This window comes from Loxodonta africana, unplaced genomic scaffold (assembly GCF_030014295.1).
Source record: "Loxodonta africana isolate mLoxAfr1 unplaced genomic scaffold, mLoxAfr1.hap2 scaffold_166, whole genome shotgun sequence".
NCBI classification, from domain to species: domain Eukaryota; kingdom Metazoa; phylum Chordata; class Mammalia; order Proboscidea; family Elephantidae; genus Loxodonta; species Loxodonta africana.
This window is the reverse complement of record NW_026974914.1, coordinates 321307-465485: the sequence shown is the minus strand read 5'-3', so window position 1 is coordinate 465485 and position 144179 is coordinate 321307. Positions and strand designations below refer to the sequence as shown.

Genomic DNA, 144179 nt, shown 5'->3' with positions numbered 1-144179 from the left:
GGTGCCTCTGGCGAAGGGCCAGCTCCCCTCATACCTGCCTGCCAGCCAGGCTTCAGCCCCTGCCCTCATCCCTCTGGGTCTCCCCCACCAGTCTCCTCATTGCTACCACTAAAATTTAGGGGGAGGCCAATGCCACGGAGGGGGTGGCCCAGAACCTGGACTTCAGGAGCTCCGCGTGCACCGCCGGGCCCGCAGCACTTCCGCTGCGAATCAGTCAGCTGTCGGGTATCCCTAGGACGCTAGGCACGGGTGAGTGAGTTGCGATCACACATGGGTTTCTAAATCCATCCATAGGAAACCCCGGGGGGGTGCACTTCCAGGAGGAAAAGGCCAGGCCAAAGAGGCCACACTGTCAGGTGGACCCTCTCTCCAGTCAGGACTCACCACCTGCACCGCACTGGGAAGAGTCCTCCCAAGGGCTCACCCCTAGATTGAAGGCCACGATCAGACTGTGGGGATCCCCAGGCTCCCAGAGCTGCAGCACCGCACGGGGAGGGTGAAGTGGTGCTTACAGGCCAAGCCCTGGCAGCAGTTCCTCTTGCATGTGACCCCTTTGTCAGCCTGAATTTCTTGCACTGTTTTTCCACCAGCCTGGCATTCCGCAACAGAAGCTGCAGGGAGAGTTGCCTCATGAAGCTGCTTTGCACTGAGGTCCTGAGCCTGTGCACTCCCAGGACGAGGTCCCATGATTTTAGTTGGGTGGTTTCTTTCCAATGACATGTTTTCCTAGATTTTCTTCTCAGCCCTATCTAGTTCTTTCTTCTTTTCCTCCCACCTCCATTTTGTTGGCTCCTGTGACATCTATCAGTTCTTTTGCCCCCACCCTCCCATGACTCTGCCACTGTAGACCCCACCCTGGAAGACCCCCATGGAAGGTGCTAGAGAGTGGTTCATGGGCCCCTAGCTGCTCAGCAATTTGGGGAGGGGGTATCTAGGGATCTACACTTCTAAGAAGCTCTTCAGGCAATTCTGGTCCTGATACAATGGAAGGCTTTATTTTAGAGGTCAGCTGTGAGCAGGCCCCTACTGAGAATGGCTGTGGCAGGTTTTCCACACACCCCTCTGCTTTGCTCAGTCTAGGGGAGACAGAAGAAGATAGCAGAGCTAAGCTGCAAGGATTTCCTGCAGCAAAGCCTGCCCTGGTGTGGGCTAGGGAATTTGTTTCCCCCATTCTCATCACTAGCTGTGAGCAGACTGTTCTCTGCTCAGACAGAGTTAACAAAATGAGCTCGAAACAATAAATGCCTGTTTGGAGCCCTAGTTGCTAAAAAAAAGGCGGGAGGGGGGGAATGAAACAAGAATCCAAAGGACGTGAAATGAGCCTCCTCTTTTGACACTCTGCCTGGTCCCTAACTTTCTCATCTTCCACCTCCCAAGACTGTACAAACTGAGTTCAGATCCTGGAATAAAGATCCCCAGGAATATTGCTGCTTTCGTCGCCCCGTGAGGGTTTCCCCAGTGCTGGCCAGAATAAGGTCTGAGAATCCTCCAGGGACTGCCCAGGCCTGTGTACTAGACATTCAACACACTGAGGTTCAGAACCACTTCAGTTTTCCAACACTCGGGCTTGACCCCAGGGACCTGACCCTGAGGAAGCTGAGATTTTCTGAAGTCAATACTCCCACCCACTCCTCGGGTTCTCCCCATCTGAGCCTCAGGATCAGTCAGGCCTCATGTCCTCTCAGCAGTGTTTCTGCTAAAGGATAACAAAGGGTACTGTAAGGAGCCCTGGTGGCACAGTGGTTAAAGTGCTCAGCGGCTAGCCAAAAGTTTGGTGGTTCAAACCTGCCAGCCACTCCACAGGAGAAGAGGTGGCAGTCTGCTTCTGTGAAGATTTACAGCCTTGGAAACCCTGTGGGGCAGTTCTACTGTGTTGTACAGGGTCTCTATGAGTTGGAATCGACTTGATGGCAGTAGGTTTGGGTTTTGAAGGACACTGTGGGTTTGTGCTCTATACCCTGAGCACCTGCCCACTCTGAAAGGTGCAAGGAGCTACTGAAAGGACACCATCATAACTGGCAGAAGCCACAGCCCATGGTGCTGAGGGAAAGCTGGGAGGGAGAGAGAGGTGGATGAGTTAGAAAGGCCCGGTTCTGCAGGCAGCCAGGGGCCAGGGTGACCTGAAGCCAGAAAGCTGACTGAAGACGAAAAGCTTCAAACCTGCCCCTCCTGAGTCCGTTTCTTCTTTCAAAGTCTTTCGCTGCTCTTATTGGCTAGGCCTGAAAGGCCTTTGCTTTAACACGAAGGAGCCTCCAAAGCCTCTTGGGGCAAAGAATAGCCCAGGAGGCCCTGTCAACCACACTCCGTCCTTCCCGCAAGTCCGAGGGCCAGTAGTTTCAGCCTTCCAGCTCCTCCACCGATCTAATGACTTGAAACAGGGTTTCACTGAAGCTCAAACATGACATAGACTGGAAATACTCCTGGGTTCTCTTCTCACAGCAGCTGATCGCTTGGTTCCTAGTTTTATTAGAAAACTTAGATACGGGACGAGAAGAGGAGATTGTGGAATGCCTGACATCTTAGCGCCAGTTTTTTTTTTTTTTTCTTGAGGAGAAAAGAAGGCGGCATTTACTGTGTCCTTTTCCGTGAGTCTCACGAAATTCTCACGAAGACCCTCTCAGTTAAGGACTGGTGGGAAGTGCCTTGCTTTTCTTTTAAACTTTGTCCTGAGGTGCTTTGATTATGGAGCACATATGAAGAATTTTCCCCTCAGGGAAGCATTCTAATTCTTACCTAGACTGTAAGCAGAATGACGACATTTTAAGCACTAAGCTTGGTACATAAGTGAGTGGGCACCCCTCAAAGCAGGCCTGTGGAGAGGTTCATTCACGATTCCCTGGGAGGCACACCCGTTGCTCCAGACAACTTTGAAATGCCTCCCTGGGGAAGGCCTTCAGGCCTGGTTCCTGGCCACATGGGAATTCAGTCCCGTTTTTCTGTTAACACTGCTCATTTGGGGTCCAGAATGATATTGCCCAATGTCTCATTTCCAAGGCCTCTGCTGTGAGTGTGACTAAGAGACAATATGGGAATTCTTAGAAAATCCTGCAAGAAAGGCACTTTTTAAATTCAGTATTTTTCAAACCAATGAAGTTTTCATTCTTACTGAAAAAGGGGAAAAAATGCCACAAACTCGGGGGGGGGTGGGTGGGGATATTTGCAATGAACATAACTACCTAAGGATAGGCATTCAGAATATGTTAAGATCTCTCTCAGTGAATAGAGAAAAAGCAAAAACCCAATGGAGAAGAGTCACTAGAAGGCAGATTATAGCAGAGGCACCTAAAATGGCCTATAAACCCGAGCTCCTCAGAAGTAATCAGGGATCATCACAGAGACCACACAGAATAGTCCTTCCCACACAGGGAGCAGTCCAGGGCCAGGCCCCTGAATGAACGTGTTATGAAGCTATCACTGAGAAAAGAGGATCAGTCCGTCTATACCACCACTGGGGCCCACTCGGCATCCTGCATGCCTTTGACCAGAATACCTAGGTTCTGCTTCTGGTTAAGTAAAAAAACCAGGTGACCTTATAGAGGGGTTTGGAGAGCATTTCCCTTAGCCCAGCTTCTCAAAACGGGTGTCTGCTGCCCAAGAGGAGAAAATCAGAGGGAAAACCCATGCAGTGCGCAGATGGGGAGATGACCTATTTCCCTGGGGCCAGCCCTGAAATCCTATAGCCTATTTCAAGGTGGCACAGCATAGCCATATTGAGAGGGAAATCTCCATGGTTCCCTGAGATGAGCTCACAGCTCTGCCCATGTCCTGGCCCATTCCAGCACCACCTCTGGCCCCCAGAATCTAGGATTTAGATGTGACTAATTAGCTCACCATTTAAAATTCATTGCTCAAAATCCATTTCCTCATTAAGGGTTACCCTGACCACCCATTTAAAATTGCAACCAGGGAAACTCTTCCCTCCCATTCACACTCACATGCTCCCTAGCCCTGCCCTATTTTATTACTAGCACTTATCACCTTTAACTGTCTTAGTCATCTAGTGCTGCTGTAACAGGAATACCACAAGCTGATGGCTTTAACAAAGAGAAATTTATTTTCTCATACCCTAGTAGGCTAAAAGTCCAAAATCAGAGCACCAGCTCCAGTGGAAGTCTTTCTCTCTCTGTCATCTCTGGAGGAAGGTCCTTGTTACCAATCTACCCCTGGACTAGGATCTTCTCTGTGCAGGAACCCCAGCACTGCTTTCTTGGTGTTATGAGATCTCCAACTCTCTGCTTACTTCTCTTTCATTTTATCTCTTGAAAAGAAAAGGTGGTGTAGGCCATACCCTGGAGAAACTCCCTTTACATTGGATCAGGGATGTGACCTTAGTAAGGGGGTTACAATCCCACCCTAATCCTCTTTAACATAAAATTACAATCACAAAATGAAGGGCAAGCACACAATACTAGGAATTATGGCCTAACCAAGTTGACTCATATTTTGGGAAGACACAGTTTGATCCATGACATTCCACCCTTTGCCCCCCAACCAAATTCATGTCCTTGCTACATGTAAGATGTATTTACCCCATCATATGACAGCAAAAGTCTTAAATCAACTCCTAGTCTAAAATCCAAACATTCCTCTTCATCTGTGAAATCTAGAATATAAGTTTTCTGTTTTCAAATGCAGTGGCAGGACAAGTGCAAGCTGTACGTTTCCATTACAAATGGAGAAACTAGAAGAATAGAAGGGATAACAAGCACCAAGCAAGTTAACAGAACACATTACATTATCCCTAAAGGCTTTGCAAATAATCCTCTGTTCTCTGAGACCATTTACACAATGGCCCAGCCCTCTAGACTCTAGGTATTGGCCACACTCTCCAGATTCTGAGCGGAGGCCCCAGAGCCCTGGGGTTCAGCTCTGCCTTCCTGACCCACTTTGATGGCAACTCTGCTCCCTCGACTTTAGTCATACCATTCTCCTGGTCCATCTGAGTGGCGACTCCACCCTTAGAAACACCAGAAGTCATGGCTCCACTTTGAAATCCCAGAGGTCAAGGCTATACCTTTTGAGACTAAGGCAGCTCAGCTTACAGTGTTCCTTGTCTCTTTTAACCTCTGCTTTTTGGCTTCTTGGCCCTCTGGCCTTATGCCCACATCTGTCCTATTGGGGCAAGTGTTCCAAAGCTCAGTAGCTCCCCCGATAAGTGCCTGGAGGCACCCCACTCTGCCAGGAATCCTCCAGCACACAGGCACTCAGCTCTCTCGCTCCTTGGGTTGACTTCAGCACTGCCTGGCCCTGGTTTCCTGGGTGTGCTGCTCCTGGCTCCCTGCTGCTGCTGGTCCTCTGCTGCTGTTTCTCACCATCGGTACCTTCTCCGGTGTTACCAGTTCTCCTCACTTCCTTCTGAGTCTGTCCATTTACAGTTTCAAAACCACTTCCACATTTTAAGTATCTGTTAGAGCAGCACCCCATTCTCTCAGTACCAAATTCTGTCTTAGTCATCTAGTGCTGCTACAACAGAAATACCACAAGAGGATGGCTTTAACAAAGACAAATTTATTTTCTCACAGTCTAATAGGCTGGTGATCCAAATTCACGGTGTCAGCTCCAGGGGAAGGCTTTCTCTATCAGTTTTGGAGGAAGTCTTTGTCACCTTCACTAATTGTGCCCTATTTTATTACTAGCACTTATCACCTTTAACATAATAAATATTTCCTACTTTATTACATTTATTATCTATTGTCTCTCCACTGGACTATAAGCTTAGTGAGGACAGGAATTTTTGTGTGCTTTATGCATTGATATATATCCCCCGATCATAGATAGAACACTTCCTAGTGTAGTATGTTTTAGGTAGTTCAATATTTGTGGAATGGATGCATGAATCCAAAGAAAGACAGCTCGAATAGGGAAATTCTCTGCTATCTCTTCTCCCAATGATGGAGGCACAACTGTCATATCTCTGGTGATTCCAGGGCTTTCCATGCCTCTCATTTGCAGCCAAAGCTGTAGACTGGGATTTCCTAACTACTCTTTATGCTGGAGACATGCACGTGAAATGCTCCATGTCCCCCTCCCACCACTGAGATTCAAGTTGACACCCCTCACCCAGGCCCAACCAACATCCCCTCTTTTTTGCTCTTTTGGGCACTCGCTGCATCTGATCTTGCGATGTCAGCAAGGGTCAGAGAGCCCCATGGAAAGAAAGAAAGGCCCCCCCGTGTCAAATCTGCGCCCCAAAACAGACACCAAGCCCATCAGAAAATCCCAAGGCCACAGATCTTCTCATCAAATTTGTCTCAGAGGTGTCTCTTATGGAAGAATTCTGAGCTGACCACAGGTCATGGAGCCTCACCAGGTCTAGAAGGAGGGAGTCACAAGTTGGGCCTGCATGTATTGAGGTCAACACTCACACCCGTGCTTATGATAGAAGTAGACTCGGCCACTTCTGACTTCACCAATCCGTATTACTCTTCTTTGTACCTTGGTGGGCTGAGCACAGGAACCCAGCCATGGCTCTGGCTACTGCTCTGATATCCCGGTTGGGTTTGGGAATGAAGGATGGTTGCTCTAGGCACTTTTGACCCCCACCCTTCTCAGAGGTATGGCCAGTTGAATTGATGTAGATGTTTCTTCTTTATTCCCTGAATCTTCTTGAATCTGAATTCTTCATTTGGATATTCTAGGACCTCTCTCCTCAGGCTGGGATCCAGGGACCAGCAGCACTGGTAGCACCTGGAACCTTGATGGAAATGTAGACTCTTGGGCCTCAACCCAGACCTCCTGACTCAGACTCATCATTTTAACACGATCCTTAGGTGATCTGGGTGCACAGTGAAGTTTGGGAAGCACCATGACTGACCTGGATCTCAGAGAAATCAAATATAATGCATGTGAGTTCTTGGGCCCATTACAAAAGGGATTGTCATCCCTGAGATCTGGTTTGGCCCCATCTTTCTGTCAGTAAGTGAGATCTCTTTGGTTCCTTCTCAGGAGATAAGCCTTCCCAGCTTCTAGTTGAGGTCTTAAAGAGAAGTACTTAGTACCAAAGGACATGAAAAATAAACTTGAAAGAAAAATGTGTTCATTTCGAGGAGAAAACCCAGTGCAAAGTGTTGCATTTATACTTGGTATATTTTCAATCTCAGAGGAATTCACAGTTTAAATAATTCTGTTAAAACATTTTTTGTTAATTGACTGCTGAATTAATGTCTACCACTGGGACATGGAAACAACACGGATTTGCTCAACCTTGGTAATGTGAATTTATCATATTATTTCAGGAAGAAAATGCACGTTTCTTCATGAACGTGTAATTTAAATAGGGAATCTGCAGAGTTTTATAACTGTTTAACGGTTTAAGCAAGGATAATGAGATAAACTTAACAGATTCTTAGTGTGAATTCCCTTGGATTCACTTGTCGGAAAAGACAGGCAGAGGAGAGTTAAAACATATAGAAACAGTATGCTTCAAAAGCATTGATGATATGTCTTTTCATTTCTGTAGAGTTGTATGTGACTGTTGACAGTGTGTACTGCCCTGGTGGCACAGTGGCTAAAAGCTCGCTTGCTAACCAAAAGATTAGTGGTTCAAATCCACCAGCTGCTCCTTAGAAACCCAATGGGCAGCTCTACTCTGTTCTATAGGGTTGCTATGAGTCGGAATCAACTTGCTGGCAGTGAGTTCGGGTTTTTTGTTTTTTTGGTATGTTCCCGTTTATATATGAGTTAAAAATTAGAAGAACCAAAAAGATAGTGTTACTGCGATGTCTACTGACTTATGGGAAACAAGATAAATTGTCAAGTGAAGAATGGTGCAGAGAAACATGTGGGTAGAGTGTGACCTAATCTCCAGAAGAGCAAACAAACCATAAAGCTACGTGTGTACCTGTGACTATGCATATGTGTTCCAGCAAACAGGAATGTGTGAAGAGGTACACATGTGTCTTTGAACACGGACACCTTGGAGAAGCAGGTAAAATTTACACATGTGGGGATGGCTCTTATTATAATTCTTATAAAGATCTGTGTTGTTAAATGTGTTATAATAAGAATACAAAAGTTTTCAAAGTAAAAAAAAAATCATAGAAATATATATATGTATATATTTAAAACAGTTTTATTGGCTGTTATTTTATATAGGCAAAACACTGTCATCAATACTGGATTCAGAGACTTTCACCACTGGATGAAGAGCAAACTCAGAGATGGAACAAAAGTCTCAGCAAATTTCTTGCTTGTTCTTGGAGCTAATGACCTCTTCTGGTCTCTATACCTGGAAATGGCCAAAAAGAGTTCTGTCAGGATTAATGTAGTCATTGTTCAAACATCTACTGCGTGTACATGTCTTCGGGGTAAGGAAGAATGCTGGACACCATGTGCAATTCATTAAGTAACAAGTGGACCATTAGACAGTTTTTTCTCTGATGTCCCACTACCCCGTTCCTCCCCTTGTTGATCTACTGGAAAACCCATGGTATACATTGTAGGCCATTTTTCAGGACTCAACATAGAGGAAGTTAACTGGAAAGATACATCTTTTAAAGATAAAGAAGATTTTGTCCACAAGGTCTTTAGACAGGTGGACCTCCCAGGCAGCCTCTGCATAGGATGGGAATGCAAGACCCCTCTCACTCAGTATCTCTGAGCATTTCAGTCTTTCTGTTTCTTTATCAGGAGACTGCAGAATTTACCCACTTCAGAACGCTTGCTGCCATCAACCCCAACCAGTCCCATATAGGACCCCTCACTTCCACTCTGAGAAATAAAAGTAGGACAGCCTGCAGGTGGAGGTGCCTGACCTGGAGGCCCTGTCTATCCTTCCTTACCCCTGAGGGCTTCCCTGTGCCAACTGGGGTTTCATTTCCCAGGGTGGACATACTTCTGGCACTTCCAGGGCTTCCCAGGCCCTGGAGCTTGATATTAAGGATGGGACTTGGGCTTTTCTGGGCCTGCAGAGCCTGGGCCTCAAGCTGCCCCTTCCTACCCTCAACCTTTGGTTATCTGTACTCTGGCTGTCTTTACCAGGTTTAGGAGGCCTTGCCTTCTCTTTTGCTCCTTTCATCTCAGTCAGGCTTTTCTCTTCCAGTTCTCTGATCTCAGGGCAGTTCAGGCTAGACCACAGAAAAGAGAAAGATGAAACAAGTGTCATTGATTATGTGTGGAGGCTGCTGGGAAAGGAATTGACTGTCATTGGTTTAGGGCTTTATGCCCACTGCTCACCTGCAGGCAGGTTTCCCCACAGCCTACTGTCTCATTGGCTCCTTCTGTCACAAATAACGTGGTGATGCCCCCTTCACCGTCACACTTCCCTTAGAGCTGTCATTACAGAGGCTCCCTCTCAGTCTCCCAAGTCCCACTGAAATCCCATTTCACTTTCCCTACTAATGCTGTGCTCATCCTCAAGGCCTCAAGAGCTCACCATCCAGATGAGGCCTGTCGTTTCCTCTCCAAGAGAGCCTCTGAGCAGACCTGGTGTCTATGATCAGCTGTCCTGATGCTTCTTCCATCCAGTTCCCCCTCCGGCTGGAGCTCTCCATGCAGTTAAGGGGATGGAGTGGGGTGGGGAGGAAGGCACATGTGAGGATTTTACAGGTGTAGTGGGTGAAAGGAGCCTGAAAGGATGTCTTTCCAGAAGGGCCCACACTTTAAGGCCATGCCTGTACCCTCTGTAGCCAGGTCTCCCACATCTGCAGCAGCACCAGTAGGTGCTGTAGCCTCTCCAGCCCCTGTCTCTGCTCCTCTAGATGCTCCTGAAGGTGCCCGGCTCTTCTTGCCAGGACTCCAGGATGCTGACCGAGGCTTAGGTATTGTGTAGACTGGAAGCAGAGCCGATGGGGCTGTCTTTGAGAACTTGGCCTCAAGACTGGGGGCATCTTGCCCACGGAGGCATGGGATGTTTTGGTCTGCCGGACCACGGCTACCCCCTTAACTGTACACACTTGGGTGAAATACACATACTTGACTCATTGCTTCTCTGGAGTAGCTTGATGAGTGAGATATCTGTTCAGAGGAAGCTGAGGAAGACCTCTCTGATTCTTAAGGAGTCTTCCTGGACCTGAAGCTTACGTTTTTTGCTTCCGATATTCTGGCTTGAGTGGCACTTTCCTCTTGGGTTGAGACTTCTGATAATAAAGAGTTAACTTACATGAACCCTCTGGGCACTGAGTTCTCAACTGTGACCCAAGACCCTGGTTTCAGGTGTCCCTGGGAGCCTCTCCATCATCACTGTCCTCCACCTCTGCAGGACCTGTGGTTTCTTCCTTTTTCCCTGGGGACCTTCCATCTTTGGGGAACATCACTGTGGGAGACCAAGTCTCCTCTGGAAAATCTTTTGTGATATTAGCACTTCATAACAGAAGTCTATAGTCTTTCAAAGGACTATAATACACTGATAATTTCTATTGCAAAGAGAGGGTCTCCACATTAATTTTTTTGGCATTTGTTGCATGCCAAATGAAATTGTTCCTTTGGAACTTGAAAATGACCTCATTTGTCTGAACTTTCATAATCACACATGACTTCTCTGAGAGACATTTTCTATGAAAGTGATTTTCATAACAGATTTAGAGTGTAAACAGTGAAACAGGAGAAATTGTCATCACTTTTTAAACTCTTTTCAGCCTTCTTTTAAGGGAAGGGTATTTATAGGAGGAAGCATACTTAGAAAAATTTGTATTTTATATGCATATAAAGCTTCTCCTTGTATCCTTAACCAACCCAGGGTAGAAGGTTAAAATTGCCCTTTTCTGAACAGAAGGCCCTTACCATGTTGCTATGAGAAGCACTCCTTCAGGGTGAGGCAGAAACAGATGTCCATTTCTGAGAGTTTTGATGCCACAAACCTCAGGTGGGCAACATACAAGAACCTCACCTGAGTGTGGCTGGGTGTGCTGTAATGTCAGCCTAAGGGTCTGTGTACATTTCTGAATATGAAGGAAGGATTGGTGAGTTAACGAAGAAATGAATGGAAGCAGTTTGGGAGGGGAGTGAAAGCTCCAGGGACAGACAGAAGATGGGATGGGGGACTTGTCAAGAGGGTGTCAGAAAACCAGGAAGGAGCAGGAAGCACGGCCAGGGGAGGGCAGCATAGGCTAGGGGGCATCAGAGATAATGGTAGTGGGGAGAGCAACAAAACTGGCCTGTGATACAGTGGGAAATTAGTAATCCTAGATGAAGCTCAGGTTAAGTCAAGTAGGAATGTAAAAAATTCTATCCTGTAGCTATCTTTGCTGTGAGGGATTTAGGCCCTGGGGGAGAGGTAGGGAGGAGACATAGGAGGAGAAGATGAGTTCCTGGGTCTAGGGAAGGAGTCTGAAAGACCTTCTTCTGCCCTAACAGGCTGGGGCTGCATGGTTGACAATGATGTGGGCCCTGTACTTCTTCACACCACCCACTCCTAGAACCTCGTGAAAATTTTCTTAGTTCTTCACATAGTATGTTCATTCCATCTCATTAGAAAATATAATAATGCAGTACACTTTTCCCTAACCACCCTTTCCTCAGTCCTACATTCTCTGTCCCAGTTGTACACTGGCTTCCTTCCTTTCCATCAGGTTTAAAGGCCAGAACAATTGAGTATTATTTCTGCACTTATTCCAGAAATTTCTCAGAATCCTAAGTTTGATCATTGATTTATTCCTGCATTTCCCATTGACATTACAAACTTTGGTGAATTATCTACCAAATGACAGGAAATGCTTTCTTAGGTCAATCCTCCTTATGACCCTATCTGTTCACCTCAAATCCTTCATCTTCTCCTGTCATAGCCCTGATTTCTGTGGAAATCAGATCCCCTAGTTCCCTAGCTCTCACCCATCTGGGAGATTTTTCCTCCCACCCTTATTTAGAGTCTTAGAGAAAGGCCTCTTCTTCGTTTATCACTGATTCATCCTGTCTGGGTGAAGACATCCAAAAATAATGGTATTCTGAAGGATCTCTATTCCTCCTCCCAGTTACTGATGATATCTGAATCTTTCATGACTTGGAGACTCTGACGTAGTCCTGAATTTCCTGGATTTGCTATCTAAAGACACTCTCCTGCAGGAGACCTCAGATCGGCACCCTCTCCAAAGAGCAGTTGACATCTGAGCGAGCACCAAGACTTCCATAGCCCTTGTGTGACATCATTGTTGACACTGCTCGGTTCTATGGGCCCAGTTTGAAGCGAAGCTGGGCAGCAAGGAAAATATGGCAACTGTTGAAGTAGGGGCTTGGGGGCTGGGAGGAGGGAGATTATATATTAAAAATAAATTAAAACTTCTCTCTGCACTCAAAGAGGTTACCATCCCTTGGGAGGGAGAGAGAGCATACAGGGAATGAAAATAGTGTGATAGGCAGTTGCTTCCACCAAATCCTCTCATTTAACTCAATTTGAATCGTCTCTCCAGCCCTGGTCATACAACATCCACTCTGCACCCTTTTCAGGTCTCCTTAGCCTCTGAGGCTTCACACAGGCTCTTCACTCTGACTAGGAGATGTTGTCCCCCTTCCCATCTCCTGGCCTACTCTCCCTGGTGAAGTATGTGGTGAAGAGAACTGACCCTGTTGGAACAGGTTAGGCTTATGGCCTCACCAAAAAGCCCTAAGACTCAGGACTTTTATGCAGCCAGAATAGGAGGTTTAGGAGTTGACTTGGGAAAGCCCATGACCTCTGCTTCTTCCAGACTCTATTTTTGTTTTGGATGCCATTTAGAAAAAGATCCTGGAAATGGGGAGATCTATTATGGAAGAAATTAGGAAAGTTGGGGAGGTGATGAGAGAGGTGCTGACTTCTCGGTAGAAAATAGAAATTTTAACACGAAGATGCTAGGGGCTCGTTTTGTGTGACTCCCAACTGTATAGGAGGGAGGACTGGTTGGAAAACAGAACAAAAGACGATCTGTGCCTGTTGACAAATGCACCAGTGGCTTCACTCTGTCTCCTCAGAATGTTCTCATCAAGCCATCCCTCACCTTGTACTGAAGCCTCTAGAGAATTCTTGGGGTTTCCTGGATTCTGGGCCTTTGTCATCCCTTAACTATCCAACCATATTCCCAACTTGGTTCAGGCATCACTTCCTAGTTGAGATCTTCCCTGACCCTTTTCCTGGTAAATTTGTCCACTTCTTGCTCTGTACACCTTTGTATTCAAGATACCCTTTACCACCACATAAAACACAATTACATTTACTTGCCACAGATGATTTTAGGAAGGTCGACACATTCTCCCTCTCTCTGTGTCCATGCCTTCTGTGAGACTCTGGAGCGCCTTTCCTCAGCAGCAGGAGTCTTTCTGCACCCTCAGTTGAGGCTGACCTTACGGTTGCTTTGGCCATTAGGATAGTAGTGAACCGGATACAAGGTGAGAGTTGAAAGGACTTTGCATTCAGACTTGCCCTTTTGTTGCTCTTAAAGCCTGAGAACCCATGGGAACGGACCCAGACCAGCCTGCTGGATGATGGGAGACCATTGGAGAGAGGATCCAGCAGTTTCACTGAGTTGATTTTAGATGAAATGGCTCCTAGCTGACCTGGAAGCGAATTGTAGACACATGAGGAAGGCCTGCTGCGAGTCACTGTGCTTGGCCCAGATAGGAAGATCCCCAAATTGACAACCAGAATAACTCTGAGCTTAGTAAGTGGTTGTTCTTTTAAGTGCTACATTTTGGGGTCATTTGTTACACAGCAATACACAACTGATACAACGGTTAACTTGGCTCTTTCTCTGATCAGGCAATGAGGGACCTTCTCTGAGTTATCTTATCATCAAGAGTACATGGCATAGGGTCTGACATGTAGTCAGTATACAGTAGATCTTTGTTGACTTAATGGATAAATGAATAATATGAATCATAAGTGTGAATCTGCATAAAATCCTGTGTGAAAAAAAGCATGATATTTCTTTAAATAAACTGAATTCCAGCTCAGAGCAGCCTGCTTACAAAATTGGGGGGCGGGGGGGGGGGACGGGGTGGTGGATTTTCACCGTACTTATTTTTAGGTTTCCTCCTCATCCAGATATGCAATAATTCCTGGGGTCTAATGAAGGACCAAGGTTTGGAGACAGGCTTCAAAACACCCATTGCCCCAGCCTACGTGGGTGATTTCTCTAGAAGTATTGGCTCTGCTCCTTCCATTCCTAGCTGGAGCAGGAGAACCTTGGCAGGGCTGCGAACACCATGATGGGGTTTGTGTACCTATGTGCCTGCATTATCCTTTGAGGTGCTGCCGTCTACCCCAGGGCACTGTCAAGAAGCAGGGCCAACCCCTTTTCTATTTCTAGGACTCTGCTATCCGACTCTCACTCCTCCCCTGGGTTTCAGTTCACGCAGTGTGATTACTCCAGTGAGCTGAGACTTTTACAACAGGCTCTTCAGGGTCTCAAAGCTTCAGAGGTTCAACCCTGTGAGTCCAACTACCTCCTTGAAATAAGATAGAGAAGGAAGAAAAATATAGGAAAATTTTATTTTGAATTTAATGTTTCAATAAATTTTCTTGTCATGTGTTTTGAAAGCGTCCTGCCTAAAAATTCCCCCTGTTCTCTTACAATTTGCAAGACAGTGAAAAGGGAATGTTTGATTGTGTCATAATCTGCAGAGAATGTAAAGCACACATTAGGTCCATTCCTCCTGATGCTCACACTAGAGCACCCCACCCACTTGGAAATTTCTGCAAGTATTTCGGAGTCCCTCACACATCCACAATGAACAGCTTTCAAATTCTCCTAAGCAGGAATTATTACTGTCACAGCCTGTGACCCAATAAGCAAGGTTATGCATGGGTCCAGTTGTGCCTTCCCACTAATCTACAGTGCACCATTTCACCTGTCAACCACCACATCAAAGACGTGGTGAAACCCATGTGAAATTGCCGTACATTGTTGCTGTTGTGTTGTTCTTGTTAGGTGGATCTAATCAGTTCCAGCTCATACTGACCTTATGGACCACAGATGGAAACACTGCCCAGTCCTGCACCATCCTCACAGTTGTCACCATGTTGGAGACCACTGTTGCAGTCACTGTGTTAATCCATCTCATTGAGGAACTTCCTCTTTTTTGCTGAGCTTCTACTTTATCAAGCACGATGTCTTTGTCCAGGGACTGGTTCCTCCTGATAACATGTCCAAAGTACGTGAGACAGAGCCTCATCATCCTCGCTTCTAAGGAGCACTGTGGTCATACTTCTTCCAAAACAGATTTGTTTCTACTTCTGGTAGCCCATGGTATATTCAATATTTTTTTGCCAACACCATAATTCGAAGGTGTCAGTACTTCTTCAGCCTTCCTTATTTATTGTCCCAGCTTTTGCATGCATGTAAAAAAAAAAAATGCATATAAGGCGATGGAAAATACCATGGCTTGGGACAGGCCCACCTTAGACCTCAGAGTGTCATCTTTGCTTTTGAACACTTTAAAGAACTCTTTTGCAGCCAATCTGCCCAATACAATAAGACATTTGATTTTTTTGACAGCTGCTTTCCTGGATGTTGATTGTGGATCCAAGCAAAATGAAATCCTCTACAACTTCAGTCTTTTCTCTGTTTATCATGTTGCTGCTTATTGGTTCAGTTTTGATGATTTTTGTTTTCTTTATTTTCACCATACTTATTCAATCTGTACGTTGACCAAGTAACCTGAGAAGCCAGACTGTATAGAAGAATTTGGCATCAGGATTAGAGGAAGACTCATTAACAATCTGTGATATGCAGATGACAAGACCATGCTTACTGAAAGTGAAGAGGACTTGAAGCACTTAGTGATAAAGATCAAAAACCACAGCCTTCATTATAGACTACACCTCAACATAAAGAAAACAGAAATCCTCACAACCAGATCAGTAAGAAACGTCATGATAAAAGGAGAAAATATTGAACTTGTCAAGGATTTCATTTTACTTGGAGAGACAATCAAAGCAGCATTCAAGAAATCAAATGACGTGTTACTTTAGGCAAATCTGCTGCAAAAGACTTCCTTAAAGTGTTAAAAAGCAAAGATGTCACTTTAAGGACTACGGAGTGCCTGATCCAAGCCATGGTGTTTTCAACTGCCTTATACGTGTGTGAAAGCTAGACAAGGAGTAAGGAAGACCAGAGAAGAGTTGGTGCCTTTGAATAATGGTTTTAGTGAAGAATATTTAATGTACCGTTGACTGCCAAAAGGAGAAAAAAATCTGTCTTGGAAGAAGTAGAGCAAGAATGTCCTACTGAGCAGTTACATCTCTCTTAGAGGGTTGCTGTAAGTTGGAATCAACTCAATAACAATGGGTTTCATTTGGTTTAAGTGGCATTCAAGGCAAAAATGTTTTATATAAATATCACCAAATACATTTCCTAAATATAAATTGATAATTTAAATTTTGTTGCATTTTTTATTTTATAAGAAAATAAAATTTATAACTCTTCAGGGTTATACTTTATCTATATTAATGGGGTGCCAATTATACTTTCTGAGCATTCTTTTTAGTTTATATGATTTTTCAGTTGAATCTAATAGTGTTTCAGGATGATTATATCATACGTAAATACCATTCGTTTTTGCTAGCTTTTCAAAGGTAAGATTTTTTGGTTCCAGTGTTGATATCCAGATCTACGATTTCCAAGAAAAATGTTGAGTATTGGATCCTTAATGTTTGATTCTAACATTGATGGAAAACATTAACAGTGTTTTATTTTCCATTTAAAATATGTATGCATTTTATCATATTACAGATTTTTTTCTGCCTCTTCTAGACTATTAAAAAAAATTAGTATGTTTGTATTTAGTGTTCTATGGGAATTTGTATTATTTTTTACCAAAAATGTTTCTCCTCCACTGATGTGATGTCGGGGTTTTTCTCTAATTTGGAGTATTCATTGACTTCTCTCTTTCTCTAACATCTTATATACAACACTTTCTGTTGGTTGTATCTTCAGAATAGATTCCATATCTGCCCACTTCTAAATTACTCCCTTGCCAACACCCTGGGCCTGGCTGCCATTACAGCTTGCTCAGACACTGAAAGGGCCTCCTAACTGCTCTCCCAACTTTCAATTTTTCCCTCTAGAGTCTAATCAGACAACAACCAGGGAGAAGTTCTTAAAACATTACTCAGGTGACATGTCTCTCTGATCAAATCTTTTCAAAGATTTTAAATAAATCCAAGTCCTTTAGGCTGCCATGATAATCTTTTGGACATATCTCTCACCTCACTACAGAGCACCCCTCTCTCCCTTGATTTCTGCTGTGCATCCTCCTTATTTTGTTTCATTGCCTCCAGGCCTTTGGACTGGGGTTGGTTCTCTCTCCTAGTATTGTTTTTTTTTTTTTTGCATATTTTCCTGTTGGTTGTCTCTCCCCTTTCATTCAGATCTCTGCTCAGATATCACTCTTAAGAAAGGACTTTGCTGACCAACTAATTTAACCTATAAATTAACATTCTACTTCAATGCCTTGCTCATTTTGTAAGCATTAGCATTACTTTGAGTTTTACTGTATCTCTATTTGTATATGCATTTTTTGTGTATTTCTACATTGGAATGTAAGTTTCTGCTGGGCAGAGAATTTGTCTGATGGTTTACTTCCATTTCTATGGGACCTGAAACAGCAGTTGACAAACAATATGCACTTACTTAATATTTTTTAATGAATGGATGATTGTACTGGTCCTATTGTAGGACCATCTTAGGAATTTTGTAATTACAAATATATGTTTAAAATACAGTATCTTTTTATCTACTGATAGCACACATTTTCTGGGATTTTATTTATGGTATTAAATAATATGCATAAGTGAGACTTGTCCAACTTTATATTTTTGTTCTCTTTGTTATCAAATGTTTCAGTGATAATGCCATAAATATTCATGATATATTGATAACAATTAAGTAGCAACTACAATATACCAAGCAGTGTTCTACACATTTTGTTTATAATAAGTCACTTAACTTTCACAGGGAGTCCCTAGTTGCACGAATTATTAAGCTCTTTGCTGTTAACCAAAAATATTTGTGGTTTCAATCTGCCCAGAGGCACCTCAGAAGAAAGACCTAGTGATCTACCTCCAAAAGGTCACAGCAATTGAAAGCCCTACAGAGTACAGTTCTGCTCTGACACACATGGGCTTGCCATGAGATGAAATCAGTTGGATGGCAACTAGTTAATCCTCACAACGTCAAGACCTATTACTTCTATTGAATCTGTTACTGTTATTACTGCCATTGTACAGATGACAAAGTTGAGGCTCAGAGAGGTTAAGTAACTTGTCCTTGGTCATGCAACTAGAATTTGTATGATTATTATTAATCACATGGTTTTGTTCTATTTTATATTCTCCATTGTCTAAACAGAAGCATCGCAAAAGGGGGGCAGAGGAGGGCACGTGCGCCAGGGTCCAAGTCCAAGGGTGCAGCAGACAAGGTACAGAATGCTTTTAGGCGCCACAAATATGAAAGCCAGACAAGAGGGGGGACATTTCTGCTGACTCATCAACATCTATTCGTCTTGAAATTTGGGATAGGGAAAGGCTGAACTTAGAGATTGCCCCTGGAAATGCCTTACCCTCACTATGCCCTGTGTCTGAAATATATTACAAAGTATAAGAATTGCAAGTTTCTTGATATTTTGATAAAAGTAACATAAAAATTATACGACAGTGATTTGCTTTGGATTTTACTAGTTCAGTAGCTTTCTAGTTTAGGTATTTTCTATTCAGTATTTTTTTTGTATTTTATTGATTATATTTTGCTAATGTATATCTGTGAACAGACTTACACGCGTGTATATGAACGCACACATGCATGCACACACTCCTACACTCGTGAACACACATATCCACTCAAGGATTTCATGGATAAAATTAAAATATTGACATGAAGGTAGATCTCAATACTTCTCGAGATATAGAAAGTTAATGGTTAAGAAGACTAAATTCCACCAATACTGTTTATATATTCTATGCAAATCTAATAAAAATCACAACAAAATTTGTAAAGAAAATGACAAACTAATTCTAAAACTTATGTAGGTATGTAAAGGCCCAATAGTAGCTAGAGTAGTACTAAAAAATAAGTAACAGCCCCTACCAGATACCTGACATTTTGTAATAAATGAACAGTGCTGTGTCCTTACTTAAATAAACAGACTTCTCATTTGACTAAATCTAGTTTATGTCATTGTTTAATTTCTATCTCTATGCTTACAACTACCAAATTCATATCTCCAAATAGAATCTCTTCCCTGAAATCCATGGTTGAATATCAACTTCCAAGTTAATATCTCCATTAGGATATATATTAAGTATTCAAAATTGACTTATTTGAAGTTTAAAGGTTGATTAGGCTCTCCAAGATATTTTCCTGCTCAATCTTCATCCTATCAATAAATGATGCCTTTATTCAACCAAAGCTTTAGTAGCATCCCTGACTCCACTGTTCTCTCAAAGAATGCATTATTCAGCATTTCCTCATTGTCTTCAGGATTTTGCTACTTTTGCTATTTTCCATAGTTGATGGTTCAAGTCATCATACTTACTCACCTGTACTTTTGTAATATCTATCTAAATGGTCTTACTGTGCCCATCTTTGTACCATAAAGCACATGGAATAATCCATTTAAAGTATGTTAGATTTTATTAAGGTTCTATTCAATTTTACAAAAACCTGAGTTGAATGGAAAGCTTTTAAAATTAAACTCAAGGCCCAACTCCACCTGGCCTCCATTATTGTATGCTCCTCAATTCCTATTACATCACTGGGCTCTTTCATTGTATTACAGCTATATTTTGCTGAGGTTTCTTCTATTTTAGGGCTTTAGCCAGTTCATTTACTTTGAGCAGTCTGCTTCTAGAAATGATAGAGAGACTTCATCCCTGAACCAGTTACTATCTTGTCTTTTTACCCTACTTTTTAAATTTTTCTTCAGATAGCAAGGCACCATCTTACTATATATATGTAATTATGTGTATCTATTTCTGTCTATCTACTACTAGAAAAAGAATCGATGCATGCAAACTCCAGCATTGATGAAGAATGTTGAATATACCATAGACTCCCAATAGAATGAATGTTTACTCATTCAGTCTTAGAAGAAATACAACCAAAATGTACCTTAGAAATTAGGATGGTGTCTTAGTCATCTAATGCTGCTATATCAGAAATACCACAGGAGGATGGCTTTAACAAAGAAAAATTTATTCTCTCACTGTCTAGTAGGCTACAAGTCCAAATTCAGTCGTCAGCTCCAGGGGAAGGCTTTCTCTGTCTGCTCTGGAGGAATGCCCTTGTCATCAATCTTCCCTTGGTCTGGGAGCATCTCAGTGCAGGAATCTCAGACCCAAAGGACATGCTCTGCTTCAGCACTCCTTTCTCGGTGGTATGAGGCCCCCATGTCTCTCTTCTCACTTTGCTCTTTTGTATCTCAAAAGAGATTCACTTAAGACACTACCTGATCTTATACATTTCATCAACATAACTTCTGCTAATCCATCTTATTACATCATAGTGATAGGGTGTACAACACTTAGCGAAACCACATCAGATCGTAAAATGATAGGCAATCATAGAATCACACAAGGTAATCATGACCTAGGCAAGTTGACAGATATTTTGGGGGGGGGACACAATTCAATCCATGACAGATGGTGAGACTTCAAATTGCTTACTTTGAACATGTCATCAGGAAAAACCAATTGCTAGAAAAAGGTACCATGTTTGGTAAAGTAGAGAGCCAACCAAAATGGGGGAAACCCTCAGTGAGACGGATTAACCCAATAGCTGCAACAATGGACCCAAAATACCAAAGATCATGAAGATGTTACAGGACATGGCAATCTTTCATTTTATGATGCATAAAGTCACCATAACTCGGAACCAACTTGATGGCAGCTAACAACAACTAGAATGCATATACTTTGACATCCTGCTTTGGTATCTGAAAAAAATATTTGTGTCCAGAAAGTATTTCTTGGATGAGTGAATGCAACTTGTGTAGATTAGATTATTAAAAAAAAAATTATTATTATTAGTCACCAAATATTGACATTATTCCTGTGCTTGCCCCCACACACATAGACCTACACTGTCTCCATGGGAGGAGTATATTTCCTGACCCACTGACACTAGTCTTGGCCATGTTACTTGGTTAACGGAATGTGGATATGAGTGTGAGTGTGGTGTTTCCCAGCCTAGTCTGTAAGAGACTTCTCCTCTGAAAGCTTGAAGTTCTACCATGAGATGAACATGCCTCAAGTGTCTGCTGCCCCTTCAACTTGTCCAAGGAAATTAAGAGATGCATGGAAACAACCTGAACTCAAAACCTAGCTGATCTGTAGAGTTGCATGAAATACTTTTTATTATGTGTCACTAAGATTTTGTGGTTGTCTTTTATGCATCATTATTGTAGTAAAATTCTGACTAATATCCCAACCCAGTGCCTTCGAGTCGATTCCATGACTAATATAGGAACATGATATGGAAGCCAAATACAGACCTAATGGTATGTGAAATATATGATTAATTCACTATACCTAGAAACAAGGGAGAGGGTTATCCTTGGTGCATCCTGAGTAGCGGGGTATTTCTCATCTCTTTCACGTCAGGATTTGCCATATGACTTCCTGGGCAAATGGAATATGAGTGAAGTGAAAGATTCCACATTCAAACAGAAGAATTAAGTGCCATTTACCTGGTTCCAGGCATATTCCTATGCATTTGCCATGATAGTGGCTAACATAAGAGCTGCTAACCACAAATGAAATTAGAAAAGATGATAATACAGAGCAGATTTGCACTTGACTCACACCCAAGGGGTATTATAAATGAGAAATATCCCCACATTTTAAGTCAATGAAACTTGTGGATTGTCAATCAACTAGGATAGAGTTCAAGCCCAGTTCTAAGGATATAACCTAACCATTTCACCAATAACAGTAATCCCATTTGTCGTGATTATTTCTGGAGCATGAATTAAACCAGATGTTGTCTAATTAGGTCAATTGTTTATTTATTCTAGAAGGGGTTCATGCACCTGTAATTATTATACAAGTTTGAACTCAGGTTTTTTTTTTAACCCAGTTCACACAAATTTTAACTGATTTAGTGATAATGCAAAAAAAGTGCTTTTGCTGATGATAATGGTGATGATATACACCCGTCCCAATCCATATGTATTTTATATAATTAATACTGACAGAAGCTTGGGTGAAACTTTGACTTGCTCTACAAACATGACTAGAAACCAGTGAGATATCACAGGTGTCTCCTATGAACAATAGGCATATTGGTTTTTACAGACCCTAAACCAAAGATGTCTCTATAATAGCTGACTTGAATATCATATTTTTAATACCATTAGGTGACCATTAATATATATATATTTATTAACTTTCATTGAGCTTCAAGTGAACGTTTACAAATCAAGTCAGTCTGTCACATATAAGTTTACATACATCTTACTCCGTACTCCCACTTGCTCTCCCCCTAATGAGTCAGTCCTTCCAGTCTCTCCTTTCGTGACAATTTTGCCAGCTTCCCACTCTCTCTATCCTCCCATCTCCCCTCCAGACATGAGATGCCAACACAATCTCAAGTGTCCACCTGATATAATTAGCTCACTCTTCATCAGCATCTCTCTCCCCCCCACTGTCCAGTTCCTTTCATGTCTGATGAGTTGTCTTCAGGGATGGTTCCTGTCCTGTGCCAACAGAAGGTCTGGGGACCATGGCCGCCAGGATTCCTCTAGTCTCAGTCACACCATTAAGTATGGTCTTTTTATGCGAATTTGGGGTCTGCATCCCACTGATCTCCTGCTCCCTCAGGGGTTCTCTGTTGTGCTCCCTGTCAGGGCAGTCATCTATTGTGGCCGGGCACCAACTAATTCTTCTGGTCTCAGGATGATGTAGGTCTCTAGTTCATGTGGCCCTTTCTGTCTCTTGGGCTCTTAGTTGTCGTGTGACCTTGGTGTTCTTCATTCTCCTTTGCTCCAGGTGGGTTGAGAGCAATTGATGCACCTTAGATGGCCGCTTGTTAGCATTTAAGTCCCCAGACACCACATTTCAAAGTGGGATGCAGAATTTTTTCATAATAGAATTATTTTGCCTATTGACTTAGAAGTCCCCTTAAACCATGGTCCCCAAGCCCCCGCCCTTGCCCCGCTGACCTTTGAAGCAGTCATTTTATCCCAGAAACTTCTTTGCTTTTGGTCCAGTCCAATTGAGCTGACCTTGCATGTATTGAGTGTTGTCATTCCCTTCACCTAAAGCAGTTCTTACCTACTAATTAATCAGTAAAAAAAACCCTCTCCCTCCCTCCCTCCCCCCCTCCCCGTGAAATATTTCATAGTTTGGAGGAATCTGGAGGGCATTATGCTGAGTGAAATTAGTCAGTTGCAAAAGGACAAATATTGTATGAGACCACTATTATAAGAACTCAAGAAATAGTTTAAACAGAGAAGAAAATATTCTTTGATGGTTATGAGGTTGGGGAGAAAGGGAGGGAGAAGGATATTCGCAAATTAGATAGTAGACAAGAACTATTTTAGGTGAAGGGAAAGACAACATACAATAAAGGAGAGGTCAGCATAACTGGACTAAATCAAAAGCAGTTTCCTGAATAAACCAAATGCTCCAAAGGCCAGAGTAGCAGGGGCAGCAGTTGGGGGACCATGTTTTCAGAGGACATCTAGGTCAATTGACATAATAAAATCTATTAAGAAAACATTCTGCATCCCACTTTGGTGAGTGGCGTCTGCAGTCTTAAAAACACTATCAAGCGGCCATCTAAGATGCATCAATTGGTCTCAACCCACCTGGAGCAAAGGAGAATGAAGAACACCAAAGATACAAGGTAATTATGAGTCCAAAAGACAGAAATGGCCACGTAAATCCAAGACTACATCAGCCTGAGACTGGAAGAACTAGATGGTGCCCATCTACAACCGAAGACTGCCCCGACAGGGAACGAAACAGAGTATCCCTGACGGAGCACGAGAGCAGTGAGATGCAGACCTCAAAGTCCCGTAAAAAAATTAGACTTAATGATCTGACTGAGACTAGAGGAACCCTGGAGGTCATGGTCTCCAGACCTTCTGTTGGCCCAAGACTGGAACTATTCCCAAAGCCAACTCTTCAGACAGGGATTGGACTGGATTATAGGATAGAAAAAATAGTGGTGAGGAGTGACCTTCTTGTCTCCAGTGGACACATGAGACTATGTGGGCAGCTCCCGTTTGGAGGGGAGATGAGAAGGCAGAGGGGGACAGAAAGTGGCTGACTGGACACGGGGAATACAGGGTTGAGAGGAGTGTGCTTTCTCATTGGTGGGAGAGGAACTAGGAGTACATAGCAAGCTGTATACTAATTTTTGTATGAGAGACTGACTTGATTTGTAAAGTTTCACTTAAAGCACACACACAAAAGATGGAAAGAATACACAGAGTCACAGTACCAAAAGAAATGGTCAATTTTCAGTCGTTTCATGAGGTGGCATATGATCAAGAACTGGTAGTAGTGAAGCAAGAAGTCCAAGCTACACTGAAGGCACTGGCGAAAAACAAGGCTCCAGGAGCTGACAGAATACCCACTGAGTTGGTTCAACAAACAGATGCAGCACTGTAGATGCTCACTCCACTATGCAAAGAAATTTGGAAGCTAGCTACCTGGCCAACAGACTGCAGGAGACGCACGTTTGCGTCCATTCCATAGAAAAGCGATCCAACAGAATGTGGAAGTTATCAAATGTAAATCATAGTATTAGTAAATATGGTAAACAAACAAACAAAGAAACTCTATTTTTCTACAGTGAATATGACATTCTATCCCCAGGAGATCCAGTGAGTTTATGATGTTGTTGTTAGGTGCTGTTGGGTCAGTTCCAACTCATAGCGGCCCTGGGTACAACAGAACGAAACAGTGCCCAGCCCTCGGCCTTTCTCACTGCGATGTTTGAGCCCACTGTTGCAGCCACCGTCTCAATCTGTCTCATTGAGGATCTTTGTCTTTTTCACTGACCGTCTACTTTACCAAGCACGATGTCTTTTTCCAGGGACCGATTCCTCCTGATAATATGTCCAGAGGACGTGAGACCAAGTCTTGCCACCCACCTTTCTAAGGAGCATTCTGGCTGTACTTCTTCCAAGACAGGTGTGTTCATTCTTCTAGCAGTCCATGGTATATTCATTATTCTTCACCAACAACATAATTCAAGTTTCAATTCTTTTGTCTTCCTTATTCATTGTCCAGCTTTAGCTGCATATGAGGCGATTGAAAATATCATGGCTTGGTTCAGGCACACCTTAGTCCTCAAAGTGACATCTTTGATTTTTAACACTTTAAAGAGGTCTTTTGTAGCAGATTTGTCCAATAAAATATGTCGTTTGATTTCTTGACGGCTGCTTCCATGGGTGTTGATTGTGGATCCAAGTAAAATGAAATCCTTGACAACTTCAGTATTTTCTCTGTTTATTGTTCCAGTTGTGAGGATTTTTGTTTTCTTTATATTGAAGTGTAATCCATACTGAAGGCTGAAGTCTTTGATCCTCATCAGCAAGCGCTTCAAGTCTTCTTCATTTTCAGTAAGCAAGGTTGTGTCATCTGCATGTCTAGGCTGTTAATGAGTCTTCCTCTAATCCTGAGGCCCCTTCTTCTTCATATAATCCAGCTTCTTGGACTGTATGGATTATACGTTTTTTTAAAGACACTGAGTTTTTGGTAATTTACTATGGCAGCCCTAGAAAATGAATACAGAGCCCTTCACCAAGAACAAGTCAAGTTAGCACCAAAAATGCTCCTGTAAGGGTAGCCACGTAACATGAGACATGGCAGTTTTAAAAAGTATGAAGTAAAACTCTCAGCTTTGACAGACAAAGGGCTCCTCTAAGACTAAGTTCATTGCTGTTGAGTCGATTATATCTCATAGCGACCCTAAAGGACAGAGTAGAATTGACCCATAGGGCTTCCAAGGAGTGGCTGGTAGATTCGAACTGCTTGAATAAGTATTGTGAAAAAATACAACCCTGACACACAACTTTTCTGAGCTTAGTATTAAAACAAAACAAAACAAAACAAAGTCGCTATCGAGTGGATTCTCACTCATAGGGACCCTATAGGACAGAGTAGAGCTTCCCCACAGGGTTTCCAAGGAGCGACTGGTAGATTCAAACTGCAGACCTTTTGGTAGCACCCAAATGCATAATCATCGCACCACCAGTGGCTTTCAAATCAGCTATAGGCTGATGATCTCCAAATTCTTAGAACCCAGAAAACTACTCTACCTCAGAGTGGTATCCACAGCTGGGAACTGTTCTCCACACTTGGATGACCTCAGACATCCAAATCTAGCATGTCCAGAAAAAATCTTTTGGTCATTTTCTCAAGTTTGTTCCTCCATGGTTTTCCACATGGTAGAGAATAGCTCTGGTGACCATGCGCTCATGGTAGCCTGAATTCTAGAAGTCACCTTTGATTCTCCATTCCCCTCATCCCATACGTCTGATCCACCAGCAATTCTTGGCAGCTCAAGCTCCAAAGTACACCTCAAGCCTGCCCACTGTTCCCACCTGCACTACCACCATCACTCCTCACCCTGACCACTGCAGAAGCATCCTGACTGGTCCTCTGTATTTGCTGTCTTCAAGTTATCCTGGGCTACAGTTAATTCCTGGGACACATTTTTTCTCAAGACCATTGAACAATAGAAGGAGAAGGGCATTTAGTTGTATGCTACCTCCTCTGCTTGAGCTGCATGCCCCTCAGAAATCACTTTTCACTGTCCACTCTATAATGTCTCTTTTCCAATTTCCTGTCTTTGGCCGCACTGCTTTGATAGCGTGCATGCATGCGTGCTTCAGGGGTCATGTAGACAGCTGCTTGGAGGAATTTTTCTTAGTACAATCATGGTTGTGTGCCATCAAGAGATTCTGACTCATATCAACCCTGTACGACAGCTTAGAACTGCCTCACAAGGTTTCCTAGGTTGCAGTCTTTATGGCGCAGCCCTGGTGGCACCGTGGTTAAGAGCTCGGCTGCTAACCAAAGGGTGGACAGTTCGAATCCACCAGTTGGTTCTTTGCAGAAAGACATGGCAGTCTGCTTCTGTAAAGACTTACAGTCTTAGAAACCCTATGGGGCAGTTCTGCTCTGCCCTATAGGGTCACTATGAGTCGGAATTGATTCAACAGCAACTGGTTTGGATTTTGTTTGGTTAGAATCTTTATGGGAGCCCATCTCCAGATCTTTTCAACCCTTGAGCTGGTGGGTTCCAACGGCCCACCTTTCAGTTAGCCAAGCACTTAACCGTTGCACCTCCAATACTTAACTCTGCACGCGAGAGGGCCCTCTCCTGACGTCTCCCGTCTCCTCACCCCGCACACCTTGGCGTTGTCCTTGCTTCTAGACCCCACCCTCCCCTCTGGAGGCCCAACCCCCCCACGCCCGCCCCACACCCGGGCCGCTGGGCGGGGCCGGCAGCCATGTTCCTCGCCCTCCAGCCAGTTACTCCCGGAAGCCCTGGGACTGGTGGTGAGGGGCCCGGGCGGATGGCGCGCCTTAGAGAGGATGCTGTTCGTGCTGCTTTCCGTGCCGTGTTTTCTGAAAGGTATGAAACTCCGGCAGCTGGGTGGAGGGACCAGCTCCCAGACTGAACAAGCCTGGCCCCTCGAAGGTGTGGAGGGAAGGCGCCAGGAGGGCGGTTCCCAGTCCCAGCATCCCGTGGGCTCCAGAGGTTGGAGAGTCCGGACTTTGGGTTAGCAGCTGGCATCGACCCTTCCAGGGTACCCCGTCCCGAGTGATCCCCAGGGGCGGATGCGGCTCGGGGGCGGGCGGACGCAGCCACTCTAGGGGCTCCGAGAGGGAGCCTCTGGCCCGGGAGACTCAGCTGGTCTGCAAATTTGCATCCCCATGGATTTGCGGGGGGCGGGGGTGGGGGTCCAGCCGCGGGATCCAGCTGCGGAGTGCCCTCGGGCCTGGGGGCTTGAAGGGCTTGGGGAGAAAGGCTGTGTCCAGGGCTGCGCCCAGGTCCCTACTCTGCCCGGGGCGGGTTTGCGGGCCAAGCTGGGGGATGGGCGCCTGCCCCCCCGCCCCCCACCTGCTCCCTCTGCCAGAGGGGAAACCAAGGCCCAGAGTTCGCCCAGGGGTGGTGAGATTCCAGACTGAGGGCGGGGCACTCGCCCCCATTCGTCCTCCCACCCCCACCAGACTCCGTAGGGTGCCAGGGACAGGGGAGAGAGGGATCCCCCGCCCAAGGCCATGCTGCCCCTTATTGTTTTGGGCGCTGTGCCTGGGAGGCTGAGGCACCCCGCGCCCTCGCCCGCGCCCGGCTGGTCTACTCTCGGGGCTGGGGCGTCGGCGGGGCCCCGGCCCCACCGGGAAAGGAAGGGGTCCTGGGAATCTGTGGAGCAGCGTGGGGATCCTACTCCTTGTGGAAGCAGCAGCGATTCAGTGTCTGTTAACAGTGTGGATGCCGGGTCCCGCTCCCCCTCTGGGTGGCGGGGGTGGGGGTAGCAGGAAGGGGTCCTGAGCAACCAGGTCGTTTGTTAACTTAAACGTTTGTGCGGCGCTGTGTACCAGTCGCTGTGGATGCGGTCTCTGGTGCTGAGGGGATTTGAGGGTTCCTCACACTGGCGGGATTTGGAGCCTCTACCCTGGTGGCAGTGGGTTCAGTGGGTTACCCTGGTGGCGTAGTGGTTAAGTGCTAAGGCTGCTAGCCAAAAGATTGGCCATTTGAATCCACCAGGCACTCCTTGGAAACTCTGTGGGGCAGTTCTACTCTGTCCTATAGGGTCGCTATGAGTCAGAATTGACTCGAAGGCAACGTGTGTTTTTTTTTTTTTTTAGGTTGGAGGAGATTAGGTGTCTCTCGGGCTGACATTTGAAGGTCTGGAGCTGGCCGTTTATGAGGGTTTATAAGGGTTTTAAGCGCTCCGGCCATGGGCGCCAACCCGATCTTCCAGCCCCTGCGGACGGACTGCCCCCCCCCCGCCCTGGGGGGATTGGCTGCTCTGGGACCCCGAGCCCAGAGGACAGTGAGAAGCTGACAAACGTGAGTGATGCCCTGCAGGCTCCAGTAGGAGGGGCAGCCCTGCTCACATGGTCTCAATACGGGCAGTCGGCTTCGTGCTTGGGGGGTGGTTTCCGGATGTTCACTCGTGTCCCCCCACCCCGTGCAGGGCGACAACTCTCCTCTGGACGGGGACCTAGTAGAGGCCTGCAGGGCATCAGGGTGTGGAGGGGCAGAGCTTGGGCGGGGAGGGTGCGGCCCTGCAGGTTCCTGTACATGACCACGGCAGGGGGGTGCGGGTCGTGAAGGCTGGGCCTGGTCGAGGACCCACTAGGTCTCACAGAAGGAGTGGGTTAGGATAATAACAGCATTAATGGGAGTATTGAGAGAGCGCCCTGGGGCGTTGGGTCCCTCGGGAAGAAAAGCTTCTGCTATCGCCACTGGAGCGGTACCCAGGTTGGTGCCGGCTTAGGTCCAGGAGGTTCCCATGCACGGAGGGCCTGGTGGGCAGAACAGAACCGGCGGTGCGCGCGCCCTCTCGCGGCCTTGCGCCAAATCGCTGAAGTTCAGTGTCAGGTGATTCTAAGCCATGGTTTTGGAACTGAATAGTGAAGCAGAGCAAAGAAATGATGCAGTGCCTTGATGGGCCCGGTGGAGACAACAAGAAGCAAAGCACAGCTCAAACTTCAAAATTCCACTGAGTGTTAGTACGATTTGGAGGGAGAAAATAGACGGAGAGTCGAGAGGCCCATAGATGCAGAAGGGTTGGAGGATTAGGGTTAGGGGTTAGGGTTTGGTGTTAGGGGTCCAGGTTTGGGGGTTAGAGGTTTGGGAGTCAGGTTTAGGGGTATAGGTTTTAGGTGGTTGGGGGTTGGGGTTAGGGCTGGGGTTACTAGGCTCGGGCACAAGTGGTTTAGGGTTAGGGTTAGAGTGAGGCTGAGGTTGATTCCCAGTCTTGTGTACCGTCTCTTCCTTCACCAGAGTTACCACATATCTGTCGTTTGGTTGGAAACCCTGATGGCGTAGTGGTTAAGAGCCACCGGTGCTAACCAAAGGCCTGCAGTTCAAATCCACCAGGTGCTCCTTGGAAACTCTATGGGGCAGTTCTAATCTGTCCTATAGGGTCTCTATGAGCTGGAATCGACTCGACGGCAGTGGGTTTGGTTTTTTTGGTTATTGTTTAGTTGACTTTTCTCTACCCACTCTTCGTCTCCCTGGTGAACATCAAAGATTGTTTCTGTGCGTAAATGTTTTCATGATAGTGGTCACTTACTGTATATGTCGTTTTGTGATTGACTTAGTATGATGCGCTCCAGATTCATCCATGGTGTGAGATGTTTCGGAGATTCATCATTGGTCTTTATTGTCGTGTAGTGTTCCACTGTGTGTATGTACCGTAGTTTGTTTATCCGTTCCTCTGTGGATGAGCACTTAGGTTGTTTCCATCTTTTTGCTACTGTGAATAATGTTGCAGTGAACACGGGTGTGCATATGTCTATTCCTGTGACTGCTCATGGAAACCCTGGTGGCTAGTGGTTAAGTGCTATGGCTGCTAACAAAAAGGGTTAGGGTTTGGGCTTAGGGATGTTAGGGTTAGGGTTGTTAGAGTTAAAGTCCTTAGGGTTTGGGGTTAGGGGTTGGGGTTTGGGGGTTAGAGTTTAGGGTTGGGTTTTTTGGTTAGGGTTTTTGGGTTGGGGTTAGGTGTTAGGTTTAGGGTTTGAGGTTAGAGTTTGGAGTTACAGGTTAGGTGTTAGGGGTTGCAGTTTGGGGTTTAGGGTTTTGGGGGTTTAGGGTTTTGTGGTTTAGTCATTAGGGTTTCGGTTAGGTTTTAGGGATTTAGGTTTAGGCTTGGGGTTGGGTTTGTTTGGGATTTGTGGTTTGGGGTTAGAGGGTTGGGGTTAGAGGGTGGGTGTTAGAGGGTTGGGGTTTAGAGTTTGGGGGTTAGAGATTGAGGGAGTCAGGGTGAGGGGTTAGAGGGTGAGGGGGTTAGAGGTTGAGAAGATTATAGAGTGAGGGAGTGAGAAGGTGAGGGTGTGAGGGGGTGAAGGTTAGGGTTTAGGGTTAGAGGGTTTAGGCTTAGGGTTCAGAGGCTTAGGGTTGGGGGTTAGGGTTTTTGGGTTCAGAGGTTGGGGTTGGTGTTGTGGTTAGGGTTAGAGGGTTAGGGTTAGAGGGTTAGGGGTATAGTTTAGAGATTTAGGGTTATTGGTTAGGGCTAGGGTTTAGGGGTTCAGGTTTAGGGGTTTGGGATGGGTTTGGGGTAAGGTTTTAGAGTTTAGGGTTAGAGGGTTAGGTTTAGGGCTTAGGGCTTAGAGTTTAGGGTTTTAGGACTCAGGGTTTAGGGCTTAGAGCCTAGGGTTTAGGCCTTAGGGTTTAGGGTTTAAGGCTTAGAGTGAGGGTTAGGGCTGGGAGCTGGGGTTAGGGTGTAGGTTTTAGGGTTTAGAGTTAGGGTATTAGGGTTAGAGGGTTAGATGACTTAGGCTTTAAGTTAGGGTTTAGGGGTTAGTGGTTGGGGTTAAGGGTGTTAGTGTTTAGGGTTTTGGCATTTAGGATGTTAGGGTTAAATGTGTTAGGGCTAAGGGTGTTAGGGTTTCGCGTGTTAGGGTTTCGCGTGTTATGGTTTAGGGTTTAGGGTTGTGTTTTAGGGTTAGGCTTAGGCTCATTCTTAGGTTTAGGGCTAGGGATTTGAGGTTTAGTGTTTGGGGTTGGGTTTGGGGGTTGGGGTTAGAGGGTTAGAGTTAGAGGGTTAGGGTTTTGGGTTAGGGTTTCATGTTAGCGTTAGAGGGTTAGGGTTGGAGGGTTAGGGCTAGAGTAGTTAGGGTTAGGGTTGTTAGGGTTAGGGTCGTTAGGGTTAGGGTGATTAGGGTTTAGGGTTAGGTGTTAGGGTTTAGGGCTTACGGTTAGGTTTTGGGTTTGGGCTTTGGGGCTTGAGGTTTGGGTTTAGGGTTTTGGGCTTAGAGTATAGGGTTTAGTGTGTATGGTTTTTGTGTGTAGTGTTTTGGGGTGTAGGTGTTTAGACTGTAGGGTTTAGGGTATATGGTTACGGTTTGGGTTAGGGTTAGAGTTCAGGGCCTTGGTGGTTAGGACCTAAAGGCTTAGGGTCTTAGGGGCTTTGGGGCTCAGGGCTTAGGGGCTAGAGTTAGAGGGCTAAGGCCAGAGGGCCAGAGGGCCCGAGGGCCAGGGTTATGGTTTGATTCCTGGCTGACAGTTTTTTTCCTTCAATATTTTATATAAGTCATCCCATTGCCTTCTTGCCTCCATGATTTCTGCTGAGTAGTCCAAGTTTATTATTATTTACTTTCCTTTGTTGGTGACTTCTTTTATCCCTAGCCTCTCTTAAAATTCTCTTTATATTTGATTTTGGCAAGTTTGATTATTATATGTCTTGGTCACTTTCTTTTGAGATCTACCGTATGTGGAATTCGATGAGCATCTTTCATGATATCAGGGAAGTTTTCTGCCAACAAATCTTCAACAGTTCCCTCTGTATTTTCTGTTAGCCCTCCCTGTTCTGGTACTCCAATCACTCATAGTTATTTCTCTTGATAAAGTCCCACATGATTCTTCAGATTTCTTCATTTTTTAAATTCTTTTATCTGGTTTCTCTTCAAATATATTGGTCCCAAGTGTTTTATCTTCAATCTCAGTAATTCTGCCTTCCCGTTCTTCAATTGTGCTCTTCTTACTTTCTGTTGAGTTTTCTATCTCTGTAATTTTATTGTTTATCTTCTGAATTTCTGATTGCAGTCTCTCTATGGTTTCTTGCAGCCTATTAAATTTTTAATTATGTTCTTGAGTAACCTTTTTAATTTCTTCGGCTGCTTTATCTGTGCGTTTCATGGCTTGTTCTGCATTTTGCCTCATTTCCTTCCTGATGTCTTTAAGAGTTCTGTATATTAATCTTTTGTATTCTGCATCTGGTAATTCCAGGATTGCACCTTCATCCAGAAGATTCCTTGAGTCTTTGTTCTGAGAGCTTGTTGAAGCAATCATGGGTCAGCTTTTTTTTTATTTTAATAATTTTTGTTGTGTTTTACGTGAAAGTTTACAAATCAAGCCAGTCTCTCACATGAAAACTTATACACAACTACTTACATATTCCCAATTACTTTCCCCCCAATGGGAGAGCCCACTCCCTCCTTCCACTCTTTCTTTTCGTGACCGTTTTGCCAGTTTCTAAGGCCCTCTACCCACCCATCTCCCTTCCAGGCAGGAGATACCAACATTGTCTCAAGTGTCCACCCAAACCAAGTAGCTCACACCTCACCAGCATCCCTCTCCAACCCATTGTCTAGTCCAATCCATGTCTGATGAACTGGCTTTGGGGATGGTTCCCGTAGTGGATAAATGGAAGGTGTGGGGGCCATGATCACTAGAGTCCTTCCAGTCTCAGTCAGACCATTAAGTCTGGTCTTTTTATGAGAATTTGGGGTCTGCATCCCACTGTTCTCCTGCTCCCTCAAGGGATCTCTGTTATGTTCCCTGTCAGGGCAGTCATTGGTTGTGGCCCGGCACTATCTAGTTCTTCTGGTCTCAGGATGATGTAGTCTCTAGTTCATGTAGTCCTTTCTGTCTCTTGGGCTCGTTATTATCTTATGTTCTTGGTGTTCTGCATTCTCCCTTGATCCAGGTGGGTTGAGAATCATTGATGCATCTGAGATGGCCGCTTGTTAGCATTTAAGACCCGAGACGCCACATTTCAAAGTGGGATGCAGAATGTTTTCTTAATAGATTTTATTATGCCAGTTGACTTAGATGTCGCCTGAAAACATGGTTCCCAAACATCTGCCCCTGCTTTGCTGACCTTTGAAGCGTTAGGAAACTGCTTTGGTTTAGTCCAGTTGTGCTGACCTCCACTGTGTTGAGTGTTGTCCTTCCATTCACCCATAATAGTTCTTGTCTATCTCTTTAGTAAATACCCCTCTCCTACCCCCCTCCCTCCCCCTCTCATAACAACAAAGGAATATGTTCTTCTCAGTTTAAACTATTTCTCAAGATCTTATAATAGTGGTCTTATACACTATTTGACCTTTTGCAACTAATTTCACTCAGCATAATGCCTTCCAGGTTTCTCCATGTTATGAAGTATTTCACAGATTCATCACTGTTCTTTATCAATGTGTAGTATTCCATTGTGTGAATATACTATAATTTATCCATTCATCCATTGATGGGCACCTTGGTTGGTTCCATCTTTTTGCTATTGTAAACAGTGCTGCAATAAACATAGATGTGCATATATCTATTTGTGTAAAGGCTCTTATTTCTCTAGGATATATTCCGAGGAGCGGGATTGCTGGGTTGTATGGTAGTTCTATTTCTAGCTTTTTAAGGAAGCACCAAATTGATTTCCAAAGTGGTTGTATACCATTTTACATTCCCACCAGCAGTGTATAAGTGTTCCAGTCTCTCCACAGCCTCTCCAACATTTATTATTTTGTGTGTTTTGGATTAATGCCAGTCTTGTTGGAGTGAGATGGAATCTCATTGTAGTTTTGATTTGCGTTTCTCTAATGTCTAATGATCGAGAGCATTTCCTCATATATCTGTTAGCCGCCTGAATGACTTCTTTAGTGAAGTGCCTGTTCATATCCTTTGCCCATTTTTTAATTGGGTTGTTTGTCTTTTTGTGGTTGAGTTTTAGCAGAGTCATGTAGATTTTATAGATCAGGCGCCAGGCGGAGATGTCTTATCTGAAAACTTTTTCCCAGTCTGTAGGTGGTCTTTTTACTCTTTTGGTGAAGTCTTTAGATGAGCATAGGTGTTTGATTTTTAGGAGCTCCCAGTTATCTGGTTTCTCTTCGTCATTTTTAGTAATGTTTTGTATTCTGTTTATGCCATGTATTAGGTCTACTAATGTCCCTATTTTTTCTTCCATGATCTTTATTGTTTTAGATTTTATGTTTAGGTCTTTGATCCATCTGGAGTTAGTTTTTGTGCATGGTGTGTGGTATGGGTCCTGTTTCATTTTTTGCAGATGGATATACAGTTATGCCAGCACCTTTTGTTAAAAAGACTGTCTTCTCCCCAATTAACTGACACTGGGCCTTTGTCAAATATCAGCTGCTCATATGTGGATGGATTTATATCTGGATTCTCAATTCTGTTCCATTGGTCTATGTGTCTGTTGTTGTACCAGTATCAGGCTGTTTTGACTACTGTGGCAGTATAATTGGTTCTAATATCAGGCAGAGTGAGTCCTCTCACTTTGTTCTTTTTTAGTAATGCTTTACTTATCCACGACTTTTTTCCCTTCCATATGAAGTTGGTGATTTGTTTGTCCATCTTTTTAAAAAATGTCATTGGAATTTGGATCGGAAGTGCATTGTATCTATAGATGGCTTTTAGTAGAATGGACAATTTTACAATGTTGTCTTCCTATCCATGAGCAAGGTATGTTTTTCCAATTACGTAGGTTTCTTTTGTTTTTTTGCAGTAGTACCTTGTAGTTTTCTTGGTATAGCGGTTTTGGTTTTTGGTGAGGTTTATTCCTAAGTATTTTATCTTCTTGGGGGCTGCTCTGAATGGTATTCATTTGATGATTTCCTCTTCAATGTTCTTTTTGTTGATATAGAGGAATCAACTGATTTTGTACGTTTATACTGTAACCTGAAACTCTGCTGAACCCTTCTATTAGTTTTAATAATTTTCTTGAGGATTCCTTAGGGTTTTCTGTGTATAAGATAATGTCGTTGGAAAATAGAGATAATTTTACTTTTTTCCTTACCAATCTGGATGCCCTTTATTTCTTTGTCTAGCCCAGTTGCTCTGGCTAGGACCTCTAGCACAATGTTGAATAAGAGCGGTGATAAAGGGGATTCTGGTCTGTTTCCCCTTCTCAAGGGAAATGCTTTCAGGCTCTCCATTTAGGATGATGCTGGGTATTGGCTTTGTACTAATACCCTTTATTATGTTGAGGAATTTTCCTTCTATTCCTATTTTGCTGAGAGTTTTTATCATGAGTGGGTGTTGGACTTTGTCAAATGCCTTTTCTGTATCAATTGATAAAATTATTTGGTTCTTGTCTTTTTTTATGTGGTGGATTACATTAATTGTTTTTCTAATATTGAACCAACCTTGCATACCTGGTATAAATCCCACTTGGTGATGGTGGATTATTTTTTTGATACGTTGTTGAATTCTATTGGCTAGAATTTTGTTGAGGATTTTTGCATCTATGTTCATGAGGGATATAGGTCTGTAATTTTCTTTCTTTGTGTTGTCTTTAGCTGGTTTTGGTATCAGGGTTATGCTGGCTTCAGAGAAGGAGTTAGGTAGTATTCCGTCCTTTTCCATGCTTTGAAATACCTTCGGTAGTAGTAGTAAGTCTTCCCTGAAAGTTTGGTAGAACTTTGCAGTGAAGCCGTCAGGTCCAGAGCTTTTTTTGGTTGGGAGTGTTTTGATTACCTTTTCAATCTCTTTTTGTTATCGGTCTATTTAGTTGTTCTACTTCAGTGTGTGTTAGTTTAGGTAGGCAGTGTGTTTCTAGGAATTCATCCATTTTTTCTAGGTTTTCAAATTTGTTAGAGTACAATTTTTTGTAGTAATTTGATATGATTGTTTTAATTTCAGTTGCATGTGTTGTGATATGGCCCATCCCATTTCTTATTCGGGTTATTGGTTTCTTTTCCTGTATTTCTTTAGTCAGTCTGGCCAGTGTTTTATCAATTTTGTTAATTTTTTTCAAAGAAGCAGTTTTTGGCCTTGTTAACTCTTTCATTTGTTTTTCTGTTCTCTAATTCATTTAATTTTGCTGTAGTTTTTATTTTTTGCTTTCTTCTGGTGCCTGACAGTTTCTTTTGTTGCTCTCTTTCTGTTTGTTCAAGTTGTAGGAACGGTTCTTTCATTTTGGCTCTTCTTTAATATGTGTGCCTTTATTGATATAAATTCACCTCTGAGCACTGCTTTCACCATGTCCCAAAGGTTTTCATAGGAAGTGTTTTCAGTCTCGTTGAATTCTGTGAATTTCTTTATTCCCTCCTTAAGGTCTTCCATAACCCAGTCTTTTTTGAGCAGGGTATTGTGCAGTTTCCAAGCATTTGATTTCTTTTCCCTGGTTTTTCTGTTATTGATTTTTACTTTTACGGTCTTTTGTTCAGAGAAGATGTTTTGTAATATTTCAGTGTTTTGCATTCTGCAAAGGCTTGTTTTATGACCTAATATGTGATCTATTCTAGAGAATGTTTCATGTGCACTAAAAAAAAAATTATACTTTGCAGCTGTTGGGTGGAGTGTTCTGTATAAGTCTATGAAGTGAAGTTGTTTAATTGTAACAATTAGACCTTCTGTGTCTCTATTGAGCTTCTGACTGCATTTCCTACCCTTCACCGAGAGTGTTGTGTTGAAGTCTCCTACCATAATTGTGGAGGTGTCTATCTCACTTTTTAATTCTGTTAACGTTTGTTTTATGAATGTTGTGGCTCTATCATTGGGTGCATAAATATTTAATATAGTTGTATCTTCCTGGTAAATTGTCCCTTTAATCATTACGTAGTGTCCTTCTTTATCCTTTGTGGTGGATTTAACTTTAAAGTCTGTTTTGTTGGAAATAAATATTGCCTCTCCTGCTCTTTTTTGATTGTTGTTTGCTTGATATATTTTTATCCGTCCTTTCAGTTTTAGTTTATTTGTGTCTCCAAGTCTAAGGTGTGTCTCTTTTATGCAGCATACAGACTGATAGTGTTTTTTTATCCAGTCTGCAACTTTCTGTCTCTTTATTGGTGAATTTAGTCCGTTTACATAAGTGTAATTATAGATAAGTATGAGTTTAGCGCTGTCATTTTGATGCCTGTTTTTGACAATTTCATTTTTCCATTTACTTTTTTGTGTTGAGTTTTCTTTGTAGAATGTGTGTTCCTCCCTTTCATAGTAGTTGAATTTATTTTGCTGAGTCGTTATGTTTATCTTGGTTTTTATTTTGAAGTATGGAATTGTTAGACCTCATTGTGGTTACCTTAATATTTACCCCAGTTTGACTAAGTAAAAACCTAACTTGTTTCACCCTATATCACCTTGGTTTCCTCTGCATATGTAAGATCTATGCCTCCTGTATTTAGTCCCTCTTTTTTGACTGTTGTAATCTTTTACATAATGACATCAATGATTTCCTGTTTTGAGTAATTTTTTTTTAATTAATCTTATTTTGTTTTTGTGATTTCCCTATCTGAGTTGATATTAGGATGTTTTGTTCTGTGACCTTGTGTTGGTATCTGATATTATTGATTTTCTGACCAAAGAATTTCCTTTAGTAATTCTTGCAGTTTTGGTTCGTTTTTTGCAAATTCTCTAAGCTTGTGTTTATCTGTAAATATCTTAATTTCACCTTCATGTTTTAGAGTTTTGCTGGATGTATGATTGTTGGCTGACAGTTTTTCCTCTTTGAGTGCTCTATATATGTCATCCCATTGCCTTCTTGGCTGCATGGTTTCTGCCGAGTAGTGCAAACTTATTGATTCTCCTTTGTAGGTAACTTTTCGTTTATCCTTGGGTGCTTTTAAAATTTTCTCTTTATCTTTGGTTTTGGTATGTCTTGGTGATTTTCTTTTGGGATCTATCTTGTATGAGGTTCGATGAGCATCTTGGGTAGATACCTTTTCATCTTTCACGATGCCAGGGAATGTTTCTGCCATCAGATCTTCCACTATTCTCTCTGTATTTTCTGTTATCCCTCCCTCTTCCGGAACTCCAATCACACGCAAATTATTCTTGAGAGAGTCCCCCATGATTCTTAGGGTTTCTTCATAGTTTTAAATTCTATTTGATTTTTCTTCAACTATATTTGTGTCAGTTGCCTTATCCTCCAGCTCCCCCACTCTGCATTCCAGTTCCTCGAGTCTGCTCCTCTGACTTCCTATTGAGTTGTCTGATTCTGTGACTTTATTGTTAATCTTTTGGATTTCTGAATGCTATCTCTCTATGGATTCTTACAGCTTATTAATTTTTTTACTATGTTCTTGAATAATCTTTTGGATTTCTTCAACTGCTTTATCCGTGTATGCCTTGGTTTTTTTGTAGATTGCCTTATTTCATTTGTGAGGTCATTCCTGATGTCTTGAAGCATTCTGTATACAATTTTTTTATATTCTACATTTGGCAATTCTAGGAATGTATCTACATCCGGGAATGATTTTGATTCTTTGATTTGGGGGTTTGTAGAATCAATCATGGTCTGCTTCTTCATGTGATTTGATGTCGACTGCTGTCTCTGAGCCATCTATAAGATTTTGTAATATTTTCTTTTATATTTGCTCACTGAGTCTTATCTTGTTGTTTTGTTTTGTTACAATACACCCAGATGGGCTACTAGATTGTGGTATCGTGATTGCTGTAGCTTTTGAATCACTTACATCCTATTACCAGCTTGCCTGAGCTGTTACCAGGTATATAAGTGTATGAGCCCATTCACTATTCTTGAATAGAATCAGCTCAGGTGTCCTGATAGCTGGTCCCCTAGTGTGTGGTGTAGGCTCTCACCTATTATCTTAGAGGAGTAGTGGTGATGGTTGTATGTGCCAGTTTCTATTAGTGGTAGGGGGTCACATTTCGAGGAGGGCAGGATGCTGACAGCCTTCCTTCAAGTGTCAGTGAGGTAGGTGTGGCTCTATTCTCTAGAGTGCTCTGGTGGGTGAGCTCTGCAGCTGTATCTTAGGCACCCAATACTTGGGTAGACGTCACTATTCTCAGACTCCTCTAGCAGGTGGCTAGGTGGTGTGGGTGGAGTTTCAGCCCTCTTTTCGCTGGTGTGGACCAGTGAGGGCTCTGTTTAATAGGTACAGAGGTATCTGACCTCCAAAACTTGCCTTTCCACTGCTGAGCTAAAACAATTATGGTCAGATCTCTATCAGAATTACCTTTGCATTATAATAGCCACCTAGTTACCTGTAGGGTGAAAGCCAAAGACTATGGGTCTCTTAATGCCTGGATGGAGCTGATTCTGTATTGTTAATTGCAGTTTAGGGAAGTCAGGGAAGGATTTTTTCTTTGATTGTTAAATGGTACTTTTCTCAGGCCAGGAGAATGGGTTAGAAAAGAAAGAAGAAAAAAAAAATCGAGCAGTGCACTTCACTCTCTGGCACAGGGAACTCCAGTCTTAATGAAGCTGGCTGGGGCAATGAGGGGTGGAATCAGATATATAGAAGAGAGTAACCTGGCAAAATATACAAAGTTACTTATGTTGTTTGGTGAGGACTGTTTTTTCTGAGATTCCAGAGCGTTGTGTAGCTTGCGTGTGCTGGCTGTATCCCTGCTGAGACTGTCCCAGAGGGTTAGGGTTGCGTCCATGCTCACACCATCTCAGGAAGCCACAATCAGCTCCCCCACACTTTGTCCAACACCCAGCACCAAGGTTTCCTTTCTGGGGCGCTGCACTCCAGGCTCCAAAACCAGTTGCTGCTTCCCCGTGGTTTTTCATTTCCCTGCCAGCCGCGTCTGTGTGGAGCCTGCGTGTGCTGCCTGGGTCCCCTCTGAGGTTGGTCCTGAGGTTAGGCCTACATCCGTGCTTCCCTGTCTCAGTAAGCCACAATCAGCCCCACCACTCTGACACCAGGAAACCGTGAGGGCTCAAGGCTGTGGCGTGGGACACTGGCTCCGGAAGCGGTCGCTGCTGCAGTGTGGCTTTTCACTCCCCTGTCACTCAGGTCAACTCCTTAGTTCTGTGTTTGATGGTCAGGGTTTGTAGATTGTCCTTTATGTAATTGATTCACTTGTTTTTTCGAGTCTTTGTCTCAAGAGGGATAAGCGGAAGCTTCTACCTAGTCAGCCATCTTGGTCCTGCCCCCGTGTCTGCCTCTTTATGTGATTTGATATTGACTGTTGTCTCTGAGCCATCTATAAGTTATTGTATTAGTTTATTTTATGCTTGCTTTTTGTATCCTAGCTTCTTGCTTTGTTTAGTTTTGGTATACCCAAATAAGCTGCTTGAGTGCGTTAGGTTGATTATTTTCACTTTTGAAGCTCTAATGTACTATCACCAGATGGCTAGCACTGTTACCAGATATATGAGCCTAGGAGTTCATTTATTTTTCTTGTATGGATTCAACTCAGGTGCCCAGGTAGTTGGTCATAAAGTGTGTGGTACAGGCTCTGTCCTACAGTCTTAGAGGGGCAGGGGTTATTGGTGTAGGCAGAAGTATCTGGCTGCAGTAGGGGGTCAGGCTCTGATCAAGGCAGGGGTCTGACAGCTGTCCTCTGAGTGTCTGTGAGGAAAGTGCATCCCTGTTCTGTAGAGCACACGGGTGGGTTCTGCAGAAGGGCAGTGGGTACCCAATGCTTTTGGTTGTAAGTTCTGGGCGGTACTACTTATCCTTGGAACCCTATCACAGGTGGCTAGGTATTGTGGGTGGAGCCACCAGTCCTTAGGCCCCTGATGTGGGTAGGTGAAGACCCTGTTTAATAGGCAAAGCAGTGTCAAACATCAAACACCCATCTTTCCACCGTCCAGCTGAAACCATTGCAGTCTGGCAACAAGGGCCTATTCTCCTGAAATGGGCCCACACAGGTCCATGCTGGGGTGAAAGATATTCAAAGCCCATGGACCGTTTGTGCCTGAACAAGAGCTACTTCTGTCCTGAGCTCCCCAGCTTAATTGAGCTGGCAGATTATCTTTCCCCCAGTTGTGAACTTATATCTTCTTCAAGGACGGAAGAATGGCTCAGAGTGCTACCGGGGCCTATCTCAGGCCCAGGGAAGTTGACAGCCACTGAAGCCGGCTTGGGGGCTGGGGGCGTGGTAAAATAAACACAAGTAATTAGCTTTTGCCGAGAGTGCCGTTCTTCTCTTGTTCTGCAGGTGTGAGTAGTCTGTGCAACTTGCTGTCTTTCCCTGAGTGAAGCGCCTCTGGAACGCTACTGCCAGCCTCGCTGCAGTCGCTCCAGGGAATGGTGCCTGAGGGTTCCTGGCAATTCAGGTCCAGTAACTCCTCTCCACTTCTGAATAGTCTCTCCCTCCCTCTGCCGTTGAGTCCATTTTCTAACTTTGCCTTTGATGTTCAGGGTTCCTAGCTTGTCATAAATATAATCGCTTCACTTGTTTTTTCGGGTCTTTTTTGTAAGAGGGATCACTGGCAGCGTCTCACTAGTCTGCCATCTTGGCCTCGCCTCTCTAATATAATCAACAATTTTTTTAAAAAAGAAAGAAAAGAGTGAAACCTGTAGAAACAACAAATAACAGAATGAGATCCACAGAAAAACTAGATATTTGAACTATCAGACAAAAACAGTGAAATAACTCTATTATGTTCAAAGAAATAAAGGCAAGACTTAGAAATTTGGCAAAAAACTAGAAACTACGAAAAAGATAAACTTAGAAAGTCAACTGAAAACTACAGCTGAAGTTAAAATCTTAATGTATGTATATAACAGCAGATTACAAATGCTGAAGAGAGATTTAGTGAACTGGAAGACATGTTGGAAGAAAATAGAGGCATAGACAAAAGGAAAAATATATATAATATAAAAAGGAATAAGATACAGAGAATACAATGAGAATATCTAGCATAAAATACTTTAAGAAGGAAGAAAAAGAATGAGGCAGAAAAACTGAGATCATTGCTGAGAATTTTCCTCAAATGATTAAAGATATCAAGTCACGGATTCTAGAAGACTTACAAAACCCAAACCAAAAAAAAAAGAACAAAGCCACTGCTGTCAAGTCGATTCTGACTCAAAGCGACCCTATAGGACAGAGTAGAACTGCCCCGTAGAGTTTCCAAGGAGCGCCTGGTGGATTCGAACTGCTGACCTTTTGCTTAGCAGTCGTAACGCTTAACCACTACGCCACCAGGGTTTCCTTATAAGACCCATGTAGGGTAAATACAAAGAAATTCATAGTAGGACTGCTGAAGCTAAAGACAAAAAACCCCACAAAAAGCAAATAATTGAACACTACTAAAAGATTATCTTTAAAGGACAAAGAAACTGACCGATGACTTCTGTACAGAAATAGTGAAAACCGTAAGACAATAAGATGGTATATTTAAATTATAGAGAGAAAATCCATGGCAACCCAGAACTCTATGCTGAGGAAAAACATCCTTCATGAACGAGCAAAGACCTTTTGTTTTCAGACAAACAAAACCTAGATAAGTTAACATCAGCATGCCCACATTAAAGAAAATTCCAAAGGTATTCTTCAAGCAGAAAGAAAATAGGGTGAAAGGCTTAAGATGCAAGAAGGAATGAAAGTTAATGAAATGGGTAAAAATAGAGGATTACTGACTGCATAACATAATAAGAATAGACTTTATTGGGTTTAAAATATGTAAGAAATTAAAATGTGTGATAACGACAGCATTTTGACTTTTATGGCTTTATGGTCAGGAAACATGCTGTGTAATATTTTGATGTCTTGGATTCTGTTAATGCTTGCTTTGTGGCCTAATACGTGGTCTATTCTCAAGAATGCTCCATGAGCGTTAGAAAAGAAAGTTTACTTGACTACCGTTGGGTGAAGTGTTATGTTTAAGTCTATGAGATCAAGTTGGCTGATTGTGGTAGTTAGATCTTCCGTGTCTTTATTGAGCTTGTTTATGGATATCCTGTCTGTCATCAGAAGTGGTATGTTGAAGTCTTCGACTATTATTGTGGAGCTATTTCTCTTTTCAATGCTGTTTGAGTTTGTTTTATGTATTTTGGAGCCCTGTCATTGGGTATGTAAGTATTTATTATGATTTTGTCTTCCTGGTATATTGACCCTTTAATCATTATATAGTGTATTTCCTTTTCCTTTGTGGCGGATTTTACTTTAAAGCCTGTTTTATCAGAGATTAATATTGCCACTCTTATTTTTTATTGTTGTCTGCTTGATATATATATATATATTTCCATTCTTTGAGATTTAGTTTGTTTATGTCTTTGAGTCTATGGTGTGTCTCTTGCAGTCTGCATACAGAAGGATCATGTTTTTTAATCCATTCTGCTACTCTCTGTCTCCTTATTGGTGCAATTAAACCATTTACATTTATCGTAATTATTCATAGTTATGAGTTTAGTGCTGTCATTTTCGTCTTTTTTGTGAATGTCTTGTTGACATTTTCCTTATTTCACCTAATTTTCTCTGTTGAGTCGTTGTTCTTTGTGCATTTTCTTTCCATCCTCTTCATTTTTGTTGCCTTTGTATTTACTGCTAATTAATTTTTTCTGTGCTGAATCGTTTTTCTTTTTAGTCTTTCATCTTTTTCCTTGTTGTTGCTTTTGTATTTGCCGAAAATTTATGTTTTCCTTGTTTTTTTTATTTTAATGTGTAGGATTGCTAGTTTCCTTTGGGTTACCTTAACATTTACCTCTGTTTTTCTAAATTTAAACCAATCTTTTATTTCTTTATATCGTCTTGACTTCCTCTCCATATGAAAGATCTATGACTACATTATTTAGTCCCTCTTTTTTCTCTTAATGTTGTCATCTTTTACAGATCGATGTCTCTGTTTCTACATTTTCAGTGTTTTAGCTTTGATTTATTTGTGACATCCCTACGTGGGTTGATATCTGGTTGTTCTGTCCCGTGTTCTAGTGTTGGGTTGTTAGCTGATGTTATTGATTTTCTAACTGGAGAACTCCCTTTATTATTTCTTGTCATATTGGTTAGGTTTTTAAAAATTCCCTAAACTTCTGCTTATCTGGAAATGTCCTAATTTCACCGTCATATTTGAGACACAGTTTTGCTGGATATATAGTTCTTGGCAGGCAATTTTTTTTTTCCTTCAGGGCTTTGTATATGTCCTTCTTGCCTGCATGGTTTCTGCTGAGTAGTCCGAGCTTAGTCTTACTGACCCTTCTTTATAGGTGACTTTTTGTTTATCCCTAGCTACTCTTAAAATTCTCTCTTTATTTTTGGTTTTGGCAAGCAAGATTATTATATGTCCTGGTGACTTTATCTTGGCATCTACCTTGGGTGGGGTTCAGTAAGCATCTTGGATAGATATCTTCTTATTTTTCACAAGATCAGTGAAGTTTTTAGCCAAAAAGTCTTCAACAGTTCTCACTGTGTTTTCTGCTATCCCTCCACCCCCTGCCGCAATTCTGGTGTTCCAATCACTCTTGATAGAGTCCCGCATAATTCTTAGAGTTTCTTCAATTTAAAAAAATTACTTTATCTGATTTTTCCTCAAATAAGTTGGCGTCAAGAGCTTTATCTTCAGTCTCACTAATTCTGACTTCCAGTGCCTCAATTCTGCTCCTCTCATTTTCTATTGGGTTGTCTAATTCTGAAATTTTATTGTTACTCTTTTGGATTTGCTTGCTGTCTTTCTATGGATTCTTGCAGCCTGTTACATTTGTCATTATATTCTTGTGTAACTTTCTTAAGTTCCTCTATTGTTTTATCTGTGTGTTCCTTGGCTTGTTCTTCGTTTTGCCTGATCTCCTCCTGGATCTCTTGAAGGGCTCAGTCTATTAATCTTTTAAATTCTACCTCCAGTAATTCCTGGAATTTTTCTTCATTTGGAAGATTTCTTGATTTGTTGTTTTGGGAGCTTCCTGAATCCATCATGGTCTGCCTCTTTATGTTATTTGATATTTACACTTGTCTCTGAGCCATCAATAAGTTATTATATTCATTTATTTTATGTTTGCATACTGAGTCGGAACCTACTTGATGGCACTGGGTTTGGTTTTGTTGTTGTTGTTGTTGTATTGTGTCCTAGTTTCTTGTTTTATTTTAATATGCCCAAATAGGCTGCTTGGTTGAGCTAGTTTGATTATTGGCACCTTTGAAGCTCTTACATCCAGTCACCAGGTGATCAGAGCTGTTACTAGGTATGTGAGCCTAGGAGCCCTTTTACTTTTCTTGTATGGATTCAGCTCAGTTGTCCACGTAGTCGGTCACCAAGTGTGTGGTGTAGGCTCTCACCTACAGTCCTGCACAGACAGGGTTGATTGGTGTAGGTACAGGTGTCTGGCTACTGTGGGGGGAATGACTGCCCCTGAGTGTCTGGGAGGAAAGCATGTCCCTGTTCCCTAGAGCACATAGGTGTGTGGGTTTTACAGCCAGACCATGGGCACCCAATGCTGTTGGTTGTAAGGACTGGGATTCACCACTTATTCTTGGACTCCTGAATTGGGTGGCTAGGTGACGTGGGTGGAGCCACCAACCCTCAGGTCACTGATGTGGGTAGGTGAGGACCCTGTTTAATTGGCAGAACATTGTCAAATATCCCGAACCTGCCACTCCACTTTATAGCTGATAGAGTTGAAAATAGGCTTCAGGTATATACCCTGTTGTAGTGTGCTAATGAGGGCCTACGCTGTTGAAATGGGCCCACACAGGTCTATGCAAGGGTGAAAGTCTTTGGACCCCTTATGTCTGTGCCTTTCCTGAGTTCCTGGCTTAGGGAAGCTGGCAGATTATTTTTTGTTGTTTGTTCCTGCTCCAGGGCATGTGATAGTTCCTACTTCTGGCCCAGGGGACCCAGAAATAGCCGAAGCTGGTCTAAGACTAAAAACAGAGAGGGAGGAAGCAGGTAAATGGGAGAGATGTTCTTCCCAAAGGGGATGATTTTTGATTTGTGTGGCATTTTAAATGCATGTACTTATCTTTTGCCAACTTAGCACTGCTTTTCACTGGTTCTGGAGACTTGTGTAGACTTTCTACCACTCAGTCTCTTCTGATGTGAAAAACATGTCCCGAGCGTCACTGCTTGTGTCACCGCACATGCCATCCGATCCAGCCTGCAGGGTGCTGGTTTCTGCCGGGTCAGATCTGTCCACCTCTCACTGCTTCTGAACCATATCCCCCTCCCCCTGCCACTAAGTCCAATTCTGTAACTTCACCTTTGATGTTCAGGGCTCCTAGATTGTCATATATAATCGATTTACTTCTCTGGGTCTTTGTTATAAGAGGGGCTACACAAAGCATCTGACTATTCTGCCATCTTGGCCCCACCCCTACAAGAGACATTTTTCATCACATTCCTGAATCTGACACTATCACAGAAACTTATCTCTGAGAAAATGAAATAGGGATGAGGCAGTAGGCAGAACAAACCCGTTGGGTTGGAGTCGATTCTGATGCATAATGACCCTATAGGTCAGAGTAGAACTGCCTCATAGGGTTTTCAAGGAGCGGGTGTTGCATTTGAACTACTGGGCCAGAGTATATTTGGAGCACTGGTGGTGCAGTGGTTAAGAACTCAGCTGCTAACCAAAAGCTTGGCAGTTCGAATACATTAGCTGCTCCATGGAAACCCTATGGGGGCAATTCTATTCTGTCCTATAGCGTTGCTATGTGCTGAAATCAATTCACCAGCAATGGGTTTGGTTTTTTGGTTTACACGCCTACATGAGTAAAATTTGTCTTCAATCTCTAAACTTAATTCTAATGTAAGAATGAAATTGTAGCACTTCTCCATAAAGGTTTATCTTAAGTCATCAGGATAAAAACCAAACCCACTGCCGTCGCGTCGATTCTGACTCATCCCGCCCCTATAGGACAGAGTAGAACTGCCCGATAGAGTTTCCAAGGAGCGCCTGGTGGATTTGAACTGCTGTCCTCTGGGTTAGCATTCGTAGCACTTACCCACTGTGCCACCAGGGTTTTCTCGTCAGGATAAGCCTGTGCTGGTTTATTGGGTACCTTCAGGAATTCTTCATCAGTTATATTCACATTAAGAAGGAAAAAAATATCAGAAGGAACTTCATACATCTTCACCCTTCATTTCATGCAAGATTCAGGTGTGTCAGTGAGGATGGTTGTGTGAAATTGATCCCTGGCACTCAATACTTCTGGAGCATTTCTGTCATTTACTTGTTTCTTTTAATGCTTCTGCAACAATAAACTGCTTGATAATCAGTATTTGGCAGTATTTGTTTTATTGTGTTTTCAAAATATTCTCTTATGTAAATATCTTGTTAATAGCTGGTAGAGATCTATGCATGTCTATAAATTTACTTCTGAATCTTGGAGAATTGACTCGTCAAATGAAAATAATGCAATATATTATTATACATAACAAACATAAATATATGGGCTGTGTTTACATTTTGTTGGCGACGTTTTAAGCTTCTGTTCTGGTATCTCCTTTTTGTGACTGGTCTTCAGCAATATTCTCTATGGCACCTAGAATCTGAGTGTGTGATTCCAGGATTGCACTCGTTGCTATAGCATGTGCTTCCCAGTGGGTATTAGAAAGACATTTTAATGCTGATCATTTCCTATGAAGAGCTCATCGGTGAATAGAGATGGCAAAAAATTTGTAAAATATCTGAATAGAAGAAAAAATCATTTTTTTGACAAAAATCCATTGTGATACATCCTACAAAATTAAGTGAATATGCAGCACCTTGGTATGAAAATGGCATATTCATTACATTCCAGAATTTTCTGTTGCATGCCTTTATAATGCAGTGACATTTCACAGCATTGTCATAGGATTGGTCTCTGCACTTAGAAAAATCAATTTTGCAAGTTTCTCCTAATTAGTGAAACACTTGGTTTGCAATGTCTTTGAGGGCTAATGCGATGTGTTCTCCTGACTCGCTTGGTGCATGTTACGCCTTCTTTCCCTCAAGTTTCTTCAGTTTGTAATGCAAATGTCTAGCTTGTGCCTTTTATGCCATTGTACCTTTGGAAGCAGATAACTTGTGTCCTAGATTTCACAGATGAAGAGGGATTTTTGAAGTTTGGACTTGGACTTGATTTAAGACTTTTTCTATGCTATGATGGGATGAGGAAACCCTGGTGGCGTAGTGGTTAAGTGCTATGGCTGCTAACTGAAAGGTCGGCAGTTCGAATCTGCCAGGCGCTCCTTGGAAACTCTATGGGGAAGTTCTACTCTGTCCTATAGGGTCGCTATGAGTCAGAATCAACTGGACGGCAGTGGGTTTGGTTTTGGTTTGTGATGGGATGAATATGTTTTCCATTTGCAAGAATGTGATTTGGGGTGGGGGCCAAAGGGTATAATGTCATGGATTGAATTATGTCCCCCCAAAATGTGTGTATCAACTTGGATAGGCCATGTGAGGTTGTCCTCCATTTTGTGATGGTAATTCTATGTTGAGAGGATTAGGGTGGGATTTTAACACCTCCCTGATCCGAGATACAGGGAGTTTCCCTAGGGTGTGGCCTGTACCACCTTTTATCTCTCAGGAGATGAAAGGAAAGAGAGTTGGGGACCTCATACTACCAAGAGCAGAGCATGTCCTTTGGACCCGGGGTCCCTGCGCCTGAGAAGCTCCTTGACCATGGGAAGATGGAGGACAAGGACCTTCTTCCAGAATCAACAGAGAGAGAAAACCTTCCCCTGGAGCTGACGTCCTGAATTGTAACCTTTTTTTTTTTTTTTTAGACTGTGAGAAAATAAATTTCTCTTTGTTAAAGCCATCCGCTTATGGTATCTGTTATGGCAGCACTAGATGACTAAGGCAGCGATGATTTTAGCTTCTGTTTTGGTGTTTCCTTTTTGTATCTGGTCTTCAGCAATATTCTGTGTGGCACCTAGAATTGTACTTGTTGCTATAGCATGTGCTTCCCAATGTGTATTAGACATTTTAATGCTCAATCATTGCCTGAATGTGTTTTAAGAACAGCTCATCAGTGAATAGAGGTGGCAAAAAATTTGTAAAGTAACTGAATATTAGAAAAAATATCAATTGCTTTTGGACAAAAAAAATCTATTGTGATACATCCTACAAAATTAAGTGAATGTGCAGCACCTTGGTATGAAAAGGGCATATTAATTTCATTCCAGAATTTTCTGTCGCATGCCTTTATAATGCAGTGACGTAATGGCAGCATTGTCACAGGATTGGTCTCTGCACTTAGAAAAATCAATTTTGCAAACTTCACATAATTAGTGAAACACTTGCTTCACAATGTCTTTACTAGTATGATTTTTTAGATTTTTTAAGCTAGCAAATGTGATAAATCACCACACAGGTTTTCTGTCTGTTGGAGATATGGATCTTTAAACAATACTTAGCTGGCCTGTATGAGAAGGCTCAGAAGTGGAATCCACAGACAAAATAAAATATCGAGCTATACTTATTTCACTGACAGTGGTTGATTGAACTTCATCACTTATCAAGATTATAAATTTTTTACACATTATTTTAGAATTATAGGATGGATTGCCCTTTCCTGTGTTACCGTATTTTGAGATGTGACTCGTTAAAAATAGATCAAATGAGCAACAAGTTGAAGCCAACTTTAAAATTTTCCATTTCGTGGGGACCCAAAGACTTCATTTCTTTTTCACGAAGATAGTCCACATTCAGTGATTGTTAGGAAAACAAAGACACATTACAAAATGGCTTTTCAATACTGATGTTCATTAATTTGTGATTCCAGTTCATAAATTAAGCCAGAACAATGTGTTTGGTTTAAATATGATAACATAATCTCTGTGAATTGAACTATTTTCATGTTTACCGATCCTATTCAATTTGCACCAATTGCTAAATTCATCTGTAACAATTCGAGAATTAAATGAGGATGACGGGTTTGTTTGTTTGGTTAGTAGGTTTGCAAACAAAACAATACACAGAGCTGACTGATGGAGATTGCAGTAGCCACTCCCTCTTATAATTTTCATCATTAACATTGCACTCTAGAAAAAATTCTGGCTACAGAAGTTTGTTTACCGTCCAGAAATTTTCAACACAAATTTACAAGTGGACAAATGTGATGTTGACAATCACTTGGGCCTCTTTTGATCCAGTAATTTACTTCATTGGAAGAAAATTATTCCACAAGGCAGGATCTGCATTTCTGTTATTTATGGGGTCTGCAGATGTGACAATTTAATACTCTTAGTTTCACTTTCTAGATCATTACTAATTTCTTTTTTTTTTTTACTACAGCAAGAAATAGTTGCAGAATTTGGAACAAATTCTGTTATATTTGTATTGCCATCGTTAATTTCAGCACTAGTGGTACTAGTAAGATGATTTCCACCCATTAAGCACGTACCTTTAATGCAAGAAGTCTCTGCTGATTTATTACATTCTAAAAACGAATTTTGGAATAGTCTTTAGGGATTCACAGATCATTTTCTTTTTATCTTCTGCAGGCTTCCATTTTTGTACAGCACTTAGTTATTGCCGTTTCATTTTGCCTGGATTGAAAATTAATGTCACTTTTTAAATTTGATTCTACCATAACAATAAATTTGAATAATAGAAAATAAATTTATAAAACCGGAAGTTTATAAAATAAAATTTACTTTAGAATTTAGATATTAACACAAAAAAATTTATATTTGAAAATTAAATAACTCATTGCTGTGGATTAAATTTTAACTAACAGTGACCCTATTGGACAGAATAGAACTGCACAGTAGGGTTTCTAAGGAGAGGCTGGTTGAGACCTTTTAGTTTCAGCCAAGCTCTTAACCACTGTTCCACCAGGGCTACATTTGAAAATTAGTAAGTAAAAATGTTAATTTGGACCATGAGATTTTGTTCTTGAGGTCTTAGATAGTCCAAAGAAATAGTACATGATATCCTTCTCCATGGACTAATTCCTTCTGAAAACAGGTCCAAAGTATTGTAGGATGTAGTCTAGCCAGCCATCTTTGCTTCTAGGCTAGGGTACATTCTCGTTATACTTCTTTCAGGATAGATTTTTTCCTTCTTTTGGCAGTTCATGGTATATTCAGAATTCTTCACCAACACAATTAAAAGGCATCAATTCTTCTACGGTCTTCCTTATTCATCAGCCAGCTTTCCCACACATACGAGGCCACTGAAAACACCTTGGCTTGGATCGGTTGCATCTTAGTTTTCAAGGTGATGTCTTTGCTTTTCAACACTTTGGAGGTCTTTTGGGCCGATTTGCCTGATGTCAGTGCATCTTTTGATTTCTTAACTGCTGTTTCCATGGGTGTCGATTGTGGATCCAAATAAAATGAAATCCTTGACAACTTCAGTCTTTTCTCCGTTGATCATGATGTTGCTCATTGGTCCAGTTGTGAGGATTTTTGTTTTCTTTATGTTGAGGTGCAATCTCTACTGAAGGCCGCGGTCTTTGATCTTCATCATTAAGTGCTTCAAGTCCTCTTATCTTTTAGCAAGCAGGGTTGTGTCATCTGCAAAATGCAGGTTGTTAGTGAGTCTTCCTCCAATCCTGATGTCGTGTTCTTGGTAAAGTCCAGCTTCTCAGATTATTTGCAGATTAAATAAGTATTGTAAAAGAATACAACCCTGATACACACCTTTCCTGACTTTAAACCACGCAGTATCACCTTTTTCTGTTTGAACGTCTACCTCTTGATCAGGTTCCTCATCAGCACAATTAAGTGTTCTGGAATTCCCACTCTTTGCAATGTTATCCATAATTTGTTATTACCCAAGCAGTCAAATGCCTTTGCATAGTCAATAAAACACAGGTTTAAACATCTTTCTGGTATTCTCTGCTTTCGGCCAGAATCAATATGACATCAGCTGTGATATCCCTCCTTCCATGTCCTCTTCTGAATCCTGCTTAAATTTCTGGCAGTTCCCTGTCAATGTACTGCTGCAGCTGCTTTTGCATGATTTTTAGCAGAATATTACTTGCATGTGATATTAATGATATTGTTTGATAATTTCCACATTTGGTTGGATCACCTTTCTTAGGAATCGGCATAAATATGGATCCTTTCCAGTTCGTAGGCCAGGTAGCTGTATTCCAAATTTCTTGGGATTAGACAAGTGAGCGATTCCAGTGCTGCATCCATTTGGTGAAACATCTCAGTTGGTATTCCATCAGTTCTCGGAGGCTTTTTTTTCTCACCAATTCCTTCAGTGCAGCATGGACTTCTTCCTTCAGTATCATCGGTTTCTGATCATATGCTACTTCCTGAAATGGTGGAAGGTCGACCAATTCTTTTTGGCATAGTGACTGTGGGTATTACTTTCATCTTCTTTTGATGCTTCCTGCGTCATTTAATATTATACCCGTAGAATCCTTCAGTATTGCAACTCAAGGGTTGAATTTTTTCTTCAGTTCTTTCAGCTTGAGAAATGCTGAGTGTGTTCTTCCGTTTTGGTTATTCATCCCCAGATCTTTACACATGTCATTATAATACTTTTTCTTCTCAAGCCACCCTTTGAAATCTTCTGTTCAGCTCTATTACTTCGTCATTTCTTCCTTTCCCTTTAGCTACTCGACATTCAAGAGCAACGTTCAGAGTCTCTTCCGACATCCATTATGGTCTTTTCTTTCTTTCCTGTCTTTTAAAGGACCTCTTGCTTTCTTCATGTGTGATGTCCTTGATGTCATTCCACAACTCACCTGGTCTTCAGTCATTAGTGTTTAACACATAAAATCTATTCTTGAGGTGGTCTCTAAATACAGGTGAGATATACTCAAGGTCATACTTTGGCCCTTTTTGACTTATTCTACTTTTCTTCCGTTTCAACTTGAACTCCCATATGAGCAATTGATAGTCTGTTTCACAATCGATCCCTGGCCTTGTTCCGACTGATGATATGAGTTTTCCCATCTTCTCTTTCCACAGATGTAGTCAGTTTGATTCCTGTGTATTCCAACTGGTAAAGTCCACGTGTATAGCTGCCGTTTATGTTGGTGAAAAAAAATATTTGCAGTGGATGAGTCACTGGTCTTGCAAACTTTTTTCATGAGATTTCTGGCATCATTTCTATCAGCAATGCTGTATTTTTCAACTACTTTTCCTTCTTTGTTTCCAACTTTAACATTCTAATGACCAGTAATTATCAATGCATCTTGATTGCACGTTTGATCAATCTCAGACTGCAGAAGTTGTTTAAAATCTTCAATTTCTTTGTCTTTGGCATTGGTGGTTGGTGCATAAATTTGAATAGTCATATAAACTGGTCTTCCTTATAAGTGTATGGATATTAGCCTATCAGTGACAACATTGTACTTCAGGCTAGATCTTGAAATGTTCTCTTTGATGATTAATGTAACGTCATTCTTTTGACTCTGGTGGAATATCCGTGTTTGTAAAACTGCTCACAGACTGTTTCACCAGAGAGTTTTCTGGTACTGCAATATCTACCACTAATCTCTGTGATCCCTGTGAATTGGCAAAATAAGAATAGTGCTATAGATTTCTTCCAAATACAGAAAACATAATTATGAAAATGTTCTTGCTATTGATTATGTTCTTTACCAATCCGTTCTGATGGGATTTTTGATACTTCACTCGAAAAACGAGTCCAAGGTACTGTGATGTGATTGTTTACTTTGTGTGGCCTTTCTAGCCATGGTCTTATAACATCTACCCTGGTACTTGGGCAGGACTGTGTGATAGGGTAATTGTGGCTCACCAAGGGGATTGTTTAGTTTTCCCTTCAAAGAGAACCAGTTCCAGAGCAAAGAGGAGGATTCAACTCCCATCAAGGAAGAACAGCCAGGAGCTGAGCATATATTATGGACCTGAGATCCCTGCACTGAGAAGCTCCTAGAAGCAGGAGACTGAGATAGAGAGAGGAAGCTGTAACCCTGAAGACGGTAAGATGCCATGGCAGGAGAGACCAAGCAACAGGGACCCGGGTATAGGAGATGATGGCCCATGGAGAAGGAAAGCTGAGTGCCTTTGGAGAGAGTCCCAAGGCCAGGCAGAGGCACACCTATGAGCACAGGAGGGAAGAGGCTGTCCTAATAGAAGAACTGTATTCTGAGTATCTTTGAGCCTGAGTTATAACTGTTACTTCCCTAATAAACCCCATAATCATGAATATGGACTGTGAGCTCTGTGTGGCCGTTGCAATGAATTATTGAACCCAGCAGAGAAGTAGGGAGTGCTGTGTGAGGGACAGTTGGTGTCAGGGTTAGTGAAGATGGTGGAGAGAGGATAGTTTTTTCACCAATGCCTTCAATGCAGCTTCGATTTCTTCCTTTTATACCATCAGTTCTTGATCTTATGCTACCTCTTGAAATGGTTGAAAATTATCCAGTTCTACTGCAGTACTATATTAATATCAGACAAATTATACTTCAGAAAAAGGAGTATTATTGGGAATAGGTAGGGACATAACAAAATAAAGGTTCACTTCTCCAAAAAGATAAAACCATCCTAAATGTGTACATATTTAACAACAGGGCTCCAAAATACAAAAACTAATAAATCTGAAAGGGGAAATGGACAAATACGCATTTGTAATTGGTATCAGTACTTTTCTATCAATAATTAATAGAGCCCTGCTAGTCGAAGTCCAAAGCATCTGTATGAACCACTCATGGATGTCTATGTGTGTGTGTATGTATATAGTATAAAGACAAGTAATACAGAAATAAACATAGAGTCCTTGGGAGGTGCAAACGGTTAATGCATTCAGCTGCTAACCAAAATGTTGGAGGTTTGAGTCCACCCAGAGGCACTTCGGAAGAAAGGCTTGGCGATCTACTTTTGAAAAATTAGCCGTTGAACTGACACACTTGTGTGTCACTACTACTCTGACACACATGGGGCGAGGGGTCACCATGAGTCAGATCAGCTTGATAGCAATCAAATGATTTTTTTATTCATTCTGCCAGTGTTTGTCTTTTAATTGGTATCTTAGGCTGAGTTCTCTAGAGAAGCAAAACCAGTGAGATATATATATGTATGTATTTATATATAAATAGATTTATATCAAGGAAATGGTTCCCGAGGCTGTAGAGGCTGGTAAGTCTCAAGTCCATGGGTCAGGCTGGTGGCTTCTCCTGACTCACATAGATGCAGGGACTGCAGAACTCAAGATCTGCAGGTCATACAACAGGTCTGTGGCTCACAGGCTGCAAAGGCTGACAAATCTCAAGATCGGCAGGTAAGCTGGCAGGCCGCGGCTCACAGACTGCGGAGGCTGATGAATCCCAAAATTGGAAGGTAAGCTGAGAGTTCAAGTCCCAAAAACTTGAGATCAGATGAAGAGGAGACAGCTGCAGGATTCAGAGTGAGCAAAAGCTCAAGAGCCTTGCCAGAAAGTCCACCTATATTGGATGCAGTCCACACCCCTGAGGAAACTCCCTTACATCTGATTGGCTACTCACAGCAGATCCCATCATGGAGGTAATCACATTATATCACATCTCATCATGGAAGTGATTGCATCGTTTTACGACTGCTAAACTACATCATAACTGCCAAAGCACTGAGAATCATGGTCCAACAAAGTTGACACACAACTTTAATGATCCCAATTGTGAATTTAATCTATTTATATTTAAAGCGATTAATGATAAGGAAGGACTTATATCTTCTACTTTGTAATAGTAGGTGATATACGTATTTTGTTTCTCATTTTCTTCACTACTGTCCACTTTTGTGTTTGAATGATTTTTTTTCAAGTGTACAATTTTGATCCTCTCCTTGTTTCCTTTCCTTATATTTTTTAACTTCTTAGTGGTGAGCATGAGGATTACAATTAATATCTTATATTTATAACAATCTTCTTTTAATTAATACAAATTTAGCTTCAACAGTATAGAAAATTCTGCTTTTATTCAGCTCAATTACCTCCCCTACTTACGTTGCTGATACAAAAATTGCATCTTTATACATTGTGTGTCCATTAAGAGAGATGTGTAAGTATTTTTATGCATTCGTGCTTTAAATCATATATGAAAAAAAGAGAGGCGTGATATAAAAATATTACTGACTTTGTTTTATCTAAGTAGTTACCTTTACGGAGTCTTTGTTTCTTTTTATGGCTTCCAGTTACTGTCTAGTGTCCTTCCATGCCAGCCAGGATGATTCCCTGTAGCATTTCTCATAAGGCAGTTCTGCTGCTAACATACTCCCTCAGGTTTTGTGTATCTGGGCATGTCTTAATTTCGCCTTCATTTTTGAAAGATAATTTTGCTAGATATTGACATCTTGGTTCATAGTTTTGTTTCTGTATTTTTTTTCCAGTATCTTAAATACATCATCCCACTATTTTCTCATCTCAATGGTGTCTGATGAAAAATCAACAGTTAAACTTGTTGAGACTCTCTTCTTGTACATTAGGGGTCACTTATCTCTTGCTACTTTCAAGTTTCTGTCTTCGTCTTTTGACATTTTGATTATGTCTCTCTGTGGATATCTATGTATTTATTGTCATTTGAGTTTATTGAGCTTCTTGGATATCTAGATGACATTTGGGAAACTTCCAGTCATTACGTTTTCAAATATTCTTTCTGTCCTTTCATCTTTCTTTCCTTTCTGGGACTCCTTAATGAGTATATTGGTATGCTTGATGTTGTCCCGCAGGTCCCTTAGGCTCTGTTCATTCTCTTCATTCTTTTTCCTTTATGCTCCTCAGTTAGAACAATTTCAGTTGTGCTTTTTCAAGTTTACATTTTCCTGCTTTCTTGCTCAAATCTGCTGTTGAGCTCCTCTAATGAAAATTTTATTTCAGCTATTCTACTTTTCAGCTCTATAATTTCTATTTGGTTCTTTTGTATAATATTTCTTTATTAATATTTTCTACTGGTTCATACATTCTTCTTTTGGTTTCCTTTTTTTTTTTGTCTATGGTTTCTTGAGCTCTTTGAGGAAATTTAAGACAATTGGTTTAAAATCTTTGTCTAGTAATCCCAGTATCTGTGTTTCCTTAGGGATGCTTTCTGTTCATTCTCTTCTTTCTTTCTTCTTAACAAATGAACCATCCTTTTCTTTTTCCTTTTATGACTTAAAATAGTGTGTTGAAAACTGGATATCTTAAATATTATAATGTAACTCTGGAAATCAGATTCCCTCCAGTCATTAGGGTTTGCTTTTTTTTTTTTTAATTGTTGAGGGCCAGTCATCCATTTGCTTAGTGATGTTTCCAAACTATTTCTGCAAAGATTGTATGTCTTCTCATGTGTGGACACTGAAGTTCTGTTCTGTTATGACAGCAGTCAGTTCATGACCTGACAGTGATTTCTTTAAATACTTGTAGCCAAAAAGAAAAAGTAACATTATCCCAGTCTTTGCAGATTGGCTCTGAACTGGGGTGTTCTTTCAGTGCTAAGCAAGAGCCCCTAAAACTCTGCCTTAGCCTTCACTTCCTGCCCCCGTGGAGCCCAAAGATCAGCCAGAGGTGCAAGCCTAAAGCTTTGTCAGGATCTTTATGAGCATGTCTTCATCCTTAGGCAAGAATATTGCACTCCAGATTCCTCAGTATATGTGGTAGCCCTTCAAAGCCCTTAAACCACCAACCATTGTCCTCTCAGCCCCCTTTTTTCCAAGCTTTTGGATGTCTCTGCTGTTTTCTCTGTCCTTCATCCTTTGACCCTGGAGGTAGGACCAATTCTTATACCTTTGTACTGCTCAGTTTCCATCACATCATACCTTTTTTCTTATGTGCTGTTGAGTCAGTTCTGACTCATAGTGACTATAGGATGGAGTAGAACTTCTCCAAAGGGTTTCTAAGGCTGTAATCTTTATGGAAGGAAACTGTCATATCTTTCTCCTGTGGAATAGTTGGTGGATCAAATCAAAAGATTTAACAGCTGAGTGCTTAACCACTGCACTACTGGGGCTCCTTTTGACATCATGCATCATAATAGATTTTTAACACACCCCTCAGAAACATAGAAGTCCATAAATTGTCAAGGATACAGAAGATTTAACATGTATAAAAATACCAAATTGATATATGTGTATGTGTGTGCATTATCTAACCACTAAAGAATATACATTCATCTCATGCATATACATAGTGTTTATAAAAATTAACTGTATACTGTGTTATAAAGCAAGTCTCAACAAATTTCAAGAGTCTGCAATAATATAGAGGATACTGTGTAAGTACAGCATAATTAAAAAAAAAATCTTAGAAAAAGAAAATACAAAATCTCCATGTGCTTGGATATTTTAAAATACTAGGCGTTAGAAAAGACATCATAATGAAAATTAGAATATATTTTGAAGTGAACAATTATGAACATAGTGCATATAAAAATTGGTGCAGTACAGACAATATAAAATAGGAAACTTATAGCCTGAAAAATATAATTGGAAAGAACAAATTTTGAAAAATAAGTGAGTTAAACATCCATTCAAAATGTTGGGAAAAAAACAGAAACAAACATTCATAGGAATTTTTGTTTCTATTAATGATTGGATACATGCAAAAGACGATCAACGAAGACTAAAGTTGATTCTTAGAAAATGCTAGTAAAATTGAGAAACTTTAGGCAAGATTGATCAAGTGAAAAAGAATGAAGGTATAAATAACGAATATCAGGAATTAGAAAGAAAATGACTACAGATCTTGCAGAACTTAAAGATAATGTGAGAATGTTATGAACCATATTAGCTAATAAATTTGCAAATTTAGGTAAAGTAGGCAAACGTATCATACCATGTAAGTTAATAACAACGATTCAAGAAGAAACAGGAAGCAAAAGTAATTCCACAATTGTTAATAGAATTGAATTGGAGCTCAAACTATTCTCAAAAAGAAAACTTCATGTCAGATGGCTTTTCCTGCAAATTCTGCCAAATATTCAAGAAATACTTCACAAATTCTTCAATATAAAATGAAATATATACCCAAACTCATTTTATAAAGCTTGTAGAATGAATATTGATACCAAAACCTGACAAGAGCAGCACAAGATGGGAAAATTACAGGCCAATGTCACTGATGAACATAGATGCAAAATATAAAAAGAAATAGGCAAAACAAATCCAGCAATACTCTAAAGAAGAATATATTATGACCAAGTTCGGTCTATCCCAAGAATTCAAGGTTAGTTTAACATTCAAAAATGAATCAGTATAATTTGCCATATGTACAGGAAAAATAAATGTGATTATACTAATAGGTGTAATAAAATAAGTATTTGATAACCTCCAGCATCCACTCATGTTTTTTAAAAGAACATCTAGCATGCCATGAGACCAGAAGAACCAGAAGGTTCCCGGCTACTGTCGCTGAACATTTTGATCAAAGAGTCCATAGAAAAGCCCTGATCAAAAGGGGGAAAATGCAGAACAGAATTTCAAATTCTCATGAACCCTAGACTTTTTGGAGCCATTGAGGGTGAATGAACTCCTGAAACTATTGCCGTGAGATAATCTTTAAACATTACACCAAAAGCATTCCGTTGAATCATCTTAAAACTGAAGTATAAAAAAGGAAACACCATACTGTTGCTGTTGAGTTGATTCCGACTCAGAGACCCTGTAGGACAGAATAGCACTGCCCCATAGAGTTTCCAAGGTGTAGGTGGTGGATTCAAACTGCTCTTCTTTTGCTTGGCTACCGTATCACTTAACCACTGTGCCACGAGGGCTCCAGAACATTAGCTACTTAACTAATAAAAATGGTCTACCTTGAGCATATGCTCTTTTAAGAACTGTCTATATGGCATCAGATTGACAACAGCTACTGAAAAGATTAGATAGGAACCTTAAGGAGCAGTGGGTTTATGCTAATGACAGAGGAACTACTCAGAAAAGGAGGGTAAGAATGGTTGCACAACTTGAATGTAACCAGTGTCGTTAAATTGTACAGGTAGAAACTGTTGAGTTGGTGTATGTTTTGCTGCATATATTCTCAACCACAAAAAATACATTTACAGGTAATAATTAACAAAAAATGTCAAGGAGAGCTAAATATTTTGAAAATAAGACAGAGTTGCATGTGAGGGAATGAGTGGGGTGAGCTGTTTTAGATTAATAGTTAGTAAAGGCTTATGGGATCAGGATATTTGAGGAGATAACTGACCTATATCAAAGGAGAGAATAGCTGTATGAAGTTCTGGAGGGAGGATATTGCCAATAAAGGAAAGAGTTGTTTCTGAGGCCCTTAAATAACCAAGTGTTCTGGCATGTTTTGAGGAAGCTCAGGAAATAAGTCATGGCTAGTGTGGAGTGAACCGAGGGAAGACTGTTAGGAAATGAGGTTAGTATGGTGGGCAAGCCCCGCATCATGAAAGACCATGGGAAGGATTTGGGAATTTTTCCTAATTGCCATGAGAAGCCACTGAGGTGATGCTGTTATGTAGACTGTAAGAGGGAAGATCGGTGGCATGGAGTCCAGTTTTAACCAAGAGATGATGGTGGCTGTAAGGTGGAGGTAGTGAGAAGTGGATAGAGTCAGGATTTATTTTAAGGTAGCGCCAAGAGTCCAGAATATGTGTCAATGGATTGGATACAAGATTTGAATAAAGGAGAGAAATCAAGGATGATTTCTAGGTTTTTGTCCTGAACAACCCAGACGATAGTGAGAACATTTGCTGAGATAAGGAAGACTGGGAGGTAGATAAGACACTTGGACGAAGAATTTTATTTGAACCACATTAAGTTTGAGATGCCTAGTAGACATTCAAGGGGAGATGTGAGGTCAGCCATTTGTGAAGGAACAACAGGGCAGAGTATGTAAAATGAGGGTATCCTAGGGCTCAGGTGGAATTGACTGCCATGAATTGGCTCAGATAACCTAGATAGTGAGAAGTAATGAATGATGTTACTTAAACAGGGCATGGAAATCAATGAAAAAGGTGTGGGAGTGGCAGGGAGGCTAAGGTAGAGAAGTTTCTCTCTCCCTAAACCTGATTAGCTGGATTTGAAGACATCATAAGTTCCTGTACGAGAAATATCCAGCAAATTACCAGTTGATTTAATAAATTGATAACAAAGTCTACCTTTCAGCCAAAGATTGAAAAACAAACAAACCAATTGCCATCCAGTGAATTCTGACTCTTAGCAACCCTCTAGGACGGAGTAGAACTACCCCATACGGTTTCTAAGGAGCAGCTGTTGGATTCAAACAGCAGACCTTTTGGTTAGCAGCTGAGCTCTTAACCACTGCACCACCAGGCTCAAACCAAGAATAACACACATGAGGAACTTACTCCTTAGTTCAATCAAGTATGTAGAAATTCAAATTTGTGATTTTGGAGATTCCCCCTCTTTTTTTTCAAAGTGGGGGGCATTGAGATGGAGGATTTTCCTATGCCCACCATCCTAAGGGATTTAATTAACCCATAGTTGAGACATTGTACACATCTCAAGAAATTATTACCTTTGAGAAACTTGAGGGTGAGTAGGCATATCACCTGGCTCCTCTTAAACTCCTTTTAAAAACCTGACTTGAAGACTCACCTGCCTTTTTGAATAAGTGCCAGCTTGAATAGGCAGGGTTCAGGGAATTGCCAACCAAAGGTATGGTTTCTCCAGAGGCCTCCAAGGGGTGTAAAAGAAGAGTGGAGCCAGACCCCGTGCTTGGGACACACCCTTGGTAGGAAATATTTGAGTGTGTGTGTGGTGAGGGGAGCACTCGGTGTGGGAGAGTGGGGTGGGTGGGTAATAGGGAAATGCCTGTTTTTTTTGTTTTTTTTCTGGTTTTAAGAAACAGTTTTTTACTTTTTTTTTTTTTAATTACAACGAACAGTTCAGTGGAGACATGTTCCTTATCTGCACGGGCTAGTGGAATTGCTGATAGCTGAGAATGTAGCCTGCTCCCCAAGTGCGAGTTGGCATTTTGGAGAGAAATCTTGATGTTTGGAGCACTGACTGGCCCTGCCTTTTCTAAATAATTAAGGGTGGTGGGGTGGTGGTAAGAGAAAGAGGATGGTCTATGAACACTGACCCTGGAAAATTAACTCCCAAGTGTGTGGGTTGTGGATAACAGGAAAAGAACATCACCCGCAAATGACAGCAGCGCCTTTATTTATTTATTTATGTTTCTTTTTAGTTCTGAGTTGTTTTTAAGCCACAAATTAATGGGGCCACCATGAGTTTTCAGAGAATGAGTTTTACAAAAATCTAAGTGTTTTAAATATTGCAAGGATTTACTTATATATGCTGTATATGAGAAAAGTCCTTACAGTTACAGGGAGGAGAAAGAAAGTATATTCAGGAATTAAATTTTCACAGTTCTCTGAATTCTTATATTTCTCTTGTTGTCCATTTTTCTTTTTTTGTCCTTCATCCACCTCTTCCACCTTTACCCACTGTCTTCATCATCTAGTGCTGCCATAACAGAAATACCATGAGTGGATGGCTTTAACCAAGAGAAATTTAATACCTCACATTAAAGTAGGCGAATAGTCCAAGGCATCAGCTCTAAGGGAAAGTTTTCTCTCTCTTTCGGCTCTGGAAGAAGGTCCTTGTCCTTAGCCTTCCCATGGTCAAGGAGCTTCTCAGGTGCAGGGACCCTGGGTCCAGAGGACATGCTCTGCTCCTGGTGCTGCTTTCTTGATAGTCTGAGGACCCCAACTCTCCGCTTGCTTCCCTTTCCTTTTACCTCTTGCGAGATAAAAGGTGGTGCAGGCCACACCTCAGGGAAAGGTGACCTGAGTGAGGGTGGTGTTACAATCCCACCCTAATCCTCTTACAGTAAAATTACAATCACAAAATGAAGGACAACTATGCAATAGTGGGAATCATGGCCTAACCAAGTTGAGACACACATTTTTTAGGGTCATAATTTAATCCAAACCAAATCAAACTTGTCACCATCAAGTTGATTCCAACCCATACAGACCCTAGTTGATATTAACTCATAGAGACCCTATAGCATAGAGTAGAACTACCTCATAGAGTTTCCAAAGACTAGTTGGTGGATTCGAACTGCTGACCTTTTGGTTAGCAGCTGAGCTCTTAACCACTATGCCACCAGGCCTCCTCTTGATACACAGTCCACCCTAATACACCACTGTGTTAGAAAAAGGTTTTGCTATTCTGAAATAAGAACTTTTTACTATACTTTTGTGTTCGTGGTTGCTTTTGATATGTCTTTAAGCACTGAACAGTTAACTCATACCCATTAAAAACCCATTGCCACTGAGTCTATTCCAACTCATAGCGGCCCAATAGGGCAGAGCGGAACTGTGCCATAGACTTTCCAAGGAGCGCCTGGTGGATTTGAACTGATGACCTTTTGGTTAGCAGCTGTAGCTCTTAAACAGTACACCACCAGTGTGGGAGGGGTTTAATTGATAACATGATGTCTGGGCTCCAAGGGAGATGGAATGGATGTGCAGGAGAAGGGCATGCAGAGTCAGCCTGTATAGTCCCCTGAACTCTGTTCAAGATCATAACACACCTCAGTAATCACTTGAATCTAAACATACAACTTTAACAGTTGATGTAAATGACTTTACACATGAATTTTGGAACGCAACTATTTCTCGATGGAAGTTTCTTCAACTAAGCTGTTTGTATTCCCTTAATAATTATGAAAGCTAACATTTATTGTGTTCATTCTGTGTGTAAGGCCTTTTTCTAAGTGCCTTGTGTGTTTTATTTAACCTGCGTAACAACCTTTTGAATAAGACCCATTTTAGAAATGGGAAACTGAGGCAGTGAGAGGTAAAGTAACGTGCCCAGATCAACCAGCTGATAGATTGAGTTAGGATTTAAACCCAGGCAGTTTGTTTCAGAATTTGCTTATGTAATCACTGTACATGACAGCAGTGAGCCCTAGTGGCTGTGTGGCTAAAGAACTTGGCTGCTAACTGAAAGGTCAGTGGTTCGAACCCACCAGCCTCTCTGCAGGAGACAGATGTGGCAGCTTGCTTCAGTGAAGACTTACAGCCTTGGAAACCCTATGTGGCAGTTTTACTCTGTCCTTTGGGGTCACTATGAGTTAGAATCGACTTGATGACAGTGGGTTTTGGCACATAATACTAATGTGCAGTGTATTCTGTATGCCGTGTATATGTTCAGAAGCTAATTTTCCCAACATTTATGCCATATATAGATTACCAATCCAGTTGCCGTTGAGGAGATTTTCACTCATGACGACCCCGTGAGTTTTCAGAGTAGGACTGCCCTCCATACGGTTTTCAATAGCTGTGACCATTTGGAGGTAGATTGCCAGGCCTTTCTTCCAAGGCAACTGAGTGGATTTAAACTGCCAACCTTTCAGTTAGTAGCTGAGCACTTAACTCTTTGTGCCACCTAATACATATATATACTAGGAGGTTTTCCTCCTTATTTGTACTTTAATGTTTTGTAGCCTCTTATGAATACTTGTTCCTGGCAGTGAACTAGATGCTAAAGAACAGAATAGGCACATGTAACCCTCTCTCACCTTCTCCCTCCCCTCTTGCACAGAGATGAAATGAAAAGGAATTAATGAGGACAGATTATTGGATTAGGGCCCACACTCAGGGCTCTAACAGCATGGGGAGTTTCTCCTGTCACTTCAGTTCTTGTTCAGGAATTGGCACCTGCTTTTTGTGAATCACAAAGACCAGTGCTTTATATCAAGCCATTTAGATTTGGGGTATGGAGCAGTGACTTAAAAAAATTAAATTTTATTTTCAGAGATTTTTTCTATTAATTGTTTACATTTATTTTAATTGTATATTCTGAAACCGCTACAAAAAGGCATGAAATAATTGTTTAAATTTTAATTCGTATGGGTCAAAATGTATGTTAAACTACCTATCGTCGCCTTCACAGTCGTTGTTATGTTTGAGCCGATTGTTGTGGCCACTTGTTACCAAGTATGACTTTCTTCTCCAGGGACCGATCTCTCCTGACAACATGTCCAAAATATGTGAGATGAAGCCTCGCCATTCTTGCTTCTAAGGAATATTCTGGCTGTACTTCTTTCAAGACAGATTTGTTCATTCTTTTGGCAGTCCGTGGTATATTCAATATTCTTTGCAAATACCGTAATTCAGTGCCTTCAATTTTTCTTTAGTCTTCCTTATTCATTGCCCACCTTTCGTGTGCGTATGAGGTGACCGAAAACACCATGGCTTGAGTCAGGGGCACATTAGTTTTCAAGGTGACATCTGTGCGTTTGAACACTTTAAAGAGGTCTCTGGCAGCAGATTTGCCCAATGCAACGTGTCATTTGATTTCTTGACTGCTGCTTCCATGGGTGTTTATTGTGGATCCAAGTAAAATGAAGCCCTTAGTGATGTCAACATTTTCTCCGTTGTCCTGATGTTGCTTATTGGTCCTGTTGTTAGGCTGTTGGTCTGTAGTCTTTGATTTTCTTCAGTAAATGCTTTAAGGCCTCTTCACTTTCAACAAGCGAGATTGTATCATCTGCATATCTCAGGTTATTAATGAGTCTTCCTCCAATCCTGACGCCTTATTCTTCTTCAGACAGTCCAGCTTCTCGGATTATTTGCTCAGCATACAGGTCGAATAGGTATGGTGAAAGGATACAATGGAGATGCACACCTTTCTTGACTTTAAACCATGCAGTATTCCTTGTTCTGTTTAGATGACTGCCTCTTTTTCTGTGTACACGTTTCTCCTGAGAACAATTAAGTGTCCTGGAAATCTCATTCTTCCCCATGTTATCCATAATTTGTTATGAGCTGGAGTAGGTCTCAGAAATAATGTGCCATTTCTTCCAGTTGGTTCTGCACGGCTGCCTGCTTCCCTAGGTGGTAGCAAGTAAGGCCTGTCTCAGAAACACTCCCCTCCTCACTAAGCATGATTCTTCACACTGCTCCATCTTCTTTCCCGTGTGTGTTTCCTGCCCTCCTCAGTGGCTGGGGAAAATGATAGTAGTCCACTATGAGATTTATTCTTTTATTATACTTTATTTTATCATTTGTTTTTATAACATAGTTCCGTTAAAATCAAGGGTAATAAAAATGTTTGTGTGATGGAAGTGGATAATCCCACCCATTGTGTCCATCTAAAGTTTCATGAGAAAACTGTGCCCACAACAGAGGGCTCCCACTCCTCTGGCTCACTGTATTTTCTCCTTGTTTATTTGCTCTTCCCTCTTTCCTGATGCATGCATGGGACCACTGAGCTTCAGGACTCCACAATTCTGCTTTTCATACCAGTGTTACTGTAATCTTGGGTTCATGGGCTGCCTTGCCACAGATTTACTCATTCTGTTTCTGTTGATTATTTCATTACTTAAAAATCTCTCATGAATTTTTCCAGAAGTACATTCTATTCCTCAAAAACTTGGAAGCAATGGGAAAGTATGCAATAAATAACAAGAAAACATACGTAATGCATAGAATAAATTACTAACGTTCCGATATGTCTGTTATCTTACTTACATTGGCATGTATGTGTGTTAGAGTCTCTGGTTGGTGCAAATGGTTAATATCTTGAGCTGCTGACAGAAAGTTGGAGTTCAGGTCCACCCAGAATTGCTATGAAAGAGAGGTCTGGCAGTCTACTTCCGAAAACTCAGCCATTGAAACCCCTATGGAGTACAGTTCTACTCTGGCACGCTGGTGTCATCATGAATCAGAACTGACTCAATGGCAACTGGTTTTATGTGTGTATTAGCACACACATTTATGTATATTAACACGGATATTATATCCTGATATTTTCATTCATCATTAGTCTTTTCTCATGATAATTTTTTTTGTTTTTTTTAATGAGAGCATTAAATTACTTTATAATATTCTGTGTGCATGTAGTATATTTTTTTTAACAATTTGAACTATAGTTGCAATAATAAATGTGCATGTTTCTAGTAATCTTCAACGTATACTTACATCTTTTTAACATACATCTCTGCCATTAAATCTCTTTGTTTAATTATTGTTTAACACTCTTTACGCCTAAGAGATGGTCTCAGAAGCAGCCCTGATCAGTTTTTCTCCCTCTTACTCATGAAGCTCCTTAATGTATCCCAAGGTATCAACTACGAAGGATTTTACGTACTTATCGTTTATTTTTCATTCAGTCAGTATATTCCATGGGCCAGAAGTAGTCTATGTTATGCAGATACAGTGGTGAAAGGTACACACTGCCCCTGTCCTCATGAAGGGGACAACCCAGTGCAGGTGGGAGGGGCACTGGGGAAATGCAGCTGAGAGCAAGGACAGACAACCCTCCAGGAACCACACTGGACTTCAGAGAGGCTTGTTGGCTGCTGTTCACCTGGCAGGCTTCTAGATACCCGAGTACCCTTGGGCTTGGTGCCTGTTCCTCTCTCTATTGACACCCTCTCTCTAGGATGCCTCAGTGAGTTTACTGCTGTCTATTTGTAGCTAAGGACGTGAGGTTTATACCTCCATCCATTCAAACTCCTCCTGGGTCCAGACTCATATATTCAAATGTGAGCCTAGCTCTCTGTATTGACCTCTTTAGGCATTATAATGATACATTCCTCATATGGCCATCATGAAAAGCAAACATGAAAGAAAAAGCACAGGAGTGCCTGGCACCAGTGTAGGTACTCAATGAACATTAGCTGTTGGTATTATCCTTGACATCCCCATGTGGGGTGAAGTTTTATTACCTGACATCTCCATGTGAATATCTAACACCTGTACCATGTTATCTAGGCTATGAAACAATTCTTGGTTCCAACCACCATTCTTTTCTTATCCATGAATTTCTCAAGGCTTTGGTGATGGGATTGTGTGTTTTTCCACACAATGGACTTGATTAGGAATGGTTGGCCAGGTCCTACACAATAAATTGCTCTAGCATTCCTTTGGGTGACCATTGAGACAAGTTTCAGCCAACGAATGTAGCAAAGAATTGGAACCACTCTCAGCTGTTCATGCGAGTACTCTCAATCCAGAATATCTGGTAAGTCGACTGTTAGGGATTGAATTGTGTCCCTCCAAAATGTCTGTGGAAATCCTAACCCCTGTACCTGTAAATCTGACCTTGTTAGGAAAGAGGGGGCCTGCTTTTATTATGTGAATGAGGTCATACCAATGTAGGGTGGGTCCTAAGCCTAACTCTTCTTAGTTATAAAAGGAGCAGAATACACACAGACTCAAACAGGTGAAAAGGAAGACAGACAAAGAAGACAGATGCTTCTAGAAGGCCAGGAACACAAATGATTGCTGGCATCTACTAGAAGCTGAGGTAGACAAGGAAGGACCTCCCACTACAGCCATGCCCTGAATTCGAACGACCACCTGCTAAACTGTGAGAAAATAAATTTCTGTTCTTTAAAGCCATCCAGTTGTGTTATTTTTTGTTATGGAGGGACTAGGTAACTAACACACATAAGACCCGTTCTTATAAGTTCAGCCCAGTGCAGAATAATTTTCTTCCCTCCTTGGTCTAGACCACCCGAACCTGCTCTTTCCCTATCAGTGTCCTTTGCTTTCACCTAAGAGCTATGACAGAGTCAGCTTGATGCTGATGCATTGAAATTTCAATTTATTTTTTATTTATGATTACTATTAATTCCGGTATTTTCTACAGTTTTCAATGGAGACAGTCCTATAATCTATGAATAGCAGTTATACTTTTTCTCTTTTTGTACTAGCTTACACTTCCGGTGTTCAATGTTTAATAAAAGTAATGATAGAAGCACCCTTATTTTATTGTTTATTAATTTTAAAGAGAATGTCCCACACGTCACCATGAACTATCATGCTAGTTGTAGTTTTCCACGTTCGGGAACTCCTTTTCTGTTCCATATTTGCTCCTAGTCCTTATCTCTCCATGTGATTGGATTTTATCAACCTGCTTTGCCCCCATCTCTTGAGGTGAGCATATGTCTTCTCTTCTTTCACCTATGCATGTGGTGAATGAAATTACTAAATCTTTAACGTTCACTCAAATTTGTATGCCTACATGATCATGGCATGTTACGTGGTTTATACTTTGCTGGATTTCCTTTGCTGGCATCTTACGTAGAGTTTTGCATCTCAGTTACTGAGTGTGCTTGTCCTCTAACTCTTCTTCTACCATCCTTCTCTAATTTGTTATCATTTTTAAACTAGCCTTAAGGATCAAGTTAGGGGAGTATCTCATGGTTTTCTAATCTCTGTTGACTATGTACAAGATTAAAATGACTGTTTCTTGCATGTTTGCTGGAACCTGACTGGAAACGATCTAGGTCTGCCGTTTTCTTTTTAGGGAGATCTTGAACTACTGACCCATTTTATTTAGTGGTTAAAGGCATCTTCTGGTGCTAATTTACTTAGAAAAAATTCTGATGCATGTTCTAGGTTGCTCGAATCTCATCTTCAAATATTGATTATCAGGGCTTGTAGCCTCATGCAAGGCAATTCATCAATCCCAGATTTCCCCAAAGTCAGGCTCTGCAACTCTTCCCGGTACCAAATTCCCTCATTTAAGACTTATTTGCAAAGAGACAACAGTATGCTATCTACGCGGTTGTTTATCCGCAACTTTCTTGAGTCCATAATGTGAGGATACAGTCTTCTAATACTTTTTTTGTAATTGTTCTCTTTCTTATTTTTTTTTTTTTTGCTTTTTTCACTGCCAATAACCTCCCCCCCCCGTCTAGTAGTTTTAAAGTTGTGCGTTTCAGGTTCAAGTCTGTAATCCAACTGAGCTTCTGTGTGTGCTGCATGTGTACATCAAAAGAACACGCTTCTAGAAGCAGAAAGCAGGCAGTGCGACTGTTGGGTGGTTGGCGGGGGAGGGGGAGGGGAGCTGCTGCTCAGAGAGGGCTCCCAAGGGAGGCACGAGATGCCGGGCTGCCCACTGCAAGCCCACAGGCTCCAAGGAGGAGGAACCTGAGTGCGCCATGAGCCTTTTGAGACAGGCCCAAGCCCACCCAGCCGGGTGCTAACCTCGCATCCGCCAGGCTTGCAGGTTCCACCAGGACTAGGGAAGCCTAAGGCCAAGGAGGGCAAGGTCTAGGGTCTGGACCTGAGAACTGGTTCTGCCACTTGTGATCGCAGCGCTTATGCTGGAAAGGAGGGCAGAAAGCATATCGCAACGTGTGTCCGGACGATGACCCAGAACGGGGGAGTTGTGGTCACCCACGGACTCTGGGTCTGCATATGGAGGCCCCCAGGGTGCAATTCCAGGAGCAGAAGGCAAAGCCACAGAGGCCAAAGTGCACCTCGCCGATGCTTCCCAGGGGCATTGCCCCAAATATGGGGAGCAGTCCCTCCTCTGGGCTAGGGACTTTGTTTCCTCCATTGTCATCACTGACTGTGAGCAGACTCTAGTCTATGCAGACTAATGAGGAGTTATCAAAATGAGCTCCAAACTCCAGATTTGAGTTAAGGATCATAAATTAACACAGAGAAATACGACTTTAGCAATATGTGACTGTTTGAAGCCCAAGTTGCCTTAAAACACGGAATTTCAGTCTTTCAGCTCCTCTGCTAATCTAGTGACTAAGAACAGGATCTCACTGGAGCTCAAAGATGTGGGGCACTGGGAATACTCTGGGTCTGTCTGCTCACGGCTGATTGCCTGATCCCAGTTTTATTATACAGCTTAAATACAGACCAGAAGAGGAGTTTGGGGCTTGACACCTGACGTCTTAACACCAGTTCCTGTTTCTTGAGGAAGGAAGAGGTAAAATAAATCAGCGTTTACTGTGTCCTTCTCCATCCCCGGAAGTCTTCATGAAGACCCTCTCAGGTAAGGATTGACAGGGAGTGGCTTGGTTTACTATTTGACTTTGTCCTTCAGTCACTTTGTTTATGTCCTGCATGTAAACTATTATGCATTGACAGAAGCATTCTAATTCTTATGCAGAAGGACTAGACCTGCTGCAGAATGACTATATTGTGCCTCCCTTGGGCACCCCTGTCTGCGCAGCACCCCCCACCCCCAACTGCCCAACCGCCTCTCTCCTGGCATTCTGCTTCTAGAAGCATGTTCTTTTGATGCAGAGATGCAGCACACACAGAATCCCAGCTGGATTACAGACTTGAACCTGAAGACCTTATGCAGAATGACTATTTATGAACCCCTAAGCTTTTTTTTTTTTAAGCTTAGTACTAAAGCAGGTACTTACTCCTCAGAGAAGGCCCTGGGGGAGGTTGATACATGCATTCCCCAGTGCTCCTGCTGCTCTAGAAGTGCCTGAAATGCCTCTCTGGGAAAGGCCTTCAGATTAGGCTCATGGCCCACGTGGGAATTCAGGCCTATTTTTCTGTTAGAACATCTCATTTCGCTCTGAAAATTTTATTATCCAGTTTATTCACCAGACATGAGTACAGACATCTCATATTTTCAAAATAATCCCATTCTCTAATACTAATTTGCCACCAAGAGTATATTCCAAAGTGTTTCCAATAGGCTAGCAAGTCTATCCAAAGAGGGGAGTCCTGCGCCATGTTGTGCAGTGACAGCAGGGTTGGCGTAATATGTTTACCCAGATACCTACCACTTTTTAAAAAATTTTTATTGTGCTTTATTTGAAACTTTACAAAGCAAATTACTTTCTTGTTCAGCGATTTATACACAATTGGTTTGTGACATTGGTGGCAATATTCATGATGTGTCAATATTCTCTTCTATGCTCCAGTTCCCCGTTCCCATCCGCCATGATTCCTGTTCCATCCTGCCCTCTTTTCTGTGCTTTTGGGCAGGTTTTGCACCTTTGGTCTCATACACACGATTGAACTAAGAAACACTTTCTTCACGTGTGTTATTGTTTGTTTTGTAGACCTGTCTAATCTTTGGCTGAACGGCAAACTTCAGAAGGTACTTTCGACTTTGTTGCTTTCCATAATTCCTGAAATTCCAAGTCTACCACCTGAAGAACTTCCTTAGTGTTTCATTTAGAACAAGTCTGGTGGCGATGAATTCTCTTAAGCGTCCTTCACCTGAGAATGTCAATATTTTTCCTTTACTCATGAAGGAAATAACAGCCTATAGAACACTGGGTTAATGTTTCTTTTCTTTCAGTGTTGAAAAAATGTTGTTTTCACAGCCTTTTGGCCTCCATGGCTTCTGATGATGAATACAGAGTCATTCCAATGGTTTCTCCTGTGTGAAATGAGTTGTTTTCTCTCTAGCTTCTTTGAAGATATTTTCTTGGTCCTTGTTATTCCACAATTGACAGTGAGGCATTTGGGTGTAAAATTATGTGAGTTTAACTTGTTGGAGTTTGCATAGCTTCTTGAATCTGTAAGTTTATGTCTTTCAACAAATTGGGAAAGTGTTGAGCCAGTATTTCTTCAGATATTTTTTTCTACACTATATATTTTCTCTACACCTTAAGGAATTCCAATAAATAAATGTTAGGTATTTTTGGATTTTTTTGAGGCTCTGTTCATTTTTTTTTCAATATTTGTCCTCTGTTTTCAGATTGGATATTTTCAATTGAACTATTTTCATCTCATTGATCCTTTTGTCTGTCAACAGCATTCCGCTGGTCAAGTGAATTTTTTATCTCTATTTTTCCTGTCTAAAATTTTCATTTGTGAATGGTTTCTATGTATTTTTCTATTTTTCTAAGGTGTGACTGTTACTTCTTTGAGCATGGTTAAAGTAGCTTTTTAAAGTTTTTGTCTATGATTCTAAGACTATGTCTTACTTCAATCTTACAGAAAATGTCGATGTTGTTTGTTTTAGCAATCACTTGACCCAGTTATGTTCAGGCTGCATGTTCTTTCCCAACTTCTGGATGCTGTGGCTCAGATGTCAGTTCAGATTTTGAAGACTTTGCAATGATATTTGGATGTAATCTATGGGAGTGTCACTCAGTCTGGGACCTTGTTGGTGTTCTAACCCATAATGCAGTTCTCAAAGGATTGATCTACTTCTTGGGGTCAGAGGAAAGCATATGCAACTATGGGAGTGGAGGGGGGTATGAAAAACAACTTTATGGTATCCCTCTCTTGAGCCACCTGGTCTCTGTCTCTCTGAGGCTCTCTGATGTCTGAGCAGCTACCTTCCTGGTCCACTGGCAAGAATGTTGGGCTTTAATCTCTTCATTCTGCCGTGCAATTAAGTGACTGGGTCTGCCTATGAGGCCAAATAACGGTAAGATGGAGAAAATGTAACAGAGATTCCTCTATATTATTTCGTCCTTATATACTTAGGTCAGAGAGAAGGCACACTGTTTCTGGTGATACTTCCAAATGGGTATGGAGAAAAAGGCATTAACAGGTCGATAGCTGCATACTAGGTGTTATGGATTAAACTCTGTCTTCCCAAAATGTATATATCAGCTTGACTAGGCCATGCTTCCCAGTATTGTGCGATTATCCACCATTTTGTCAGCTGATGTGATTTTCCAATGTATTGTAAATCCTACCTCTATGATGTTAATGAGCGAAAATTTGAAGCAGTTATGTTAAGGAGGCCGGGCTCAATCTACAAGATTAAGTTGTGTTTTAAGTCAGTCTCTTTTGAGATATAAAAGAGAAAAGAGCAGAGAGACGGGGGACCTCAGTACCACCAAGAAAGAAGTGTCAGGAGCAGTGCATCCTTTGGACCTAGGATCCCTGTGCTGAGAACCTTCTTGTCCAGGGGAAGACTGGTGACAAAGACCTTCCCCTAGGAGTGACAGAGAGAAAAAGTCTTCCCCTGGAATTGGCACCCTGAATTTGGACTTATAAAGCCTCCTGGACTGTGAGGGAATAATTTTCTTTGTTAAAGTCATCCGTTTGTGGTATTTCTGTTACAGGAGCACTAGATAGCTAAGACACTAGGTACCAGGAGATGTACATTTCCCAGCTCTTTCACTCCCAGGGACACTATGACTAAGTAGCCATTGCCATAAATCCATGTGAGCAGACTATTCTGATTACTGCTTTGACTCTACTGTCTGTTATGGTAACCACACCCACCTTGTCTTTGTTCATTGAGTGCCACCACTTGGCTGTTACCACCATGGGGTCCAGTCAACTGCATTGTAGTTAGGTGTCTTAATTCAGTTAGGGCAGTTCTCACTGTGGACTCTTACTTACATAAAATAGCAACCACAGAAGTCTTCAATAATGCTGGGGCTTGCTGCACAAATTTGTACCTCACTGCTATGGTAAAAAGAGAGCCCTCTGGGCACTCCGTGTGTGGGTCTGTGGGTCCAGCCTAATAAATCCATTCTAACCTGCCAGTTTCCCTCAGCCTTTGGTTACCTTCTCCTACAGTATACAATGGCAGATCTGCCATTTCCACTTGATTTATTGTAGGCCACCACTTAATCCATGCTTCAGTAAACCAACCAAATAAACTATGAGATCCTTTTCTAACCTCTGAAGCTGAAACACTGAATGAAGAATCTATGCTTCCTGGGTCTATATCAATAAACTTAGACTAATCCACCTTTATGTTGCTTGCACCGTTATCCCACACCCATAATAGCCATTCCCACACATATTCACCAGGTTTCTGTATATATATATTAGAAAAATCAAGTAGTTCTTTTGGAGTTTAGCATACCTTCTCCTGGGTCACACTTCATAGTTCACCTTTTGGGGCTTGTTGGGACTGAAGTCTAGGTATAGGTCTAGAAGCAAAAATGGGCAGTGGCAGTGGGATGTTCAGCCGTGTCTTATAAGACATCTGCCTAAGGTGATGCCCCAGGCAATGCCCCAGATACCACCCCAGGAGATAACTCAAACAAGACACTTCAGGCACAGCTGGGGTAATCTCATCAGATGGAGGTGGAAGGGATAATTGTTTTACTGGGAAGGGTGCCTTAGCGGCAGAGTTAGAGAATCTCTTCAGATGGGAGTAAGAGGTCTGGTTCTGTTAGGAAGAGCGATTCAATAGAAATTGGAGGTTCATTGTCCCCCGCTTCCTGACTGTCTGCCCATATGTCCTCATCCTGAGTTTCAGGATCCCATTTCTTCCCAATCAGTGCCCTCACTCTAACTTCAGACACCATTTGAGGCTGGATATTCAACTAGCGCTTTAATTCAGTCACTCTTATGATAAGAATCTGAGTTTATTTTTGGCAGCATTAGCCTTGTTACTATAAGAAATATGGTTTTCTTTCTGGGCACAAGTGGCAGCTTTCAGATCTTGTATGTGGTGCTTCAGCTTTGAGCCCATTTCTTTCATTCACCAGTGTGGCTAGCAAAAGCAGGACTAACCAAGCAGCTTCCTTATTATTCTTATTCTGACAAAATTATAGAAAAGTATCAAATATGTAATCAGGCAGAGCCTTGTCTCTCACAAATATTTGATCCAGTGGTAGTAGTATTTTGCGTATTTCTATTGTCACCTCCCACCATGGATTAGCAATAGCCTGTTTACTACTGGAGACAGTCATCAGTGCCTTTAAGACTAGCCAGACTTGAGAATCAATTCAGAAAACTCATCCTTAAGATTTGGTTCCTCTAGAACCACAGTAGGTACCAAATGTCTTAGCCTGGGATCTGTAGAGATGCAAAACTAGTGAAGAGAATATATATATATATATATATATATATATATATATATATATATATATATATATGGAAACCCTAGTCGCATAATGGTTAATAGCTATAGCTGCTAACCAAAAGGTTAGCAGTTCGAATCCACCAGGCGCTCCTTGGGAACTCTGTGGGGCAGTTCTACTTTGTCCTGTAGGGTCACTATGAGTTGGAAACGACTCGATGGCAATGGGTATATATATATATACACACACACATACACGCATACATATGTTAGTTGTGGCTGTTAGATGCCATCGATCCTGTGTAAAACAGAATGAAACACCACCTGATCCTGAACCATCCTCACAATCATTGCTATGTTTGAGCCCATTCTTGCAGCCATTGTGTCAGTTCATGTTGTTGAGCGCCTTCCTCTTTTTTTCTGACCCTCAGCTTTTCCAAGCATGATGAGCCTCTCCTGGGACAGGTCCCTCCTGAAAATATGTCCAAGGCACGTGAGACGAAGTCTCGCCATCCTTGCTTCTAAGGTGCATTCTTGGTGTACTTCTTCCAAGATGGTTTTGTTTATTCTTCTGGCAGTCCATGGTATATTCAGTATTCTTTGCCAACACCATATTTTAAATGAATCAGTTCTTCGGTTTTCCGTATTCATTGTCTAACTTGCTCAAGCATGTGAGGTGATAGAAAATATCATGGCTTTGCTCAGGCACACCTTAGTCCTCAAAGTGACATCTTTCTTTCTCAACACTTTAAGGAGGTCTTTTGCAACAGATTTGCCCAATGCAATACATTGTTTGAATTCTTGACTGCTGCTTCTGTGGGCATTGATTATGGATTCAAGTTAAATGAAATGCTTGATGACTTCAGTATTTTCTCTGTTTATCATGGTGTTGCTTACTGGTCCAGTTGTGAGAATTTTTGTTTTCTTTATGTTGAGGTGTAATCCATAGTGAAGGCTGTAGTGGTTGCTCTTCATCAGCAACTGCTTCAAGTCCTCTTTACTTTCAGCAAGCAAGGTCATATCAGCTGCATATCATAGGTTGTTAGTGAATCTTTCTCCAAAACTAATGCCATGTTCTTGTTCTTCGAGACCAGCTTCTCAGAATGTTTGCTCAGCATACAGATTGAGTAAGTATGGTGAAAGGATACCACCATGACACATAACTTTCTGATTTTAAACCACAGAGTATCACCTTGCCCTACTCAAATGACTGCCTCTTGGTCTACGTAGATATTCCGCATGACTACAGTTAAGTGTTCTGGAATTCCCATTCTTTGCTAAGCTATCCATAATTTGTCATGAGCCACACAGTTGAGTGTGCTTGTGTAGGAAACAAAAATAGGTAAACATCTTACTGATATTCTCTACTTTCAGCCAAGATCCATCAGACATCAGAAATGATATCCCACATTCCATGTCTTCCTCTGAATCCAGCTTGAATTTTTGGTAGTTGCCTATCTGTGTACTGCTGCAACTGTTTTTAAATTATATTCAGCAAAATTTTTCTTGCGTGGGATGTTAATGACATTGCTCGATAATTTCCGCATTGCGTTGGACCACCTCTCTTTGAAATGGGTACACATGTAGATCTCTTTCAGTCATTTGGTCAGGTAGCTGTCTTCCAAATATATTGGAATAGTCAAGTGAGCGCCTCCAGCACTGCGTCCCTGTGTTGAAACATCTCATTTGGTACTCCATCAGTTCCTGGAGCCGTGTTTTTTGCCAATGCCTTCAGTGCAGCTTGGAGTTCTTCCTTCAGTACCATCAGCTCTTGATCCAATGCTACCTCCTGAAATGGTTGAATGTCGACCAATTCTTTTTGGTGTATTGAGTCTGTGTATTCCTTCCGTCTTCTTTTGATGTTTCCTGTGTTGTTCGATATTTTCCCCATAGAATCCTTCCTTCAGTATTGCACCTAGAGGCTTGAATATTTCCTTCAGTTCTTTCAGCTTGAGAAATGCCAGGTGTTTTCTTCCCTTTTGGTTTTCTAACTCCAGATCTGTTCACATTATTATTATCATACTTTGTCTTCTCCAGCTTCGCTTTCAGGTATTCTGTTGAGCTCTTTTACTTTATTTTTCCTTCCATTCTCTTTAGCTACTGTACATTCAAGAGCAAGATTCAGAGTCTCTTGTGACATCCTCTTTGGTCTTTTCTTTCTTTCCTGTCTTTCTAATGACTTTTTGTTTTTTTCATATATGATGTCCTTGCTATCATCCCACAACTAATCTGGTCTTCGATCATTAGTGTGCAGTGCATCAAATCTATTCTTGAGATGGTCTCTAAATTCAGGTTTGATATACTCAAGGGCATACTTTGACTCATGGACTTGTTTTAATTTTCTTCAGCTTCTACTTGAACGTGAATATGAGCAACTGATCATCTGTTCTGCGGTCAGCCCCTGGCCTGATTCTGACTCATGATATTGACCTTCTCCATCATCACCTTCCACAAATTTGATTCCTATCTATTCTGCCTGGAATAGTTCATGAGTATAGTCACCATTTATGTTCCTGACGAAAGGTATGTGCAATGAATAAGTCATTGGTCTTGCCAAATTCTATCATGTAAGCTTCATTGTCATTTCTATCATCAATACCTTATTTTCCAACTGCTGATTTGTCTGCTTTGTTTTCAACTTCGCATCCTAATTACGTAATTATCAGTACATCTTGATTGATTAATGCATCACGTTTGATCAGTTTCAAACTGCGGAACTTGGTAAAAACCTTCAACTTCTTCATCTTTCACATTCATGATTTGTGTGTAAATTTGAATAATAGTCTTATTAACTGGTCTTCCTAGTAGGCCTGTGGATATTATCCTATTGTTCGTAGTGTTCTACTTCAGAAAAGATCTTGAAATGTTCTTTTTATCGATGAATATGATGCCGTTCTCTTCAGTATCTCAATCCTGGCATAGTAGAACATATCATTGTCTACTTTAAAATGTCCAAAACCAAGCTATTTCAGCTCACTAATGCCTTGGATTACTGACCTTTATGCATTCCATTTCATTTTTGATGACTTCCAATTTCCCTAGATTCATACTTCCTTCATTCCACATTCTGATTATTAAAGGATATTTGCATCAGTTTCTTCTCATTATGAGTTGTGCCCATCAGGAAACGTCATTAAACTGGGATCTACTTTGAGGAGGTAGCTCTTCCCCACTCGTATTTTGAGTGCCTTCCAACCTAAGGGGTTATCCTCTGTCATTCAGTCAGACAGTGTTCCAGTACTATTCGTAAGATTTCACTGGCCAGTTTTTTTTAGAAATAGATCACTAGGTCCTTTTTCCTAGTCTGTCTAAATCCAGAGCTCCACTCAAACCAGTCTACCATGGGTGAACCTGGTGGTATTTGAAATACCGGTGGCATAGCTTCTAACATCACAGCAACATGCAAGCCACCACAGTACAACAAACTGACAGAAGAGTGGTGGGAGTTAAAAATAAGAAGAACCAAAAAGAGTGCTTCTTCCATGTCTGCTGATTTAGAGGAACCATGAAAAATTGTCAAGTGAAGAGTGATTCAGAGGAAAACATGGGTAGAATGTGACCTAATTTCCATAAAAACAAACAAATGAATGTACTTACATGTGTCCAAGCAAAAAGAAGTGTGTAAAAGGGTACATATGTATCTTTGGACACTGGACACTTTGGGGGAGCAGGTACAATATAATTATGTGGGGATGGCTCTTATTATAACTTCTGTATACAAATCTCTGTTGTTAAATGTGTTATAAGAATGTAACATCTTTTAAAGTTTAATAACATCATACGTGTATGTGTGTGTATTTGAAACATTTTTTTTTTTGACTATTTTATATATGTGTTTTTTAGTTATCTAGTGTGGCTATAGCAGAGATTCCACAAGTGGATGCCTTTAACAAACAGAAACTTATTCTCTCACAGTTTAAGAAGCAAGAAGTTTGAAGTCAGGACACCAGCTCTAGGAGAAAGCTTTCTCTCTTTGTGGCTCTGGGGGAAAGTCCTTGTCATCCATCTTCCCCTGGCCTAGGAAATTCTCAGTGCGTGGACGCTGGGTCAAAAGGACCTGCTCCACTCCAGGCACTTCTTCCTTGGTGGTATGAGGTCCCTCTCATTTCTGCTCACTTTTCTCTTTGTATCTCAAAAGAGACTGACTCAAGACTCACCCTTATCCTGTAGATTGTGTCCTCCCTCATTAACCTAACTGTCTCTAATCCCGCCTCATTAACATCACAGAGGTTAGAATTTACAACACATAAGTAATCACATCAGATCACAAAATGCAGGACAACCACACAATACTGGGAATCATGGCCTGGCCAGGTTGACACACATTTTGGGGGACACTATTCAATCCATAACAATAGAGAAAACACTGTCTTCAATGCCAGATTCAGAGACTTTTATCCATTTGTGAAGGGCAAACACAGAAATTGAACAAAATTCAGACCAGCGAATTATTGCTTGCTCTTGTAACTAATGAATTCTTCTGGTCTCTGTACCTGGAAATGGCCAAAAAGAATTCTGTGAGGATTAATTCAGTTATTGCTAAAACATCTACTGCATTTGCATGTCTACAGGTAAGGAAGAATGCTTGACACTGTCTGTGATTCATTAAGTAACACAGGGACCCTTAGACTATTGTTCTCCTTCTCTGATATGTCACTATCACCTTCTCCCCTTGTTGCTCTCCTGAAAAACCCACACTTGTATATTCTAGGCTTTTATCCAGGATTGAATTTGCAGGAAGTTAAAGATATATCTTTGAAAGATAAAGAAGACTTTGGCCACATTGTCTTTAGACAGTCGAACTTCCCAGCCAACCTCTGTGCAGGATGGGAATTCACAATCCCTCCTACTCAGTACCTCTGAGCAGGACGGGATTTCTGTTTCATTGTCAGGAGAAGGCGGAATTCACCCCTCTTCAGAAAACTTACTTTCCTTTGCCTCAAACTGTCCCTCTCAGGATCTGTCACGGTCACTCTGAGAAATTCACATGGGCAGCCTGTATGGAAGTGCCCATCCTAGAGGCCCTGCCCTCCCTTCCTTGCTCCGTAGGGCTTCCTCTGACACTTGGGGTCGCATCTCCCAGGGAGCACACACCTCTGGCACTTCCAGGGATTCCAGGCCCTGGGATACTGTGGATGGGACTTGGAACTCAATCTGTTTCTTCCCATCCTCACCTTTGGTTATCTGTGTTCTGTCTTCACCAGATTTAGGAGGCCTTGTCTTCTCTTTGCTCGTTTCATCTCAGTCAGGCTTTTCTATTCCAACTCTCTGATCTCAGAACAGATCAGGTTAGACCACAGAAAAGAGAAAGACCAAGCAAACATCACTGATCTGTGCAGAAGCTGCTGGGAAGGGATTCGATTCTCATTGGTTTAGGGTTTTATGCCCACTGCTCACCGGCAGGCAGGTTCCCCCCAGAGTCTGGCTTCTGTCTGCTACCTTGTACTACAAAGAACTCAGTGACCAGCCCACCTTCACAATCACACCTCCCTTAGAGCTATCTTTGCAGAGGCTCTTTCTCAGACTTCCATGTCCCACTGAAATCCTATTTCTCTTTCCTTACAGACATTATGCTCATTCTCAGGGCCCTGAGACCTCATCTGCAGGTAAGTCTTGTCCTCTTCTCTCCTTGGCGGGGGAAGCTTTTGAGTGGGCCTCATGTCTTCGGACAGCTATCCTGGGGCTTCTTCCACCCTGGTGCCGTAGGGCTGCATCTCTCTTTGTACTAGAGGGGGCGTGGAAGGGGCACAAGGCTAAAAGAGGATGGATTTTCCAGGTGAGGTGAGTTTAAGAAGCTTGAATGAACTTCTTCCCTGAAGGGTGCATATTTTGCAGTCCAGACATCCTGCTTCTCTCAGTCTAAGAGTCCTAGCACGTCTTCAGGTGCTTTCTCCTTTGACCCTGAGGCCATGCCTGCAATCTCTGCAGCCAGGCCTCCCACATGTGTAGCAGCACCAGTAGGTGTGGTAGATTCTTCAGCCCCTGTCTCCTGCTCCAGATGCTCCTGGAGGTGCCTGGCTCTTCTTGCCAGGACTCCAGGATGCTGACCAGGGACTCAGTGTTGGTTAAAGGATGTCGGCCAGTGACCACGTGTCCTCATTTCCTTTGAAGGCTTAGGCTAGTTGCCTGGGCAGAAGACAGCCAAGGTCAGTCTGAGCCTAGACACCTAGTGACCTGTGACACTGCAGCGAGTGACAGGTGTTAATTTCCATGCTCAGGTATCCGCAGGTGGCGGATTCAGAGTGGTCGGAGGAGAAGTGTAACTAGAGATCACACACTCATGAGGGCACGGGCCCAAGGTCAGGGAAAATAGCTGAGGTCGTGGAGCTCTAGCGGAGCCAGTCTAGGGCACAGGTCTCCCTCCTGTATGTGGCAAAGAGGCGATCCATGTGCCGCCTTCTGCAGACTCTGGACTTCTGGGGCCCTGGTTGTCCGGATTTCGGCCTTGTCTTTGGAGAAGTGACGTGCATGCAGTGTGCCACCGGGGGCTGTGGCCCAGCAGAAGCAAAATCTTGACAATGGGGGCTTCAGTTGACTTTGCCTGTGCTCTCCTTTGGCTGAGTGACATCGTGTGTTTCCTAGCAGGTGAAGGCATTCGTGGAGAGAGGCGGTTTCCGTGCGTGCAGGCAAAGTGTGTGCTGAGATGAGTCGCTGGAGACTGGGGTGGACTCCTCAGACCCAGGATAGGCCTCTGGCAGGTATATGTCAATGTTTTCTGCCCATGGCACTCACCCGGATATTTGCATACAATGTTATCAGTGGAATTAGTAGTCTCCAGAGAGGCTGCCACATGTCAGCAAGCTTCACCTGGCCAGGTCCGCCCAGGATGTAGCTCCCCAATCAATCACTACTGTCTAGACCTTCCAGATAGACTAGCAGATCTTCTCTGCCCATGGGCAACCAGTAGAGCCAGAGGCCTTCTCTCTTTGCTCTTTCGTCTCTAGGCATTCTATCAGGCATTCCAAGCTGTGAAGTGCCTGGGAGGAGAAGGAAGAGATTTCAGAGAATGAACACATACAGAGAGACAGGCAAGAGACGGTGAGTGGGGATGTCTTGCCTACTGATATCCTCAGGAAAGTGGGAAAATTGGACCCTGGCCTGCTATGACAATGCCCTGAAGCAGTCCGCACCAGGGGCTCCCTTGTGCCTGCATAGCCTTTCCCAGGGTGTGCTCAAATCCTGTGGCCACTAGGTGTCCTGGGTCACAATGGAGGGCCCTGTGTCATCTGCCTGTTGGGCTGGATCTCTGCCATTGGCTGAGTCTTGTCACCAGGCCCATCATAAGCTCTGCCCACTCTTCCTGTGGGGGGACTGTCTCCATGGTGATGGCAAAGAAGCCTGAGTTCCGCCCACCTGGCCTTGACTTCACCTACCTGGCCTGCTGACCCTCACTCAGACCTCTGTGTTGATCAAAATGAGTGTCCGCCAGTGGCCAGGTGTCAGCATCTGGGATAAAGGATTGGGGACCTTGCCTGGGGCAGAAGGCAGCCTAGGTCTGTGGGTACCTGGAAGTCTTGTGACTTCTGCCGCTGCTGCCAGTGACAGATGGTGACTCCCACACTCACATATCCCCTGGTGGCAGAAGGATAGTGATGGGCGGAGAAACATGGCTCCGGAGCACACTTTAAATGCGGCACCAGCCAAAGGCCAGGGCAAGGAGTGGACGTCGTGGAGCTTAATTGCAAGCCAGTGAAGGGCCCAAGGATTTCTCCTATATGTGGCAAACAGGTCATCCGTGTCCCCACGTCCATAAACCACTGGACTGCAGTGCCAGACTGCCAGGATTTCGGCCTTGCCATTGGAGCCCGTCCACATACGCTGCGTTGCACCGGAGGCGGGGACATGTAGACAGCAAAAATTTGGAAAATGGCATCATCTCTTCAATTTCCCTAGCATTGGCCTTTTTCAGTGGCATGCTTTGTTTCCTAGTAGGATAAGGCACTGACGGAGAAAGGCAGGAGTATGTGTGTAGGAAAGGTGTGTGCCGAAAGGGTGACGACGTTGAGACCACGTTGGGATCTTTAGTCCCAGGAAAGGCCCCTGGCAGGTGTGGGTCAATGTTCTCTGCTCATCCGAGTTGGCGGGGGAGGTTTTCACCAAACAAAGCAGCAGTGGAATTATTCGTAGCCTGAGAGGTTGCATCTGCCCACAAGCTCCACCTGGCCAGGGTCCGCCCCTACTGTATTGCCCATGTCAATCAACAGAAGCTAAGACCTTCCAGAGAGACTACCTGCTATTGTCTACCCACCGGGAAGCGGTCCAGCCAGAAGCCTCCCCCGTTTCATCTCCAGGCTCTCTGTCAGGCCCCTCATACTTGTGATGTGTCTCAGGGGTAGAAGGAAGAGATTTCTCTGAATGAACACATCCAGAGAGGAGCCATAGATGCTGAGGAAGGGCGCCTTGTCTACTGATATCCTAGCGTAAGTGTAAAAGAGGTACCTGCCTGCTGTCCCAGTGTGTCGAACGTGTCCACATCAGGGGTTGGCTACTGTAAAATTATTCCCTGGTGCCCTCGATTTTGTGGCCAAAGACACGAGGGGCCGTTGTGTGTCCATGGGTACAATGGAGGGCTCTGCGGAACGGGCTGGTTAGGCTGGACTTCTCCTATTGGCTCAGTGTTTGTGACTCGTCCCCGTCAGAAGTTCCGCCCAGCCTTCTGGTGGCTGTCTCCATGAGGATTGGGAAAGAAGCCCTAGGCCCCGCACTCGGCCTTCACCTGGCCTACCTGGCCTCTTTACCCTCATCTAGACCGCTCTGTGCATGAAAGAAAGGATGTCGGCCACTGACCAAGCATCCTCATTTCCTTGGAAGTATTAGGCTCCTTGCGTGGGCAGAAGACAGCCAAGGTCAGCCTGAGCCTAGACACCTAGTGACCTGTGACACTGCAGCCAGCGATAGATGTTGATGTCCACGCTCAGGTATCCGCAGTTGACGGATTCAGAGTGGTCAGAGGAGAAGTGTAACTAGAGATCACACACTCATGAGGGCACGGGCCAAAGGTCAGGGAAAATAGCTGAGGTCGTGGAGCTCTAGCGGAGCCAGTCAAGGGCCCAGGCCTCCCTCCTGTACGTGGCAAAGAGGTGTCACCTTCCGCAGAGTATGCTGCCACCCGCAGACTCTGGACTGCTGGGGCCCTGGATGCCCGGATTTTGGCCTTGTGTTTGGAGAAGTGACGTGCATGCAGTGTGCCACCGGGGGCTGTGGCCCAGCAGAAGCAAAATCTTGAAAATGGGAGCTTCAGTTGACTTTGCGTGTTCTCTCCCTTGGCTGAGTGCCATCCTGTGTTTCCTAGCAGGAGAAGGCATTCGTGGAGAAAGGCAGATTCCATGTGTGCAGGCAAAGTGTGTGCTGACATGATGAGACCCTGGAGACCAGGGTGGACTCTTCAGACCCAGGACAGGCCTCTGGCAGGTATGTGTCAATGTTTTCTGCCCGTGGCACTCAACCGGGTATTTGCATACAGTGTCATCAGCAGAATTAGTAGTCTCCGGAGAGGCTACCACATGTCAGCAAGCTTCACCTGGCCAGAGTCCACCCGTGATGTAGCTCCCCAATCAGTCACTACTGTCTAGACCTTCCAGATAGACTAGCAGATCTTCTCTGCCCATGGGCAACCAGTAGAGCCAGAGGCCTTCCCCCTTTGCTCTTTCGTCTCTAGGCACTCTATCAGGCACTCCAAGCTGTGAAGTGACTCAGGGAGAGAAGGAAGAGATTTCAGAGAATGAACACATACAGAGAGAGAGGCAAGAGATGCTGAGTGGGGATGTCTTGCGTACTGATATCCTCAGGAAAGTGGGAAAATTGGACCCTGGCCTGCTCTGCCAATGCCGTGAAGCAGTCCACTCCAGGGGCTCCCTTGTGCCTGCATAGCCTTTCCCAGGGTGTGCTCAAATCCTGTGGCCACTAGGTGTCCTAGGTCACAATGGAGGACCCTGTGTCATCTGCCTGGCGGACTGGATCTCTGCCATTGGCTGAGTCTTGTCACCAGGCCCATCATAAGCTCTGCCCACTCTTCCGGTGGGGAGACTCTCTCCATGGTGATGGCAAAGAAACCTTAGTCCTGCCCACCTGGCCTTCACTTCACGTACCTGGCCTGCTGACCCTCACTCAGACCTCTGTGTTGATCAAAATGAATGTCCGCCAGTGGCCCGGTGTCAGCGTCTGGTATAAAGGATTCGGGACTGTGCCTGAGGCAGAAGGCAGCCTAGGTCTGCGGGTACCTGGAAGTCTAGTGACTTGTGACGCTGCTGCCAGTGACAAATGGTGACTCCCACACTCACATATCCCCTGGTGGCAGAAGGATAGTGATGGGTGGAGAAACATGGCTCCGGAGCACACGTTCAGTGGGGCACCGGCGAAATGCCAGGGCCAGTAGTGGACGTCGTGGAGCTGTATGGCGAGCCAGTGAAGGGCCTAAGGATTTCTCCGATGAGGCAAAATGCAGATCAAGCCAAGGAACACAAAGATAAAGCAGCTGAAGAAATTAAAAAGGTTACTCAAGAACATAATTAAAAATTTAATAAGCTGTAAGAAACCATAGAGAGACTGCAATCAGAGATTGAGAAGATTAACAATAAAATTACAGTTAGAAAACTCAATAGAAAGTAAGAAGAGCACAATTGAGGAATTGGAAGGCAGAATTACTGAGATTGAAGATCAAACTCTTGGGACTAATATATTTGATGAGAAAGCAGATAAAAGAATTTTAAATGAAGAAATCCAAAGAATCATGTGGGACTTTATCAAGAGAAATAACTATGAGTGATTTCAGTACCAGAACAGGGAGGGCTAACAGAAAATACAGAGGGAACTGTTGAAGATTTGTTGGCAGAAAACTTCCATGATATCATGAAAGATGCTCATCGAATTCCACATAAGGTAGATCTCAAAAGAAAGTGACCGAGACACATAATAATCAAACTTGCCAAAATCAAATATAAAGAGAATTTTAAGAGAGGCTAGGGATAAAGGAAGTCACCAACAAAGGAGAGTAAATAATAAAAAACTTGGACTACTCAGCAGAAATCATGCAGGCAAGAAGGCAAAGGGATGACTTACACAAAATATTGAAGGAAAAAAATTGCCAGCCAGGAATCAAACCATAACCCTGGCCCTCTGGCCCTCTGGCCCTCTGGCCCTCTGGCCTTAGCCCTCTAACTCTAGCCCCTAAGCCCTGAGCCCCAAAGCCCCTAAGACCCTAAGCCCTTAGGTCCTAACCCCCAAGGCCCTAAACTCTAACCCTAACCCAAACCCTAACGCCTATACCCTAAACTCTACAACCTAAACACCTACACCCCAAAACACTACACATCAAAACCCTACACACTAAACCCTATACTCTAAGCCTCAAACCCTAAACCCAAACCTCAAACCCCAAACCCTAAACCTAACCGTAAACCCTAATACCTAACCCTAACCCCTAACCACCCTAACCCTAATGACCCTAACTCTAACCCTCGAACCCTAACCCTCTAACGCTAACATGAAACCCTAATCCGAAACCTGAACCCTCTAACTCTAACCTCTAGCCCTAACCCTCTAACCCTAGCCCTAATCCTAACCCTAACCTCCAAACCCAACCCCAAACCCTAAACCTCAAATCCCTAGCCCTAAACCTAAGAATGAGCCTAAGCCTAACCCTATCACTTAACTCTAAACCCTAAACCATAACACTTAAAACCCTAACACGCAAAACCCTAACACCCTTAGCCCTAACACATTTAACCCTAACACCCTAAACGCCAAAACCCTAAACACTAACACCCTTAACCCCAACCCCTAACCCCTAAACCCTAAACTTAAACACTAAACCGTCAAACCCTCTAACCCTAATACCCTAAACCCTAACCCCAGCCCCCAGCCTTAAAGCTCACTCTAAGCCTTAAACCTTAAGCCCTAAACCCTAGGCTCTAAGCCCTAAGCCCTAAACTCTAAATCCTAAAACCCTAAACTCTAAGCCCTAAGCCTAACCCTCTAATCCTAAACCCCAAAACCTTACCCCAAACCCCTAAACCTTAAGCCCTAGCCCTAACCCCTAACCCTAATCCTCTAAGCCTAACCCTCTAACCCTAACTCTCTAACCCTAACCACAACACCAACCCCAACCTCTGAACCCTGAAACCCTAACCCCCTAACCCCAAGCTTCTGAACCCTAAGCCTAAACCCTCTAACCCTAAACCCTAACCTTCACCCCCTCACACCCTCACCTTCTCACTCCCTCACTCTATAATCTTCTCACCTCTAACCCCCTCACCCTCTAACCCCTGACCCTCTAACTCCCTCAATCTCTAACCCCCAACCCTCTAGACCCTAACCCTCTAACACCCACCCTCTAACCCCAAACCACATATCCCAAACAAACCCAACACCAACCCCAACCCTAAACCTAACCTCTAACCCCTAAAACCTAACCCAAACCCTAACGACTAAACCCCAAAACCCTAAACCCCAAACTGCAACCCCTAACACCTAACCTGTAACTCCAAACTCTAACTTCAAACCCTAAACCTAACCCTAACACCTAACCCCAACCAAAAAATCCTAACCCTAAACTCTAACCCCAAACCCTAACAACCCTAACCCTAACATCCCTAACCCCAAACCCTAACCGTTTTTGTTAGCAGCCGTAGCACATAACCACTAGCCACCAGGGTTTCCACGAGCAGTCACAGGAATAGACATATGCACACCCGTGTTCACTGCAACATTATTCACAGTAGCAAAAAGATGGGAACAACCTAAGTGCTCGTCCACAGAGGAATGGATAAACAAACTACGGTACATACACACAGTGGAACACTACACGACAATAAAGACCAATGATGAATCTCCGAAACATCTCACACCATGGATGAATCTGGGGCGCATCACACTGACTAAGTCAATCACAAAATGACATATACAGTGAGAGACCACTATCATAAAAACTCATGAAAACATTTACGCACAGAAACAATCCTTGATGTTCACCAGGGAGACGAAGAGTGGGTAGAGAAAAGCCAACTAAACAATAACCAAAAAAACCAAACCCACTGCTGTCGAGTCAATTCCAGCTCATAGCGATCCTACAGGACAGATTAGAACTGCCCCATAGAGTTTCCAAGGAGTGCCTGGTGGATTCGAACTGCAGACCTTTGGTTAGCACCGATGGCTCTTAACCGCTACGCCACCAGAGTTTCCAACCAAACAACAGATCGGTGGTAACTCTGGCGAAGGAAAGACGGTACACAAGACTGGGGAATCAACCTCAGCCTCACTCTAACCCTAACCCTAAACCACTTGTGCCCGAGCCTAGTAACCCCAGCCCTAACCCCAACCCCCAACCACCTAAAACCTATACCCCTAAACCTAACTCCCAAACCTCTAACCCCCAAACCCTAACCCCTAACCCTAATCCTCTAACCCTTCTGCATCTCTGGGCCTCTCGACTCTCCGTCTATTTTCTCCCTCGAAATCGTACTAACACTCAGTGGAATTTTGAAGTTTGAGCTGTGCTTTGCTTCTTGATGTCTCCACCGGTCCCATCAAGGCACTGCATCATTTGCTCTGCTTCACTATTCAGTTCCAAAACCAAGGCTTAGAATCGCCTGACACTGAACTTCAGCGATTCGGTGCAAGGCCGCGAGAGGGCGCGCGCACCGCCGGTTCTGTTCTGCCCACCAGGCCCTCCGAGCACCGGAACCTCCTGGACCTAAGCCGGGACGACCTGGGTACCGCTGCAGTGGCGACAGCAGAAGCTTTTCTTCCCGAGGGACCCAAGGCCCCAGGGCGCTCTCTCAATACTCCCATTAATGCTATGATTATCCTAACCCACTCCTTCTGCGTGACCTAGTGGGTCCTCTACCAGGCCGAGGCTTCAGGACCCGCAGCCCCCCGCCGTGGTCACGTAGAGGAACCTGCAGGGCCGCGCCCTCCCCGCCCAAGCTCTGCCCCTCCATACCCTGATGCCCTGCAGGCCTCTACTAGGTCCCCACCCAGGGGAGAGTTGTCGCCCCGCACAGGTGGGGGGACACGAGGGAACATTCGGAAACCACCCCTAGGCACGAAGCTGACTGCCCGATTGCCGGTATTGAGACCATGTGAGCAGGGCTGCCCCGCCAACTGGAGCCTGCAGGACATCACTCACGTTTGTCAGCTTCTCACCGCCCTCTGGGCTTGGGGTCCCAGAGCAGCCAATCCCCCGGGGGGGGGGGCGGTCCATCCGCAGGGGCTGGAAGATCGGGTTGGTGCCCATGGCCGGAGCGCTTAAAACCCTTAGAAACCCTCATAAACCGTCAGCTCCAGACCTTCAAATGTCAGCCCGAGAGACACCTAATCTCCAACCTAAAAAAAAAAAAAAAAACACACCCGTTGCCATCGAGTCAATTCTGACTCATAGTGACGCTATAGGACAGAGTAGAACTGCCCCACAGTTTCCAAGGAGCGCCTGGTGGATTCAAACTGCCAACCTGGGTAACCACTACGCCACCAGGGTAACCCACTAAACCTACTGCCACCAGGGTAGAGGCTCCAAATCCCGCCAGTGTGAGGAACCCTCAAATCCCCTCAGCACCAGAGACCCCGTCCACAGTGACCGGTACACAGCGCCGCACAAACGTTTAAGTTAACAAACGACCTGGTTGCTCAGGACCCCTTCCTGCTACCCCCACCCCCGCCACCCAGAGGGGGAGCGGGACCCGGCATCCACACTGTTAACAGACACTGAATCGCTGCTGCTTCCACAAGGAGTAGGATCCCCACGCTGCTCCACAGATTCCCAGGACCCCTTCCTTTCCTGGTGGGGCCGCGCCGACGCCCCAGCCCCAAGAGTAGACCGGCCAGGCGCGGGCGCGGGGTGCCTCAGCCTCCCAGGCACAGCGCCCAAAACAATAAGGGGCAGCATGGCCTTGGGCGGGGGATCCCTCTCTCCCCTGTCCGTGGCACCCTACGGAGTCTGGTGGGGGTGGGAGGAGGAATGGGGGCGAGTGCCCCGCCCTCAGTCTGGAATCTCACCCTCCCGGACGAACTCTAGGCCTTGGTTTCCCCTCTGGCAGAGGGAGCAGGTGGGGGGCGGGGTGGGCAGGCCCCCATCCCCCAGCTTGGCCCGCAAACCCGCCCCGGGCAGAGTAGGGACCTGGGCGCAGCCCTGGACACGGCCTTTCTCCCCAAGCCCTTCAAGCCCCCAGGCCCGAGGGCACTCCGCAGCTGGATCCCGTGGCTGGACCCCCCTCCCCCGCTGCAAAGCCATGGGGATGCAAATTTCCCGGACCAGCTGCGTCTCCCGGGCCAGAGGCTCCCTCTCGCAGCCCGTAGAGTGGCTGCATCCGCCCGCCCCCACGCAGCGTCCGCCCCCGAGGATCACTCGGGATGGGGTAAGCTGGAGGGGGCGACGCGAGCTGCTAACCCAACGTCCGGACTCTCCAACCTCTGGAGCCCACGGGATGCTGGGACTGGGACCCGCACTCCTGGTGCCTTCCCTCCACACCTTCGAGGGGCCAGGCTTGTTCAGTCTGGGAGCTGGTCCCTCCACCCAGCTGCCGGAGTTTCATACCTTTCAGAGAACACGGCAGGGAAAGCAGCACGAACACCGTCCGCTCTAAGGCGCGCCATCCGGCCCGGACCCCTCACCACCCGTCCCAGCGCTTCCGGGAGTAACTGGCTAGATGGCGTGGAACATGGCTGCTGGCCCGGCCCAGCGGCCCGGGTGTGGGGCGGGCGTGGGGGGGGTTGGGCCTCCAGAGGGAAGGGTGGGGTCTAGAAGCAAGGAGAATGCCAAGGTGTGCGGGGTGAGGAGACGGGGAGACGTCAGGAGAGGGCCCTCTCGCGTGCAGAGTTAAGTATTGGAGGTGCAACGGTTAAGTGCTTGGCTAACTGAAAGGTGGGCCGTTGGAACCCACCAGCTCAAGGGTTGAAAAGATCTGGAGATGGGCTCCCGTAAAGATTCTAACCAAACAAAATCCAAACCAGTTGCTGTTGAATCAATTCCGACTCATAGTGACCCTATAGGGCAGAGCAGAACTGCCCCATAGGGTTTCTAAGACTATAAGTCTTTACAGAAGCAGACTGCCATGTCTTTCTGCAAAGAACCAACTGGTAGATTCGAACTGTCCACCCTTTGGTTAGTGGCCAAGCTCTTAACCACGGGGCCACCAGGGCTGTGCCATAAAGACTGCAACCTAGGAAACCTTGTGAGGCAGTTCTAAGTTGTCATACAGGGTTGATATGAGTCAGAATCTCTTGATGGCACACAACCATGATTGTACTAAGAAAAATTCCTCCAAGCAGCTGTCTACATGACCCCTGAAGCACACATGCATGCACGCTATCAAAGCAGTGCGGCCAAAGACAGGAAATTGGAAAAGAGACATTATAGAGTGGGCAGTGAAAAGGGATTTCTGAGGGACATGCAGCTCAAGCAGAGGAGGTAGCATACAACTAAATGCCCTTCTCCTTCTATTGTTCAATGGTCTTGAGAAAGAATGTGTCCCAGGAATTAACTGTAGCCCAGGAGATCTTGAAGACAGCAAATACAGAGGACCAGTCAGGATGCTTCTGCAGTGGTCAGGGTGAGGAGTGATGGTGGTAGTGCAGGTGGGAACAGTGGGCAGGCTTGAGGTGTACTTTGGAGCTTGAGCTGCCAAGAATTGCTGGTGGATCAGATGTATGGGATGAGGGGAACGGAGAATCAAAGGTGACTTCTAGAATTCAGGCTACCATGAGCGCATGGTCACCAGAGCTATTCTCTACCATGTGGAAAACCATGGAGGAACAAACTTGAGAAAATGACCAAACGATTTTTTCTGGACATGTTAGATTTGGATGTCTGAGGTCATCCAAGTGTGAAGAACAGTTCCCAGCTGTGGATACCACTCAGAGGTAGAGTAGTTCCTGAAGCACACATGCATGCACGCTATCAAAGCAGTGCGGCCAAAGACAGGAAATTGGAAAAGAGACATTATAGAGTGGGCAGTGAAAAGGGATTTCTGAGGGACATGCAGCTCAAGCAGAGGAGGTAGCATACAACTAAATGCCCTTCTCCTTCTATTGTTCAATGGTCTTGAGAAAGAATGTGTCCCAGGAATTAACTGTAGCCCAGGAGAACTTGAAGACAGCAAATACAGAGGACCAGTCAGGATGCTTCTGCAGTGGTCAGGGTGAGGAGTGATGGTGGTAGTGCAGGTGGGAACAGTGGGCAGGCTTGAGGTGTACTTTGGAGCTTGAGCTGCCAAGAATTGCTGGTGGATCAGATGTATGGGATGAGGGGAACGGAGAATCAAAGGTGACTTCTAGAATTCAGGCTACCATGAGCGCATGGTCACCAGAGCTATTCTCTACCATGTGGAAAACCATGGAGGAACAAACTTGAGAAAATGACCAAACGATTTTTTCTGGACATGTTAGATTTGGATGTCTGAGGTCATCCAAGTGTGAAGAACAGTTCCCAGCTGTGGATACCACTCAGAGGTAGAGTAGTTTTCTGGGTTCTAAGAATTTGGAGATCATCAGCCTATAGCTGATTTGAAAGCCACTGGTGGTGCGATGATTATGCATTTGGGTGCTACCAAAAGGTCTGCAGTTTGAATCTACCAGTCACTCCTTGGAAACCCTGTGGGGAAGCTCTACTCTGTCCTATAGGGTCCCTATGAGTCAGAATCCACTCGACAGCGACTTTTTTGTTTTGTTTTAATACTAAGCTCAGAAAAGTTGTGTGTCAGGGTTGTATTTTTTCACAATACTTATTCAAGCAGTTCGAATCTACCAGCCACTCCTTGGAAACCCTATGGGTCAATTCTACTCTGTCCTTTAGGGTTGCTATGAGATAGAATCGACTCAACAGCAATGAACTTAGTCTTAGAGGAGCCCTTTGTCTGTCAAAGCTGAGAGTTTTACTTCATACTTTTTAAAACTGCCATGTCTCATGTTACGTGGCTACCCTTACAGGAGCATTTTTGGTGCTAACTTGACTTGTTCTTGGTGAAGGGCTCTGTATTCATTTTCTAGGGCTGCCATAGTAAATTACCAAAAACTCAGTGTCTTTAAAAAAACATATAATCCAAACAGTCCAAAAAGCTGGATTATATGAAGAAGAAGGGGCCTCAGGATTGGAGGAAGACTCATTAACAGCCTAGACATGCAGATGACACAACCTTGCTTACTGAAAGTGAAGACGACTTGAAGCACTTACTGATGAGGATCAAAGACTTCAGCCTTCAGTATGGATTACACTTCAACATAAAGAAAACAAAAATCCTCACAACTGGAACAATAAAAAAATCACAGTAAACAGACAAAATACTGAAGTCGTCAAGGATTTCATTTTACTTGGATCCACAATCAACACCCATGGAAGCAGCCGTCAAGAAATCAAACGACATATTTTATTGGGCAAATCTGCTACAAAAGACCTCTTTAAAGTGTTAAAAATCGAAGATGTCACTTTGAGGACTAAGGTGTGCCTGAACCAAGCCATGATATTTTCAATCGCCTCATGTGCAGCTAAAGCTGGACAATGAATAAGGAAGGCAAAAGAACAGAAACTTGAATTATGTTGTTGGTGAAGAATAATGAATATACCATGGACTGCTAGAAGAATGAACACACCTGTCTTGGAAGAAGTACAGCCAGAATGCTCCTTAGAAAGGTGGGTGGCAAGACTTGGTCTCACGTCCTCTGGACATATTATCAGGAGGAATCAGTCCCTGGAAAAAGACATTGTGCTTGGTAAAGTAGACGGTCAGTGAAAAAGACAAAGATCCTCAATGAGACAGATTGAGACGGTGGCTGCAACAGTGGGCTCAAACATCGCAATGAGAAAGGCCCAGGGCTGGGCACTGTTCCGTTCTGTTGTACACAGGGTCGCTATGAGTTGGAACTGACCCAACAGCACCTAACAACAACATCATAAACACACTAGATCTCCTGGGGATAGAATGTCATATTCAGTGTAGAATAGATAGAGTTTCTTTGTTTGTTTGTTTACCATATTTACTATCACTTACATTTGATAACTTCCACATTCTGTTGGATCGCTTTTCTTTGGAATGGATACAAACGTGCATCTCTTGCAGTCTGTTGGCCAGGTAGCTAGCTTCCAAATTTCTTTGCATAGTGGAGTGGGCATGAACAGTGCTGCATCTGTTCGTTGAACCAACTCAGTGGGTATTCTGTCAGCTCCTGGAGCCTTGTTTTTCACCAGTGCCTTCAGTGTAGCTTGGACTTCTTGCTTCACTACTACCAGTTCTTGATCATATGCCACCTCATGAAATGACTGAAAGTTGACCATTTCTTTTGGTACTGTGACTCTGTGTATTCTTTCCATCTTTTGTGTGTGTGCTTTAAGTGAAACTTTACAAATCAAGTCAGTCTCTCATACAAAAATTAGTATACAGCTTGCTATGTACTCCTAGTTCCTCTCCCACTAATGAGACAGCACACTCCTTCTCTCAGCCCTGTATTCCCCATGTCCATTCAGCCACTTTCTGTCCCCCTCTGCCTTCTCATCTCCCCTCCAAACGGGAGCTGCCCACATAGTCTCATGTGTCCACTTGAGACCAGAAGGTCACTCCTCACCACTATCATTTTCCATGCTATAATCCAGTCCAATCCCTGTCTGAAGAGTTGGCTTTGGGAATAGTTCCAGTCTTGGGCCAACAGAAGGTCTGGGGATCGTGACCTCTAGGGTTCCTCTAGTCTCAGTCAGATCATTAAGTCTGATTTTTTTATGGGACTTTGAGGTCTGCATCTCACTGCTCTCGTGCTCCGTCAGGGATACTCTGTTTCGTTCCCTGTCGTAGCAGTCTTCAGTTGTAGACGGGCACCATCTAGTTCTTCTGGTCTCAGGCTGATGTAGTCTTGGATTTACGTGGCCATTTCTGTCTTTTGGACTCATAATTACCTTGTATCTTTGGTGTTCTTCATTCTCCTTTGCTCCAGGTGGGTTGAGACCAATTGATGCATCTTAGATGGCCGCTTGATAGTGTTTTTAAGACTGCAGACGCCACTCACCAAAGTGGGATGCAGAATGTTTTCTTAATAGATTTTATTATGCCAATTGACCTAGATGTCCCCTGAAAACATGGTCCCCCTACTGCTGCCCCTGCTACTCTGACCTTTGGAGCTTTTGGTTTATTCAGGAAACTGCTTTTGGTTTAGTCCATTTATGCTGACCTCTCCTTTATTGTATGATGTCTTTCCCTTCACCTAAAATAGTTCTTGTCTACTATCTCATTTGCGAATATCCTTCTCCCTCCCTTTCTCCCCACCCTCATAACCATCAAAGAATATTTTCTTCTCTGTTTAAACTATTTCTTGAGTTCTTATAATAGTGGTCTCATACAATATTCGTCCTTTTGCAACTGACTAATTTCACTCAGCATAATGCCCTCCAGATTCCTCCAAGCTATGAAATATTTCACGGATTCATCATTGTTCTTGATCTATGTGAAGTATTCTATCGTGTGAATGTACCACAATTTATTTATCCATTCATCTGTTGGTGGGCACCTTGGTTACTTCCATCTTTCTCCTATTGTAAACAGTGCTGCAATGAACATGGTTGTGCATATATCTGTTCATATAAAGGCTCTTATTTCTCTAAGATATATTCCAAGGAGTGGGATTGCCATATGCTATGGTAGTTCTATTTCTAGCTTTTTAAGGAAGTGCCAGATTGATTTCCAAAGTGGCTGCACCATTTTAAACTCCCACCAGCAGTGAATAAGTGTTCCAGTCTCTCTACAACCTCTCGAACATTTATTATTTTGTGATTTGGGATTAATGGCAGCCTTGTTGGAGTGAGATGGTATCTCATTGTAGTTTTGATTTACATTTCTCTAACGGCTAATGATTATGAGCATTTCCTCATGTATCTGTTACCTGCCTGAATGTCTTCTTCGTTGAAGTGCCTATTCCTATCCTTTGCCCATTTTTAAAATGGATTATTTGTCTTTTTGTTATTGAGTTTTTGCAATATCATGTAGATTTTAGAGATCAGATGCTGATCGGAAATGTTATAGCTCAAAACTGTTTCCCAGGCTGTAGGCAATCAGTTTACTCTCCTGGTGAAGACTTTGGATGAGCATAAGTGTTTGATTTTTAGGAGTTACCTAATTTCTCTTTGGGTACTTGTACATTGTTAGTAATGTTTTTTGTTACAATCCCACCCTAATCCTCTTTAACATAAAATTACAATCACAAAATGGAGGACAACTACAGAACACTGGGAATCATGGCCTAACCAACTTGGTACACACATTTTTCGGGGGGGACATAATACAATCCATGACATCCACCTTTTAGTATATTTTGGGGACTGGCTCTTTTAGTCAGAAACAGGTTGAATAAAAGTGCTTACTTACCAGCAGTTTCCCGACAGTGTTGGTGACGGATCCCCAGTTGGATACACACAATCACACTGACTGCATTTGCGGTGCCTCAGCAAGTCCCACTTGCCTTCGTAACACTGATCTCTAGAACAAAACACAGCTCTGTAAGCAAGTCAGTTAAAAATAAAGGCATTGGATATTGAACATCACTAAAGACATAAGTGCATATTGGTTCTGTGTTGGTTGCCAGAATCTAATTCTCTTAATTAATTCATATTTTTTGTAGATATTTTTCTTGCTCCATATACCCAGAGTTCTGTGTACATATAATGAACATTCTACACGTAGGTTTCTCACAAATATTACCCAATGTCATTCATTTTTTTGACCATTCACTCAATGTTCAAGAATAAATTGAAGTATAGGAAATATTCTTATGGTTATTTAACTCTAAGGATGAAGAAATTGCATAGCGGGTCTTGGCTCCCTTTAGAAATTCTCTACCTGATGCAGTTCCACACAGCAACACGGACCTTCATCTCAGCACAGGAAGAAAGACAGCTTTGTCTCAATATCTGCCACTGCTCTTCACCTTCTACTAAGGTAAAAATTCTTCAGCCTGCCAAGAGCATTGTTCAAGAATTGGCTTCAAATCTCTCCTTGAAAAGTACAGTGAAAAATCTTATAAAAATGTTAAGTTTTATTATTAGGCAAACCACTATTTTGTCAAATCATCGTCTCTATATAAATTTTTCACCACTATGTGGCTTAAGGCAGCAATCAGGTGTGTAATAATGTGTATATCATTACATTTCAAATTATAAAGTGATGTTCCAATGGTTTAAAGAGTTGGAGGGACTATTGTGGCTAGAGAATATTGAATCAAAAAATATTTTGACATGAAAGTTTCAACAACAAATATGTTCCATAACTGTAGGTGTACTTGTAGATAAATATTTAATGTAATAATTCGGATGGTTAAAAAAGACAAAAACAAATAAAAACACATTAAACAGCAGAATAAGTCAATAGATGTCTATTATCATGACAGATACAAACAGAAAACAAAGAATAAAAAATAAGTGCAGCAGAGGTTACCAGCATTATGTAAAAGAGAGGAGCATCTTGACACCGAAATAAAATAGCTAGATGCTTCAAAATGTGCATCCAGCAGCTTTTCCTTTTAGCAGGTGTTGCAATTTCTGATTTATTGGAATTAAACTAGTTGTCCATGTCATTCACGTATTATTTTAGTGCAATAAATCATTTTACAAGTCCCATGCTGTAGAAAAAATGCTTAAATCATTACATAAACATAGCTTTGCTCACAACTCTTCCCATTCTGAATCCATTACTTTTCCCTTTACCACTTCCTAAATAGCTTTGAAAATCTTCGCAAAGCTGTAAACCCAAGTTCTAGTCCCACCACCATTTTATGTGATACTGATCACTCTGTATCCCTGTGAAGTCTTTTTTTTTTTTTTTACCTCGTCACTATTGTCGACTCAACATGTTTACTGCCTTATTGCGCTCTTTACCTGTTGTTGAAGCCTTGGTATTTACTTTCAAATGTCTTTCTTATTTCTCTACCTTAACAGTTAAAACAGTGTTTCATTTTATTTGCTGTTGTTGTTTTCTTTTATTATATTTCTTCTTGTCCACTCAGAGTTCAGGCATGATTAAACATATGGGTAATTACATTTTTGTGGAGACAGAATGGGATTTAGAATCAAGTTTCAATTACCCGGGTTTTACTTCCTTCATTGACTAGCTGTATATCGGCAATACTTACTGACTATAAAACTTAATTTCAACATTTGTAAAACAGGTTACAATCTATGCTTTTTTTAGATATATACATTTTTTAAAATTTCAAAATATAAATTCACCAAAAATGATGTTAACATTTAGATTTTTCTTGTGATAAAAAAACTAAACCAAACCTGTTGTCATCAAGTTGATTCCAACTCATACCGACTCTATAGGACAGAGGAGAGCTGCGCCATAAGGGCTTCCAAGGAGTGGCTGGTGGATTTGAACTGTCGGCCTTTTGGTTAGCAGCCAGGTTGTAATCCACTACATCACCAGGACTCCTTTCTTGTAATAAGTCAGATAAATTGATAAGCTTATATTCCAGCTATGTATTTAGTGCATGAAATATGTCAAAGAGAATTATGTAATGTTTAAAAGTTTAAAATGTAAATTGATCAAAAATTATAATAAATTCCAAATAAGTAAGATAAAATGATTAGCTCCAAATCTCAGTAGGGGTTTAAATGCCTTTGAGACCAGTTGGTGCTCCTGTTTTCACCCATTCTCAATGGCACAAACTCAGCATCAGTCTCTGAATAGTGATTATGATGCTAACCCTGTAGACGATCAGGAGTGGTTAGGCTACTATTTTCACATGTTTTGCTGGCTAATAGATTTAAATTATCTTTACTGTCTAATATTTTTTATCTTTTACTTTTGGAGAACGAAGTCAATTGTTCATGTCGTATTATGTATGGTACAGCCCAGAGTGTTTGTAGTGTTCAATACTTTAAATTTCTCACCACTTTCATCATTACTTTTTTGTATAGGAAACTCAGGAATCAAATATTTTATACTGTCCAGCAATGCTTACACTGTAAGTATAAAGTGGGAGCCATTATAACGTTAAGGGAAATATCATTGATACAATGTTGGCTTTTTAATTAGGCAGATTTGTCTTTGTAATCCCACTCTGCCCTTAATTGGCTGATGACTTTAAGTATGCTTCTTTACTTTCCGTAGCCTTGATTTACTCACCCACAGAATGGGACGATGACCTTCATCTGGAAAGAATATACATATATACATATATACAGACGTATGAAGCTTACTTCTGACAATACTAACAAATATTGCTATTTTTTTTTTTTTTGCCTTCTTTACTCCAAGCTTCTAGACGGTTTACTCAGTTACATTTCCTTCCTTCCTTTCTTCTTTCTTTCTATGCTGCCTCTTTTTTTTTCCCTTTCAGTTTTATTGTGAATTCATAAACGCTAGGTTGAATTTCAGTGTTTATATGCTATTGGGGGTATGCATATAAGTAAGCAAATTTAGCTTCCTGAAATTGAAATGTAGGTAATTCCTGCACTGTCTGCCTCACATGACATGCGAAAGTTATTTAAAATAGTAAGAAAATATAAATATGTTACTTATTATCTATTGAATCCATACATCAGGCTAGATAATTTAACTGTCATGTTGAAGTGATAAATTTATAAATATAGATATTAATATTTTGTTATTAATGTAAGAAGAGTAAGTTAGACACCTAATATGAAGAGCAGGTAAGGATTTCAAAAGGATTGGTTCTCAGAAGAGTAGGACTAGAACAGTAATAAACAAAAGGTAAAATATGTTCGTAGCAGGAACATACAGAAGGTTGCTTCTACAATGGTGTTTAAAATAGAATAATGTATATTTGATTAGACAATCATTTATGGGAATAAAAAGATTAAGAAAATTTATCCTTACCTGCAAAATCTTAGAACCGAAAAACCAAACCAAACCCAGTGCCGTCGAGTCGACTCCACTCCTACTCATGGCGACCCTATAGGACAGAGTAGAACTGCCCCATAGAGTTTCCAAGGAGCGCCTGGAGGATTCAAACTGCTGACCCTTTGGTTAGCAGCTGTAGCACTTAACCACTATGCCACCAGGGTTTCCACAAAATCTTAGAAGCAGCAACATATTCATCATATTTCATCCAGAACATTCCTGATGTCCTGCAGTCATGCATTTAAAGTCATTTTTGCAGAAACATTCATTTTTATAGCTACTTACCTTCCTGGTGATTACATCATTGGCTCATAAAGACGAGAAAAAGAACCAAATGCAATTTGGCTGTCTTGACTGGGTCCCAAAGAAGACTATTAAGTTAAACAAATGAATAGAAACATCTTAAATAAGCAATATCTTCTATGTGCAACTGCTTGTGTGTGGCACCAGGAAAATAAACACTAATCAAGGTAATTTTAATTCCCAGTGAAATGAAACATCATATGGAAACATGGGGATTTTACTCTCCCTTGATAATTATATCATCTAGAATCATCTCATGTGAGATTTTTATCATAAAGGAAGGGTCCATGGAAAGGAGATGCCTGACTGGAGCCCGCTGTGGATTATTCTTAATTGCCTCTCCACTCTCACATTCCCAAAAGGAAGGAGGATATCAGGGCTTAATATGACTCAAGTACAGCATGAAAAAATGGAATATGTTTGCAAATGTCAACACAACTATTTGTAAAATAATTAGATATTTATTAAATCATTTTGTGAGAAATGAAGTGGCTCTGATCAGACTTAAATAAATGGGTTGACTAATTTTTTTTTTGTTGTTAATATTTGAATGTACCATGCAACTAGGTTGATGGAAGTTGTATATAAAAGTTATCCAAATCACTCAGTAGGATCATTTCAAAGAATCTGAAAAAAGTTAGGAAAATAAATTTGAAATACTGTGGCACTATGAGTCAACCAGAATTACAGAGCGTTCAGTAAATTGGAGTAAAAAAAGAACTGAAGGTATCATTTTCAAGTCGATTGTTGTTAGGTGCCATCAAGTCTGTTCTGACTCATAGCCAAACTATGTATCACAGAACAAAACACTGCCTGGTCCTGTGCCATTCTTACAATCGTTACTATGCTTGAGCCCATTGTCGCACCCACTGTGTCAGTCTCTCTCTTTGAGGGTCTTCCTTTTTTTCCACTGATCCTGTACTGTACCAAGCATGATGTCCTTCTCCAGGAACTGATCTTTCCTGACAACATGTCCAAAGTATGTAAGACACAGTCTCGCCATCCTTGCTTCTAAGGAGCATTCTGGTTGTACTTCTTCCAAGACAGATTTGTTCCTTCTCTTGGCAGTGCATTCAATATTCTTTGCCAAGGCCAAAATTCAAAGGTGTCAATTCTTCTTTGGTCTTCCTTATTCATTGTCCAGTTTTCACATGCATATTAGGTGATTGAAAACACAATGCCTTGGGTCAGGTACACCTTAGTCTTCAAGGTGACATATTTGCTTTTCAACACTTTAAAGAAGTCCTTTGCAGCAGATTTACCTAATGCAATGCGTCTTTTGATTTGTTTAATTTTTTAAATTTTGTTGTGCTTTAAGTGAAAGTTTACAAATCAAGTCAGTCTCTTACACAAAAACTTATATTCACCTTGTTACATACTCCCAATTGCTCTTCCCCTAATGAGACAGCCTACTCCCTCCCTCCACTCTCTCTTTTCATGTCCATTCCTCCAGCTTCTAACCCTCTCTACCCTCTCCTCTTCCCTCCAGACAGGAGATGCCAGCATAGTCTCAAGTGTCCACCTGATCCAAGAAGCTCACTCCTCACCAGCATCCCTCTCCAACCTATTGTCCAGTCCAATCCCTGTCTGAAGAGTTGGTTTCTGTCCTGGGCCAACAGAAGGTCTGGGGGCCATGACCACCAGGGTCCTTCTAGTCTCAGTCAGACCATTAAGTCTGGTCTTTTTAGAGAATTTGGAGTCTGCATCCCACTGCTCTCCTGCTCCCACAGGGGTTCTCTGTGTTCCCTGTCAGGGCAGTCATCAGTTGTAGCTGGGCACCATCTAGTTCTTCTGGTCTCAGGCTGTTGTAGTCTCTGGTTTATGTGGCCCTTTCTGTCTCTTGGGCTCTTAATGACCTTGTGTCCTTGGTGTTCTACATTCTCCTTTGATCCAGGTGGACTGAGACCAATTGATGCATCTTAGATGGCCGCTTGCTAGGGCCGAAGACCCCAGATGCCAATCTCCAAAGTAGGATGCAGAATGTTTTCTTAATAGATTTTATTATTCCAATTGACTTAGATGTCCCTTGAAACCATGGTCCCCAAACCCCTGCCCCTGCTACTCTGGCTTTCGAAGCGTTCAGTTTCTTCAGGAAACTTCTTTGCTTTTGGTTTAGTCCAGTTGTGCTGACCTTCCCTGTATTGTGTGTTGTCTTTCCCATCACCTAAAGTAGTTCTTATCTACTACCTAATTAGTGAATATCCCTCTCCTTCCCCCCTCCCTCCCATCTCTCTTAACCATCAAAGAATATTTTCTTCTCTGTTTAAACTATTTCTCAGTTCTTATAGTAGTGGTCTTATACAATACTTATTCTTTTGTAACTAATTTCACTCAGCATAATGCCTTCCAGGTTCCTCCATGTTATGAAATGTTTCACAGATTTATCACTGTTCTTTATCAATGTGTAGTATTCTGTCGTGTGAATATACCAAAGTTTATTTATTCATTCATCCGTTAATGGGCACCTTGGTTGCTTCCATCTTTTTGCTGTTTTAAACAGTGCTGCAATGAACATAAGGGTGCATATATCTGTTCCTGTAAAAGTTCTTATTTCTCTAGGATATATTCCAAGGAGTGGGATTGCTGGATCTTACGGTAGTTCTATTTGTAGCTTTTTAAGGAAGCGCCAAATTGATTTCCAAAGTGGTTGTACCATTTTACATTCCCACCAACCGTGTATAAGTGTTCCAATCTCTCCACGACTTCCCCAACATTTCTTGTTTTGTGTTTTTTGGATTAATGCCAGCCTTGTTGGAGTGAGATGAAATCTCATTGTAGTTTTGATCTGCATTTCTCTAATGGCTAATGACCATGAACATTTCCTCATGTATCTGTTAGCTACCTGAATGTCTTCTTTAGTGAAGTGTCTGTTCATATCTTTTACCAATTTTTTAATTGTGTTATTTGTCTTTTTGTAGTTGAATTTTTGCAGTATCATGTAGATTTTAGGGATCAGGCACTGATTGGAAATGTCATACCTAAAAACTTTTCCTCAGTCTGGGTAATCTTTTAACTCTTTTGGTGAAGTCTTTGGATGAGCATAGGTGTTCGATTTTTAGGAACTCCCAGCTATCTAATTTTTCTTCTGCATTGTTAATAATGTTTTATATACTGTTTATGCCATGTATTAGGGCTCCGAACAGTGTCGCTATTTTTTCTTCCATGATCTTTATCATTTTAGATTTTATATTTAGGTCTTTGATCCATTTTGAGTTTGTTCTTGTGCATGGAGTGAGGTATGGGTCTCGTTTCATTTTTTTGCAGATGGATATCCAGTTATGCCAGCATCATTTGTTAAAAAAAACTGTCTTTTCCCCGTTTAACTGTTTTGGGGCCTTAGTCAAATATCAACGGCTCATATGTGGATGGATTTATGTCTGGATTCTCAAATCTGTTCCATTGGTCTATGTATCTGTTGTTGTAGGAGTACCAGGCTGTTTTGACTACTGTGGCAGTGTAATATGTTCTAAAATCAGGTAGAGTGAGGCCTCCCACTCTATTCTTCTTTTCCAGGAATGCTTTATTTATCTGGGGCCTCTTTCCCTTCCCTATGAAGATGGTGATTTTTTCTCCATCTCATTAAAAAATGTCATTGGACTCATTAGACCTGGATTGGACTGGACAACGGATTGGAGAGAGAGATGATGAGGAGTGAGCTACTTGTATCAGGTGGACACTTGAGGCGATGTTGACATCTCCTGTTTGGAGGGAAGATGAGAGGGTTAGAAGCTTACAAAATGGTCACGAAAAGAGAGACTGGAAGGAGGGAGCGGGCTATCTCATTGTGTAGTAAGGTGTATATAAGTCTATATGTGAGAGACTGACTTGATTTGTAAGCTTTCACTTAAAGCACAATACAAATTATTTTTAAAAAGTTGGAATTTGGCTTGGAATTGCATTAAATCTATTGATTGCTTTTGGTAGAATAGACATTTTTATAATGTTAAGTCTTCCTATCCATGAGCAACATATGTTTTTCCACATAGGTAGGTCTCTTTTGGTTTCTTGCAGTAGCGTCTTCTAGTTTTCTATGTTTAGGTATTTTACATCTCTGGTAAGATGTATTCCTAAGTATTTTATCTTCTTCGGGGCTATTGTAAGCGGTATTGATTTGGGGATTTCCTTTTCGGTGTTCTTTTCGTTGGTGTAGAGGAATCCAACTGATTTTTGTATGTTTGTCTTGTATCCCGATACTCTGCTGAACTCTTCTATTAGTTTCAGTAGTTTTCTGGAGGATTCCTTAGGGTTTTCTGTGTATAAGATATGTCATCTGCAAATAGAGATACTTTTATTTTTCCCTGCCAATCTGGATGTCTTTATGTCTTTATCTAGCCTAATTGCTATGGGTAGGACCTCCAGCACAGTGTTCAATAAAAGTGTTGATAAAGGGCAAACTTGTCTGGTTCCCTATCTCAAGGGGAATACTTTCAGGCTCTCTGCATTTAGGATGATGTTGGCTATCGGTTTTGTATCAAAGCCCTTTATTATGTTGAGGAATTTTCCTTCTATTCCTATTTTGCTGAGAGTTTTTATCATGAATGGTGTCAAACTTTGTCAAATGCCTTTTCTGCAACAACTGATGAAATCATGTGATTCTTGTCTTTTGTTTTATTTATATGATAGATTACATTAATGGTTTTTCCAATGTTGAACCATTCCTGCATACGTGGTATGAATCCCATTTGGTCATGGTGAATTATTTTTTTGATATGTTGTTGAACTCTATTGGCTAGAGTTTTGTTGAGGATTTTGGCATCTAAGTTCATGAGGGATATAGGTCTGTAATTTTTGTGTGTGTGTGTGATGTCTTTATGTGGTTTTGGTATCAGGGATATGGTGGCTTCACAGAATGAGTTTGGGAGTATTCTGTCCTTTTCTGTTCTCTGAAATACCTTTAGTAGTAGTGGTGTTAACCCTTCTCTGAAAGTTTGGTAGAACTCTTCAGTGAAACTGTTCGGGTCGGAGCTTTTTTTTGGGGGGGGAGAGTTTTTTGATTACCTTTTCCACCTCGTCTTTTGTTATGGGTCTATTTAGTTGTTCTACCTCTGTTTGTGTTAGTTTAAGTAGGTAATGTGTTTCTAGGAATTCATCCATTTCTTCTAGGTTTTCAAATTGTTAGAGTACCATTTTTCAGAGTAATCTGATATGAGTCTCTTAATTTCAGTTGGGTGTGTTGTGATATGGCCCATCTCATTTCTTATTCGGGTTATTTGGTTCCTCTCCTGTTTTTCTTTTGTCAGTTTGGCCAGTGGTTTATCAATTTTGTTCATTTTTTTCAAAAACACTAGCTTTTGATCTTGTTAATTCTTTCAATTGTTTTTATGTTTTCTATTTCATTTAGTTCTGCTCTAATTTTTATTATTTGTTTTCTTCTAGTGCCTGTGAGTTTCTTTTGTTGCTGTCTTTCTATTTCTTCAAGTTGTAGAGATAATTCTTTCATTTTGGCCATTTTTTCTTTTTGTATGTGTGCATTTATTGATATAATTTGGCCTCTGAGCACCGCTTTTGCTGTGTCCCAAAGGTTCTGTTAGGAAGTGTTTTCATTCTTATTGGATTCTATCAATTTCTTTATTCCATCCTTATTTTTTTTTTTTAATGTCTTCTATAATCCAATCTTTTTGGAGCAGGGTATTGTTCAGTTTCCAAGTGTTTGATTTCTTTTTCCTGTTTTTCCTGTTATTGATTTCCACTTTTATGGCCTCTGGTCAGACAAAATGCTTTGTAATATTTCAATGTTTTGGATTCTGCTAAGGCTTGTTTTATGGCCTAATATGTGGTCTATTCTAGAGAATGTTCCATGTGCACTAGAAAAGAAAGTATAGTTGGTTGCTGTTGGGTGGAGTGTTCTGTATATGTCTATGAGGTCATGTTAGCTGATTGTGGCATTTAAATCTTCCGTGTCTTTATTGAGCTTCTTTCTGGATATCCTGTCCTTCAGCGAAAGTGGTGTGTTGAAATCTCCTGGTATTATTGTGGAGCTATCTATCTCACTTTTCAATGCTGATAGAGTTTGTTTTATGTATATTGCAGCCCTGTCATTGGGTGTGTAAATATTTAATATGGTTATATCTTCTTGGTGTATTGTCCCTTTAATCATTATATAGTGTCCTTCCTTATCCTTTCTGATGGATTTAACTTTAAAGTCTATTTTGTCAGAAATTAATATTGCTACTCCTGCTTTTTTTGATTGTTGTTTGCTTGATTTTTTTTTCCATCCTTTGAGTTTTAGTTTGTGTTTCTAATTCTAATGTATGTTTCTTGTAGGCAGCATATAGACGGATCTTGTTTTTTAATCCATTCTGCCACTCTCTGTCTCTTTATTGGTGCATTTAGTCCATTTACATTAAGAGTAATTATGGATAGGTGTGCATTTAGTGCTATCATTTTGATGTCTTTTTTTGTGTGTTGACAGTTTCTTTTTCCCACTTGATTTTATATGCTGAGTAGATTTTCTTTATATATTGTCTTTTCCTCATATTTGTTGTTGTTGATTTTGTTTCTGCTGAGTCTGTATTTTTCCCTTGTATTTTATTTTGATGAGTAGGATAGTTTGTCTCCTTTGTGGTTACCTTATTCTTTACCCCTATTTTTCCAAATTTAAATGTAACTTCTATTTCTTTGTATTGCCATATTTTCCTCTCCATATAGAAGGTGTATGATAACATTTCTTACTCCCTCTTTATTATTCTAATGTTGTCTTCTTTTATATGATAACATTGCTGTTACCCTGTTTTGAGCTTTTTTTTTTTTAAATAATTTTGCTTTGTTTTTTTGGATTTCTCCATCTGGGTTGACTTCTGGTTGCTCTGCCCAGTGTTCTAGTCTTTGGTTGATACTGATATTATCGATTTTCTAGCCAAAGAACTCCCTTTAGTATTTCTTGTAGTTTTGCTTTGGTTTTTATGAATTCTCTAAACTTCTGTTTATCTGGAAATGTCTTAATTTCACCTTTATATTTGAGAGACATTTTTGCTGGATATATGATTCTTGGTTGGCAATTTTTTCCTTCAACTTTTTATATGTCATCCCATTGCCTTCTTGCCTGTGTGGTTTCTGCCTAGTAGTCCAAGCTTACTCTTATTGGCTCTCCTTTCTAGGTGACTTTTACTTTATCCCTAGCTACCCTTAAAATTCTTTCTTTATCTTTGGTTTTGGCAAGTTCAAGTATAATCTGTCTTGGAGACTTTCTTTTGACATCTGTCTCATGTTCAGTTAGATGAGTATCTTGGATAGATATCTTCTCATCTTTCATGACATCAGGGAAGTTTTCCGCTAAAAAATCTTCAACAATTTTCTCTGTATTTTGTGTTATCCCTCCCTGTTCTGATACTCCAATTACTCGTAGGTAATTTCCCTTGATACAGTCTGCCATGATTCTTAAGCTTTCTTCATTTTTTAAAAATTCTTTTGTCTGATTTTTCTTCAAACGTATGAGTGCCAAGTGCTTATCTTCAAGTTCAGAAATTATGCCTTCCATATGCTCAAATCTGCTTCTCTGGCTTTCTATTGGAGTTGTTTATTTCTTTAATTTTATTGTTAATTTTCTGAATTTCTGATTGCTGTCTGTCTATGGATTTTTCCAGCTTATGAAATTTTTCCTTATGTTCCTGAATAATCTTTTTAATTTCTTCAATTGCTTTATCTGTATGTTCCTTGGCTTGTTCTGCGCATTGCCTTATTTCCTTCTTGATGTTTTGAAAGGTTCTGCATATTAATGTTTTGTTTTCTGCCTCTGGTAATTCCAGGAATGCACTTTCATCTAGAAGATCCCTTGATTCTTTGTTTTGAGAGTTTGTTGAGGTGATTATGGTCTGTTTCTTTATGTGACTTGAAATTGACTGTTTTCTTTGAGCCATCTATAAGTTATTGTATTAGTTTATTTTATGTTTGCTTACTGTGTCATAGCTTCTTGCTTTGTTTTGTTTTGATATGCCCAGATGGGTTGCTTGAGTGAGCTAACTTGATTATTTTCAATTTTGGTGCTCTGATGTCCTCTCACCAGATGGTTAGAGCTGTTATCAGGCAGATCAGTCTAGGAGTGCATTCAGTTTTCTTGTATGAATTCAGCTCAGTTGTCTAGGTAGCTGATCATCAAGTGTGTGGTGCAGGCTGTGTCCTACACCCTTAGAGGGGCAGGGGTGATTGGTGCAGGTACCTGTATCTGGTTGTAGCAGGTGGTCATACTCTGAACAAGGCAGGGGGCTGAGAATCATCCCCCAAGTGTCTCTGAAGAAAGTGTGCCCCTATTCCCTAGAGTGTACAGTTGGGTGGGTTCTTTAGATGGACCATGAGCACCCAATATTTTTGGTTGTAAGGACTGAGAAGTACCAGTTATCCTCGGACCCCTTTTGTGGTTGGCTGGGTGACCTGAGTGGAGCCATCTGTCCTTAGGCCCCTGATATGGGTAGGTGAGGACCCTGTTTAATAGGCAAAGCAATGTCAAACATCAAACACCCACCTTTCCACTGCACAGCTGAAATAGTTGCTGTCTGCCAACAGGGGCCTATTCTCCTGAAATAGGCCCAGACAGGTCCATGCAGAGGGGAAAGGTTGTCAAAGTCCATGGACCGCTTATGTCTGATCAGGAGCTGCTTCTGTCCTGAGCTTCCCTGGTTAATGGAGCTGGTAAATTAAGATTTTCCCCAGTTGCAAATTTACTCCTTCTCAAAGCCCGTGAGGATGGGTCTAGGCTCTAAACAGGACCTATCTCAGGCCCAGGGAAGTCAGCCACTGAAGCCATCTTGGGAGTAGGGGGGTGGGGGTGCAGAGTGGGGATTGCAGTGAAATATATGAAGGTAATTAGCTTTTGCGAAAGCACCATTCTTCTCTGGTTCCGGAGGTCTGAGTAGGCTGTATGGCTGGCTGCTTCTCCCTGAGGAAACTGTGGCCGAACGCTAGTACCAACCAGCCACTGCAGCTCCTGGGAATGGTGCCTGAGGGTTCCCCATGATTCAGGTCTGGTAACTCCTCTCCACTTCTGAACCATCTCTTCCTCCCCCTGCCCCTCAGTTCTTTTTCTAAGCTTGCCTTTGATACTCAGGGCTCCTAGCTTGTCATAAATATACTTGTTTCACTTGTTTTTTTCAGGTGTTTGTTGTAAAGAGAGCTCGCTGGAAGCGCCTGTCTATTCTGCCACTTTGGCTCTGCCTCTGGAAATAGCATCTTTTGATTTCTTGATTGCTGCTGCTATGGGTATTGATTGTGGATCCAAGTAAAATGAAATCCTTGACAACTTCAATCTTTTTTCTGTTTATCATGGTTTGGCTTATTGGTCCAATAGTGAGGATTTTTGGTTTTTTATGTTCAAGTGTAATCCATAATGAAGGCTGTAGTCTTTTATTTTCCTCAGTAAATGCTTCAAATCCTCTTCACTTTCAGCAAGCAAAGTTGTGTCATCTGCATAATGCAGGCTGTAATGAGTCTTCTTCCAATTCTGATACCTCATTCTTCTTCATGTAGTCCAGTTCCTCAGATTATTTGCTCAGCACAGAGATTGAATAGGTATGGTGAAAGGACACAACCCTGACACTCACCTTTCTTGTCTGTAAACCACTCAGTCTCCCCATGTTCTGTCTGAACAATTGGCTCTTGATCCATGGACAGGTTCCTGATAACACAATTATGTGTTCTGGAATTCCCATTCTTCACAATGTTATCCGTAATTTGTTATGATCCACACAGTCAAATGCCTTTGCATAGCCAGTAAAACACAAGTAAACATCCTTCTGGTATTCTCTGCTTTCAGCCAGGATCCATCTAACATCAGCAATGATATCCCTGGTTCCACTCCCTCTTCTGAATCTGGCTTGAATTTCTTGCAGTTCCCTGTTGTTATACTGATATTCAAATCTATTAATGTCCCGTTTATCTTACCATTAATAAGGACCAGTTATAAAAATATATAAATGGTCACCTAATGGTATTAAAAATATGATATTCAAGTCAGCTATTATAGAGACCTCTTTGGTTTAGGGTCTGTCAAAACCAATATGCCTATTGTTCATAGGAGACATCTATGATATCTCACTGGTTTCTAGTCATGCTTGTAGAGCAAGTCAAAATTTCACCCAAGCTCCTGTCAGTATTAATTATATAAAATACATATGGGTTGGGACGGGTGTATATCATCGCCATTATTATCAGCAACAGCACTTTTTTTGCATTATCACTAAATCAGTTAAAATTTGTTTTAACTGGGTTAAAAAAAAAAAAAACCTGAGTTCAAACTTGTATAATAATTACAGGTGCATGAACCCCTTTAGGAAAAATAAACAACTGACCTAATTAGACAACATCTGGTTTAATTCATGCTCCAGACATAATCACGACAAATGGGATTACAGTTATTGGTGAAATGGTTAGATTATATCCTTGGAACTGGGCTTGAACTCTATCCTAGTTGATTGACAATCCACAAGCTTCATTGACTTAAAATGTGGGGATATTTCTCATTTATAATACCTCTTGGATGTGAGTCAAGTGCAAATCTGCTCTGTATTATCATCTTTCCTATTTCATTTGTGGTTAGCAGCTCTTATGTTAGCCACTATCATGGCAAATGCATAGGAATATGCCTGGAACCAGATAAATGGCACTTAATTCTTCTGTTTGAATGTGGAATCCTTCACTTCACTCATATTCCATTTGCCCAGCAAGTCATATCGCAAATCCTGACGTGAAAGAGAAGAGAAATACCCCGCTACTCAGGATGCACCAAGGATAACCCTCTCCCTTGTTTCTAGGTATAGTGAATTAATCATATATTTCATATACCATTAGGCCTGTATTTGGCTTCCATATCATGTTCTTATATTAGTCGTGGAATCGACTCGAAGGCACTGGGTTGGGATATTAGTCAGAATTTACTACAATAGTGCATGAAAGACAACCACAGAATCTTAGTGACAAATAATAAAAAGTATTTCATGCAACTCTACAGATCAGCTAGGTTTTGAGTTCAGGTTGTTTCCATGCATCTCTTAATTTCCTTGGACAAGTTGAAGGGGCAGCAGACACTTGAGGCATGTTCATCTCATGGTAGAACTTCAAGCTTTCAGAGGAGAAGTCTCTTACAGACTAGGCTGGGAAACACCACACTCACACTCATATCCACATTCCATTAACCAAGTACCATGGCCAAGACTAGTGTCAGTGGGTCAGGAAATATACTCCTCCCATGGAGACAGTGTAGGTCTATGTGTGTGGGGGCAAGCAGGGGAATAATGTCAATATTTGGTGACTAATAATCTAATCTACACAAGTTGCATTCACTCATCCAAGAAATACTTTCTGGACACAAATATTTTTTTCGGGTACCAAGCAGGATGTCAAAGTATATGCATTCTAGTTGTTGTTAGCTGCCATCAAGTTGGTTCCGAGTTATGGTGACTTTATGCATCATAAAATGAAAGATTGCCATGTCCTGTAACATCTTCATGATCTTTGGTATTTTGAGTCCATTGTTGCAGCTATTGGGTTAATCCGTCTCACTGAGGGTTTCCCCCATTTTGGTTGGCTCTCTACTTTACCAAACATGGTACCTTTTTCCAGCAATTAGTTTTTCCTGATGACATGTCCAAAGCAAGCAATTTGAAGTCTCACCATCTGTCATGGATTGAATTGTGTCCCCCCCCCAAAATATCTGTCAACTTGCCTAGGTCATGATTCCCTTGTACGATTCTATGATTGCCTATCATTTTACGATCTGATGTGGTTTCGCTAAGTGTTGTACACCCCATCACTATGATGTAATAAGATGGATTAGCAGAAGTTATGTTGATGAAATGTATAAGATCAGGTAGTGTCTTAAGTGAATCTCTTTTGAGATACAAAAGAGAGAAGTGAGAAGAGAGACATGGGGGCCTCATACCACCGAGAAAGGAGTGCTGAAGCAGAGCATGTCCTTTGGGTCTGCACTGAGATGCTCCCAGACCAAGGGAAGATTGATGACAAGGACATTCCTCCAGCGCAGACAGAGAGAGAAAGCCTTCCCCTGGAGCTCACGACCTGAATTTGGACTTGTAGCCTACTAGACAGTGAGAGAATAAATTTTTCTTTGTTAAAGCCATCCTCCTGTGGTATTTCTGATATAGCAGCATTAGATGACTAAGACACCATCCTAATTTCTAAGGTACATTTTGGTTGTATTTCTTCTAAGACTGAATGACTAAACATTCATTCTATTGGGAGTCTATGGTATATTGAATATTCTTCATCAATACTGGAGTTTGCATGCATCGATTCTTTTTCTAGTAGTAGACAGAAATAGATACACATAATTACATATATATAGTAAGATGGTGCCTTGCTATCTGAAGAAAAATTTAAAAAGTAAGGTAAAAGGACAAGATAGTAACTGGTTCAGGGATGAAGTCTCTCTATCATTTCTAGAAGCAGACTGCTCAAAGCAAATGAACTGGCTAAAGCCCTAAAATAAGAGATGAGTTATTATCCAAAGAAGAAACCTCAGCAAAATATAGATGTAATACAATGAAAGAGCCCAGTGAGGTAATAGGAATTGAGGAGCATACAATAATGGAGGCCATGTGGAGTTGGGCCTTGAGTTTAATTTTAAAAGCTTTCCATTCAACTCAAGTTTTTGTAAAATTGAGTAGAACCTTAATAAAATCTAACATACTTTAAATGGATTATTCCATGTGCTTTATGGTACAAAGATGGGCACAGTAAGACCATTTAGGTAGATACTACAAAAGTACAGGTGAGTAAGTATGATGACTTGAACCATCAACTATGGAAAATAGCAAAAGTAGCAAAGTCCTGAAGACAATGAGGAAATGCTGAATAATGCATTCTTTGAGAGAACAGTGGAGTCAGGGATGCTACTAAAGCTTTGGTTGAATAAAGGCATCATTTAACGATAGGGTGAAGATTGAGCAGGAAAATATCCTGGAGAGCGTAATCAACCTTTAAACTTCAAATATGTCAATTTTGAATACTTAATATATATCCTCATGGAGATATTACCTTGGAAGTTGATATTCAACCATGGATTTCAGGGAAGAGATTCTATTTGGAAGTATACATTTGGTTGTAGAAATTAAACAATGACATAAACTAAAAAAAAAAAAAAAAAACTGGATTTAGTCAAATGAGAAGTCTGTTTATTTAAATAAGGACACAGCACTGTTCATTTATTACAAAATGTCAGGTATCTGGTAGGGGCTGTTACTTATTTTTTGGTATTACTCTGGCTACTATTGGGCCTTTACATACCTACATAAGTTTTAGAATTAGTTTGTCATTTTCTTTACAAATTTTGTTGTGATTTTTATTAGATTTGCGTAGAATATATAAACAGTATTGGTGGAATTTAGTCTTCTTAACCATTAACTTTCTATAACTCAAGAATTATTGAGATCTACCTTCATGTCAATATTATAATTTTATCCATGAAATCCTTGAGTGGATATGTGTGTTCACGAGTCTAGGAGTGTGTGCATGCAAGTGTGCATTCATATACACGCGTGTAAGTCTGTTCACAGATATACATTAACAAAATATAATCAATAAAATACCAAAAAAACACTGAATAGAAAATACCTAAACCAGAAAGCTACTGAACCATTAAAATCCAAAGCAAATTGCTGTCGTATAATTTTTATGTTACTTTTATCAAAATATCAAGAAAGTTGCAATTCTTATACTTTGTAGTATATTTCACACACAGGGCATAGTGAGGGTAAGGAGTTTCCAGGGGCAATCTTTAAGTTCAGCCTTTCCCTATCCCAAATTTCAAGATGAATAGATGTTGATGAGTCAGCAGAAATGTCTTCCCCCCTCTTGTCTGGCTTTCATATATGTGGCGCCTAAAATCATTCTGTACCTTGTCTGCTGCACCCTTGGACTTGGACCCTGGTGCATGTGCCCTCCTCTGCCCCCCTTTTGCTATGCTTCTGTTTAGACAATGGAGAATATAAAATAGAACAAAACGATGTGATTAATAATCCCTCTTGCAAAAAAGACTCGGAAAAACAAGTGAATTGATCACATACATAACAATCTATGAACCCTGAACAACAAACACAGATTTAGAGATGGAGAATGAACAAATACGGAGAGGCAGCGATTGTTTTCAGAGCCTGGAGCCAGCTTACCAGTCAGCAGATTTTCTGGAAAAACTAGTTTCCCAGTGATGGCTCGGAGACAGCAGTCCATATCAAACCACATAAAGAAGCAGACCATGACAGCTTCTACAACCCCCCAAACAAAAGAATCAAAATCTTTGTCAAATGAAGATACAATCCTGGAATTATCAGATACAGAATAGAAAAAACTAATTTACAGAATGCTTCAAGACATCAGAAACGAAATAAGGCAAACTGCAGAAAAAGCCAAGGAACACACCAATAAAACTGTTGAAGAACTCAGAAAGATTATTCAAGAACATAGTGGAAAAATTAATAAGTTGCAAGAATCCATAGAGAGACAGCATGTAGAAATCCAAAAGATTAACAATAAAATTACAGAATTAGACAACGCAATAGGAAGTCAGAGGAGCAGACTCGAGCAATTAGAAGGCAGACTGGGACTTCTGGAGGACCAGGGAATCAACACCAACATAGCTGAAAAAAAAATCAGATAAAAGAATTAAAAAAAATGAAGAAACCCTAAGAATCATGTGGGACTCTATCAAGAAGGATAACTTGCGAGTGATTGGAGTCCCAGAACAGGGAGGGGGGACAGAAAACACAGAGAAAATAGTTGAAGAACTCCTGACACAAAACTTCCCTGACATCATGAAAGACGAAAGAATATCTATCTGAGATGCTCATCGAACCCCATTTAAGATTGATCCAAAAAGGAAAACACCAAGACATATTATCATCAAACTCGCCAAAACCAAAGATAAACAGAAAATTTTAAAAGCAGCCAGGGAGAAAAGAAAGGTTTCCTTCAAGGGAGAATCAATAAGAATAAGTTCAGACTACTCAGCAGAAACCATGCAGGCAAGAAGGGAATGGGATGACATATACAGAGCACTGAAGGAGAAAAACTGCCAGCCAAGGATCATATATCCAGCCAAACTCTCTCTGAAATATGAAGGAGAAATTAAGATATTTACAGATAAACACAAGTTTAGAGAATTTGCAAAAACCAAACCAAAGCTACAAGAAATACTAAAGGATATTGTTTGGTCAGAAAACCAATAATATCAGATACCAGCACAATACAAGGTCACAAAACAGAATGTCCTGATATCAACTCAAATAGGGAAATCACAAAAACAAACAAATTAAGATTAATTAAAAAAATAACAATACACATAATGGAATCATGGAAGTCAATAGGTAAAAGATCACAATAATCAAAAAGAGGGACTAAATACAGGAGGCATTGAACTGCCAGATGGAGAGCGATACAAGGCGATATAGAATGATACAAGTTAGGTTTTTACGTAGAAAAATAGGGGTAAATAATAAGGTAACCACAAAAAAGTATAACAAATCCATAACTCAAGATAAAAGCCAAGAAAAATGTAATGACTCAACCAACATAAAGTCAAACACTATGAAAATGAGGATCTCACAATTTACTAAGAAAAACGTCTCAGCACAAAAAAGTATGTGGACAAATGAAATTGCCAACACCACACATGAAAAGGCATCAAAATGACAACACTAAACACTTATTTATCTATAATTACGCTGAATGTAAATGGAATAAATGCACCAATAAAGAGACAGAGTCACGGACTGGATAAAGAAACACGATCCATCTATATGCTGCCTACAAGAGACACACATTAGACTTAGAGACACAGACAAAATAAAACTCAAAGGATGGAAAAAAATATATCAAGCAAACAATAAGTAAAAAAGAAGAGGAGTAGCAATATTAATTTCTGACAAAATAGACTTTAGACTTAAATCCACCACAAAGGATAAAGAAGGACACTATATAATGATAAAAGGGACAATTGATCAGGAAGACATAACTATATTAAATATTTATGCACCCAATGACAGGGCTGCAAGATACATAAATCAAATTTTAACAGAATTGAAAAGTGAGATAGACACTTCCACAATTATAGTAGGAGACTTCAACACACCACTTTCGAAGAGGGACAGGAATTCCAGTAAGAAGCTCAATAGAGACACGGAAGACCTACTTACAACAATCAACCAACTTGACCTCATTGACTTATACAGAACTCTCCACCCAACTGCTGCAAAGTATACTTTTTTTTCTAGCGCACATGGAACATTCTCTAGAATAGACCACGTATTAGGTCATAAAACAAACCTTTGCAGAGTCCAAAACATCGAAATATTACAAAGCATCTTCTCAGACCACAAGGCAATAAAACTAGAAATCAATAACAGAAAACCTAGGGGAAAAGAACTCAAATACTTGGAAAATGAACAATACCCTCCTGAAAAAAGACTGGGTTATAGAAGACATCAAGGAGGGAATAAGGAAATTCATAGAATGCAACGAGAATGAAAATACTTCCTATCAAAACCTCTGGGACACAGCAAAAGCAGTGCTCAGAGGCCAATTTATATCGATAAATGCACACATACAAAAAGAAGAAAGAGCCAAAATCAGAGAACTGTCCCGACAACTTGAACAAATAGAAAGTGAGCAACAAAAGAACCCATCAGGCACCAGAAGAAAACAAATAATAAAAATTAGAGCTGAACTAAATGAATTAGAGAACAGAAAAACAATTGAAAGAATTAACAAAGCCAAAAGCTGGTTTTTCGAAAAAATTAACAAAATTGATAAACCATTGGCTAGACTGACTAAAGAAATACAGGAAACAAATAACCCAAATAAGAAACGAGAAGGACCACATCACAACAGAACCAAATGAAATTAAAAGAATCAGATTACTATGAAAAATTGTACTCTAACAAATTTGCAAACCTAGAAGAAATGGATGAATTCTTGGAAAAACACTACCTACCTAAACTAACACATTCAGAAGTAGAACAACTGAACAGACCCATAACAAAAAAAGAGATTGAAACGGTAATCAAAAAACTTCCAACAAAAAAAAAAAGCCCTGGCCCGGACGGCTTCACTGCAGAGTTCTACCAAACTTTCAGAGAAGAGTTAACACCACTACTACTGAAGGTATTTCAAAGTATAGAAAAGGACGGAATACTACCCAACTCATTCTATGAAGCCACCATCTCCCTGATCCCAAAACCAGGTAAAGACATTACAAAAAAAGAAAATTACAGACCTATATCCCTCATGAACATAGATGCAAAAATCCTCAACAAAATTCTAGCCAAAGAATCCAACAACACATCAGAAAAATAATTCACCCTGATCAAGTGGGATTTATACCAGGTATGCAAGGGTGGTTTAACATCAGAAAAACCATTAATGTAATCCATCACATAAATAAAACAAAAGACAAAAACCACATGATCTTATCAATTGATGCAGAAAAGGCATTTGACAAAGTCCAACACCCATTTATGATAAAAACTCTTACCAAAATAGGAATTGAAGGAAAATTCCTCAACATAATAAAGGGCATCTATGCAAAGCCAACAGCCAATATCACTCTAAATGGAGAGAACCTGAAAGCATTTCCCTTGAGAACGGGAACCAGACAAGGATGCCCTTTATCACCGCTCTTATTCAACATCGTGCTGGAAGTCCTAGCCAGGGCAATTAGGCTAGACAAAGAAATAAAGGGTATCCGGATTGGCAAGGAGGAAGTAAAGTTATCACTATTTGCAGATGACATGATCTTATACACAGAAAACCCTAAGGAATCCTCCAGAAAACTACTGAAACTAATAAAAGAGTTTGGCAGAGTCTCAGGTTATAAAATAAACATACAAAAATCACTTGGATTCCTCTACATCAACAAAAAGAACATCGAAGAGAAAATCACCAAATCAATACCATTCACAGTAGCCCCCGAGAAGATAAAATACTTAGGAATAAATCTTACCAAGGATGTAAAAGACCTATACAAAGAAAACTACAAAGCTCTACTACAAGAAATTCAAAAGGACATACTTAAGTGGAAAAACATACCCTGCTCATGGATAGGAAGACTTAACATAGTAAAAATGTCTATTCTACCAAAAGCCATCTATACATTTAACGCACTTCCGATCCAAATTCCAATGTCATATTTTAAGGGGATAGAGAAACAAATCACCAATTTCATATGAAAGGGAAAGAAGCCCCGGATAAGCAAAGCATTACTGAAAAAGAAGAAGAAAGTGGGAGGCCTCACTGTACCTGATTTCAGAACCTATTATACAGCCACAGTAGTCAAAACAGCCTGGTACTGGTACAACAACAGGCACATAGACCAATGGAACAGAATTGAGAACCCAGATATAAGTCCATCCACGTATGAGCAGCTGATATTTGACAAAGGACCAGTGTCAGTAAGTTGGGGAAAAGATAGTCTTTTTAACAAATGGTGCTGGCATAACTGGATATCCATTTGCAAAAGAATGAAACAGGACCCATGCCTCACACCATGCACAAAAACTAACTCCAAGTGGATCAAAGACCTAAACATAAAGACTAAAAGGATAAAGATCATGGAAGAAAAAATAGGTACAACCCTAGGAGCCCTAATACAAGGCATAAACAGAATGCAAAACATTACCAAAAATGATGAAGAGAAACCCGATAACTGGGAGCTCCTAAAAATCAAACATCTATGCTCATCTAAAGACTTCACCAAAAGAGTAAAAAGACCACCTACAGACGGAAAGAATTTTCAGCTATGACATCTCCGACCAGCGCCTGATCTCTAAAATCTATATGATTCTGTCAAAACTCAACCACAAAAAGACAAACAACCCAATCAAGAAGTGGGCAAAGGATATGAACACACATTTCACTAAAGACATTCAGGCAGCCAACAGATACATGAGAAAATGCTCTCGATCATTAGCCATTAGAGAAATGCAAATTAAAACTACGATGAGATTCCATCTCACACCAGCAAGGCTGGCATTAATCCAAAAAACACAAAATAATAAATGTTGGAGATGCTGCGGAGAGATTGGAACTCTTATACACTGCTGGTGGGAATGTCAAATGGTACAACCACTTTGGAAATCTATCTGGCGTTATCTTAAACAGTTAGAAATAGAACTACCATACAACCCAGAAATCCCACTCCTAGGAATATACCCTAGAGATACAAGAGCCTTCACACAAACAGATATATGCACACCCATGTTTATTGCAGCTCTGTTTACAATAGCAAAAAGCTGGAAGCAACCAAGGTGTCTGTCAACGGATGAATGGGTAAATAAATTGTGGTATATTCACACAATGGAATACTACGCATCGATAAAGAACAGTGACGAATCTCTGAAATATTTCATAACATGGAGGAACCTGGAAGGCATTCTGCTGAGCGAAATTAGAGGCAAAAGGACAAATATTGTATAAGACCACTATTATAAGATCTTGAGAAATAGTAAAAACTGAGAAGAACACATACTTTTGTGGTCACGAACGGGGAAGGGAGGGAGAGGGTTTTTTATTGATTAATCAGTAGATAAGAACTGCTTTGGGTGAAGGGAAAGACAACACTCAGTACATGGAAGATCAGCTCAATTGGACAGGACCAAAAGCAAAGAAGTTTCCGGGATAAAATGAATGATTCAAAGGTCAGTGGAGCAGGGGCGGGCGTCTGGGGAAAATGGTTTGAGGGGACTCCTATGTCAATTGGCAAAATAATTCTATTATGAAAACATTCTGCATCCCACTTTGAAATGTGGCGTCTGGGGTCTTAAATGCTAACAAGCGGCCATCTAAGATGCATCAATTGGTCTCAACCCACCTGGAACAAAGGAGAATGAAAAACACCAAGGTCACACGACAGCTAGGAGCCCAAGAGACAGAAAGGGCCACATGAACCAGAGACCTACATCATCCTGAGACCAGAAGAACTAGTTGGTGCCTGGCCACAATCGATGACTGCCCTGACAGGGAGCACAACAGAGAACTCCTGAGGGAACAGGAGATCAGTGGGATGCAGACTCCAAATTCTCATAAAAAGACCATACTTAATGGTCTGACTGAGACTAGAGGAATCCCGGCGGCCATGGTCCCCAGACCTTCTGTTGATACAGGACAGGAACCGTCCCCGAAGACAACTCATCAGACATGAAAGGGACTGGTCAGCGGGTGGGAGAGAGATGCTTATGAAGAGTGAGCTAATTATATCAGGTGGACACTTGGGAGTGTGTTGGCAGCTCTTGTCTGGAGGGGGAATGGGAGGATAGAGAGAGAGGGAAGCTGGCAAAATTGTCACGAAAGGAGAGACTGAAAGGGCTGACTCAATAAGGGAAGAGCAGGTGGGAGAACGGAGTAAGATGTATGTAAACTTATATGTGACAGACCGATTGGAATTGTAAACGTTCACTTGAAGGTTAATAAAAGTTAATAAAAAAATACAAAAAAAAAATGTTAAGTAAGTGCATATTGTTTGTCAACTGCTGTTTCAGGTCCCATAGAAACATAAGTAAACCATCAGACAAATTCTCTGCCCATCAGAAACTTACAGTCCAATGTAGAAATACACAAAAAATGCATATACAAATAGAGATAACAGTAAAAATCAAAGTGATGCTAATGCTTACAAAATGAGCAAGGCATTGAAGTAGAATGTTAATTTATAGGTTAAATTAGTTGGTCAGCAAAGTCCTTTCTTAACAGTGATATCTCAGCAGAGATCTGAATGATAGGGGAGAGCCAAACAACAGGAAAATATGCAAAAAAAAAAAAAAAATACTAGGAGAGAGAACAAACCCCAGTCCAAAGGCCTAGAGAAAATGAAACAAAACAAGCAGGATGCACAGCAGAAATCAAGGGAGAGAAGGTTGCTGTGTAGTGAGGCGAGAGATATGTCCAAAAGATTATCATGGCAGCCTAAAGGACTTGGATTTATTTAAAATCTTTGAAAAGATTTGATCAGAGAGACATGTCACCTGAGTAATGTTTTAAGAACTTCCACCTGGTTGTTGTCTGATTAGACTCTAGAGGGAAAAACTGAAGGTTGGGAGAGCAGTTAGGAGGCCCTTACAGTGTCTGAGCAAGCTGTAGTGGCAGCCAGGCCCAGGGTGTTGGCAAGGGAGTAATTTAGAAGTGGGCAGATATGGAATCTATTCTGAAGATACAACCAACAGAAAATGTTGTATATAAGATGTTAAAGAAAGAGAGAAGACATTGATGAGTCCAAATTAGAGAAAAACCCTGACATCACATCAGTGGGGGATAAACCTTTTTGGTAAAAAATAATACAAATTCCCATAGAACACTAAATACAAACATACTAATTTTTTTTAATAGTCTAGAAGAGGCAGAAAAAAATCTGTAATATGATAAAATGCATACATAGTTTAAATGGAAAATAAAACACTGTTAATGTTTTCCCTCAATGTTACAATCAAACATTAAGGATCAAATACTCAACATTTTTCTTGGAAGTTGTAGACCTGGATATCATGGCAAACAACACTGGAACCAAAAATATCTTACCTTTGAAAAGCTAGCAAAAACGAATGGTATTTACGTATGATATAATCAACCTGAAACACTATTAGACTCAACTGAAAAATCATATGAACTAAAAAGAATGCTCAGAAAGTATAATTGGCACCCCATTAATATAGATAAAGTATAACCCTGAAGAGTTACAAATTTTATTTTCTCATAAATAAAAAATGCAACAAAATTTATACATTTCCTAAATCTAAATTATCAATTTAGATTTAGGAAATGTATTTTGTGATATTTATATAAAACATTTTTTCCTTGAACTCCACTTAAACCAAATGAAACCCATGTTATTGAGTTGATTCCAACTTACAGCAACCCTATAAGAGAGATGTAACTGCTCAGTAGGATATTCTTGCTGTACTTCTTCCAGGACAGATTTTTTTCTCCTTTTGGCAGTCAACGGTACATTAAATATTCTTCACTAAAACCATTATTCAAAGGCACCAACTCTTCTCTGGTCTTCCTTACTCCTTGTCTAGCTTTCACACACGTATAAGGCAGTTGAAAACACCATGGCTTGGATCAGGCACTCCGTGGTCCTTAAAGTGACATCTTTGCTTTTTAACACTTTAAGGAAGTCTTTTGCAGCAGATTTGCCTAAAGTAACACGTCATTTGATTTCTTGAATGCTGCTTTGATTGTCACTCCAAGTAAAATGAAATCCTTGACAAGTTCAATATTTTCTCCTTTTATCATGACGTTTCTTACTGGTCTGGTTGTGAGGATTTCTGTTTTCTTTATGTTGAGGTGTAATCTATAATGAAGGCTGTGGTTTTTGATCTTTATCACTAAGTGCTTCAAGTCCTCTTCACTTTCAGTAAGCATGGTCTTGTCATCTGCATATCACAGGTTGTTAATGAGTCTTCCTCTAATCCTGATGCCAAATTCTTCTATACAGTCTGGCTTCTCAGGTTACTTGGTCAGCGTACAGATTGAATAAGTATGGTGAAAAGATACAAACCTGATGCACATCTTCCTTAACTTTAAACCATGAAGTATCCCCTTGTTCTGTTGGAACGATTGCCTCTTGATCTATGTCCAAGTTTCTTATGAGCAAAATTAAGTGCTCTAAATTCCCATTCTTTGCTATGTTATCCATAATTGGTTATGATCCACACAGTCGAATGTCTTTGCATAGTCAGTAAAACACAGGTAAACATCTTTCTGGTATTCTCTGCTTTCAGCTAGGATCCATCTGACATCAGCAATGATATCCCTCATTCCATATCCTCTCCTGAATTCATCTTGAACTTCTGGCAGTTCCCTGTCAATACACTGCTACAGCCACTTTTGAATGATCTTCAGCAAAATTTTGCTTGTATGTGATATTAATGATATTGTTCAAGAATTTCTGCATTTGATTGGACCTCCTTTCTTGGGAATAGGCATATATATTGGCTCTCTTCCAGTTGGTTGGCCAGGTAGCTGTCTTCCAAATTTCTTGGCATAGACAAATGAGCACTTCCAGTGCTGCATTTGTTTGTTGAAACATCTCAGTTGGTACTCTGTCAGTTCCTGGACCGTTGTTTTTTGCCATTCCTTTCAGCATAGCATGGACTTCCTGCAGTACCTTTGGATCTTGATCATATGCTACATCCTGAAATGTTGAACATTGACCAATTAGTTTTGGTATAATGACTCTGTGTATTCCTTCCATCTTTCTCTTGATATTTCGTTCAATATTTTGCCCATAGAATCCTTCAATATTGCGACTTGCAGCTTGAATTTTTCTTCAGTTCTTTTGACTTGAGAAATACTGAGAGTTTTCTTCCCTTTTGATTTTCTACTTCCAGATCTTTGCACAGTTCATTATAATATTTTATTTTGTCTTTCAAGCTGCCCTTTGAATCTTCTGTTCAGCTCTTCTACTTCTTAATTTCTTCTATTCCCATTAGCTACCGGATATTTTAGAGCAAGTTTCGAAGTCTCTTTTGACATCCGTTTTGGTCTCTTCTTTCTTTCCTGTCTTTATGATACATATAAACCAAAACCTATTGTCATTGAGTCAATTTTGACAGAGTAGAACTGTCCCATAGGGTTTCCAAAGAGCACCTGGTGGATTCAAACTGCCGACCTTCTGACTGGCAGTCATAGCTCTTAACCACTATGCCACCAGGGTTTCCTATAGCACTCCTCAAATCAACATAAAAGTATAAAAATGAGCAAAATATATGTCAGGAGAGTCCAGTAGAAGATAAGAAGGCACTACTATATTCATGGAAATTTATCTAATTTCACTAAAAAATAAATTTAAATTAAAATGGCAGTTGGAATTCATCATTTTTCCAAATGGTTTAGCAGATATTGGAAGATTTAAAAATAGTAATAGTAATGGTCCAAGGGAAAGCAGGTGCCCTCAGCCATTGTTGCAAATATGGATTGTGAAACTTTGTGATGATATATTTGCAGTTTTTTCAATATTTATATTTGTGCTAGAAATAATCCAAGTTAGGAATTCATAAAATGCAAATAAACAACTTTACATACTTTTCTTTATTACATTTTATAAGAGGATTTTTTGAATCAAAAAAAAAAAAAAAAAGGAAAGCATTCCCATGACTGTGAATTTCCATCAGTCAGGCATGAGAACATAATGTCTACTTTGAAAGCATTAGGAAAACTTATATTCTAACCTAGAAAAATATCTATCAAATATAGCTAGACAAGAATGCATCAGATGCAGGCAGGGCCAAGACAGTGGAGTAGTCAGATGCTTCTGATAGTCCCTCTTACAACAAAGACCTGAAAAAACAAGTAAATTGATTATATATATGACAAGCTAGAAGCCCTGAACATCAAAGGCAAAGTTAAGAAATTGGACTTAGCAACAGAGGGAGGGAGATATGGTTCAGAAGCAGCAAGAAGTTGCCGGACCTAACTCAGTGGGAACCAGTGCCCCTCATCCCTGATCTGCTGGTGTGACTGCAGAGGGGCTGGCAGTAGCTTTCTGTACACGGTTTCCCCAGCCACAGAGAGCCAGTGGCACAGAGTCTACTCATGCCTCCAGAATCAGAGAAGAACAGCGCTCTCTGCATAAGTGCTAGCATTTAATTCACTGCACAGATCAAATACCTCCCTTTTCAAAAAAACTCTCCCCCATTTAACTGAGCCATCACCCCTCTGTCCCAGGCCCCCGAGCTGGCTTCAGTGACATTCGATTTCCCTGGGCCTGAGATAGGTCCTGGCATGCAACCAGAGCCACTGGAGAAGGAACAAATTAACAAACAGGGAAAAAATGATCTGATGGCTCCTCTAAGCTGGAAACTCAGGGCAGAAGCAGCTCCTGGCCAGGCGCAAGTGGTCCATAGACTTTGAATGGCTTTCACCCCTGCATAGAACTGTGTGGCCCATTTCAGGAGCTGGGTTCTTCTTACAGTGCATGGGCGTGTGGCCTAAGGTCTGACTTTAACGGTTTCAGCTGTGCAGTGGCGAGGTGGGTTCTTGATGCTTGACACTGCTCTATTAAGGAGGGTCCTCAACTACCCACATCAGGGGCCTGAGGACTGGTGGCTCCACCTATACCAGCTAGCCACCCATATCAGGGATACAAGGATAAGTGGTGCCTCCCAGTCCTTACAGTTAAAAGTATCGGGTGTCAGTGGTATGGCTGCAGAGCTCACCCGCTTGTGCACTCTAGAGAACAGGGACATGTCTTCCTCACAAACACTCAGGGAAAGGTTGTCAGCCCCCTACCTTGCTCAGAGTGTGACCACCTGATGCAACAAGAGACCTGTGCATACACCAATCGCCACTGCTCCTCAAAGACAGTAGGTGAGAGCCTACACCACACACTTGGTGACCAACTACCTGGAAATCTGAGCTGAATCCTTACAAGAAAACTGAGTGGACTTCTAGGCTCATATATCTGATAACAGCTCTAGCCATCTGGTGACAGGACATTAGAGCTTCAAAGGCTCCATTAATCAAGCCAACTAATTTGAGCAGCCTATTAAGTTTATTAAGTATTTCAAAACAAAACAAAGCAAGAAGCTAGGACACAGTATGCAAACATACAGAGACAACAGTCAACATCAAATCACATAAAGAAGCAGACAATGATCATGTCAGCAAGCTTCCAAAGCAAAGAATTGAGGAATCTTCCAGATGAAGATATATTCCTAGAATTACCAGAGATAGAATACAAAATATTAATATACAGAACTCTTCAAGATATCAGGAAAGAAAAAAATAAAAAAGAGATCAGGCAAAATGCAGAACAAGCCAAGGAACACACAGATAAAGCAGTTGAGGGAATTAAGAAGGTTATTCAAGAGAATAACAAAAAATTTAATAGGCTTCAAGAATCCTTAGAGACACAGCAGTCAGAAACTCAGAAGATCAACAATAAAATTTCAGAATTAGACAACTCAGTAGAAAGTCAAAGGAGCAGAATTCAAGAAAGTGAAGTCAGAATTAGTGAGACTGAAAACAAAATACTTGGCACCAATATATTCAAAGAAAAATCAGATAAAAGAATTTTAAGAAATGAAGAAACCCTAAGAATCATGTGGGACTCTATCAAGAGAAATAGCCTACAAGTAATCAGAGTACCAGAACAGGGAGGAAAAACAGAAAATACAGAGAAAATTGTTGAAAATTTGTTGGCAGAAAACCTCCCTGATATCATGAAAGATGAGATATCCATCCAAGATGCTCGTCTAACCCCACAGAAGGTAGATCTCAAAAGAAAGATATCAAGACATATTATAGTCAATCTTGCCAAAACCAAAGATAAAGAGAATTTTAAGAGCAGCTAGGGATAAACAAAAAGTCACCTGTGAAGGACAGTCAGTAAGACTAATCTCGGACTACTCAGCAGAAACCATGCAGGCAAGAAGGCAATGGGAGGACATATATAAAGACTTAAAGGGAAAATAATTGCCAGCCAAGAATTATATATCCAGCAAAACTGTCTCAAATATGAAGGTGAATTATGGCATTTCCAGATAAACAGAAGTTGAGGGAAATTGCCAAAACCAAACCAAAATTACAAGAAATTCTAAAGGAAATCCTCCAGTTAGAAACTCAATAACATCAGATCACAACCCAAGACAAGAACAGAGAACAGGGAAACCAGATATCATCCAAGACAGAGAAATCACAAAACTAAATCAAAGCTAAAATGCTCAGAACAGGGAAACAGACATCAGGAAGTAAAAGATGACAACATTAACTCAAAAAAGAAGGACTAAAAGATGTAGTCATAGATCTTTCATATGGAGTATGAAAATAGGGGTAAATATCAAGGTAATCACAAAGGAAAATAACAATCCTGCACATCAAAATAATAATAAAAAAAGAAAAACATGAAGACAGCAAAAACAAAAGCAACAGCAATGGAAAAGAGGAAAAGACAATACATAAAGAAAAATTACTCAGCACAGAAAATTCAGTGGAAAAAAGAAACTGTCAACAACCCCAAAAAAGACATCAAAATGACAGCACTAAACTCATACCTAGACATAATTACGCTGAATGTAAATGTACTAAATGCACCAATAAAGAGACAGAGAGTGGCAGAATGGATTAAAAAAAAATGATCTGCCTATATGTTGCCTACAAGAGACACACCTTAGACATAAAGATACAAACAAACTAAAACTCAAAGGATGGAAAAGAGATACCAAACAAACAACAACCAAAAAAGAAGAGCGGCAATATCAATTTCTAACAAAATAGACTTTAAAGTAAAATCTACCACAAAGGATAAGGAAGGACCCTTTTGTGCACCCAATGACAGGGCTCCAAAATACATAAAATGAACTCTAAAAGCACTGAAAACAGAGATGGGCAGCTCTACAATAATAGTAGGAGGCTCCAACACACCACTTTTGGTGAAGGACAGAATATCCAGAAAGAAGCTAAATAAAGACAGTGAAAATCTAAATGACACAATCAACCAACCTGATCTCATAGGCACATACAGAACACCCCACCCAACGGCAGACAAGCATATTTTCTTTTCCAATGCACATGGAGCGTTCTCCAGAATAGACCACATATTAGGTCATAAGCAAGTCTTAACAGAATCCAAAACATCAAAATATCTCGAAGCACCTTTTCTGACCGTAATGCCATAAAAGTAGAAACCAATAACATAAAGCAAGTGAAAAAAAAATCAAACACACAGAAACTGAACAACACCTTGCTGAAATACTACTGGGTTATAGAAGAAATTAAGGATGGAATAAAGAAATTCGTAGAATCAAATCAGAATGAAAACACTTCCTACCAGGACCTGTGGGACACAGCAAAACAGTGCTCAGAGGTCAATTTATAGCAATAAATGCACACATCCAAAGAAGAAAAGGCCAAAATCAAAGAATTATCCCTACAACTCAAAGAAATAGAAAGAAAGCAGCAAAAGAAGTCCTAGGGTACCAGTAGAAACAAAATAATAAAAATTAGAGCAGAATTAAATGAAATAGAAAAAAGAAAAACAATTGAAAGAGTTAACGAGACCAACAGCTGGTTCTATAAAAAGATCAACAAAATCGATAAACCATTGGCCAAATGGACAAAAGAAAAATAGGAGAGAAAGCAAATAACCCGAATAAGAAATGAGATCGGCAATATTACAACAGACCCAACTGAAATTAAAAGAATCATAACAGAATATTATGAAAAATTGTACTCCAACAAATTTGAAAACCTAGAAGAATTGGATAAATTTCTAGAAACACACTACCTACCTAATCTAACACAAACAGATGTAGAACAACTAAATAAACCTATAACAAAAGAAGAAATTGAAAAGATAATTAAAAATTCCCAATAAATAAAAGCCCTGGCCCTGATGACTTCACTGGAGAATTCTACCAAACTTTCAGAGAAGTGTTAACACCACTACTATTAAAGGTATTTCAGAACATACAAAAGGATGGAATACTCCCAATCTCATTCTAAAAAAAAAGACACCACAAAAAAAGAAAATTACAGACCAATATTCGTCATGAACTTAGACACAAAAACCCTCAGCAAAATTCTAGCCAACAACATATTGAAAAAGTAATTCACCATGACCAAGTAGGATTCATACTAGGTATGCTGAGATGGTTTAACATTTAAAAAACAATCAGTGTAATCCATCATATAAATAAAAGACAAGAACCACATGATCTTATGGATTAATGCAGAAAAGGCATTTGACAAAGTCCAACACCCATTCATGATAAAGAGTCTCAGCAAAATAGGAATAGAAGGAAAATTCCTCCACATAATAAAGGACATTTATGTAAAGCCAACAGCCAACAGCACCCTAAATGGAGTGAGTCTGAAATCATTCCCCTTGAGAACGGGAACCAGACAAGGATGCCCTTTATCATCACTTTTATTCGACATTGTTCTGGAGGTCCTAGCCAGAGCTATTAGTCTAGGAAAAAAAAAAAAAAAAGCATCCAAATTGGTAAGGAAGAAATAAACTATCTCTATTTGCAGATGATATGATTTTATACACAGAAAACCCTAAAGAATCCACAAGAAAACTACTGGAACTAATAGAAGATTTCAGCAAAGTATCGGGACACAAGATAAACGTGTAAACATGCAAAAACCAGTTGGATTCCTCTATATGAGCAAAGAAAAAGCCGAAGAGGAAATCATGAAATGAATACCATTTACAATAGCCCCAAGAAGATTAAATACTTAGGAACAAATCTAACCAGAGACATAAAAGACCTATACAAAGAAAACTATGAGACACTGCTGCAAAAAACCGAAAGAGACCTACATAAGTGAAAAAACATACCTTGTTCTTCAATGGGAAGACTCAAGATTGTGAAAATGTTTATTCTACTCCAAGCAATCTGTAGATAAATGCAAGCCTGATCCAAACTCCAATGGCATTTTTTAATGAGATGGAGAAACAAACCACCAAGTTCATATGGAAAGGGAATAGGCCCTAGATAAGTAAAACAGTACTGAAAAATTAGAACAAAGTGGGAGGCCTCACACTACCTGATTTTAGTACATATTACAACACCAGGGTCGTCAAAACAGCCTGGTACTGGCACAACAGCAGGTACATAGACCAATGGAACAGAGTTGAGAATTCAGACATAAATTCATCCATGTATGAGCAGCTTGTATTTAACAAAGGCCCAAAGTCCATTACATGGAGAAAAGACAGTCTCTTTAACAAATGGTGCTGGAATAACTGGATATCCATCTGCAAAAAAATGAAACAAGACCCATACCTCTCACACCATGCAGAAAAACTAACTCAAAATGGATCAAAGACCTAAATATAAAATCTAAAATGATAAAGATCATGGAAGAAAAAATAAGAACTCTAGTAGCCCTCAAACATAGCATAAACAGTATACAAAACATTGCCAACAATGCACAAACACTGGAAGGTAAAGTTGATAACTGGGAGCTTCTAAAAACGAAACACTTACCCTCATCCAAAGGCCTCACCAAAAGAGTAAAAAGACTACCTATAGACTGGGAAAAAAAATTTGGCTACAACAAATCTGATCAGTGTCTAAATCTTTAAAATCTACAAGATACTGCCAAACTTCAACAACAAAAAGACAAATAAACCAATTAAAAAATGGGCAAAGTGTATGAACAGAAACTTCACCAAATAAGACGTTCAGGCAGCTAACAGCTACGTTAGGAAACGCTCATGATCAATAGCCTTTAGAGAAATGCAAATCAAAACTACAATCAGATACCATCTTACCACAACGAAGCTGGCTCTAATCTAAAAAACACAAAATAACAAATGTTGGAGAGGTTGTGGAGAGACTGGAACACTTATACACTGCTGGTGGGCATGTAAAATGGTACAACCACTTAGGAAATCGATTTGGCGTTTCCTTAAAAAGATAGGAGTACCATACGATCCAGCAATCCCACTCCTTGGAATATAGTGTAGAGAAATAAGAGCCCTACAAGAATAGATATATGCACAACCATGTTCACTGCAGCACTGTTACAATAGCAAAGAGATGGAAACAATCAAGGTGCCCACCAATGGATAAATGGATAAACAAATTATGGTATATTCACACAATGGAATACGATGCAACAATAGAGAAAAACAATGAATCCATGAAATATAACATGTAGAAATCTGGAAGGCATTATGCTGATTGAAATTAGTCAGTCGCAGGACAAATATTGCATGAGACCACTATTATAAGAACTCAGGAAAAGGTTTAAACACAGAAGAAAACATTCTTTGATGATTACGAGAATGGGGAAGGAGGAAGAGGGATATTCACTAATTACGGAGTAGACAAGAATTATTTTAGGTGAAGGGAAGGACAACACCATACAGGGGAAGTCAGCACAACTGGATTAATCCAAAAGCTAAGCAGTTTCCTGAATACAACGAAACACTTTGAGGGACAGAGTAGCAAGGGTGGGGGTCTGGGGACCATGGTTCAGGGGACATCTAGGTCAACTGACGTAACAAATTGTGTTAAGAAAGTATTCCACATCCCACTTTGATGAGTGGTGTCCGGGGTCTTGAAAGTTAGCAAGCGGCCATGTAAGATGCACCAATTGATCTCAATCCGCCCGGAGCAAAGGAGAATGAAGAACACCAAAGACTCAAGGAAATAACTAGATGGTGCCCGGTTACCACCAATGACTGCACTGAAAGGGAACACAACAGAGAATCTCTGATGGAGCAGGAGAAAAGTGGAATGCAGACCTCAAATTCTAGTAAAAGAGACCAGGCTAAACGGTCTGACTGAACACTGGAAGGGCTCCAGAGGTCATGGCCCTTGGACTCTCTGTTAGCCCAAAACTAAAACCATTCCGAAGCCACTTCTGCAGACAAAGATTAGACCGGACTATAAGACATAAAATGAAACTGGTGAGGATTGTACTTCTTAGCTCAAGTAGACACATTGTGACCGTGTGGGTAGAGCCTGTCTGGAGGCGAGATGAGAAGGCAGAAGGGGACAGGAACTGGAGGAATGGACACAGGAAGTACACAGGGGAGAAAGAAGGAGAGTGCTGTCACATTGTAGGGAGAGCAACTAGGATCACCTTAACCATGTCTGTATAAGTTTTTTGTATGAGAAACTTACTCAAATTGTAAACTTTCACTTAAAGCACAATAAAAAGAATACTTAATATTTAAAAAAAGAATTGTTATCCATACACATTTGCTAAATATTTACTTCTGAAAAACTTCCGTATACCATAACTTCCCCATTACCCTCACTTTGTTTATGATTTTTAAACTAAGCTTAAAAATTTCAAATTAGAACAATTTTATATCTTGCTATTATTATTTCACTTAAAGTAAATTTATTGCCAATCATAGCTTTTATAACAAAATATTAATTCTTTTTCCCTTGCAAATAATTCATTTGATTGGACTATATATATATACATTTTTTCTCAATGAGTCCATTTTTCAACTTCTTGTTTATAATTTCTTTTCTTATCCACTCCAAGCCTGTAAATACAATTTACAGAATGTAGTAGCAAGTTTTGATATAAGACCCTGGATTCCCTTTGGAAACCCTGGTAACATAGCGGTTAAGAGCTACAGCTGCATACCAAAAGGTTAGCAGTTCAAATCCACCAGGTACTCCTTGGAAACCCTATGGCACAGTTCTACTCTGTCGTATAGGGTTGGTCGGAGTCAGAACCCACTCGATGGCAACGGGTTTTAGGGAACTTACTTTATGCAACATAAAAAAAGAAAATATAGCCACCAATTTACATATTATTTAGGTCAACAATTAGGCTATCAAACATTTATCATTTCTTAGTCACCATGCAGGTCATGGTGCCACGAATAGTGGTGTTTATGGTCTCCAGATACCAAAAGAAAAATGAGTAGTGATGGTGAACATTTAGAAATTTATTTCATCTAATAAAAAGTAAATACTTTTTTTCTGATTTTGGTGCTCTACCCACTATCATCTGATGCCTATAGCCACGTTTTCTTAGCATTAGAAATATTTGTTTGTTTTTCTGTGAAAGTAATTTACAAGTGAGAGCACCTTTCGTGAGGAAAGGGGTCATGTGCATCCTCTGAGGGAGGCTGAGGAATATACTCAGCATTGCATAATCCAGTATATCAGCTGATGCCTTATTGTTTTCCTTGGCAATTTTATTGCATACTGACAGAAACGAAACAAATTAAGAGAACAGTTTATTGTGATACACTCAGTGACTATTTTTGAAAGCTGGAAGGATATATTTATTTCTACCTTTCAAATATTTTTGATATGAAAATAAAATGGCAGAAATCTTAATGAAAAGTATAATTTCTGGGATTATTTCCTTGTCTTTGGGACTCCTAATTAATTCTATAAAACATGAGAAGAACAAAAGAATTTATTTTGTATTCTCCTATGTAATTTCCATCTATCCTGTATCAGTATTTTTGAAGATTGGGTTACTTCAGAGTTTATGTCTTATTTTGTTAGAAAAAATTTTAAAAACTACCAAATTGTTTTAACATTGGTCTTTACCACTTACACAAATCTGATTCCCCTTCAACATTGAAATTTTACCCTCTGTGTACTTAGCTACATTCCCAAATTTCTCACTGGAATGACAAGATTTTGTTAATTTTAGATGAGTGGAATCACAAACATGAATTTTTGTCTAGAATGTGGGCAATTAGTTATAATATTCTAGTTTATGCTGTAGTATAACACCAGTGATTTAAAAAAATCTCTGTCATAAAACCACAATAGTGGATTTCTGGATCACGCTGCATGTTATCTTGGGATTTGTCCTCCCTCAGGGACACAGGCTGATGGTGCTTCCCTCATTGTGAAGCAACAGCAATTTATGGAAGATGTAAAACCCAAAACCCAGTGCCGTCGAGTCGATTCCGACTCATAGCGACCCTATAGGACAGAGTAGAACTGCCCCATAGAGTTTCCGAGACGTAAAGAACATGGAATTTCACTCACTGGCTCTTAATTCTTGCCATGGGTTACACATGTCACTTGCACTAATGTTTCACAGTCCACACGTAACTTCAAAGAAAAGGGAAGTGCAATCTAAGCTTGAGACAGGAAGGATGAAGATCAGATGACTAACCCACATTCCTAATCAAGTAGTTCACCCTTCTGGGTCCCAAGTCCTCTCCAAAGGAGACAACCAAATGTCCCATTCAGTCATGGAATAAGCTCAAAGCCCAGGATCTCTTGGTGATAAGCAGTCACCAATAAAAAAAATCACCAATAAGGTCCATCTTTTATCTGATGACCTGTGAATTATCTAAATTTCCCAGTTATCCAAATATCCAGCATGTCTTGGTTGGACAGGGACAGGATAACAGAAATAAACACTGGTATTAGGAAAGAATGAGATATCCACAGGAATCATGGGCCCCCAGAAGTTCTGAAATTCCATTAGGCAGACATTTAAAGGCCTACTATATTTCAGATGAGGAATAGTCACTGATAAGGCCACTTTTCTGCCTCCTTGGAGTAGTTTTCTCATTTATTTTTTATAGCATTGCCCCGGGTCTTCTCTCTGAGATATGCTTTTTAAAAGATTCATATTACCTTATCTGCCGTGACGAAAAACCCAACAAAAAACCCGCTGCCATTGAGTCGATTCTGACTCATAGTCACCCTATAGGACAGAGTAGAACTGCCCCATAAAGTTTCCAGGGAGCGCCTGGTAGACTCAAACTGCCAAGCTTTTGGTTAGCAGCCATAGCACTTAACCACCACACCACCAGGGTTTCCTACCTACCATGATAATTGTGGAATATGCTCTTATGGTTGCTAAAGAGTGTTTTCAACTAACTTTCTGCCCATGGTGATTGGAGTCTGTGATAAAGAGACTACCATTTGACAAATATTTACTGCCTTCTGCTGATCACATGAGGAGCACACTTCTTCACTCCATCACGCATTAACCTAGTTATGTGATAAAGTTTGCTCAATAGCATGTGGCTGAAAGTGTCTGTATACCACTTCCAAGCCTAGAGTTTCAGTGATATTATATTTTCACTTTTCTCTATTCATCATCATAAGAAAATGTCTCCAGTAGGTTGTCTCTTTCAAAAACTTATTTAAGTTTTCTAAGCCTAATTTCCTCATCTAAAAACCAGTTATCAGGAGAAAGATCACTAGCTATTTCAAAAGAGAGAACAAAATTCAGATGAGTACTTCAATAGGAGATGAAGGACTCAAGGAACCAAACAAGGGAAGCTGAATCGACCTAGAGACTCCCATCAGTATGTTGCTCCCAACACCCAGGAAACCGTCAAACAGCAGGACAAGATGGCTTCCAGGACCCCATGGGTGGGGCCCTCATGCAGAACCCAGAACCAAGGTGAGGACCAGCAGACAATATTTGAAACCATGGATAGTGTGGCTATCTCATTGGAAGTGAAATCATGGCGAGCCATGGTTACTTCCAGGAACTATAGTTGAAGTGGGGAAAGAGAGGAGGACAAATTTGCTGACTTCTGTCCTATAGCCTTTCTAATCTTCTGACAGTCTTACATTGTGATTTCCTACAAGAAATATGCTGGCAAAGGATCTTGGGAAATGTAGTTCTCCTTGGTATAGAGTCAAATAAAGTCAGTGAAAGTATCTGAAAACCAAGGAGCATTACAAAACATGCTGGCTAGTATGAAAAAATAAAAACCAATCATGTTGAGTCAATTACAACTCATAGCAACCCTATAGGGCAAAGTAGAACTGCCTTGTAGGGTTTTCAAGGAGCAGCTGGTGGATTTGAACTGCTAACCTTTTGGTAAGTGTCAGCTTTTAACCACTGCACCACCAGGACTCCAAGCTAATAATCCAAAAAATAGAGCCTGTCTTATATGGTGTGTGTGAGCATCTTCATATCTAGAGATTTTTTTTCTTTAAAGTCTGCTTTGTTTAATATTTTATAGCTAAACCATCTTTCCTTTTAATTAATATTTGTCTTACGTATCTTTTTGACCTTTTAAATTTCATATATTCTTTGTCTTTATATTTAAATATGCCTCCTTAAAATTTCACTCAAGTAAAATTTTGCTGAAGATAATTAAAAAATGGCTGCAGCAGTACATCAACAGGAAACTTCCAGAAATTCAAACTGATTCAGAAAAGGATGTGGAAACTAATGGGCTGCGCAGCTACCACAGCCTCCACCAGACTGAGTCCAGCACAACTAGATGGTGCCCAGCTTCCAACACCGACTGCTCTGACAAGGATCACAACAGAGGGTCCAGGACAGAACTGGAGAAAAATGCAGAACAAAACTATAACTTACAAAAAAAGACCATACTTACTGGTCTGACAGAGACTGGAGAAACCTCAAGAGTATGTCCCCTAAGCGTCCTTTTAAATCAGTACTGAAGTCACTCCTGAGGTTCACCCTTCAGCCAAAGGTAAGACAGACCCATAAAACAAATCAAGACTAAATGGGCACACCAACGCAGGGGCAAGGATGAGAAGGCTGGAGGGAACAGGAAAGCTGATAATGGGGAACCCAAGGTTGACAAGGGTAGAATGTTGACATGGTGTAGGGTTGGCAACCAATGTCACAAAACAATATGTGTATTTATTGCTTAATGAGATACTAATTTGCTCTGTAAATCTTCATCTAAAGCATAATTTAAAAAAAAGAGAGAAAAATCAAAATATCCACCTGATAGCATTTGGGAATTACTATTATTTCCATCATTGTTATCACATAATAACAAAGACCTGTGCATTGTTAATTATAATTACAACGTTTATTGTGCACTGTCAGGAACAGTACCAAGTACTTTTCATACATTGTTCATTCCGTGCCCGTATTAACCCCATTAAGTAGGTGCTATTATCACATCCAGGTTCCTGTGGATAGTAATGGGTAGGAATGTAAACCTAGGTTGAAATTCTTAACCACTGTTACATTAACTTCAGTTCTACTTCTGGCCACGGTGGTTCTGTTTTTGTATATTAATTGATTAAATGTATTGAGGAAGACTGAAACTATAAACCCAGAGAGATAAATTTGAATATGTAAGTATATAGCCAATGGAAGGATTTCAAAGGGTAATGGAATCAGGGTATTATAATGAAGAAAGATATGGATCATTAGGATGGCCGACCAAAGAGTAAGAAACACCAACTCTTCAGATGAACTATGTGAGCACTACCCAACTGGCACAATGGTAAGTTCCATCACTTGTCTTGTCAAAGAGGATATGACATACTGAAGCCATATACAGCTGTATTTCTGTATGACTTGATTCTGATCCATTGAGCAGACAACCATGTATATTGACTCTGATCTACAAGAAATATGTGCTCTGTGTACTAGGCTTTGGGTACACAGATATACGTTCCCTTTCTTTTCTTTTCTTTTTTAAATAAGTTGTGGTTAAATAAATATTAAAATTAAAAAAATCCTGATTTAAAAGAAAAAAAATAAAATGACATGGAAGGAGGGATATAATTGCTGATGTCCAGTGGATCTTGGCGAAAAGCTGAGAATACCAGAAAGATGTTTATTGTTGTTGTTATTAGGTGCAGTGGAGTCGCTTCCGACTCATAGCCATCCTATGTACCACAGAAAGAAACACTGTCCGGTCCCGTGCCATACTTACACTCGTTGTTATGCTTCAGCCCATTGTTGCAGACACTGTGTCAATCCATCTCATTGAGGGTCTTCCTCTTTTAAGCTGACCCTGTACTTTACCAGGCATGATGTCCTTCTCCAGGGACTGATCTCTTCTGACAACACGGCCAAAGTATGTAAGATGCAGTATCACCATCCTGGCTTCTAAGGAGCATTCTGGCTGTACTACTTCCAAGACAGATTTGTTTGTTCTTTTGGTATATTAAATATTCTTTGCCAACACCACAATTCCAAGGCATCAGTTCTTCTTCAGTCTTCCTTATTCATTGTCCATCTTTCACATGCATATGAGGCAATTGAAAATACCACTAATGCTTGGAACCTGAAATATACGAAGTATGAATCTAGGAAAATTGGAAATCTTCAAAAACGAAATGGAACACATAAGCATCGATATCCTAGGCATTAGTGAGCTGAAATGGACTGATATTGGCCATTTTGAATTGGATAACACATAGCCTACTATGCCAGAAATGACAACTTGAAGAGAATGGTGTTACATTTATCGTCAAAAAGAACAATTCGAGGTCTATCCTGAAGTACAGTGCTGTCAGTGATAGGATAATATCCATAGGCCTATAAGGAAGACCAGTTAATATGACTACCATTCAAATTTAGGCAGTAACCACTAAGAACAAAGTTGAAGAAATTGAATATTTTTTCAGCTTCTGTAGTCTGAAATTGAGTGAACGTACAATCAGGATGCATTGGTAATTACTGGTGATTGGAATGTGAAAGTTGGAAACAAAGAAGAACAATTGGTAGTTGGAAAATATGGCCTTGGTGATAGAAACAATGCCGGAGATTGAATGATAGAGTTTTGTGAGACCAATGACTTCTTCATTAATAATACCTTTTTTCACCGACATAAATGGCGACTATGCACATGGCCCTCACCAGATGGAATACACAGTAACCAAAACGACTACATCTACGGAAAGAGACAAAGGAAAAGCTCAATATCATCAGTCAGAACAAGGCCAGGGGCTGACTGTGGAACAGAGAAATTTTTATGTGTTAATTATTGACTATTCAAAGGCATTTGACTGAGTAGATCATAAGAAATTTTGGATAACATTGCAAAGAGTGGGAATTCCAGGACAGTTAATTTTGCTCATGCAGATTCTCTACATAGACCAAGAGGCAGCAATTGGAACACAACAATGGGACACTGCTTAGTTTGAAATCAGAAAAGATGTGTGTTAGGACTGTATCCTTTCACCACACTTATTCAATCTGTATGCTGAGCAAATGATCTGAGATGGACTATATGAAGAAGGCAGCATCAGCATTAGAGAAAAACTCATAAACAACCTGCAATATGCAGAACACACAGCCTTGCCTGTTGAAAGTGAAGAGGACTTGAAGCACTTGCTGATGAAGATCAAAGACTACAGCCTTCAGTATGAATTACACCTCAAGATAAAGAAAACAAAAATCCTCACAACTGGACCAGTAACCAACCTCATGATAAACTGAGAAAATACTGACGTTGTCAAGGATTTAATTTTACTTTGATCTACAATTAACTCCAGTGGAAGCAGCGGTCAAAAAATCAAAGGATGTATTGCATTTGGCAAATTGGCTACAAAAGCCCTCTTTAAAGTGTTAAAAAGCAAAAATGTCGCTTTGAGGACTAAGGTGCACCTGACCCAAGCTATTGTATTTTCAGTTGCCTCTTATGCATGTGAAAGATGGGCAATGAGTAAGGAAGACCAAAGAAGAATCGATGCCTTAGAATCACGGTGTTGGTGGAAAATATTGAATATAAAATGGACTGTCAAAAGAATGATCAAATTTGTCTTGGAAGAAGTACAGCAAGAATGCTCCTTAGAAGCGAGGATGGCGAGATTTTGTCCCATGTAATTTGGGCATATTATAAGGAGGAACCAGTCCCTGGAGAAGGACATCATGCTTAGTGAAGTAGAGGGTCAGCAAAAAATGATGGATTAACACAGTGGCCGCGATAATGGACTCAAACATAGAAATGATAGTTAGGTTGGGCGAAATGGGGCAGTGTTTCATTACGATGCGCATAGGGTCACTCTGAGTAGGAATCGACATGAAGGAACCTAAGAATAACAATTTAAAATACTAAAAGGTTTTCTCCAGTCTAGATTCTTTGCTTGGAACATTTCTATTTACATTTGCTGAAAAACTTGTGTTTTTCAGCTTATTAGTGTTTTTATTTTAAATTAAAAAAATCTTTATATTATTCAATGTAGTTATTTTTAGTTACCTATCTTCTCCGTGTCCCCCCTTCATCTCATTCGTGTCTTCTTTGGATTGATTATTTTTTGCATTTCACAATTTCTTTGTATCATTTAAGGCAATATGCACTTTACTTTTTTTATGTTTAGTGATAATCTAGGATAATGTACCATACACTTAATTAATCAAAAACTAATTTTATTACAACTTCATCTACTCAAACAATAAAAGGTATTATATATTTTAACTCATATCTTCACAGCTATTGCTGTCTAAGAAACCACTACGAAACTTGGCAGTTTAAAACAATAAGTTATTATCTCCCCAGGATTCTGGGTTGAGTGGGTTGGTTCTCTGCTAGAATGTCCATTTTGAAGTTGCAATCAGATACTGGCTGGAGTCATCTGAAAACCTATTGGGCTGGATGTCCAAGAATACTTCTTCACTCCCATGTCTAGTGCCGCAATGCTGCTCCATGGGACCTCTCTCTCCAGCAGACAATTATGGGCTTTTTATGTGACCTACAAGTTCTTGACCGAGTTCTCAGCCACTCTACTTGGTGCCATTCACTGAGAAAGAATTTTCTGCAGATTTCCTGGACCTACTTGAGGAGCTGGGAGGTTAATTTCTAGCTAACTCAGACAGAATTGTGTTGTCCCTTACATTCCCTGGTTTATTCAGAGTTCTTCTGAATCCTCACCTTTAGGGGCCTTGTAGTTTATCTCCTGTTGTCCATGAAACACAGAGCCATGAAAGTTGATACAGCATTGTTTTTTTATTTCCTTTGACTAATGTTCTGGTAAAGAAGCTACTTCCTTCTGCCTTATTTTTCTAATTACTGTTTTTATTTGTGTATGTGTGTGTCTGTGGTATATATATGCAGTTCTTTAATGCATGAAAGAAAAACTTAGATCCACATACCTGTAATCTGTTTCCAAGTCTGTCTATCTATCTATTCAACTAGCTCTGTGTGTTGGTTATGATACCTCATCTGCCATGTTTCCAGGCACTGAAGTCTCTGTCATGTTATTTTCACATTACTAACTTAAATTTAATCTTGATTATATATATATATTTTTAATTTTAGGAATGCTGTTTTTACAGACAGGATAGCTGTATATCAGAGAAGCTAACTTACCCAAGGTACCTGTTCTTAGTTGACTGATCCCAGACGGCAACCCCGGCCTTCTCACAGAAAAATCTAAGTGGTTTTTCCTCAACCACATTGTTTTTGATTTTTCACTTCTAGAACATCTTAAAACTTTAATCAAAGCCAAAGTGGTAAGACTTCTCTGTAATATAAAATAATTCTAAACAGATAAAAATATTATATTCAGAACAATGGTTCCAGATTATATGAAGTAGGGAAAGAGAATTATAACCCCTTTTATTCAAATGTAGTTCATATCTTTATTATGGGTTTTAGGTAACACATATATTCACCTAAGCACTATTCCAGTGTGTGTATATGTGTGTGTGTGTGTGTGTGTATCCACAAAGCACAGCAGTTTAAAATAACAATTATTTATTTTGCAAATGAATTTGCAATTTCAACAGGTTTCATCAGGGACAGCTCATCTCTACTCCATGCAACATCAGTGGAAGTGGCTCAGTTGGGAGCTGAAAGATACACTTGCATGATGTGCCACCAAGGACTGAAAAAAATGGCTTTGAATTTGGCTGGGCTCTCAGCTGGGGATGTGCACTAGAAGTCTTGGTTTCTCTCTTTGTCACAGCATGGGGATTCTATAATTGCACCAACACAATTACTCTTAAGACACTTCTTAAAACAGGGAATGGGGCAGCATACAGTCACTTGCAATTCTAAAATTCTGGTAGAAATTGTTGCCAGCTCCTTAATTAAGATTCAGTGTGATTCTCTGGGAATTATTCTACATGATTTTTGCCTCTGCTTTCTGAGTCACCCTTGCTCTACCATGAGAAAACTGAGTAGTCACCTCAATCAGCTTACTCCTTAGACCAAACTAGTGATATTTCTGTCAGAAAAACATGCTTGCAAACATTGCGAGTTTTCCATGAATCTTACTGGAATTTACTCCATTAGACAAAACCCACAACTACCAACCTTGGGCTTCCTGTGACTCTGCTGCACTACAGTGCCCTAAAACATTTTAGTAGTCCTATATATTTTTAACTAAAGAGAATCTACAAGACTCTCAAGATTTATAGAAGGTCTTTTGTCTCTTTGGATGTTTATTTAAGGCACTGTGTCTTAAATCGTCCTGAAGCCTTAATAAATGATTTTAGAGTCACAACTTGTGTTGGATCTTTGGCCTGAGGCCCTTTCTTAATTTGAGACTTCTTCGCTGAAAGTTTTATTTTTGAATCCACTGTGTACTGACTCCTTTGTACACAATATATTTTTTCTTCAGCTCATCTCTCTGCTCTTACGTTTTAACATAGGTCATGAAAAGCCAATTAGCATTTTTATATTCTGTCTGGAAGTTTCTTTAACAAATCTTCCCACAGCAACATTTTGCAAATATTTCTTGATATCTTCTTACGTATTTTATGTTTGATGGTCACATTGGGTCCTTATTTCATGTGAATTTATTTTATCTTTATTATGTGATTTAGGATCTACGTTTTGTTTTCAAAAGGTATTATCCCCATCAAAATTAATGATTTCCATTATTTATCAAAAAATACAAATTATACACGTATCATATGCTATTTATAAACTCAATCACTCATACTTATTGTCAGAGCCCTAATTTCAGACTAAAAACACCACTGCAAGTTATGACAGGAGGACAAATATAATTTTTAATTAATTTACCATATATAAAAAATAATCATATAGGAACAATGCAGCCAGATTGGCAAAGCAAGAGCAAAATAACTTGATACAACACAAAAGAAGAATTTAAATGGGATGAACAAAATAGCAAAACGATATTTTAGAAACGTAACCTGTAACCAGTTTGGTTGCTGCCATTTTGGCAAATTATGCTCAGCATTGATATCACATAAAATGTTTTTCCAGCCACCTCCTCAAGGCCCCCTTGACTTCTTTGTTTCTCACACTGTATATAAGGGGGTTCAAGACAGGTGTGAAGATGGTATAAAAAGCTGAGACCACCTTATCATGGTCCTCTGAACCGTTAGATTTGGGCCTCATGTAGATGAACATGATGGTGCCGTAGAAGAGTCCCACAACCACCAGGTGAGAGGAGCAAGTCTTAAAGGCTTTTTTCTGCGCTCCAGCTGACTGCATGCGGAGCACTGCAGCCAGGATAAGGCTGTATGAGGCCAAAATGAGAGACAAAGGGATCAAGAGCATCAGAATGCAGCAGACATACAATACATGAAAAACTCAAAAATTGTGGTGTCAGCACAGGCAAGGCGTACCAGTGATGGTGCTTCACAGAAAAAGTGATTGATTTCCCGTGAGTGACAGTAAGGGAAGCTCAAAGTGGCACCAGCCTGCATCAGCCCATCGATCCCTCCCAGGAGCCAGGAACCTGATGTCACGAGTAAACAGAGCTTCTGACTCATGAGAATGGGGTAGCGCAGTGGGTGACATATGGCCACATAGTGGTCATAGGACATGGCCGTTAAGAGGAAGAAATCACTCCCTCCCAGAGTGAGAAGAAGGAAGATCTGGACTCCACAGCCAGTGGGAGAGATAGACCTAGTGTGCATCAGGTAGTTGGCTGCCATTTTGGGAACGATGGTGGAGACCAGCGGCATGTCCATGAAAGAAAGCTGGCTAAGCAGGAAGTACATGGGCATGTGGAGTTGAGGGTCCACATGAATGAGAATGATCATAAGGGTGTTGCCCATCAGTGAGGTGATGAAGATCATAAGCACCATGGCAAACAGGAATAGGTGGATCTGTGTGTGGTTAAAGAGCCCTAGAAGAATGAAGTTTATTCCTGTGGTGCCGTTGGCATTGACCATGGCTCTACTGGTGCCTGAAAGATGTAAGAATGATGCAGAAATGAGATTTGTTTAAAATGAAGCTTGTACATATCTTTATGAAAACTTGATCAAATGACTTGGGAAATC

The 144179-nt window shown here is 41.2% G+C and overlaps 1 protein-coding gene and 1 long non-coding RNA gene across 2 annotated transcripts; both read left to right on the top strand.

Annotated features, from left to right (window-relative positions):
• Positions 1 to 53469: 53469 nt before the first annotated feature.
• LOC135229215 (uncharacterized) lies at positions 53470 to 82553 on the top strand. The gene is made up of 4 exons (XR_010319998.1): positions 53470 to 71010; positions 78060 to 78234; positions 81277 to 81317; positions 82294 to 82553. It is a non-coding gene; the product is annotated as an uncharacterized LOC135229215 (long non-coding RNA).
• A 3287-nt stretch (positions 82554 to 85840) lies between these two features.
• Positions 85841 to 101925, top strand: LOC135229214 (uncharacterized). The gene is made up of 3 exons (XM_064278937.1): positions 85841 to 85927; positions 90722 to 97616; positions 99596 to 101925. Exons 1-2 carry the CDS (start codon positions 85841 to 85843, stop codon positions 91445 to 91447), a joined length of 813 nt encoding a protein of 270 aa, XP_064135007.1. The 3' UTR covers positions 91448 to 97616; positions 99596 to 101925.
• The last annotated feature ends 42254 nt before the right edge of the window (positions 101926 to 144179 follow it).

Coding starts and splice junctions, on each gene's coding strand:
- LOC135229214 (XM_064278937.1), top strand. CDS start 85,841: ATGAATGTCCGCCAGTGGCCCGGTGTCAGCGTCTGGTATAAAGGATTC. Junction 85,928..90,721: donor AAGGCAGCCTAGGTCTGCGG/GTACCTGGAAGT, acceptor GACGAACTCTAG/GCCTTGGTTTCCCCTCTGGC.